Raw genomic sequence first — 129,267 nt, forward strand, 5'->3', positions numbered from 1 at the left:
GACTGCTTGGGACCGTTGTTCTGGTACTGAGTGAGCCAAAAATAATAATGATTTTCTTCGGGACCCAGTGGTCTTAGAGTTACCTCTATGCTAGAAGTCTTTGTTCGATTGAGACAATTGAGCAGTCACTGTTTGTCACGTTCACTTAATTAAGTTGGCATACTCGTCATATTCGCCAGAGCCAGAGCCATTCTGGTGTTGATTCTGATGTTGACTATTTGTGTTGCTGGAAGCGAGTGCATCTGCTGTAAGTGCAGCGATGGTGGCTGATGGTGACGATGATGGTTCAACAAGAGATGGTTCTCTTAAATCTTCTAAGCCAGACGTTGTGGTTGGAAATTGGATGATTTTGCTTCTGGAAGTTTGGTGGAGCCATATTTTGGAGGAATAGTGAGGACCACTACCGGATAGGGGAAAATTCATGTGGATGGACACATATTCAACGGTGGAGGAATTTTAATCGGCATCGGTAGCCGTTGTTTGTCTCAGCTCCGATTGCTTGATGGAAGTTGGGCTTGTCCTAAATTTCGATGATATTACATTACTTTTGAAGGTTCTCTTGCTGAATAGGAGGACTTGGCGTCAGCATCTGGATTGCTACAACTCGGCTTGTTGTTATGGTTTGTGTCCACTGAGCATATCCGCATCTGAAAATGTGAAATAATAGAAGATTCGTAAATGTTTATTTTGTAAGTTTCACCTTCCACCTACCTGGTTCTCCTGGTCGAAACACATTTGAAAACATGTGGTGACGATCTTCATGAAATGCATGCCGACACAGACTGACAGTTTGACACATGCAGTTCAAACAATTTTATCAGTTTGATTTAAATGGAGTGCTGCATTTATTTAAAACATTTTTATGAATTGAATCAAACATAAATATCGTATTAAAAAATAACAAAATGTTTTGTTAATTTACGCCTGAGTGTTTATTCTGCGTGTAACACATACAAAATTTAATTTTTACAAACCCCCATCCCTTTGTAGCAAACCGTAATGATCATCAGATCCACGCGTAACGTCAAAAGGATACTATTGACGGAATTCATTTGCCATAAAATTTGTCTGCAGAGAAGCAAGCAGCTTATTTAATTTTCAGATCTGTATGGCGAGATCAGTGCCAGTGAAAACGCAAAATTGATGAATTCCATGAAATTTCACCTTAATCCAAAGGATGCTAAGATGAAAGAGTCGGTAGAAAAAAACTTTCTATTGTACTGTCGTCTTTCACGATTCTTTTCATCCAATGAATACTCCCCGTATGCACGGTGTTTTTGTGGTTATGCTGCCCCCTTTGGAAGAGTTCACGCTTAGCGCTTCACCAAAAATTAGTGATGTATCAGATTTTAATTCCTCGATTAACAATTTACCGATTAGATTTTGCTTTCATTTTTCACCAGGAATGAAAGTCTATGGGTTCGAAAAAAATATCGTTGTGCTCAGAAAGTGAAGCTCTTTCATATGATATTTTTTTTCCCAAATTAAAGAACCCAATTGAGCAACTTTTCAGCATTTTACGAGCGCTGATGGCCGCCACAATCTGGCTGAGTTTATGGTAGGGAACATTCAATTTGATGTTTGGGTTGTGTCATTTAACCTGTAAACGATCAAATTTAAGCATTTACAGGTCAAACATCAAAAGCCAAACTTCAAATCATTTGTTCCCTACCAGAAACTCAACCATATTGTTTTTTATTTTCTCTTTATTTAGGAGATTTTCAGCCGCAGGCTGGTTCATCTCCAGGAGCCCTTGAAGGGGGCTTCCCTAATTACATAGTTGAGAGTTTGGAGAACCCAGAAGGGGGATGAGCGCTCGAAAACGCTGGATTAAAAAAAAAAAACGTGTTATTAACGTTCAACATCTTTCATAATTTCGTTACATGTTTCATTTTCGGTTTTCACAAAGTGTACCCTCATAATATGACGAAGTCCACAAAAGTGTTGATCAGATGCTTAAACTTTGCGTTAAACAGTATTTTTAGCCTCGTTTTGAATCGATCAACTTGTGTTATTTATATGAACTTATATATTTAAATAAATATTTTATTCAAATTTGATCAAAGTTACGCGTTACAATATCCCTTATGACCCCCGCCCCTTAAATTTTACGATACAATTTGTAACACAAATTGAGTTAGTCCCCCTCCCGCGTTACGTTGTATTTTAATGGGTCCATTTCTGAGTTCTGAGTGCAATTTATGTGAGTACCAGCGAACAAACTATGTTTTCAACATCTAGCTTTCCTCCTTTGGTCGGGTATCGCCATCAACACACTCATCTCACTCTTCTTCGCGTTGACCGTTCGTTGACAGAACAGTGACAAAAAAAGCTTATCATCACTTCAATCGAACGAAAATAAAAACAAAACGACATAACAGTCGCATTCATCTCTCATCGCAAACAGTCAGAGATAGTAAAGCAGAAAGCAAATTTTCTCTCTATATATTTACTTAGTGCCAGTGCAATGAACAAAGATGACTAATCTTTCGGTAGTAGCTTTCGTGACATTTCTGGTCGCCTCCGGTTCCGGTGGTGGATGGCAACTAGCACAGGCGAACGAATGTCGTCGACTGGATCCGTGCCGTTGCGAGTATGAGGATGGCAAAGGAATCGATCTCAATCAGGTAGTCGCAAAGGGAGAACTGCACATGGAAACGATGGATCCAAAGACGCAGGACAAGTACTTTTTTCAACCGTGTCAGGACATAAAGTATCTACCTCAACCGAACACGGACACAGATTGCAGCTCTGGGGATGGCTATGCGGTAAGAAGCAGTCGATTTCTTATCTCTAGCTCTACTGACTAATAAAATGGAATGCGATTAATTCTAGCTTTGTCGGTTCAATAATGCGACTCAAACATATCAAAAGTTGGGGACAATAAGGGATAGTAATTTCCGATCGGATGACAATGGGCAGCAGTTTCTTGTGTTCCAGTTGAAATCGGTGTAAGTACGCGTTTTGCTTTGGGAGAATAATTAAAACACTTCTCATTTTATCTCTTCCAGTGTGACATCCTTTCAGCTTCTTTGCTTGAAGCACGATAAATCTTACATCTATGTCAATCAGGATCAGACCTCAGTGGAATCTGGGAATGATACCGTAAGTATAGTTTGGAAAATTGTAGGGAAACTCCTAGGTTCTGATTTTTCGGATGTTTTACAGAAACTGGTCCTCTTCTCTCCATTCGCTTGTCCGATAACGATTGAAGAGATTAGCAAACCCAGCACAGGAGGTGTACTACTCATCCTGTTCCTGATCGGTACCTTTACGTACTTCGCGATCGGTTCGATAGTTCGCTTCATGTATCTCGGTGCTCGAGGAATCGAAGTAATACCGAATCTGGACTTCTGGAAGGATCTTCCGGGGCTTGTTAGGGTAGGTTTCAATGTGCAAATAGTACACCACTTCTTAATTAATACTTTTCTTCGTAGGATGGAATCCGATTCTTGCAGAACGGTTGCCGTGTCGAACGCCGGGAACCGGATCCCGATTCATACGATGCCATCTAGATCAAACATCATCAAATCAAAGTCACATTTCTTCTATATGTGAGCTGAACCGCTTAAAGATCAAAGTCAGTAGGTTTAGGATGCAACAACAATAAAGTAAAAATAAACACACATATTTACATGGCCAGTGGACGACCCGTTTTTGGATGTTTTTCAACGATAAAGCGAATCTCAACAGCGCTTGGATATTGGTATGCGTTTGCGACGGAGCCAAAAATTTATTTACTGTAGATATTTCAACGGATTTCATCATTTGTGTGTCGTAATTAAGAATGTGCTTGGAATGTAACTCAATTGACTGGTAAAAAAATGATTATAAAATGTGTTCTGTTGGAAGCACAAATATGAATCGCAAGATAAATGTTGCTGATATTTCGCTGATCGGTTGATACTATAATCTTTTGACTTCTCCATCCGAAATATTCAACATTTGAATTTGAAGTTCATGTGAATTTCACATAGCTTTCCTGTGATCACATAACTGCAAATCCCACCACAAATCACATGAAAATTACGAGGCTGATGATATTTAAATGAAAAATCATATAAAATTCATGTGATTGTATAAATGATATGTGAAATTCAGATGAATTTAATTAATCTTGACAATGGATGAAAATCATATGCGTTTCCAATGGAAGCTACATGATAACTATTTTCGGTGTATATATGGCTTCCCAACGAAAGCTAAGAAGAAGAGGAGACAATAGAGAGCTGCACCGTCGGTTTAACCTCACATTTGTTGACATCTGGCAGTGGTTTCCTTACATGGACTTAGAAAAAATTTAAAAAAATTATTAAATGTTTCTTTTATAGATTTTTTGGAGTGGAATATTTTTCAAAGGAACATAGTCGGATATCATATGTTTTAGTTTTTTATATTTAAAACCTAAAATCCACTTGAATCAATGACGTTTATATAAGGTCTGGGCCCAAGACGGTTTTATGACAGGTGGGCAGGAACTCACGGTCTCCCAGTGTTGGTGAGTTCTTTGCCGTTAATGTTCAATGAGCTGGATTACCGAGGTGAAGCAATCACTCACACAACCACTGTACGGTACAGGCAAGTACACGCAAGTAGTGACGTCACTACTTGCGTTTACGTTGATTTTTTGGTTTACTAATACAACCCTATTTCACGATCTGCGCCACCTCTCTCTGTACCTCATTGGTTAATGTTCACTATTTTGCTATACAGAAATTCAAAACAAAAATTTTTATCTGCGGATTTGAACAGTTTTTGACCTGTTTCATACTACCGGAAGGTGTATGCTGCTCACAAATGCCGTACCAAACTGATTTCCTACTCAGTTAATCAATCTTTGATGTGAAATTCGCTAATAAACACGAGGCGCATTTCTTATAGCAAACATGCCATAACAAAATGGGCATGGTTCATTTAAGTAAACAAACTAACACTTCTTCCGACTGTGGCACCTATGTATTAGTCGTCTCGGGCGCCGACTGGGAGTGCAAATCAAGAGCAAATTTTCATTATGTCGTAAGTAACATCCGCACCAATCCGAGAAAAATAAAGTTTTGTTTTGATGACCGAAAAGTTATTCCTATTTTCAAGTAAACACATATAATCTCATAGTGATAGCAATGTTTAACATACTTAGCAGGGTTTTAATCATACAAATGCAAATCGCTAGCTTTCATGCTAAAAAATACTGGTTTTTGAGTCAAAAGTTATTATACGTCGTTTGGTGGCCCCTATTGTTACTTAAGTCTAAGTGTATTTACCAGGATATTCGGGAGAATTATCAATTACGTCTCCTTACGTGCAGCCCATTCATCATTTTAGGACCACCGAAATCATCTTAGCAACAAACAGATCGATTTATTCACTTTAATAATGAGAAAGCGAATCGACGAACGTACACTTTTCACGGGTTTCTCAGCGCTGTTACTTAAGTCAAACGGCATCTCCATAGAAATTGGGTGACTTAAGTAACATCGAAAACTATTTTGATCGGAAGGTGATTACGTCAAAAAGCAATTTGACTGGTAAATAATTTTAAAAATGGGATTTGATCCTATATTCGGACAGTATATAGTGTAATAGCAGGAGAATCGATTGACACTGATAGCTCGACTTTGTTTACCTTTGTTACATTCGACGTAATGAAAATTTGCTCTTGAAATGTTTAGTGGTGTTTGTATTTTATTGCAATGTTTATCTTTTTACACGAAACAGCTGTTGGCAGTGACGTATTTCTATCTGTTTTCAGTATGTTGGCAGTGACGTATTTCTATCTGTTCGCAGATGTTCAGCAATGTTTACAACATTTTTGCTTCTAACACTAACAAGCTGCCTGTTGGCCCAGACCATAAATGTCATTGCTATAGGGGGACTTTTATGAACCAATTTTCTGTAAAACGCGAACCAACGCCTGATTGGTTTGGCGAACGTAGAAACGCGAGAATTTTTACAACAGGGAATATATTTTCTTGTATTTTGACAGTCGAATGCGTCACGCAATAGAAATATTTACCTTATTTGACAAAACCCAGGTAATCATGAGGTTTGATTATTGAAAATAATTTGAATGAAGAAAAGAGACCTACCATAGAGGTAACTCTAAGACCACTGGGTCCCGAAGAAAATCATTATTATTTTTGGCTCACTCAGTACCAGAACAACGGTCCCAAGCAGTCCCAAGCTATTTCACTCACCCCTGCATGTTCTGCATGAATCCACACACCCCTGATGTTATCTGTCAAACTTTCATAGCGAATCAAAACAAACATAGTGCAGTAATAGAATTTCAACTAGAATAGGGTACGTTAATCGTTTGCTTGGGACCAATAGGCTACTAAAGTGGTGAGCCAATTTAAAATCGTTAGTTTCGTATTGATTGTTGGACCTACTGCTGTCATGATTAGGGCCCATGCATTAATTATGTCACGCTAAATCGAGCAAAAAATTACCCCCTCCCCCTATCGTGACGTTCACCCACCCCCTCCTTCCCCTTTGAGCGTGACATAATATATGCATCAACCCTTACCTGAGATTTGTCAAATAATGTAAATATTTACACAAGAGAAAGAAGACAATACGGGGGCGAAAACGAACCACTTTTTGTCAAACGCGAACCAGTTTTTGATTGGCCGATTTGAAGTGCGTAAGGTAGGGGCTGTTCATTAACTACGTCGACAGTTTTTTTTTGATTCTTGACTCCCCACAAAGAACAAATTCGTTAAGTTAAGATAACAATCCTAATATGTAGTTACTTTCACATGGAAAAATATTGTTGTTTGAAAGAAACCTATAGTTATTCCAACATTAATTTGACCGTCAACTCAATCATATCTACCTAATAGATTCAACTGTTCATCTTATACTCAATTCAACTATAACTTTGATCAATTATAACAACCGTCAAATGTAATTTATTTATATAATTTGGTTTCAATTGATCATAATCATAAATCCACATACTATTAACTTGTGATGCGTGGAGTAGGCGATAAGATAGCTGTCTCTCACGCAGATAAACACGGTTCAAATCAAAGCTGAATGTTCTTGTTCACTTTTTTATGATTTTGCAGTTGTCTTTTTGAGATCGATAAAGAAGCAAAACAAACATCCTTCATATGTCGATAATGAAGAGCAGTTCGTTTAATAAACATTGTAAAATGTTGCTTTCCTAACAATAGTTTTTCTTGAATCAACTAAAGCATAGTTGTATTTCGAAGTTTGACGTTTGTTCATCTACTGAAAAATATAGTTGAGCCAACCGAGGAGCCAACCATGGACTATAGTTGTTGCCCTCTATGTATAGTCAAATCAACTATAGTTTCGGGTTATCTCTAATAGTACGTTCAGACTACAGAGTTATAACATGTTACAGCGCAATCTTGATGGTGGTTTCTGTGTTGCAGTTATTTGACAACCGTCATAACATGTTATAACCATAGAGGTAACTCTAAGACCACTGGGTCCCGAAGAAAATCATTATTATTTTTGGCTCACTCAGTACCAGAACAACGGTCCCAAGCAGTCCCAAGCTATTTCACTCACCCCTGCATGTTCTGCATGAATCCACACACCCCTGATGTTATCTGTCAAACTTTCATAGCGAATCAAAACAAACATAGTGTAGTAATAGAATTTCAACTATAATAGGGTACGTTAATCGTTTGCTTGGGACCAATAGGCTACTAAAGTGGTGAGCCAATTTAAAATCGTTAGTTTCGTATTGATTGTTGTTATAACTCTCCAGTCTGGACAGCGTTGAAAACAATTGAACAATATAGTTATTTTGAACGGAAAAATATTTGTGTCTGCTATAATTTGTTCTCCGTGCCCCTGCGTAGACAATTGTCCACGTGGATAGTTAACACCCCCCCCCCCCCCATAAACTGTCTTCATCGTTTATGAACAGCCCCATAGAGATAGATATACACGGTTAGAAAAATTGACTCAAAATTAAGTTATTTTCACTCATCTCGGCACTATAGTGCAGGTACCCAAAAGTAGGTAAAGCGGGTTAAAGTAGTTTTCATTTACTTGTGTGCAGTTCGTTTGGAATTTTCCACTGGCTTTTTAACCAAAAGTAAGTTAGTTGTATCCAACAGCAGGTAAATATGATTAAACACAACGTTGGGTTCCCACACTTTACTACCCCTGTTGGGTGGTTTTGCTCCTCCGTTTTTGACAACATTAGAAGGAGAAAAGGAGACAACCTAGTCAAAAGTAGGTAAAAGTGAACTTTCCGTTGGGTACCGTGTAGATAGAGATTAAAGAGTAAAGGCCGGCGCACAATATATACGTTTTCAGGTTTTTTTGACAGTTAAGCCATGCATTATCTGTTAAAAAACCCGAAAACGTATCTATTGTGCGCCGGCCTTAAGAAGCCAGTTGTCTCCTTTTTCTCTTAGTCCATAATGAACTAGTTTTTGCACGGTCGTTTCCGCGAGAGAACACGCCACAGACAAAAAAAAGCCATGTTGCCTTCTCTTCCTCTTAGAAGGAAAGGAGATGTGAATGGCTATATATAAAGGCAATTTTCGTCACACGCACGGCGAATGAGAACGACCTAAATTTGAGTTTAGCTCACTCGTGTGCGCCAGCCACATGTAAATAAATAAACGTCAAAATATTGTTCGCGTCTTTTTACTGAAAAGTATCCTAAACACATCAACCGGCGAATTTCGGATTAATTACGTGGTTCCTGTACTGAAACCAGATGCACCGAATTAGGAAGGAATTAGGAAGTGTTGGGCCAGCATTCCTCATATAATACAAAATACCAAGCGCTGTATGCTTTCTATTTCCTGGGATTGTCCAAAGTACAATGTGCGAGGATTTACGGAAAGCATCATAGCACTATCAGCAGCTGGATCCAGCGATACCAGGAGGACGGGATTATGACTCGCAAGGACCGGAAGAGAGTTTTTCTTCAGTTTAGTGTCGAGAAACGGCGTTGGATTATCAATTTGTTCAAGTCAAACCCGACAATGTTTTTAGACGAAGCAAAATCCGAGTTTGAACGCACTTTCCAATGTTCGATCAGCATTGCTTCTGTTTCGAGAATCCTCCACGCCGAAGGATATATATACTTGGAAGGTACTTGAACGAAAGGCCATTCAGGTGCGGGAGGACCAAATTTGATATTTCGTTAATTATATTGCATCGATTAATTGGGAGCTACATAACCTGTGTTTTCTTGACGCTGGATAACAGAGGAATGTTTCGGAACAGAAGCTATTTAATAGCGAATTCGTTTATTATTCAGTTCCAACCTGGATCGGGTATCAAGATTGGGTCTGCTTGTTTTCTGACAAACGTCAGTTTGCTCGTTTGTTTTTAAAACCTAGCTCAGGTTGAGGTTCTCACTGACAAAAAGTTCGGTTTCGCACTGGGTTGGAACTGGTGTTAACCCCGATAATAAACGAATTCGCTATAAGTTTTCTGGGACAATCTGGAATTCTTAACACATATATGACAGACAGAACATTCACGAGGTTAACATTCTTCCAGTGCTGTCGCAGTTTTGCTAACAGTGGCGCTGTTAACCGATACCCAGGATTTCACTTGGTTTGGATTCTAGATGCTTCTATAGCTTCATGGGACTACCTGGCATTAAACCACGTAAAACCTATAAAAATATTCAAAATAATTGAAACACGTCATACCCTTTATTGTTTATAATCACAATAATTATCATATAACCGAGCTTCAAGGCATAAAGTTGTCCTTGCGAAAGAACGCTTTTGGAACTAGATCCAGTTCACTGCTGGTCGGTCCGCGACAGATGCTGCTCATCGCACAGGTCTTTTCCCTTTTTAGAGTTCTTCGCTAGTCTTAAACCTCGCCTGAAACGGAACACATTTTCAAAATACGTGTCTTAATTTTCATCATGATTGCACATTCTAATAGCGAATTTGTTTATTATCGGGGTTGGAACCAGTTCCAACCCAGTGCGAAACCGAACCAACCTGAGGTAGGTTTTAAAAACAAACGATCAAACTGACGTTTGTCAGAAAACAAGCAGACCCAATCTTGATACCCGATCCAGGTTGGAACTGAATAATAAACAAATTCGCTATAATTCTAACAACCGGTTCCAAATTCCTATAACGAATTTTTTTGAAATGGTTTCGGTGAGTATTGTCTCGAATAAAACAGACAATACTCGCTTCGCGAATGATCGCAACACTCACTTATAAAAAAAATATCAGACACGTTGGGTCTTCACTTCGTCAGGGATGTGTTGACGTTGATTGAAAGCATATTTTTACCCATTCTTTTTTGCAGAAGACATTTTATCAAATGGGGAAAAAGTACCCGTTTTTTGAAAATACCCATTTTTTGACAGATTTGAATAACTTCACAAAATGAGTACAAGATACTCATTTAATGGGTACTTCCGAGTTAGCGTGTAATCGCTTTATTCATAGTCTGGCGGATAGAATTTCGATCTATCAAAAAGCGGAGCCAATTCAATATATTTTAGACCAACAATTGAAAAGGTACTGTCAACTTTTATAAACAAAACGTTGATTATTCTTTCCTCGCCAATCGAACGCAAATTACTAGCATCATCAGATAGGGGAAACTTTCACCAACCCAAAGATGGTGTTAGTTTGCGTAGGCGAGCCTTGAGTCACGAGAAAAGTGTTTCCGAAGTTTTGTTCGCAATAGCTGATGTGCTATTTTCTGTTGTTGGTCGTGATTTGCTCGATTGGTTCCGCTATTTGACAGCTCAATTGGTTCCCGAGATTCTATCCGCCAGACTATGAATATAGCGACTATACAACCCACCAGAAAGGAATTTCGGAGATCAACCCACCAAATGTAAACGTAAACCCCAACTTACATCTCAAATAGTTTTTAATGCATTGTATTTTTGGTCTATATGTACAATTACAATCAACGCTCTGGTTTGGCTTTGTTTTCATTTTCTTTGTTTTGTGACTAGAAATGTTACTTTTTGCATCGTAATATAGTTCAACTTATAACTCTCACCCCGATCGGCTCCACATCCTGTTACTTTTTTTTTGTTTTAGGTGAAATGTTTGTATTATGCCTCACCAAGGTGTGTGTTTCAAATTAAAAATTTAGCTACGTTTATCCTCAAATTTACCATCATATTTCTCTGCCACCTTACTCGTTTGCTGCGCTGCATACTGCAATCAGCATATTCTTTGCATTAGTTATTTTCCGTATCTTACACAACTAGCATTAGTTATATTAACTTATTTTCAGCTCCGACTAAGCGGATAGTTTTGCAGCTTTTCTGCCTTTTCCCAATAATTAGTTTCATATGCACTCATTATAACGCCTATCAATGTACGGTAGCTTAAATATTTGATTTCTTGCCATTATTGGGTTGTTTCTGCTAGTAGACTGCTACTGCGGAAAACATGTCAATCATGTTCTTCTTCTTTTTTTCCCGGGTCGTAGTCCTATATGTACAAATCTTTTTTTTTTTTAGTTTTGGGAATTCACTAAAGTTACTACTGATTATTTTTCGCGGCTGACAGCGAGGGGGTATTTAAATTTTCATTAGCGTCAACATTGTCCGGTTGAATAAATTAGCGCTGTTAATATTTAATCGAACTATTAAAAAAGGGTATAAAAGTTCGGATGTTTAATTTATTCGCACTGTTATGCGATTTTTTGTATTTTTTTATTTTGAATGAATGGAAAATGGGTTCGGAAACTCAAAAAAACAAAAAAAAAAAGGTGACCGAAGCATACACACAACGAACGGCGGCGGGGTTATGGCACGGCGTCACACCGATTAACAGCAAGTAAACGTTTCCGCGAAAGATCGCATCCGAAGCGAATAAATATAACGTTTTTAGTGCGCTCTGCCGAATCGATTCAATTAAACATTCGCGACTGAGTAGGCTAATGAAATTTTAACGATTTATTGTATTGCAGGCAGAGAACTGCGGCTGCAGCTGCTGATGAGTGTGTGCGTGCGTGCATTTGTATGTGTTTGCTGTTCAGAGGGCGGCTTGCATTCAAAATGGCGTTTCATTTGACTCGAATGGGTGTCTATCCCGCGCATACTTTGATCGAAGACGAGGATTTTCATGTTTTGTATGTTTTCAATTATTTACTTCCTAGGTGACTAGATTTCATTCATTTCTTTTACTAAATCGGTAAACTACTGCGAACAACTTTCTTTTCTGCCTGTCTCGTGGGTGGACGTCGGCGGTGTTCAACAGTTTACGGGAAAGGTTAAGCTTGATCCTACATTAATTATGTTTGGTATTGCAGCATCGGTGCTGACAGGTTTGGGTGGTGCGAGCTGTTCATTCGGAGCGCGGATAAACTCTTGTTGTACCACTCGTCTTCGGCGGACATTCCTGGAAGAAAAAGATGGAAATTTTGCGTTAGTGATTAACGTTTAGTTTTTTTTATATGGACGGCGTCCATGGACAGTTTCCTGGTACCTAATCTTTAATAAAACAAACCTATTCTTCTCCTGATCGTATGTTTAATTGATTTATTGCTCAGGTGGAGGGGAGCCACTGCATGTTGAAATAATGCAAAAAAAGTATTATCAAAATCGCCAAATTTGCTGAGATAAACCATCAAAAAGAGAAACTGTCATCTCAACCCGGGCACGCAACAACACGGAATCGTGCCGTCAATTTATTATACATTACCGCCTTGCGGAAATGACAAATTTTCTCCAAGACGTGCTCCGTAGATTTTGCCCCGTATACTCCCGTAATATTCCCCGTCGCAATATTTGTCCCGCTATGGCATCGGCAAAACGCATGCCCCATCTTGGCTGTTTCCCTACTCCTCCTATTTGCAATAAGGACTCGATGCAAGAAGACACTTCAGCAGTCAACAACAACAACAACAGCAACAACGGGTCCCATCTTGAGTGGCGTCGTCGTCGTCGTCGTCGTAGTGGCCGTCGGTTGGGAGTCTTGCATCGCAGCGACGGTAAATGGGGGGAAGCAGTCAGACACCATGTCTTGGCAATATCTTCGGGTGCAAATATCGAATTTCCTTCGGTTATACATTTATTTATTTACGCTCTTGGCTCAAGTGGTACGCGCCATGAGAGACAACCTAAACCTGGGGGGAGGATGATGGGCAGGTGTTTATCCCGTTTTTGCACCTGACTTGCGCCGGAATTCAGGTCGTCAGCAATCTCAACTGAAGGAAACACGAACGGAAGCAAACAAATCGACGAGCATCCAGCGGCAGATGCATGCAGTTTTTCGTACTTTTATCCCAGCAAAAAAAAAAAGAAGGATGCGCCACCTACAACTGCACTGCCAGTAGAAAGTTGAGGAGGAAGTTTTCTTATTGCCACTTCATTTTTAGGGCAAAACTACTACCGGGAAGACTTCCGCTGGAAGACGTTCGTTGTTTGGCAAAGTTGTTCCTAATTGAATTAATTGTTTCATGATGGAGGTCGGAGATAGTTTCCATGCCCCTGGAAGGATGCAATTGCAGGTTGAGCATCGTCACCATCCACAGAGTGGACTACTTTGATGGAGACGCGTGGTTTATGTTTACTTATGGAATGAAACAACAACAACGTACCCATCGAATCCTGACGGACGCCTACTGAGCTCATGTTGGAACTGTGCGTCATCGAGAATGGCTGCGTCATTCCGGGATACGACGAGGCACCCATCTGGAAGAGATCCTGTGGATGAAAGGTTTGAAGCAAAAAAAAAAAAGTAAATCATGTGAGTGGTGATTGAAGCATCGATTAGTGTCGAAATTAAAGTCATCAACCGTCAAATGAACTGCGGTGTCGATGATGACGATGTTGTGGGAAGTGTCAGTCGTTGTTGCGAAATCGGAGCGGGAGCAGAATGGGAGACCATAAACTGATTCTCACCTGCGGATATCGATTGATTGAGTTTGGATGGGGATACGGTTGATAACCTCGGGACACGCTGTAGCCTTGTATGTTTCGCATCATGCCATTGCACGACGGTATCACCGAGGGGGCGAGCGCTTTCTGTAATTGCTTTTCTTGCTTGCGATATTTGGCCCGGCGGTTCTGAAACCAGACCTGTGAAATAGAATATAGATCGAGACTGTGGTGAGAAAGCGAGATGGATGGAAGAGTGGTGAAGAGAAAAAATAACAAATTAACCGTGAAATTACTTTCTATGGCGGTTTGATGGGATATTTTTAAAGTCGTCCTTTGGTCATTGTGCTGCGCTGTGCTGTGGGCACTTTTAGTCTAGGTTTAAATTTTCGATGAAAATGTCTACAAATCTTTGAAATTCGTGATTTTTTTTATAGGCTTACGATGAATTATTACACTGCAAAACAAATTTCTCTTACATCCAATGGAAGGTTGGATGTATTACATCCTCTGTACATGTTTCATACAACAAATGTATTGCATTTGTGGGGTGGGGAAACAAACTTTGTTCGAAAAATAAGCTAGCATAAAAATTACAAAATTATTTTAAAATCCTTCCGGCAAGCTCATTACAGAATCTGTTCATGTCGCGAAACATTGCCAATTCTGCATACTTTTCATGTAAATCTGTAAATCAAGCTTCTGATTTTGAACCAGCACACGACTGCAAGCATCTTTAAAAAAGAAATCTAATGTAACCAAGCTTGGTATTCCCATTCAGTTAGATTTCATTAGAATTCTTCTCAAAGTAAGCGTTGCCATGGTGGTATTTTGAATAGACTCAGATAGATTTTGACTACTAGATTACGATGACAGTCGTTGATAGTATCGTGAATTTTTCTCACAAATCCTAGTTAAATATTTGGTTGTACCTAATGCCAAATTAATGTTAACCGTTTTAAATAGTTGTCAAAGGATTTCCGATCGGTTTGAATGTAAACAAAATGTGATTTCAAACATAGCACTCCGTCCTGCCGTGCAACTGGACCAGCCAATCTCACGCATACCAAGTTAATTGAAGTCCTAGTTGACACACAAATATGTAAATGCGACAGAAGTACCGTTTGTTAGTGGGTAGAGTGGAAGAAAGGGACAATCGTAGTTGCGCTAATGTTGCTGTCCCGTTCATCCGATGAGGGGTGATTTTCCGGGCTGCTTTGCGTGTTCGTGTTCGTTGTGTACTTTTATGCTTGTTTATGTTGAAGGGAACGTGTTCATGTTGCTTTCTTGTGTCCTGATGAAATATTGTTTCGCAGAATATCGCTTGTAGAGTCTACATTCATGCACTGAGTTTAGTATTGTATAAAGTTATCAATCTCACCCCGCAATCATTTTTTGCAATCAATAGCATGGAACTGAAGATTCTCGATGCATAAAATAGATCGATAATCGATTTTAGTTTCAGCTACATGAACATTACAAAATAGATTAGTGTTGTATTATTTTTTTATATATATCATAAGAAAATGAATTGTGCGTTGATTCTCCGTTCAGTTTTGGCGAATATTGAATATCGCTAGAATTCGTCGTTTTAAAGACTAGCCTCTTTCTGCCTACCTTATCACGCCTTTTTGAGGAAAATTTCTATTTTCCTATTTTCAGTTAAAATTTACCAAACGAAGTCAATAACAACGCGTTATATGAATGTTGACTCCCATTAATCTCAAAAACAACAAAAGCGCTCCGACCGAATCAATTTGTTATCTTCAGCCGATATGCCGAAGTGAATTAAATGGCGTTACAATGCGTTAGGTTGAATTTAGAATCCTCAGGCCGAGTTTACGATCATGAAACAGTGTTAGATTTTCAACAATATCTCAACAATTTGTTACCCTTCCTCAAATCTTACGGTACGCATGGAAATGTAAATAAATTTTGAAACTAATGTTCTGCCCGACAACAACTCAGCAGCACGAGACTCCTTGAACTGTGTCTCAGAGTCGGCGCACTACTGGGCAAACTGGAGGGGCTACGCGGATGAAAAGGCACTCAAGCTTTCAATTAAACTGAAACACAACGCGGATCAATTTAAACACTGTATTTCTCCAATTACCGATAGTGTGGATTGTGTGGTGTTGTGTTCGATTTTATTGGCACATACCCTTGATGACGATGGCGACTACGACGACTGCAGACCAGCGAGCGCTCGCTGTGGTTCCAGAGAGATCCTTAAAGGCCGATCTTGTCGGCAAGATGGCGGTATCACCGCTCGGTGAAATTGCGGTACAATTCCGACAATGGCGGACGAAGCGAGGCTGACCGAACGTCGGCAGTAGTGCGATGGCGGGTTGGTTTTACCGGGCTGGTATAGCGGTTTGTGGAGATGGTTCCGATGCACAGGCGCTTCCTTCTGACGAAGCCGGTTGACGACGGCAAGGCCGCCCTCTGTCGAACTGGGAAGGGAAATTCTCCTTGAAGTTTAGGGCCTTCAGCCCGAGAACGATGTCCTTTACGGTTAGGTCAAGGTAACTAAATGTCACCTAGACCGTAGCGTGCAATGGCGGTCTTTGACTCGCCAACCAGAAAACCATTTGATTGGTTGAAAAAAAAAGGTCCTAGCGAGGAGGTAACATCCATTAGTGCCTTGGACCAATTTAGAGGATGACTTCGACTTTACCTGAATCAGCTGAATTGGTGATTTCCACTTCACCTTGATTCACTACTCGCACTGTATTCTGTTAAAATGTATTCCACAGACACTTCTGGTACACGCTCGCCTGAGATAAAGTGAACGATGGCCGTTCTCTAAGCATCGCAGAACCCTTCAGCTCATCACCCGTGACTCCGTGTCACCATTTTGCCGCGGCCATGCGTGCCTTATTCAGCAGTCGGCCGTTAAGCATGGCCGTATCGTCTGCCCAGTGGGTTTCACCGCAAGTATTACACAAGTTTTTTTGAATGCTCGATCACATGGTGCATATTTAAAATATTGTATTGAACCTTTGTAACAGAACGGTTACAATTTAAAAGTCATCTGCAGTGAAAACATTTCATTATCTGAAATAAAATCCGATCTAAGGCCTATGATCCTCTGGAATTTATTCAAAGTACCAGATAATGTTGATTATCATAAGAATTACATGTTTGAATACATTATATTTATTTATTTATTTATTTATTGCACACCGTCTTCGACTACGTCGTACAGACTGATTACTTAAACCTAAAACTTGTTTAATCTAAACCTCTTATTCTATTACTAAACACATTTGGACATGGTAAAATTAAACTCACTTCAAACATCATTAAAGAAACGCAAAAATTAAAACAGATATTGAATCCAAAGTTAGCTCTGTGGAATGGAATTGCCAGTAATGGGGAGTTACGAAATCTACGAGGAGGAATGTTCCATGGAATCCGTTCCAGGAGTTCGGGACAGTCCACATTGCCGGTGATTAGGTCGAAGATGAACAGTCGTTGCAATTTTATACGCCTTGCTGAGAGAGATTCTAAATCAATCAGCATGCATCGGTCTGGATAACTGGGAAGAATGACTAGATCATTCCATGGGAGCTGACCTCATGAAATTATTCTGAATCCGTTCAATCGTAAGAATATGCGTAGTGTAAAATGGAGACCACACTGGGGAAGCATATTCTAAGATACTACGAACCAGCGAGCAGAATAGTGTCTTGAGGCAATAAACGTCGGTGAAACCAGAAGCATGACGACGAATGAAACCCAGCACAGTGACAGTTACGATGCTTATGTGTTCGCAAAACGTTAACCTGGAATCGATCGTAACGCATAGATCGCAGATTGAGTTTACACGTTCTAGTGTAACCAGTTGGTTACAATCCGTGGATTTTCGTTTGTATGAGTTGTTGTTGTTTGGAAAATTCACGTATTTTAATTTAAAAGACAGAAGGCAACACATAGCAGCAAGAGGGTTAGTACCGCTGCAAAAACACTCGAAAGATACTAAAGGGAGGACAATTAAGCTAAAAATGGAGAATGATCGGCAAAAGGCATGCGAGTGGCCATGTTGTAAAAGAAAAAACCTTCTAATTGGCAGAAGTAATCAGGCGTCCGTGTAGACCGGTATCGTGAAGTGTAGTGCATATACAATAACTCCCCCCCCCCCCCCTTGTGGGGGTTTGGGCTGGAAAGCCTATCTCCGTTCAGGTAATTGAATTTTATTATCCTGACGGAAATTTCCCTGACTGAATTTGATAATTCTCAGGACCTCTTGTGCTTTTGTACAAAATGTACACCTCGTACCGTAAGCAAAACGGTTTTACACGGCTCGGCTCGGAAGTCAAGATGGCTTCCGAGCCTAATAGTAAATGATCCTCGATCGTCCGTCAGGGACGATTCCCTCAGGCCGGTGGCCTTAATTGCCAAGGAGGGTCCCGTCTCGGCTCGACCAAGGTGGCCATGCCACGGTCAGCCGATTTTGTCAACGACGGAAGACGCCTGCCAGCCAAACGAGCCAGCAACGCCTGCTGAGCCGTATGTGGCTGATGAACGCCACCAGATCCGCCATTCTCCCAAAGCGGCAACTACACTGTCTGCAGCCCGCGCCGCAAGTTTCCGGCCACACGGTAGTGCAGGAGCAGCCGTGTGGGCCAACGCCAGCGTCGCGACGCCGAAGGAGAATCTGCTGCAACAGTGAGTACCGTACCGTTAACTCTCGCATACACGCCACATTCATGGGAAAACCCACACCCACACGCCACAGAAAAGGGCAAATAAATATGTTAGAAAATGTGAAGATTCCTGTGTTTCATACTTTGTCCGCGTAGCCCCTCCGAATACCCAGTAACATGCCGGCCCTGCGACTTAGTTCAGGGGTCTCATGCTACTGAGCTAGTTACCCGGGAGTGTCTGGTTATGCCATAGTCACACTAGGAAGGAATCCGGTCCCATGCAGTATGGATGAAGAGTAACGCTATTGCTGCTGGTGAAGGATATCACAAAAGCATTTTTTGCTGTTGACTCGCATGCCGTTGTCACCGCATCAGACTCTTCTTGTACTGCAACAAAGTCAGCAGGAGTAACAATTACACGAAACAATTTTAGGTCATCAGCATAAGACAGTTTGGACGATGAGAGCAGCTCACACAAGTCATTCACATAGATGATAGAAATAAGAGAACCGAGAACACTGCCTTGTGGTACACCAGATGGAGTGGCGAAGGTGCTGGAGCGTACGGAATTTACCACCACGAAAGCATTGCGGTCAGACAGATACGAGTTGAGCCATTCCGTGATCCAGGTGGGGAATCCTGTATCGAAAGCTTTCGCAAAATCGACGTAAACCGAATCCACTTGCTGTTTTGATGCTATATCACGTGATATCGCTGACACGTAACACATTATACCCCGTTCACATTACAGCGTATATCACGTGATATACGCTGTCTTGCAATGAGCACTCATACATCCAGTTTTCACTGGAAATTCTATGTATGAGTGCTCATTGCAAGACAGTCTATATTACGTGATATAGGCTGTAATGTGAACGGGGTATTAGGTTTGATGTCGTTGAGCGGTGATTCATAAAACCGTGCTGGCTGTTGCTGATGATCGGGGCAGCAACTCTGCACAGAGCAGTGTGGATCAGTTTCTGCAACATCTTACTGAGAGTGGAAAGTATGGATATACCACGATAATTGGTGACACATTTTTTATTTCCAGACTTGTGGATCGGTACTATGGATGCCGTTTTCCATGCATTTGAGAACGTTCTGGCTGGGAGCGATCGGTTGAAAAGTTGCGATGGGCGACGCAAGCGTAGCGGCACAGTTTCTCAACAACACAGGAGGCAGGCTGTCCGTTCCGGGTCCTTTAGTTGAATCGAGATTTTCGAGGGCTTTCTGGACATCGTCTGGAGAAAAGTGGATTCATTGTAGATTTATGTTATCAGACGGAATCTGCTCAAAGCCTGCTTGACGTTGAACGGGTGATGCTGTACTAAATACGCTTTCAAAGAAATCAGCAAAGAGATTAGCTGTTTCCAAGCATGAGCGAGTTGGGCTACCAAATGGTGAGTGACAATCTGGAAGGAGCGATATACCTAGCTCCGGTCCTCACAAGTTCCTACCTCACACCTCCACGAGTCATATGATCACAAAAGACTGTCAGCTGAAACATGGACACAGCTGGTTGGCGTAGCCTGGGCAATGTTGTCAATCCGACAATAGCAGAGTGAGGAGGTGCGACGCGAACACTAGCGCGGTAACCATAGCACGGTGATAGAGGAAATGCTTCGCCAACCCGAGCGTCTGTTCACCATGGAGGTGCGGCTCAAACAGTGTCTGACTGGCATCCAGTGGCTGAATAAGAAATGCTCTTCCCCGGAAGCTACACGGCGGATAGGAGACCTTAGGCCAACCACCTACTGTCTCTGAAACCTTTACAATTGTTACAGAAACCAACAGAGAAAGACATCGAACTGATATAACGGCAACGACTTTTAGCGCAAAACAACGGACACGAATTGGATCATGGAATGTATTGACGTTAACCCAGCAGGGTAAACTGGCACAACTCGCCAACGAGGCGCGACGCATGAAGCTAGAAATCCTGGGACTGAGTGAAGTTCGTTGGCCAAACTTTGGAGAACACAAACTGCCGTCGGGACAGGTACTACTATACTCTGGTATTCGAGGTGAAAACGCTCCCCGCCATCGTGGAGTTGGTCTTCTACTTAGCGTCCAGGCAAGTGCTGCGCTCATCAAGTGGGAGCCTGTTAATGAGAGGATAATCGTTGCCAGATTTAGGACACGGGTTCGTAACCAATGTTGTGCGCCAACCGATGCTGCCGAGCTACAGGACAAGGAGAATTTTTACAGTCAACTGAATGCCGTCGTGGATAAGGTTCCAAAGGGTGACATCAAGATCTACACTGGCGACTTCAATGCGAAGATCGGCTCCGACAACACGGACTATGAGCGCATTATGGGACGCCATGGTCTCGGCGAAATAAGCGAGAACGGTGAGCTGTTTGCAGCATTTTGTGGCAATAACGACATAGTGATCGGGGGCTCGCTCTTCCCCCATCGGCCAGTGCACCAGTGAAGGACACGACTGGACAATTGCTTACCGACCCCACTGACCAGCTGAAACGCTGGTTTGAGCACTTCGAACAACTTCTTCAAGTTTCGACGGCCAACCAGCCATCAACATCTCGGCATGATCCACCTAGGGTGCGGCGCATCACTCGCGTCAATTCCGAGGCCCCATCACTGCAGGCGATTGAAGCAGCTATCCGAAGCATGAAATCCAACAAGGCTCCAGGGGTCGATCGCATATCAGCAGAGATGCTCAAAGCTGACCCCATGCTATCCGCACAAATGTTGCATCAACTATTCTGTAATATCTGGGACACCGCGACTTTTCCGGCCGATTGGATGCAGGGCATCTTAGTGAAGGTCCCAAAGAAGGGGGATCTGACTGTGTGCGACAATTGGCGAGGCATAATGTTACTGTGTATTGTTCTCAAAGATCTGTGCAAAGTTATCCTGAATCGGATACAGGAGAAGATCGACGCGACTCTCCGACGGCAGCAGGCAGGATTCCGTGCCGTGATCTTGTGTGGACCATATTGTCACGCTCCGCATCATCCTGGAGCAGGTCAATGAATTCCAAGAGTCCCTTTATTTGGTATTCATTGACTACGAAAAAGCTTTCGACCGTCTCAATCACGAGAATCTGTGGGGCGCCCTGAGACGCAAGGGAGTCCCGGATAAAATCGTCAACCTCATCGAAGCGCAGTATGAGGCTTTCACGTGCAGAGTTCTGCATAACGGAGCCTTGTCCGACCCTATCCGGGTAGTCGCTGGTGTGAGACAAGGATGTATACTATCACCGCTACTGTTTCTCATCGTAATCGACGAGATCATGGTAGGTGCAATTGACCGTGTACCGAACCGTGGGCTGCTTTGGCAGCCTATCACCATGGAGCATCTCAACGACTTCGATTTGGCTGATGATGTTGCTCTACTAGCACAACGGCGCTCTGATATGCAGAGTAAGCTCAATGACCTAGCCGAACGCTCCTCTGCGGCGGGTCTCACCATCAACGTCAACAAGACCAAATCGTTGGATATCAACACGGGCAACCCTTCCAACTTTACGGTAGCGGGGCAAGCAGTGGAGAAGGTCGAAAGTTTCCAATATCTTGGCAGCCAAATAGCGTCGGACGGCGGGACCAAGAGCGACATAGGTGCACGAATCAAGAAGGCTAGGGCTGCCTTTGCGAGTTTACGAAACGTATGGAGATCCAACCAGATAAGTCAACGCACCAAAATCCGAATTTTCAACTCGAACTTGAAATCTGTGTTGTTATACGCCAGCGAGACGTGGTGTGTATCAGCGGAGAACACTCAAAAGCTGCAGGTCTTCATCAACCGATGCCTGCGGTATATAATTCGTGCCTGGTGGCCTCACAACTGGATCTCGAATGCCGAGCTCCATCGTCGATGTCATCAGAAGCCGATAGCAACAGAAATTCGAGAGCGAAAGTGGAGGTGGGTCGGCCAAACTCTTCGACGGGGCGGAAACGAAATCTGCAAGCAAGCGTTGGATTGGAATCCAGCAGGACATCGCAGCAGAGGCAGACCCAGGGGCTCATGGCGGCGGAGCCTCAATAAGGAAATTAAGCAAGTCGATAGAAATCTGACCTGGGCCCAGGTCAAGGCAAAAGCGAGCAGCCGCCCAGGATGGAAGTCTTTCACGTTGGCCCTTTGCACCGCTGGTGGTGCACAGGACCCTTAAGTAAGTAAGTAAAAGCATGAGCGAGAAGTGGTTTCTTCGAAGTTGACCGATCCAGGGATGCCGTAGTCAGCTTTGCGTTTCTTAATGAAATCCCAAAAGTGCGAAGGATTTTCCTTGACGGTTGTCTGTATCCTATTCAAGCTCAACGAGTCTAGCTTTATCGGACTCATTTTTCGTTTGGAAAAACCTGTTGCGCAGCTTACGAAGCTTGTTACGAAGCGTACGTAACTCTGCAGTGCACCACGGTTTGTTGAAAGCAGAAATCGGTGTTTGTCTCTTTCGAGGTACATGATGATTTATAACTTCAGAGAGAGATTCGTAGAAAGCTGATAACATCTGGTCTAATTGATTGATTTATCTTTATTAGGTCAACATCTGGTCTACTGAAGCATAACTTCATAATTGTTCCCACTCAATATTCATAAAAATAGAATTCAACAAGTCAAAGTCGCATGCCAAATAGTCAAATTTGAAACATTTGTCCTGATCGTCAAGTACGGATGGTACAACACTCTCGTCAAGTAGTAATATGATTGGTGTGTGATGATTATCAACAGTTAACAGCGGTGCAGGTGCGGCAATCAGGTCAACATACTCCGGGAGATTGGTGAACGCCAGGTCAAGGAGCCTTTCGTTCGTGATAAAAATGTTATTAATCTGCCTCAAGCTATTGGAAAACAAAGCTTCTGTAAAGTTTCTTTCAGTATCAGTCAAGGCGTTTGAAGGAATAAAGCCATTAATGTCCTCGTCAAGATGCCATCGCAGATTAGGAAGATTAAAATCACCGATCGATAGGATTATGTCAGACACCGAGAAACGATCTGCCACTTGTTGAACGGCCCTTGCATGAGCAATATATAGCTCGGCACTCGAGTTAGGTGGAAGATAGATAGCCACTACATAAAGCGAATGAGATTGCGATTTTTTCCACCGCCCCGCAAATGAGGACTAGTTAACTTATTGCGATCACAGCGGAAGAAAACGTAATCCGATGAAATTTCACTGCTGTCAATGTCAGCACGGAGCCATTTTTCCGTAAAGACAAGTACTTCATAGTCACAGCTGGACAAAAGCAGACGGAGCTGAGCAATTTTGACATTCTGATAATACACAGAAAACATGCGACAGTTTGCTGCGGAGGGCGCAACGGGACTCGGCGGCATGCTTGAAGAGATGATGTCAGGTGTAGCAGTTACTGTGAGAGATGATTCAGCAGCTTCGATAGCGCCAATATCCGAGTGAAACCCGTTTGAAGTGTGGAGACTAGAGGCGATGGGCATTACTGGAGGAGAAGTATTGCCTGCGATGACGGTTTGGAAGACTCCTTCTCCATTCTCATACACAGGTCCGGGATGGCTGCTGAGCGCTGACGGGAGGGACTCGACTATGCTGAGAGGATTAGGGGCTTCCATGGAGCTAACAGGAGTGCATCTCGGTGCCGGAACAATTGCTGAAATAGCGAATTGGAAGACCCCTGCACCAGACCCAAACACAGGACCGGGACGGCTGCTGAACGCTGGCAGGAGAGGCACGACTGTGATGGGGGGGATCAGAGGCTTCCGAAGTTCTCAAGCTTGTGCGTCTCGGGATGAAGCTGATCAATTTGCAGAAGTGATCGAAGGGGTATCTGTTGTTACATTCAAAGTGTTTTATGTTACTTCATACGTGAAGTTAGCGATATTCAGAGTTGGTTGGAAATGCTAACATGAAGCTTTAGTGTGATAATTTATTAGCTAGAGAATGATCTTTTAGAAGAGAGTAGGTGGATAGTTCCGTTTTCCGTTAGAGTACGGCAGTATGAAAATTGAATAGAAGTTGAAAATGAGCGAAGGGCCATTAATGCAACAATTTTTAAAGTTAGACGCACGTACTCTAACGGAACTATCCACCTACTCTCTTCTAAAAGATCATTCTCTAGCTAATAAATTATCACACTAAAGCTTCATGTTAGCATTTCCAACCAACTATATCTGTTGTTGGTTTCCGGTTCTGATATCACAGGTAGGAGGACCCCGTCTCCACTTTTGACCTGGGGGCCGGGCTGAGGGCAACCTGGGGGACTAATACGGTGGGAGCTAACGGCAAGCTCGACTGAGTCTGAAGGATAATTTGCTTCCAAATGTTCCAGTTGAAGCGTACCGATGTTTGATTCGGAATCGAGAAACTCGTTTTCGGTAGTTTTTGAGCGGAAATGTAGTATCCTAGAAGCCAAATAACGATCAACAAACGAAATGCTGTTACAAGCGAGATACTTGCCTGTGAGAGGATTTTGGAAGATCCCGACACCTTCCTCGACCACAGGTCCAGAACGACTGTGGAGGCAAGAACTAACAGCAAGCACGACTGGGTCGGGAGGACTAGGGGCTTCCATGATGCTACAGGCAGTGCGTTCTGGGTTGACTTCGGCGAAATAGTATATATATAAAGTAAATAAGTTGATCTGATGAGTTGATAAAACCATACAAAGTTAGGAAAAGTATTGACACAATGCGAGTCGAGCAACTTTGAGTGGATGGATTTTTAAAGAATAATAAGTTTATAACTAATTTACGATTTACAAGCAGCACTCCGATAAAGTGCAGCGTTCAATCTTTGGACGCTTCAAGCAGTCATATGCACCAATGGTGAAGGCTGCATCAGTTGTCCAAGATGAAAATCAATTTTCGATTTTGTCAGCTGAAGAATCGGACTCTGACTCATCCGATGAGGGTTACTCTACGGTGGTACACGCACCTTCAAAAACGAACGGATCCTCAAAACGAAAATGCTCCTCCCCGCCGTACGAAAACTGTCACTCCCAGAGGATTGCAAAATTCCCAGGGTAATGGGGATGAAAAAAATAAATCGAAGGCTCCTACTGCTCCACTCCCTGGAACTTCTCAAAAGAAATCCGAGTCCGAACAAGGTTTGCTAGCTTTTTCGGACATTGTGGAATTCATATTAAATATTTTCAACATACAAGAGTCTCTTAGAAGTTTAGTTTCCGCCTTGCTTCCAACATTAGAATCATATCTTAAGCAATTGACTGTTTCATGGCCTCCTTGCATCAATCATATCTTTCGATGGATAATTCGTCGAACGAGGTTCAATACCGTATGCGTGATAATGTTTGCACCATTGAGCATTGTCAAAATTTAAATTTTTTTTTTAAAATTTCGTTTTCATGTTTTTTTTTATTATTCAAAGGGGGGATGTTTATCAGAGTCTTAAACTATGTTAATAATCGATCGAGTTTCTACTTGCTGCAATTATGGACTCCACACGCTTCCGGAATGAACGGCAGGTTCTAATAATGTAGTCTGGATCCATTTCTCTCCAGGTACGGGTCAATGTTTGTCTGAGGCTTGCTGTACTCGGATGGCGTTTAGAACAGGCCTTGGCCTTCATGACGTGCCATATTGAGTAATCCAGCGGATTAAGATCGGGGCTGGATGGCGGCCACATATCCTTCGCCCAGAACGGAAGATGTTCCTGCAACCACTTCTGAGTACGGTTCGAGGTGTGGCACGGAGCCCCATCTTGTTGAAATACAACATTTAGCTTCGGACCGTACTGTTCTTTGATCCACGCAAGAACATACTTACTTAAAATCCCGATGTAGACCTCCGTGTTGACCTTGTCGCCTTCTGGAATGAACACCGGGTCCATTTTTTTGCCATCGGAAGCCACTAATCCAAACACCATAACGCTAGCAGGACGCTTGGTCAGATACACGTTCTTGTGCTCGTCGGCCACGTCTTTTACGGGAAGAGAACTAATATACCGGTCGGTTCTGGAATTTGATACGGGATCGACGGTAAACATGCTCTCGTCGGTGAACAGGATTACCGGATTTTTTCGCTTAAGGAAGTTCAAGATTTTCTTGCATCGTTCGACTCGTAGCTCCCGGATGCGGTGGGTAATCATGCGAGTTTTTTTTCCGTTCCCTCGACTTCGCTCCGCAATCTTCCTTTACGATCTTCCGTGCCGTAAAGTCACGTGTTCCTTTGCCATTTTCCTTATTGAACGCACTGGATTCACTCGAATCTTCCTTTTGACAGCAGCGATAACCCTCGGAACCCGAGCTGACCTCGGAAGACCTGTGGCCACCTTCGCGGATAGTTGTCCTTTCTTTTCTCGTTCTAAAACCCTTTTGACGGTCCACCGGAACACTGCCCACGGCAATTGAAATGTCTTTTTGTGACATTTGCGCGTTGGACAAATCACAAATACCCTGCCACTTCGTCATGGTGCAACTTTCAGCCTACTACGGTATGAGCTATAGGTTACGTGCCTGCAAAGAAAACCAAGGCATTGTATGCACAGGTGAAACGGGAACCTTATTTGTACGATGGTGCAAACATTATCACGCATACGGTATATGATCACTGTGCTACAGTGGAACTACCGTAGTCTAGTGCCTAAACTAGACTCGTTCGAATTTTTACTTCACAATTCTGTTTGTGATATATTTGCTCTCTTTGAAACATGGCTTTCTTCCGATAAAGAACTCAACTTCCACGATTTTAACATTATACGCCTGGATAGAGACGATTCTTATGGAGGAGTACTTTTAAGGATCAAAAAGTGCTACCCTTTCTACAAAATTTCCCTTCCTGCTCTATCAGGCGTGGAAATCGTCGCTTGCCAAATAATTGGAAGAACAAAAATCTTTGCATACCTTCAGTATATGTTCCACCAAGAACCTCTGTTAGCCGTAGTCAACTTTGGAATCTAGTTTCAATTCTTCCATACCCAGTATTAATTCTGGGTGATATGAACTCCCATGGTACTGGGTGGGGCGATCTATACGATGACAATAGAGTGGCCATTTTTTACGATTTATATGACGATTTCAACGTGTCTATTTTGAACAGTGGTGAAGTGACACGTATAGCTTAACCTCCGGCTCGAGAAAGCCGACTCGACCTATGTTTGTGTTTAAGATCACTATCATTGGATTGTCTCTGGAAGGATATCAATGATCCCGATGGTAGCGATCATTTGCCAATCAACATTTCAATTAAGTGTGGCCTTCAATCTGCAGAACCATCTCGAGTTCCATTTGATCTTACAAGGAACATCGACTTACAGAAATATACAACGGCGGTGACAATTGGTGTCGAATCAATGGATACGCTTCCACCATTGGAAGAATATCGATACCTCGCCGATTTGATATACAAAAGCTCACTGGAAGCACAAAAAAGAAAAGTTTCAAGTGCACCCTTCAAATTATACTTATGTAGAAAAATCTGATGCTTTCGAAACTTTTCGAAGACACAAAACCACATCCTTTGAGGAATATTCAAAGCTTGAGACAAAGCTGAAACAATTAGTCAAAGCAAAACAACGCGGTTATTGGCGCAATTTCGTCGAGGGACTCTCACGAGAAACCCCAATGAACACCTTGTGGAGGGTGGCTCACAACATACGTAACCGCTCATCTTCTAATGAGAGTGAAGAATACTCCAACTAAAAAGGTCTGTCCGGACTCAGTTCCAGCACAACATATTTTGCGAGAAACGTCTCCAAACGGCGGCTCTCTGGATAGACCATTCACAACGCTGGAATTCTCTAAGGCTCTTCTTTCATCGAACAGCTTCTCACCGGGAAGCGATATGACTAAATTCAATCTTCTGAAAAATCTCCCAGATATCACTAAAAGACGCTTGCTAGACTTATTCAATTCCTTACTAGAAAACAACATTGTACCGCCCGAATGGAGACAGGTCAAAGTAATAGCCATTCGAAAACCTGGCAAACCAGCGTCTGACCATAACTCATACCGTCCGATTGCTATGCTTTCGTGCATTAGGAAATTGTTGGAGAAAATGATCCTTCGAAGACTGGATCAGTCGATCAGTCGAAGCAAATTATTTGCTATCAAATACACAGTTTGGGTTCCGCAAGAGCAAATGAACAAACGATTGTCTAGCGCTGCTTTCCACAGATATTCAACTGGCCTTTGCGCACAAGCAGCAATTGGCTTCAGTATTTTTGGACATTAAGGGGGCTTTTGATTCAGTTTCCATTGAACTTCTGTCAGACAATCTGCACAGATGTGGGCTTTCTGGAATTTCAAATAATTTCTTCTACAATTTGTTGTCAGAAAAGCAAATGAACTTGTACCTTAAGTACCTTGGACAACTGACAACTTCCAGAATTTTTTACATGGGCCTGCCCCAAGGCTCATGTCTCAGCCCGCTTCTTTATAACTTTTATGTCAAAGATATCGACAACTGTTTGGCCGCACAATGCACGCTTAGACAACTTGCAGATGACGGTTTGGTTTCCGTAAGAGGTCCACATGCCGTGGACTTGCAAGGATCATTGCAAAGTTCCTTAGATAACTCGTCTTCTTGGGTTAGGAATCTAGGGATCGAATTCTCACCGCAGAAAACTGAACTGGTAGTGTTTACTCGAAAGCGGTACCCAGCCCAAATGCAGCTTAATCTTTTGGGCAAAAGTAGTACCTTGGGGTCTGGTATTACGTATTTGAAGCAAAAATGTCAACAGAGGATCAATTTTCTCCGTTCAATTTGCGGCACATGGTGGGGTGCTCATCCGGGAGACCTCATAACGCTTCATAAAACAACAATTCCCTCTGTTCTAGAGTACGACTCTTTCTGCTTTCTCTCGACAAGTCACCTAATAAAATTGGAACGAATTCAATATCGTTGTCTGTGTATTGCTCTCGGCTGTATGCACTCGACGCATAACATGAGTCTCGAAGTTCTGGCAGGAGTAACACCCCTCCAGAACCGTTTCTGGGAGCTCTCTCTCTCATAATTGCAAATTTTGAAGAAATTCTTGGGCAGAACACACAATCTCGATTTATGAGAATCTACCTTCACTACATATCTTCGGATATGTGTCTTCCTTGGTATACTCCAGACCATGCTCACTTCACCATTAGCAGTTCCTCAATTGAATATGATCTGGGATTCCAGATCAACTTCGAACTATTATTATCCCACGTATTATTACTGAAAACACGTCAACTGCATGAAAAGATATTTTACAGAAGGGTCACGTCTCAATGTATCCACTGGCTTCGGTGTCTTCAATGAATACTCAACCGCCTTTCGGAAACTTCAGGAACGTTGTTCTGTTTATGTTGCAGAGCTGGCAGCAATCAACTTCGCATTGGGGATGATTTCCAACATGCCCGCAGACCATTACTTCATATTCTCGGATAGTGTCAGTTCGATTGAGGCTATTCGGTCGATGAAACAAGGTAGGCACTCATCTTATTTCCTTTCAAAGGTAAGGGAGCAGATGAGTGTGCTGGTCGAAAGATCATATATGATTACCTTTGTATGGGTCCCTTCACATTGCTCAATTCCAGGCAATGAGAAGGCAAACTCTCTCGCAAAGGAAGGCGAATTTTATGACAGGCAAATTTCACACGATGAATTTTACCATTTAGTGCGTCAGAGTACCCTTTCGAGTTGGCAAACCATTTGGGACACTGGAAATCTGGAACGGTGGTTACATTCAATTATTACTAAAGTTTCTTCGAGAGCGTGGTTTAAAGGCTTGGGCTTAAGTCATGACTTCATTCGCGTGATAAGTAGACTTATGTCCAACCACTACTCGCTAGATGCGCATCTCAATAGAATATACCTCGTAATCAGCAACATCTGTCAGTGTGGAAACGGTTACGATGACATCCATCACGCAGTTTGACAATGTACTGATAATGACGCCGCCATAGAGCGACTTTTGAATACTCTCGAGGCCCAAGGAAGACAACCCTATATCCCTATTAGAGACGTGTTGGGTACCCGCGATCTCTACTATATGCAGTCGATTTATGTGTTTCTGCAAATGTCTAGTATAAGAATTTAATTCGTTTGTCGTTTGTATCTCTTTATTAGTTTTTGTTTGTCTTGTCCCCCGTCTCGATGAGTCGCATCGTCGCCCATTGGTCACCATAGAACGTTGCCCTCTGACGATAATAGGTTAAGATATTGCCGAAGCCGACTTTTCCCCTATATGCCATTTGACCTTAGATCAAAATTGAGTTTTTCAAAGGGCATCGCGGTGCACGAGGAAGGCAAAAAATCAAGGATGCTTCCATGCCAATATTTAAGCCTAATCCACCGCACAAGATTTGATGACTTTATATCTTGCTAAATCTTACTAATCACGACTAAACCGAGCTTCATCGGGTATCAAACTATAAAATTGATCAAATCAGGTAATCTGATTGAATTTTTATGCACATCACAAATTGACGAAAACGCATACAAATTCGTCCTTCGTCCTACCAAGCAAGCTGGGGCCGAATTTTCCGGCAACGCGTGTCCTGATTCTGGCAATCGGAAAACACTCGCCTACTAAGAGCGCACCCCTTCGATGGCGAGGAACAGACACGCGTGCAAAATCAAGGCCTGCTGCTATAGCAGTGTTCTTTGTATGATGATGGCTATGTTATCAGCTCGCAGTATGCCATCCTGGCAAAGGTACCCTACAGGCATGGCCAAGGGAAAGTTGCCTTTGAAATATTAATATTCATTCATAATGCATAAAGAGATATTGATTTTTATGAGCTGCCAATGGATTGTTCCGTAGCGGCAGGCAGCGCCCGGCTTGTGTGCTATTGCTGATGCTGAACGGACGACCAACGACGAAGGAAGAATGATGATCAGTATTCGCCATCAGTCCTGGCCTGGCACCTACCAGCAGACACAAGAGAAGTGAAGTCTCGCACTCTTCTCCAGGCTCATATCCTACACAGATGATGTGCACGGCGACTCCTGTTCGATATGAAAATAGATTTGTTATTATATTTCCAATGGCGTGTGTGTGATAAAGGATTATGATTTAGTTTTTAGAGCGAGCTTCTTGCTTTTGCGAATTGGTGCTAGGTAGTTGAACGAAACACACGCAGCGCTTCATGTATAACCAGTAGGTGTAGTGAGCTGGGCGAGCAAATTCAATGGCCGCTTGGAGTTGAGCCATTTCGTGACATGTTTTCGAAAGTATGCACGGGTTGATGCGTCGTTCTCCAAGCTGAGCAGGAGCAGAATAGTTATCTGTCTTTCAAACACATATATTTGTATAACAATTGATAGGCGACGTACGGCTATGTGAGTGGGTGGAAATGTGCTCAGCTTTTCGGCAGAAAATTTACCGGCCCGAGAGGTATATGAACATATATGAACACTAATCAAGGCTCGCATTGAACCGAAGAGTAGCTCTATAGGGTGGGTTTTTGTTGTTTTAAACAACTGTTATTCGATTGCTGGGAGCCGGCCGATAATAGGACAATTGAGTAAGGTGGCACAGCTCTTCGAATTTGGCCAAAACGCTTTTGAAATGGTTATTATATTTGGGATTCTGCGGCAGCTTTGATCGCAGTCGATTTCGGAAGATTCTGTTTCCATCCGGATAGTTTCCAGGAGAAACGTGCATGATTAATTGGAGCTTCGAAATTGTGCATCATTGTCGAGATGGTAGGAGCAATGATGTTGTAGATAGGACACCGACTGGGATGATTTTGGTAATAGACTCGATTATTGCACTGATATGCAGAACGATGAGAGGACAATTCCAGTACAACAGGGAAGTTCTGAAGCCAGTAAGCACATCATTTGGTTCATAGTACGTGATTTAGTTCTTTCGTGATCGAAAATATGCGGCTCCATCTGAATTTTCCTCCAGAAGGTGCCGCATAATTAATCATCACTCATAGATATTCTGAGGGAAATTGATGAAAAACCAGATTTAGTCACAAATTAAGGCCATACTCCATGAACCGGACGACAACATTCTATCGAGTTGCTTACGGAAAATGTCCATTTTAAAACAGCTCTTTCTGACAAATGAGCACATTGAGATGAAGTCATCTTGAGCACCCAAGTAGCAATTGGGGTTTTATGAGGGTTCTGCAGACTATGATTTGGACTTCTAGCATGCTTTAAAACCGTGATAAAACTTGCAATGTTACTTGGGCAGGCACCACACGAGCAAAACATTATCAATACTCAAAAGTATGACCGATAGTATTGATGGTATAAGAGTTATTACAAAAAATATTCATGAAAATATTACCGAAGAATAAAATAAAAGTTTAATTTTGATCTTTCCCTCAAATTTCAATTACTGCTTGACTACAGCAGCAGCTGGGTGCCTGCTTCACGTCAAATTTTGTTAGGATGGGTGTTATTTTATTCTTGGCCATCGCCATCGGCTAGTTTGCCTTGGCGACAAGATTTTAATATTTTGGAGTATCAACGGATTTGCGATGATGAGAGAGATCATTCCTTTTTTATTTATTTATACAGTAACTCCTCCCTATCGTTAGGATGTCAATTCAGCTTTTTGTGTACCAAACCGACCGCGGCCGGCGCTGGTATTGCCTAGTTAGAGATCACCAGTTTTTACACATTGAGGATGATTGCTATTCCCAAGCATCGTCTATTGGTTCTCTGTGTAAGTACAGCTGATCTGGCAATAACAGAGTAGCAACCGTGGGCGGTCAATCATGCTCGTGCTCTAGAATATGGGAAAATCCAATATGTTTGTACTTGAAATTCATACTCTAGAAAATACTGAAGTTACCGAGAAACCTTTTGCATTGATGTTGTCCCTAAAAAAAATTGGCTTTAGAATGTTGAGACTCTGGAACTTAAACAAATATTGTGAAACTTTGAAATATATGAAAGAAACCGTAGGCAGAAAAAACAAATCAAACTAAAGATTAAAATAAGAAGAAACTTAAAAATCATAGACCATGAAATTTGAGTGATTTTGTGAAATCAGATTTAATGATCTTGGGTTAAAAAAAATCTTAGACAAATTTACGAAAACAATTGTCAAGATTTTGTGATTTCGGTAATTTTGACAGACTGAGCAAAATTTCCTAAAAATCTAAGAAAAGATTTATACATTTTTGAAGATTTTAACTAAAACATAAATACACTTTAGGATTTTTGCACAAACTTCCAAAAGAGCAGTGAAATCCAGTAATTTTTACAATAATTTTTACAATTCAATGGCTTAGAAAATATTTTTTTTTTATTTTAAGGCTTTAAACATTTGATCTTCTATTGGTGGTAATTTCGATTCCACTTTATCATACGAAGAAGTTTAATAGTACCACTGCGAATAACCTTTAGAAGTTTTTGGAGTCTGTCTCTTGATATTGTTTTCCTCGGAACATAAATCCAATGCGACCAGTTATTTGATTTATTGTGGTATAACTCGTGTCCTTAGTTTAGTGCATGTCGTATTATGAGCAATGAGGAAGTATTCGGTTTTGATGCAGTTGTCATTCCTGCCTTTATCGCAAGGATCCGACTCTAATTGTAAGGTCCCGTTCTTTATACCCTTCGGAGTGTTGGAACACCTTTCAAAGGCGCGCCCCTTTGTCAGTCAAAATTGGATTCCTTAGCAACAAAATTAAGTAATGACACCGATAATGACCATAGATCAGAACCCTAGTATCAACCACTTCAAACTAGAGAACAGCTAATAAAATATTAGGATTCACTTAGATGACAAATAACTACCTAACTATTTTTTTCGTTGTTTCAAGATCATCCTCGATGGACAAAGCCGAGTCTTGTTACTATCAACAAGGCATACAAAGTAAAAAGGACTAAGATATGTTCCTTTGATTACAAAACAATCCTGTACCCCTAGTTTGAAGTAGTTCGGACTAGGCTTCGGTGGTAGATCTTAATGCCAGTAACGCACCACGATTAGGTAATCTACCAGGCGTTACTGGGCAATGCTGATATTCTATTGATTCTATACATATATGTCACTCTTGAAATTATTTTTAAAATATCCCTTTTATTCTACGCAGTATTCTCTAGGAATGTTCACAACAGTTTTATGTAATTGCTTATCAGAAATCCTTAAAAAAAATTCTGTTATATTAAATTTTCCATGAAAAACCCCATTTTAAACTATCCTTCGAATTCTGTTCCCGTAGTATTCTTCTCGAAATTCTTTGGACTAATGGGATTTTCTTAGATTTTTTTCCTTTATTGCGATTGCATATAACAACCGGATTATTGTGAGATGCTTATGGTAGTGGAATTATTTGAGTAATTGTGTGTTTATTCTTACTTATTAAAGGATATTTTTTGTCTTTAAAAGAGAGATTTTTAGCCATTGGCTAGTTCATCGCTATAAAATATGGGGCCCAGAGGGGGTTCTGCCTGCAAATTTTGTTACGGAGTTGGCTTACAATTCACATATACTCAAATAGAAGCCATTAAAAAAGATTCCAGTAAAAGACTAACATACAGGTAACGAAAAAAAAAAACAATCTATACCAGATCAAAGTTATGTAGGGTTCTGAAAGAGATCGGAGATCCACCGTAAGAGGGGTAATCCCCCGTCCAGCAGAGATGTCCCGTTAGCCAAAATAAAGTTAAAAAAAAACCTAAATGTTGTTGTATAGCCTAGCGTCCTTGAGGATATAAATAACTGTCGCTAAAGTGGAAGGTTCGTAGTCCAGTATGTCCCTAATGCTGTTGGGAAGTGCGTACTGCTCCCGTAGATGTTGGTATTGGCATAGGATGTGTTCCACCGATGCAGTGGTTCCGCAAACGTAGCACATTATGTTGAACTGCGTCCCACCAAAACTATGTGAGATCCTTGTATGGCCTGTCCTAAGACGAGAAACCACCTTCTGGTCCCGTAGTTTCTAAATATCCGTCCACTTGCTCGTCGTTCCTTTGATTCTTCGGATGAAGAGGGATTAAGATTGGTACCGCTCTGCTTCCCAGGCTTCCCGTATTTTGCTGACTATCCATCGCTTTATGTACTGTAGTGGCACTTCGCCGGTGTAATGGGGGCCAGCTGGTCCAGGCCCTGCCAGACTGTCGGCTGCACTATTTCCTGGGATACCGCAGTGCCCAGGGATCCAAGTGAGCACCGTGTTTGGGGGTGTGGCCTCCACGATACTCTGTTTCCAGGGGTGAGTCGGGGTCTCAGATGTAAGGGCTTGTATCACGCTGTACGAATCGGAGAGCACCAGTATGGGCCGGTCCGAGGGTGTTGTAACGGCAACAAATGGACCTTGGCCACTGGAGGAGCTCCGAATCGGCAGTCATACGGTGGAGTCTGTTCCCCTAATCGAGGAGAACGATCCTGTCATTTCCGGAGGTCATTGCGGTAGCGGCTTTCGTTGCAATTGCTGCGGTTATACGATGGCGGAAAGGCAGAATACTCGTTTCGATGCATGCGGCATCGGTGAACGTTGACGGAAGAAGACCGGAGACAATCTGAACGTAGGTGTTGAAAGTTGGTGCTAGTATCTGCATGAGCTTTTCGGTGGCGATGTGCGTCATCTCGAGACTGTACATCTCGAGACGGCACTTGCAACCCGGAAACGAGTGTCGCGATTGTTAGACCGTGGGGCGGGAGATGGTGCGGATTAAGTTGATCCTCCTGCGGTAGTTGTTCTTGATCGCCTTAAAGTGCTGTTCGAAGTTGAGGGACCGGTCAACAAGTACCCCCAGAATACGAACCGTCTTCTTCAGTGGTATGGGCTGGATTTGAACTTTGATATGTGGCCCGCTGACGCCGGGATTAACACATGGCACCTGACACTTTTGGTGGCCGAAAGCTGGAAACCTACCGCGGAGACTGCTGCCTGGGCCTTGATCCTGTTACGTGCTGCTGTTGGGCCGGTAGTTACGTACATCGTCAGTATACACAGTCCTCCGAAAACTCCGTTCATGGCCACAAGGAAGAGGATAACGGCGATAACTGAACCTTGTGGGACGCCCGTCTCTTCTCTGAAAAGCTGGTACCTCGTGTTGCCAACTGCGACTCTGAAAGAACGATCGCTCAGGAAATTTTTAATGAAGTGGACCATGGGTCCCCAGTTGACAAGCTGCTCTAAGACGAGGGGCGGTTCCCCTCTCTTTTGAAGGCCTTCGATATATCCAGTGAGACGATCTCGGTGTGGAGACCGCTATCGTTGGCAGTCTTGAGGACCTTCCCTAATGTTGCGAAATAAGTTGAAGTTCCGTACCCTTGACGGAAGGCGTGCTGTCGATGGTCTAGCAGGTTTTCGGCTTCAAGGAAATGCTTTAGCCTCCTGTTGACCATTCGCTCCAGGACATTGGCCATACAGCATGTCAAGGCTATTGGCCGGAACTTGCTAACTTCACGGGTTGTTTCATTGGCTTTTGGGATGGGAATGACTAAGCTCTCCTTCCATGACGCTGGATATGAGTTGGGGAACCAGAGCTTGTTGAAAAACTCCAGCATCCGTAGCTTTCCTGGCGTTGGTAACCTTTTGAGTAGAGGGTACCCGATTTCGTCGGGACCCGCCGACTTTCCGTTGCTGCAGCGAAGGGCATGCTGAAATTCTCGCCAGGAGAATGCCTGGTTGATGTCCGAGTTCCCAGCGTCAGAAGAAACAGTGAAACTTGCGATGGATAACGTCGAAGGCTTAGCTTTCCGCTTGAATTCGTCTTCGTACTTCTCGATGGCTGCGAGATCGGCAAAGTACGAGCCGAGTTCGTCCGCTACAATTGCAGGGTCAGAAACCGCTTCACCGTTAATCTGTACGTGGAGCGGTGTCATACGCCGTTTCCCACTGAGGGCGTTGACTTGCCTTCATAAGTCGACCGAAGACTGTGACGAATTCATTCCTTCCAGAAAGTCCATCCAGCTGGTTCGTTTGGCAACACGGTCAGTTCCGGTGTGGGAATGGCGTCCGCACCAACATGGCCCCAACTACCAGAAATTAAAGGATAAAGACTTAAGAAGGGAAGTTGAGAATTGTGTTGAGCATTGCAAAAAATGATTTCTCGTCAGAATTATGTAGAGGTTATCGTTAGACTCACATGTATTTCTCGTGAAGTTTTTTCAGAACTGTCTGGAAATTCTGATTATTCACACTCTCTGAGTATTATTCATCGAGTTTTTTTTCAAGCAAAGCCCAAAATCCATCAAATAGATCTTAAGTTCATCGCTTCGAACAAAATAATTACGTTTTGATTTTTCTAAAACTATCGAAAAAAGGTATAAAAAATCCAAAAAAATATTTTTTTTTTCTAATTTTTCAAAGAAAATTTACGTGCAATAACATTTTTTTATAAGTCATTATGGCATAAAGTTGGACTCAAAAAACCACAAAACATCGACTTTTCGGTTTTTCTGAGAGTCCAATTTTTTTTCATGATGAGATAGAAAAAATATTTTTAAATGTAATTTTTGACAAAAATCAAAGAAAGAAACTGATTTTCTTGGATTTTTGATAATTTTTCCCAATATTTTTAGAAAAATAAAAACGTACAGAAAATATTTTTTTATTTTCGGCTGGTAAACTTTCCCTTAAGGCAACTGTTGTAAAACGATCTACACTGATTGACGGCCTTAAACCCATTTTTAAATATTGCTGTTTGTAGAGACTAACATTTTCTCACACCGAAATCTTCAAAATATTCCAATAAATCTCTTTTGTGTCAAATTAAAACAAGAAAAACAATTTCTTAATTCAATCTCTCACTCTTTATAACTCGGTCTAATGACCCATTCAACCCAATAGCGTTCGGTCTAGTGACCACATAAATATTCCATGACTCAGTTACTTTTGTACGTTCTTGGGCTTTGTAAAAATAAAAGGTCTCGAGCTTGGACAAATTCATTTTTGAACGAGCCATTTAGTTGAATCATAGTTTACAGTGCCCCCACAATTATGGAACACCTAAAAACAATCATGGAACACTTCCATTTGATTAACTGTAAATGGAAGTGTTTCATAATTTATTGTTGTGTTCCAAAATTCTAGGTTCCATAATTTTGTGGAGACCGTAGAGCTTTATAAAACATTTCCTGTAGTTTTGCTAGTAAAGATATTTTCCCCACAAATCAGTGGCGTTTCCTTACCCTCAATCTACCTGTGCACCAACGTTCAAAACATAAACAATTATCAAAATATTGCTTGCAATGGATAGATATCGAGTAAACTAGAAGATTAAGTGTATTTTTCAGGTGATTCGAGTATGAATATGGCATTAAATCTGATTTTGAAAGTTGGGGAGTGCGCAGTAGGCCTGCCCGAGAACTGTTTGTTTTAAATTCACTGTCACAAATTTTGTGTTTTCGGCGTGCTTTATGGCTGGTACCAATGCAAAAAGAAATTCATTTTCATTAATATGAATAAATGAAGATTCTGAACATTATTGTGAAAACTCCCGAACAAGAAATTGGTACAAATAGAATTGAATTGTTGCTGTAGAGTCGCGCTAGCTGGTTTGTGCTTCGGTCGGTTTTTCTTTTCGCGTGTTCGGTGCTACGCCTCCGCTTCCGGAAGAAAAGTTTACGTTTTTGGTGTTGGCGTTCTGCCCCCCCCGATCAATAACAGGGAAAGATAATTTTGCAAGTTAAACTAGGATACTTCCGAGCCGAAAAGAGATACGAAAAACATCGAAAAGTGATAGAGAAAGAGAAAGAAGAGTATTCCACTACAGATGCCGATTATTGAGCAGGACTCAACGAGAATCGAGATGACAAAGATTCAGCAGCAAGGACACAATACATAAGCGGTGAGAACTAACTGATTACAACTAGATATAAAAATATGAAATGCATCCTACTAAATACGTGCCATCTACAAAGCAGGAATTGCTTTGATGATGGAAGTGTACACGCAGTACCAATTTACATTTTATATCGGCACTACGTGTATGCGGGGCTTTTTGTAAGTGAAAGTAACCGGAATGGACGTGAGTGACCAGGCATTCTGAAATGGGTTACTGAATCTCAACAGAGCTATCACCAGCGTTGCCAGGTCATTTTCAGAAAAAACTGGAACAGGTAAAATATGAAATCTGGAAAAATCTGGAATGCTCAAAAAAATCCTCTTTTTAACATAATGCCATTGAAATCAAGGCGATGTGCCAATCTCCCGTAAAAATAGATCAGTATGATCATCTGGAATTTATTTAAAGTACTAGAATGGTGATAAATTACATGTTTAAATAAATTATATAAAGCAAATAGCTTGTAAGCATTGCTAAAATCATCCAAAAGTTGAAAAGTATTGACACGGTGTGCCCAAAAAGTTCAAATATCCATTACGCAGCATTTCAAAAATTGAGTTAAATGTGGGTAAAAAACAGCAGAAAATATGGTTAGAATTGTTTTTTAAACTGTAACTTTTTTTTAAAAGAATGAGAAGCAAAGAGTCAAGGAAATTTTATGGGTTGGATTTTTTGGACTTATAGTGGATGTAGTCCTTACTAGTTTATGCAGTACCAGAATTTTAAGATGCTATTAGTTCTAAATAATTCTAATATTACTCTGAGGTTGATCAGATTAACAGTTTAATTCTTGACATCATACAACACACAACACCCAGCAGACCAGTAGGCAATTTTATTTTGAAGCAAAATTCACCGGGCTGAAGTGGGAATCAAAGCCTAACATCGTGGAACTCACACACAGTTTACCTAAACTACGAGTAGCTCCACTATTCGCATGACCATTACGAATAATTTTATGCCAAAGATTAATTTTATTATATTACTAAAATGAAAGTCTGATAGCTTAATATTTAAAGTATCAGGATCTTGCAATGATTCTAAATTCCATAATTCATATTTTTTCTGCGTCCCAGATCAAGGTTTTTTTTTATGTTAGTCTGAATTTACTTGGAACTCTTCACATGATATTTTCGCCTTTTTTTAGTTCAATTTGAATCATCCTAGAATTCCATCATATTTCTTTTCTTTATTCCCCTAAAATGATCTTGAAAATATCTAAACTTTTCCAGTAACATTCTAAGAGTTCTTAGCATTACCCATTGTAATCTCTTATAAATCACTCTCCAATTCCACAACTCCCTCAAGCTGGCAAGAATTGGCTCAATTTTGTGTCCATTTTTCTCTATGAAATCGTTAAAATATTCTTAACAATTTCCTTGGTACACTCTTCAGAATGACCGACACACTTTTCTCAGACTTCGATTCCCTTTGAACTGCTTTGTAGGTAAGATCAGAATTGTTTTGAAATCCTTTTCAGTATTACCTAACTACTCAAGTACTTTGCCAAAATGGTTTTGAAAGTCTCCCAGAAATTGCGCTTAAAATTTTATTAAAATTAATCTCCATAGATACATTGGACAGAATTCCTTTGATATTATTCTCACGATTCGTATCAGCATACTCCTTAAGTTTCATCATAAGAATTTTCTATGATTTCTCTACAAGATTGTATTTTCTTTATTGACAAAATCTCCATGCAATTGTCATCAGAGTTGACAAGACAATTGACACCGTCTTCAACCAGAGGTTGCACAGACTGATTATTTAACACTAGACAACGAACAACACACCACACCCATTAGACCAGTAGGTAAATTTTCAGGTTGCCAAAATTTGCACCGGCTGGAGCGGGAATCGAACCCTCACTTCGTTGCACTCACAATACACCTAAATGATGGGTGACGCCGCACGACCCCGAAGCCCACAAATGGATGTTAAGCTACTCAGAAGTAGCTTGAAATTCTCCTTTGATTTCACGAAGAATTCGCCTCGCACTAATTAAATAAAATGTGAACTATTTTCAAAATTACCATAAAATTCCAATAATGTCCAACGTTGAACTTTTGACTTTTTATTTTTTATTAGAGTTTAAATCTGGGAAAATCTGGAACATATTTAAATAATCTGGAAAAATACGTGGTCTGTCTGTGTATCTGGCAAGACGACTAAAAATCTGGAAAATCCAGATAAATCTGGAATACTGGCAACGCTGGCTATCACCTTTCAACTTCCAGGCTAAAATTGTTTGCAATGGGATCAGTATAATAGATAATATTGCAAACATTTATTTTCCAAAAAAACACGGCCGGACAGTGGAAGTTGGATACATACATACAAATCTGGTTTTGAAAGTTGATGCACCGGTAAAAAGTGAGTTTACATGACGCCACTGCCACAAATATCCTCGAAGATTTGCTTAAAACTTGCGCACATTAAAAAAAATATATCAATGAATATTTTCGTGTTTTGCTGAATATTTGAATCTTTACATTCTGATTGTGTGTTTTAGTCATTGCTATCGAAGTTTTCTGTTTTTTAAATCTACTCAGCAAAAAAAAAAATATCACATCAAGGTGGATGCACTTCAATCGTGCCAAAAATATGGTGTAATATTACTTGCCAAAAAGTACAAAACCCTGACTGACATTACGCTGCTTTTACTGCATTTGTTTATTTTTGTGACCTTCATAATTAAATGAGATTTTCGACATGATTGAAGTGCATTCTCTTGGATGTAATATTAAATAATATATTGATGTGTAGGATCTGGAATATTTTTAAAAGTCACAAATCTAGACCAACCTGCGAAAAGCCCAATGAGCCAATTATGTAAACAGTTACTTTAAATGTCGATTTCTCGCAGATGAATTTTCACCCAGGCAAACCAACAGTAGCATCTGGAAGAGGAATTGTGAATTTAGATTACGTGGATTGTTTACATAATTGGCACATTGACCCTTTTCACATGTTCGTCTAGTTTTAGTTAAGTTCAGACTCTAAAACAAATGTTCTGAAGCTTGTAAATTTTCTTAAAAGTTTGAAGATTTCTGATGCAAGATTTCACAATGCATAAAAAAAATCTTGCTATGAGATCTTGAACAATTTTCTCTAGATCTCATTTGCTTCAAGTACAAAATATCTTTAAAAAAAAATCCTTATTCAATCTCTTACTATTACATTTCGGTCTCGGTATCTTAAAGAATAATGTTTTGTTTTTGAATAAATCAAGCGAACCATGTCAGGTTCTAAAAAGCTTCCTGTAATTTTATTTTACCGAATATAATTTTCCCACAAAAAAACGTCTTAAATTAAGAAACGAACCAGCTAAGGGCTGAAATATAGAGATATATAGAAAAATAAGAAGAAGAACTTCTTAAATCTAGAAATTTATCAGATTTATACCGGGAAAACCGGGTATTTATAAATGAAAATTCAATGGCCACCCTGTTTACATGGCATATTTGTTGTAATGATTTTTCAGTTCTCAACCCTTAAAATTCAGTTTACATGATCAGCTTTTATGGGTAGAAATGCACATTTAATTCTGGTATATGCCAAGATGTTTGACTGGATATTGTGGAAGATTTGTTTTCATTCCTTCATGACTGAACTCGATACTTTTTTCAAAAGACAAGGCCAACATTATCAAACACAACATTCTAAATAGCAGTTTTCAACTAGTTATCAGACTACTACATGAAAACATTAAATAATGTGTGAAGTCGCAGAGCTAGCTTGCCAAAATAAACTGGACAATTAAAAAAAAACAACACACAGAAAAGTAGAAAACTAGTCCAAAAACAAGGCAACAGCAGATATTATCTCGAAACGAAACCGAAAGTATTTGACCCTATCTACTAATCGACTGGGGAATAAGCAAACGAACGGAACACCGGATCCTCTCATTTTTCACCAAAGCGCCATCATCATTATCTATCATTCCACTCGCACACATTTCAATCATCCCATATTCGAACAGTTTTTTTTTTGTATTTCTTAAAGGGATCCCTTCAAGTCATTTCGGATCTACGATGAAGAAAAAATGGAAAAGCACCATCTTGATGGAAGGGAAAAATGTTTAAGGAACAAACTTCCCGTCCCTCCAGCCTGCTCTACCGCGTGTACGTACACGGACATACACTTATCCTCGGAAACCCACACACGTCCGTCAGCAGCTCTCGAACCCATCTCACGACTGACTCGGGACCAATAGACTACACGGCGCAGCATCACGAACTTGCCTGTGCTGCCATCGCTCATCGCCGCTGTTGATGCTGCTGCTGCTGCTGTTGTTGTTGTTCGTGCTGCTGCTGATGCTTCTGCCGTTAGTGTGTAATCTACAACATCAAATGGATCCGTAATTCGATTACTCCGCCTTCTTGAAAATTCCTCCAATCTCCCACCACTCTCAGAGCCAGTGCACAGCCCGCTGCCTATCAGGGATCTCCGAAGGAAAGGTCGCTCGTTCGTTCGTTCGCTCGCTCGCCCGTTTGCTCGAAATGTCTCACAGCCACCCTCGATTTTCTTCTTGCTTCTTTCGACAAAGTTCAATTTCGGATCCCGCGTGTGCAAACCAACCGACCGACCGACCGACCGACGACACGGGAAAGCTGAAGAAATTGCTCTTGGCTTGGCTTGGCTGGCGAATATCAGCCGAGCATTAGAACAAATAAGGGGGAAATGGTACAGAAGGGGAGGGGTCGAGAGACTTTTCTTCTGGGGAGGGCGAAAGCGAAAGGGAAATTAGGACGAACCTGATGTCTTGGGAGAAAACAACGAGGGTCCGGGTTGGTAGAAGTCGATGGAGTCGAATAGCGGTATACACATTTAATTTAAATATACAGCTGGAGAAGGTTGCGGAAGAGGAGGAGGTGGAGAAGATGGATGAGTAGGGGGAAGTGGGAAAAGAAAATTATTCTTCGGCAAAGTTTACCCTGGCTGCTTATCATTGAGCATAAAATGAAATGCGGATAACGCTCGGGACTGGAATGATCCTTGCTCCTCAACGGCAACGTCAACAAAAGTAAGGACGAAACATCGTCAGTATCTTCGTCGTCATAATGTACCTGATCGGCGTTTTCAATTCCGTTTTCATTTGCTGAAATCGAAATTTTAATCTACTAAGCCCCAAAACATTCAACGACAGCGTCAGCTTAAAACAATATTTTTAGGATGGTACAAATTTAATGTTTCTCTCATGTCCGAGTCTGTTATTGTTATTGTTTTCCGTCTTAGCGGTATTTACTATTTTGATTAATTATATATATTTGCCGTTTTTAATGGTGAAAATTGTAACGGCCTATCCAGGAAAGCCGGAAGAAGTTTTCGGGGAATGTTTGAATTAGCTTCTGAAGGAAACCAAAACAAAATTCCAGAGAGAGAAGAAAGAAGCTCTTCTGGAGGAAGTTTGAAGACAGCTCTATGAAAAACCGGAAAACATCCGACGAACTTCCAAGACAAATATTGAGAATTTTCTGGAGAAGAGGAATTTAGCTGCAGGAGTAGCATGGGAAGCTAGAAGAAGCTCAGAAAAAGCTACCAGTAGAATAAAAAAAAAAAAAAAACGTCCGCAAATAGCTGATTTTTTTTTTATATCTTTATTAAGGAGACTTTCAGCCGTTGGCTGGTTCGTCCTACCCAAATAGCTGATGAAAAAAGTTCCAGAAGAAGACGAATGAAACTTCTGGGAGAATTCGAAGGATACTGCCCACAGAAGTTTAAAGGAACTTCCTGGAGAAGACGGTAGAAATTTCCTGGAGATGTTGGATGAAAATTTCTGAGGTAATTTCGAAGATACTTCAGCAGAAAGTCGGAAACTTCTTCCGGCGGAAGCCAGAGAGTTTTCGGGACAGTCGAAAGAAATTTTTAGGAGAAGTTGAGAGTAAAATTCCGGAAGAAAGTGATTACTGGGGGAGTAAATTTCTGATCGAAGTCGGTAAAAGCCAAAAAATATCAGTTACAACAAACCGTCGCGAAGGAAACATCTCCTCAGTAATTTCGTCCCGGAATAAGTGTATGTTAGTGTTCGCGTAATAAAAGATGTTTTGTTTGTAAACCGCGAATTTTTCATGTGTGTCCGAAAGATTTCCCGTGACGGGTGCGAACAGTATGACGACGAGCGGTATGAAAACAGGGTGGCCAGTGAATTTTCATTTTGAAATTCCCGGTTTTTTCCCGCTTTTCCGGGTTCAAATCTTGAAAATTTCCGGGTTGATAATATTCTACAAAAAACGAAATTGAACGCATTTTTAAAAACGTGCTTAAAGGAATTTACTGAAAGGATAAAAAAATGTGATTTAAGAAGATTCCCAAGATTCTGGGGCTTTGAAATTTGTGTAGAGTCTGAAACTAGAACTTTTTTTTTTCAAAATTTGTGATTAATAACAATCTTTGTGATTTGGAGAAAAAATAATTAAAATGTGAGATTTTGAAAAAATGTCAAGATCACAGATTTGAAAAAAATCATACTTATGAGTCGTGGAGTCAAATTGTCGCGCTCTGAGACTTGGAAGCATTTTAAGGGTTACAAAAAAATTACAGAATAATCTATAGCATCTAGCGGATAAACCCTGGAATTTTCAAAAAATTTAAAAGAATTCAATGTGTTGATTTCAAACAAATATTTAGAAGGATTCCCTCACAGTTTTCGAAGGAGAAGTTCTGAGCAGAATTCCAGAATTATTCTGACATGAAGTCCTTAGAAATTGTTAGATGAAATTTGGAGGGATTTCTGTGGAGAAGAATGCAAGTTCTAGATACAATTCTTAGGTAATTTTAGAAGATTTCAAAAGAATTTGTGAAAAACAAAACTTTAAGAAAAAATTCCTACGTGATTCTGAGGAGATTTGTATGGGGATCATAAGGAAAATGAATTTTAAGAAGAATTCCAAGAGAATTATTATCAGAATTCAACAAGAAACAGAGTTCTACACAAATTATTACCAGAACACTCTTACACACTTAGTTTTTTCTACCGAGCTCGGCTGTGCAAATCTCGGCGTAAATAAGTTTCAATGAGATCTCAGCAAAAGTGACATTTACTGAGTCTCGGATAATGCTTAGATGAATCTCAGCAAACAAATGAAATGTTTGCTGAGATCGCAGTAAAACTTTTTTTGCCGAGATTTTCACAGCCGAGCTCGGTAGCAAAAACTAAGTGTGTAAGAGTGTTCTGGCAATAATTGCAACCCTAGTGCGAAAGATTCATCACAGAATTCCAACAAAATTTTGATTGCAAAAAAATTGCTGATAATTAGAACGATTTCTGCTGTTTTGAATAGAGTTAAAGAAATTTTTGAAAAGATTTTCCAAGGAATCAAAGTCTCCGAATAGGTTCAAGGAAATTGGATTAGGATTCCAATTAAATTCTTAGAAGGGGTTGCAAGGAAATTCCAAAAAGAACTCAACGGTAATTATTACGCGGAGTGTTTTCTGGTTTTTTTTTCAGAAGAATTCCATGATAATTCAGAGCAGAATTCCAAGTTTATTCTGGAAATCATATTATGAGAATATTGAACAACGAAAAATTAAAACCCCGCAAAAGAATGATTCAGTTTCAGTTTTTAAAAATTGTTTTCAAAGTCCAGCATTTTCAATATTTTATTTTAACCGGAGATTAACCAGCGTCTGACTAAAAATCTCCTTAATAAAGACAACCAACCATCCAATCAATATTTTATTTTAAGGACTATGCACTTTACATCTGAAATTGAAACGACAAAAATCAATTTGCAATATTACTGAGTGATTAAATTCTAAAAACAATAAGACGGCAAACTGAAGAAAATTATGCACCAAATAGAGCAAGACATTCATTTGGTAAAGGATCACTCTGTTTTAATGGTTTATTCTGAAATTCTGGTGTAAACATTTGTTCCTATGGTATGATTAATTTATTTTTCCCGGTTCTCTTGCCAAATTCCCGGATTTTTCCCGGTTTTCCCGGTAACTTTTCAAATTCCCGGATATTTCCCGGTATTACCGGTTTTCCCGGTTTGTTGGCCACCCTGTGAAAAGATAGATCGGACTAGACAGAAGGATAAACAGGGGTGCTCAGTATATTTTGTAAAAAACTTTGATAGGGATGCATAGGAATAGAAAACGAATTAATGGGATAACTATAAGATTTTCTGGATTTTTTCATAGATGGGAATATGTACGCAAAATCCGTGGATAATGGGGATGAGGATGTGTTGTATTTCAAGATTTCCGGATATTCTCTGGAAGAGCCATCAACTGTTTCCCGATACCCAGGTAGCGGAAAATGTTAACACTACTTGGAATTTATCTCTGAATTCCCTCAGATTTATTTTCTCCAGAATATCCTATTAAAATTCCCACGAAATTATTATTGAAAGACCTTTAAATTCTTTTTTTTTCCTTGATTTTTTCCGTCGATATTGTTTTCCGTACTGCGGTCAGGGAGGCAGCTCCCACACTCGGACGTACTTATCGACCCATCAACTCATGAACCGGGACCAATGGCTTTACTTCCTTTCCGAAGGAAGGCGTGATCAGACATTTTATGCCTCAGAACATCCCGGCGACGCCGACTGGTATAGAACCCTATCACTACACATCCGGCGCCGCTTCCTTTCAATTCTCCTGTTTAAAATTATCATCAAAATTCTCTTGAAAATAATTTAAATAACCAGAATCCTTCAAAATTCCTACAAGCCCAGAGCCTTTAAAGTTTTCCAGTAAACATTTATTTTTATTTTGACTTAGGATTTTTATTTTGAGTGATTTCTATATGGGGGTACACTTTGGGAAAACTGAAAATGGACAATGTAACAAAATTATGAAAGATTTCGAACGTAATAACTCAGCTGCCCCTGACCAATTTCAATAATTTTTTCCCAATCGATCAAATATATTTCTACGCATCTGTTAAATTTAAGACTTTGTCATTTTTCAATATTTTACTATTGAAAATTGCACGAATGTGCAACTTTTGCTATGAAAAATAAAATTATCACCGATTGTCTGTGAAAAGCGATTTCCCTAACACAGATTTCAAAGTTGAATTCCATCCGGTCTCACCAAATGGTGTTTATTCAATCACCGCATGGTGAGTGGTGGTGTTCTCCAGTACACAATGAAAGGCTGCCTGCAAGCAGCGAGCTGCAGCCCACATGAGCATCCATAGAAAGAGGAAGAAGCTGCACCGCTATTGATCGGAATCAGTAGCTTTTCGAGAGTTGATGTGGGCCTATGTCAAGTGTATCATACTAAAGAGTATAAACAGAGAGAACCCCGCTCAAATTCCTATTCCTACACAAAACACAAGCTCCTGCTGCAGTTAACAAATAAGATTTATTATATAAGACCACGTAGTCCTAAGTCACCATTGCGTACAACCCCATAAGACTGTCCCTTGTAGTTTTTAAGTTACAGGATGATTCAGAATAACTGTCACCGATTTCACAAATATGCAATTCTCAATGGGTAAAACGGGTGTATATTCAAGTATTTTTGTTTTAAAGGGTGTACAAATATCAGCTTGCATTGATAGTAGGATGTGAAATTTCATTCGTTTTCGATTTCAAGCAGCCATGGACGTAAAAATTGAGCATGTTATAAATCTGAATAAATTCGTGTGTTATCTTTCAGAAACTTTATTTTTCGCATCATTATAGATGTAAAAAGGAACCATGCGTGTTCAATACCAAAGCTTAGACACATCGCCAGGATTCCAAAAGTGCTGGAACTAAAACGTGCGTGTAAGCTGTGGTTCATTTTCGTGACAAATGTGGCTGGTAGATGGAGTTAAAGGGCGATAGATTTGAATTAAAGTATGCTAAGTTGAAAGTTATATAAGGAAAATAGCTCTAATGTTTGCCTCTGGATCTATGATTGGGTTAATCGCTAAAAATCTACTATTTATCAATTTTATATAGATGAACGCGTCATTGAGACGGTACTAATGGATATTTTTGGTCGCTATTGAAAATTTAGTCCATTGCTAAATTTATGTATGGGCCCAAATCAGGGGCATTTAGGCCGACATTACATCCATTACATATCTGGAATATACTGATATAAAAAAAATCATGCAAGCGATCAATCGTTATGACAATTTTTAAAAGTAACAGTTATTCCAAATCACCCTGTATATGATCTAAGCTATTTTTAAAACCTGGCATCTGAAGTCAGCTGAATTCAGAACAGTATCTTTGCCCTTAAAACTATGGTTGCAATTAAAATCTTTAACATTGGAAATGGGACATCCCATGCTTGGGAATTAGGTTCTACTTGGAAAATCAAATCCAATCAACGTCACCCACCTAGTGCACACCCAGCCTGATGCAAAATTTGAAATTTTTGCTCCGCGGTTCTCAATCTGTTCCTGATTAGCCTCCCAAAATTTGGACTCGTTTGGTGAGAAACTGACTGTGAACCAGTTATGTGAAAATAAAACGGTGTGGCGCCAATTTTGGACATTATTAAAGTGTTGGACACTTTTGGAACGAATCATTGACTTCAATTGAAGCAACTGCAAACAAAACACAGAATTCCTGCATATTGACACGTGTCACAAGGCTGCTTGGATTGGTACGCGGAGAGCGTGACGAGAACGAGACGACCAATCGACCCTAATTCTATTAGCTCGAGATCAAAGTCAACTGCGTCCTGTGGCGGGCATACAATTCCAATGAACTATTGATTGCATTGTTCACACCTGATGCACTAAATGTTACCACCGTTGAAAAGAGACCCTTGAGGATTATCCAATTGAGTGCGCACCGCCACGTGGAAAGTAATAGGGCGCAGAGGGGTTGCACGAAAACCGTCTCCTGTGTGGCGTGGAAAACTGCGGAAAGATACCGCTGTGCAATGGTCAATCCCCGAGTTTTGTTGCGTTCCTAACAGACTTGGATTAGCATCATTTGATCGTATCAAACGGATCATGATGGGTGGTTCTGTTCCATTCGTTTTGGACAGATCCCATTGCCCGAAACGATGACGTGTGGTGTGTAATTTTATCGCGAATAGGATATCTTTGGTGGTGAAATAAAAATCCTACATCCAGGAAGGGTGCCACAAGAAAGCAAACTGACAACTGTCAACATTTTCGCTCCGTGCTGATTTCATCCTTTCGCCACGCCATACCTACTACACAGCCAGGGGGAGCTAATTGGTATTCGAGAGTGAAGAACGGCTCTCAACTCCGTGCGCCTGCTAGCTAATTGAGACCTGAAAAGTGCCGAAGGACATGTTCTTCCCATTAAAGAGGATGATGTTTTTTAAAGAAGCTCCCAAGTTGAAATTGAGTGATTTATCCGACACTGACGGATCGAACGAACAACGACCAAGAGGATGGCTTAAGCGTTGTTTAACAAAATTCTAGAACGTCATGAATATCAATCGTGAATATTAATCAGGTGAGATGAAGAAAATTAGCATAATAGATGTCGCGCTGTTTCCGTTTTGTGTCGGGCTTTTTTGTTGTTGTGCGAGTACACGACGACACGAGGAGGCACCGTTCTTTCGATGGAAATTTCAATTGTCGCGCTGTGTCAATTAGCATACCAAATTAAGCTCAGCCAACCGCACATGATTCGCAGGATGATGGTATTTTTTCCCATCTCACTCGCCATATTTCGCTGCTGCTCCTGTCGCCGTATAGTAGGCGCTTCACCAGCTTTATATGTAGCTGCTACTGTGTTGACAGAAACGTGCACCGAAGTGACGTACGTGTGTATGAATACGCAGCAGGCGGGCGTGGATATGTGTACTAACCTGTATCCTTGCTTCGTTTAGTTTGGTAGTTCGTGCTAATTCCTCTCTACAGTAGATATCGGGGTAGTGGGATTTTGCAAAGGCCGCTTCTAGTTCTGCTAACTGTTCCTGTAATCAGATATGGACGACGCAATGTAGAAAGAAACGTTTTACTCATAACATAGTTTGAGTAACTTGGCATTTCAGTTGCACAGTAGGCTTAAATGTAGGATAAATCGAAGCCTACTGTGCTGCAATGATGATGTCGACCTTACCTGAGTGAATGTGGTCCGATGCCGCCTTCGTGCCGGTGTCGGACAGGATGCCGTGGTAGGCGTGTGGCCGGCATGCTGAGGCAGGGACGAGATACCACTTCCGGGTGACGAGATGCTACCGGACACCGACGAAAGTCCACTGTTTGGTTCGGGTTTTAGTTTTTTAAAAGCACCTTCCGCTAAAGAATGAGTGAGTGGCATTTTTTTTGGGTAGGGAGAAACGAAAAGCAAAGAACGCTTAGCATTAGTATCTGTGATGATGATGATGATGATGACGGTGAAAAAAGTTGGGACAGGAAATTTTAAACCCAAATGTAAAAGTTGAAGTAATGACGAGGGAAGGATATCTTTCATCGGAAATAGCATAGAACCGGTACGAGTCAAGTGCATTTTCAATTTGTTCTCCCAGCGGGTCGCCGTCATGTCGTCTAGGGGATGAATGACACACATTAAATAGGCTGAATGAAATTTGATGACCTACGGGATGAGGGTTGTGAAACTGTAGCAGATCCTCTAATAACGGGTACACCATATGGACTAGGACTATAAATATGAAATGAAATGCGTGGTGGAGTTTTTGGTTGATTTATCTACTTTTAATGATGATATGATTTGGCGATTGCTTTGAAGTGGGTTTGTTAAAAGTTTGTATTCCATTCAGATTTTCGTGGACCTTGGAGCTACGCCACGAATAAAAGTAACCTTAATGGCATTATATTTGTTCGGGTCATAATCGCTACGTTTAATGTACGTATCGTTTGCTCAGTGCATGTCGTTGTACATCATTATTTTGGAATTGTATCCGTTTTTCTCATATGAAGCCTCACTTAATTGTGATGATTTAAACTGTCCATTTAAGTTAAGTACTTGGGAGTCCTCCTAGACTCCAAGCTTTCCTGGACAGCGAACATTGAGTTCAGAGTAAAACGACACGCATGACCTTTGATTAGTGCTGAAGAACCGTTGGGAAAACCTGGGACTAAAAACTAAGTACATAAACTCGATTAACACAACTGTTGTACGACCAACGGATGCGGCCTACGGATGTCTTACGTGGTGACAGAAAGGAGAGATAAGAACGGTTCAGACGGAATTGAGCCATCTTCAACGGACTTTGTCTGGAGCGTTCTCTACAACTCCTACTGCCTTGTACATACCGATTATGGGTACTTGGCTTATAGGATGCAAATCATTCTTCTTCTTCTTCTTCTTATTTTCTTCGCATTTCAAGCTTATTGCGTGTAGATATAAGTGATCTATTAATTAAGATTTATGGAGAGCTTTCGATGCCTGTACCATTTTAGCATTCGTATAATTGTGTGGCAAGTACAATCTTACTCTATGCCCAAGGAAGTCGAGAAATTTTCCAATCCAAACATTTTCTAGACCGAACCGGGAATCGAATCCAGTCACCTCCAGCATGGTCTTGCTTTGTAGCTGCGCCTTTTTCTACTGACTTAAGGGATGCAAATCATGTGAATCACAATTTATAGAACTTTTCTTTCACGATTCCCCTCTCGGGATGAGTTAACCTCTGGTTATCTGGAAAGAAGTATATCTGATAGCATTTTATGTTATACTGATGGCTCCCTACATAAAAATAGATCAGGACAGGTGCTGGTGTTTAGTCTCGTGAGTTGAGACTGCAGCATCCTTACTCACTTGCTAGATATTACACTGTTTTTCAGGGAGAAATATTTTCAATTTTGTGTGGAGTGCAATCTGCGTTTCGCCAAAATATAATGGGTTTAGATATTATATAACCGATGTTGAAGGAGAATTTTATCTACATTTTGGTCCTTCGAGCCGGATGACGGCCCTTATGCGCACTCTGGAATAATCCTTCCACACTGGGTTGACGCTGGTTTCGACCATGGATTTGGAACACCATCGCTATCAACACTCCCTGAGCAGGAGAAAATAACTTATTATTACTAAATTCATGTATGAAAATAGCATAACTGGTAACCTCAATATGGAATTGACGAGCCTGACATACGCAGAAAAAATTCTGAATTTTAAGTATCGCGTAAAATCTCCCTTCGTTTAATTGATACCCAAATATCAATTTTTGTTATTTACAAAGAATTGTGCATGCAATTTTTTGGTACTATTCTTTGGTATTTTACCTCTTATGACATGCTGATCAACACCAAATTTTGGTATCAGATCAGAATTAGGCAATCATTAGTTATTTTCTACTGCTCGGGTAGAGACCACCATCGCACTTTGGAACAATTGCATTGGAAGCCATTGCACTTCTTGTTCTTACAAAGCCTAAACGCTTGGGATCTAGCATCGTATGGATTGGAGTGCCATAGCGATTTACTAGGCTGGGTTTAGCTTAGAACAGCCATGTGGCTTTGAATTACTAGATGGAATTTTGCGTGCAACGAAATTGAAGGATATCGCATGATAGCCATTGCATCGACGGATTGGCGCTAAAGAAAATCTGTAATTGGAATTCACTGGCGCAACGCTTTCTTACTCAGTTAAATTAAGTTAGTTTAGTATAGGGTAGGGGACTATTTCGGCATAAGCGCCTATTTTCGTCATATCGAGCATAAACATCAAATATATCAATGAATTCGATGTGAACCATCGAATCATACGTTTTTTCATTAGTTTAGTTCAAAAACAACAAAACAAAGTGTACACACTAAGATTATCTGACCGAAATCTGTGAAATTTCACCGAAATCTCAACAGCTGAACGTTCGGTAAACAGTTCGGTGATTTTTCACAGTTTTCCTGTAATTTGTCAACGAATATCTGTGAAAAATCACTGAAAATCTGTGAAAAATCACCGAACTGTTTACCGAACGTTCAGCTGTTGAGATTTCGGTAAAATTTCACAGATTTCGGTAAAATAATCTTAGTGTGTATAAGAACGCATAATATAATTATTTTCATCTATTATTCTCAAAAATAAATGAAGTGCCCCTAGCGATTCCACTTGTTCAGCCTTCCCATTAGGCATTAATAATAAACTGTATATAAACCTTATTCAGTATTCATTATATCCGGAAACCGCAAATCAGCATTATTGATTTAAAACCCATAACAACAACATAACCCGGAGCAATTAATTTTCCAATATGATTATGGAAAGCCAGTCAAGGTACGCATCAGCGTTGCCAGATATACCGCTTTATCGGTATTTATACCGATTTCCGAACTAGATGCCGATATACAGATAAGGTTCCTCAGAATACCGATTTTTGAGATTTTATACCAATTTATACCGATTTAAAAAAAAAAAAAATGGAATCTTTTGAGGAATTCACATTTCTTGAGCCTTCAAAATTCTAAACAATCATCTCAAAAGATGCCTTATGCTTCGACTAATGTTTGCATTTCCTCACCGTTTTTGGCTACCCATCAATCGAGAAATAGTCGATGGCTCTTTCCAGTAATTCCTGGGGAATCGAGAAATATTGTTCAAACATTATTTAACTTCCGGAACTTTTTATTCATTTTTAAACTTCCTGAAATTTAATCCAACTTTTCCTGGAATTTTCTTCCAGCTTACCGTGGAAGCATGCTTGGCATACACAGTTTTGCTCACGAATTGCTCATTTGCTAATATCTTTGCACAGAGTTGACGAAACATAGTTCTGTTTGAAGCAGTCGATAGAATAGAGTTTAAGCTTTTTATAGGTATGTACAAAAAATGAGATTTTAATTATAGTAATAAACTGTATTTGATTTTGCGTTGCAAAAATGAAGTGAGAAATGCTCGCTGCACATCTCGGGCTTTAAGTGTAAAAATTCATTGGTGTTGATTCAAATGATAATATTACCTACTCTTTGCATGTCTATAGTAAACTATCATCCTAATCTATCAATTACTTGAAAGAAAACTAAATTTCAACAACTGAGTGAAAAGTTATTAACAAATAAGCAGTTGGTGTGTACAACTGTGCATGCCAAGCATGCTTGGAAGCTTCTTCAGCCTTCGCTCGAATGATTCTTTCATCTTCTCCCGCCAGTTTTTTCAATTTTTCCCGGAACTTCAAGGATGCTGTCAGATTTTTACTGTGGATTCACACTAGCTGCAGGAACATTAAAGAAGTTCTGAAACTTCAGAAAAGTCCAGGCTTTTGTGTAAGTTTCGATAAATTAAAGACAGTTTTATTAACTTCTGTTAAAATTCCAAAACCCGGAGATTTCAGAAAAGTCCAGCGAGCTCTAGTGAATTTAAGGAAACATCATACATATTTTGGATACTTCACAAGTCCAAAGAACTTCAGGGAAATTAAATGGTCTTCAGGAACTTAAGTGAAGCTCAGAGAACATCAGGACAGATCAAAAAATTTCAATGAAATTGCTGAAATTATAAAGGAGTTCCGAGAAACTCAGGAAATTTCCGAAAACTTCAGCAATGTCCTGAGGGGATCATGCAAATTTCGGAAACGTAACGAAAGTTACATGAACATTAGAACATTGTGAGAACATTTTGAGAAGTTCTATACTAATGCCAGAGTCGATAACTTTAAAAAATTAAAAAATCGGGAAGATCAGAGAACTTCAATGCTGATGTTACAATAAATTAAAGAAAATTGTGAGAGTACTTAAGAGATTTCGCAAGCTTCAAGATAGTCCAGAGACCTTCAAAGGTGATTAGAGATATTGCGGTAGTCTCATTATAATCAGAAAAATTCCGAGCGCTTCGAGGATGACCAGAGAACTCCAAAACAACCCCTAATTTTAAGAAAATTACAAGAACTTTTAAGGAATTTCTAGGAATTATGCAATATTCCTAAGTGCATTTCAGAAATGTTCCGAAAACTTCAGCGAAATTGCGGAGTCTTCAGGGATGTTTTATGAATTATGTCATTGCTTCTTTCAACTTTTCCGTAAGCGCTCTGGCTTCCAACTTTCATCAGATGTTTCTTCCAATCTAACTTAGGATGTTTCTGCCAGCGTCTCCACGAAGTTTCTTTCGTATTCTCCAGGAAGTTCAATTAATTCTCCCAGAAATTTCTTTCGTCTTCTTCTGGAAGTTTGACCATAAGCCAAAGGTTTGTTTTGTTTTTCCTGGCTTTCCCTGGAAATGGCTAGTTCTGGAAATTTACTACCGATTTCCGAAATTTTCTGACTTCCTTTCGATGTGACATCCAATTTTTTCCGATAGTGTATTTAAATTTTCGCCACAAGTTTCTCAATTTGTGTCTTGCAAGTTTCCCGGATGTTTTTCCAACTTTTCTTAGAACTTTCCTCGAACTTCATCCAGGAGAGCTTTTTTCGTCTTTCCTGGAATTTTTTTTCAGCTTCGTTCAGAAGCTAATTCAAACATTCCTCGGAGTTTTCTTCCGGAATTTTCCGATCATAGTTTAAAAGCTAAAATTTTGCTTTGACTAACGGCATTCACAGTCTTACACACTTAAAAATTTTCGCCGAGATTCCAACAGCCGAGTAGTTCTGCAATTTATTTTGCTAAGATTCAGTAAAACATTTGCCTAGACTCAGCTAACAAATATCATCATGCTGAGATATCAGCTAACAAACAGATGTTTTGCAGATATATCAGCAAAAGTGTAAGTGCCGCGGTAATCGGCTATTGGAGATTTTACCGAGCTAGATTAAGTGTGTAAAACACTGCAGCGACTGCGATGTAATCTGCCCGACATTTTGGCCATGGGTTGTGGCCTTTTTCAAGGGAAAATATTGTTTGTCGTTATTGGCCATAGTTTAGTCGTTGTTGTGGCTGATTTTCCAAATTTTTGTTCATTTAATGATATTAAATTGAAAAACTACTTCACCACAATTTTTATCACCACAGGAGGACATCGATAATTAAAAAAAAAAATAGATAATAAAGAGTGTTTAAAGTGTTAAAGTAATTCCCCTCACCATCGTTAAAAATTTCGCTTTAAAAAACGGCAAAAATATAAAATTAATTAAAAAGTAAATACCGATAAATACCAATTTTTAAATACCTTCGATACCGATAAGCTTTAAAACAATCTGGCAACGCTGGTACGCATGTCGAATGCGAGGGAATATATCCAATGAGTATGTGCGAGTGTATGATTTGCCACCTGAAGTTCCTGAAAAAGAGCTGGCCTAGGGAAATACGGTAAAGTAAAGCGCGTCGTCCATGAACAATTTCCAGCCGAGCTGGGTTTCGATATTTACACTGGAGTACGTGATATATATATATGAATGTGAAAAAAGAAATTCCTACATCGCTGCATTTCCTCAATCGGGAGGGAATGCATTGTGTCAACGGAACAAGAACGTGTGTTTTGTTTGCAAGATAGAAGGGCACTGGATGAATTCTTGTCCCAAGCGAAAGACTCGGAAGCAGCCAGAGAAGGAAAAACTGGACGAAGGAAAGAATCAGGATGAAAAAAGCGCGATCAGGATGAAGATCGAAGCGATAGTATGAGCATGAGCATGAGCATGATTGACCGCCCACGGTTGCTACTCTGTTATTGCCAGATCAGCTGTAATTACACAGAGAACCAATAGACGATGCTTGGGACTAGCAATCATCCTCAATGTGTAAAAACTGGTGATCTCAAATTAGGCAATACCAGCGCCAGCCGCGCCTGAACGCAGGTCAAGAAAGGAATGGGTAGGAATGTGTTGACGTGACACTCGCTTTGATGGAAGCCGAGAAATCCTCTGCACTTCCACGAGGAGTCACTGGGATGTTGGGTAAGAGGGTAGGGTTTGCAGCAAGGTTCGTTTTGGTAAACGATAAGCTGAATTGATGTTTAAAAGATAGGGAGGGGTTACTGTATAAATAAATAAAAAGGAATGATCTCAGCCAAATAACCAAGTGGAGCTGCACCAAAAGCAACCGGCCAAATTCATATTATATTATAATAAAATAAAAAGTAAATAACAATGATAAGCTATTTGATACACCTTCTGGTCCTTCAGGATCTACAGGACAACTATTTTCTAGAAATGAAAATTATAGTTATATAATGATAGTTATATAGTGATATAATGAGATTTTAAATATGTGAAATAAAACTTATTTACTAGCCATGCAATATATAAAATAATGTTAAATAAACAAGTACTACAACATACAAATAAATGAAGATCGAAGCGATAGCAGTTTAGAAACTAGTTCGTATACAGGTGTGGTGGCCAGGGGCACATCTGATGATTGTTATGAAAAAATGCACTGGTCCCAGAATAATTATTCTCTAATTCTATTTGTAATTCACATGAACTTTCCTTAGAATTCACGTGCAATCCTTCTCAGAAAATATTGAAATTCTGCCAAAAATTGCTCTTTGCAAAAAAATTATCGGAACTATACTTGGAATTCCCATGAGACTTTTCTCTGAAATCTTTCGCAGTCATACCCACAAAATTCGATTTATTGCCATTAATTTCGGAATTACCGTGGAACTTACCCTTAAGAAATCACTAAGAATTGTCCTCAAAATTTCTTTGGAATTGACTCAGAATTATTATAAAACTATAATGTGAATTCAATACCCTTAGAGTTCTTCTCATAATTTACATTGAATACCACATCAGAATCCTCTTGAAATTCTCCATAGAACTTTTTTGGAATACTCATGCAAATCATCTTCTTCAAAAAATCTTCCTCACAGTCATCATGGAATTCTCCTCAGAACTACCGAAAATTATACTCAAAACACTCCTAGAAATTCATCTGGAGTTGGTTGTTCCTTAAAATTCTTACTATAATTGCCTTGAAGTTCTTGCCAAGACTCTCTTAGAGTTCTTCCTAGACACACAACTAACCTAGAATTGATCTCTGAAATTCATTGGTATCATCTCATTAATTTCCTTTTAATTACTATAACACTTTCATAAAATTATCTTAAATGTACCTAATTCAAAGTGACTGTATTTTTGAACTCCAATGCAGATAAGATCCTTGGATATTTCCAAGCCCATAATTATATCTCCATTAGGCTTTTTATGTAATATACATTTTCTTAGAGTTCAATGATTTTTTATTTATCAGGATCATCTAAAATATGGGATATCTTGAGTACTTAGCACAGAAGCAATAATTTTAAGTTTAACACATTTTTTTTAATTTTTTTTTAGAATCTCTGAAAAAAGTCGAAAGATTAAAGGTTGACATAACAGAAGGTAAAAAAACGAAAGGACAAAAGGGACTGGAAAGTCGAATGGACAAAACGTCGAAATTCAAATCCAATCCAAATATAAAATTAACGTATTACAATAAAGTACATCTGAAAACCAAATGTTAAAGAATGAATTGATTTCAAAGGACTGAAAGCAGTATAGAATCAAATTTCACTTTTGAAACTTATATTGATAGCATGAGCATGAGCATGATTGACCGCCCACGGTTGCTACTCTGTTATTGCCAGATCAGCTGTAATTACGCAAAGAACCAATAGACGATGCTTGGGACAAGCAATCATCCTCAATGTGTAAAAACTAAAAAATTGGTCTTTGGATAAATTGTAGCTGATAAAATTTCATATAAAGAATAGAAAGCTTACCCGTGAATCATTATGACGAACCCCGATGATTAACTTCAAAGGGCCAGTGCAGTATCAGTTCGCATAACAGTAAGTTCCATTTTTGAGAGAATAATCAGGACCTGATTTAGAATCGATTTAGCTAGGTGCTTACCCTAGCTAAGCGATATTTTGAATCACCCTACTACTCATAAAGCGGAATTGGCCGATTTTATGTGTCAAACATAAATTTTACAACTGTCACGTTATAACAACACCGACAAACCGACATGAAACTTAAACTTAACTCTTGATCGAGAATCCATAACGGCGGATTCAAATGTGCAGCGATCCCATCTGTCAAAACCATAGAAATTTGTTATCTAGATAAAAATAATTTGCCCGGAATAGATTAGACACGAACCAGTTTGTATGCGTGTTCGTGGCTAGGATACACAATTTTCGCGAACACGGCGGCAGATGTCAGTTTTGTGCTTTGATCATACATTTGATGATACTTTGTATGATCATTCATGTCGGTTTGTCGGTGATAACAATACCCCCTGGAATTAGTTCTGATGGCTGTTCCCGGGATTTCCCGGGAATCGGGAAATATTTGTGTTTAAAGTCCAGTTTTTTTTTTAAATGATTCATTAGCAGGATTAAAACACCGACAAACCGACATGACACTTGATTCTGACTGATGCCCGAAAATCGTAAATGGCCGATTTAAATGTGCAGTGATCCGAACTGTCAAAACCATAGGATTTATTTTATCTAGATAAAAATAATATGTCCAGAATAGATCAGACACGAAGCAATTCATGACTTTTGCATGCGGGTTCATGGCTTAGCTGAATATTTCCCGAGAATACGGAGCCAAATGTCAGTAGTGTGCTTTGGTCAGAAATTCTGTTGTTTCTGCCATGGTCATTCATGTCGGTTTGTCGGTGATTAAAAGTCCAGAAAGGTATTCTGGATAACGATTTATAATGTAGAAAATAGTTTAACCACTTAATTTTAAAATAAAATATGGCCTCTGGAATAAATTATGCGACATCTGAAGTTTTCTGGACCATTAAGAATTTTCTATCCAGTATGTTGCACCCTGGTTGTTCCCTTTCTGTGCCTAGTGGTTCCCTAATTGGCCCTATCTTAAATTTAAATTTTATGTATTCTTCACCAAATTTAATTCAATGCAAGGCTAGAACATAGATTTTGCCATATATCTAGGCAAATAAAACCGCAAAATTTTATTTCAAATTTGAGCTGGTCACTGGAGTACTAGTAACTGGCACACTTACCCTAATCAAGGAGAAAATAGTTTTAAAAAATGTATCGAAGCTAGCCATGACAATTTTCTTCTAACTTTTATTTTTTATGAAATTTGAATAGAACATTGGAGTATTGCCAATTCAGATAAAAATTAGCATTTAGCATTAGCATATTAGCTTTAATGACATACTGCGGTTGTCAGTTGCGTTGTATTTTTTCCTTGTAATTGCAGTAATGAAATGAACAATTTCTGGGACCTGTAATTCTAAACCAGGAAGATCGCCTACGCTCGCCAGGAAGAAGAGTATCTTTGTTCGAGACAATAAACTGAGAACCTCTACGAGTATCGTACAACCTGCCAAGAAAAGAAATGGTTCAAAGACGTTCAAGAAGTAGTCGAAACTGGAACGGAGTCAGAAACAGGCCGCATCCGTCAAACCGAGGGCTCGGAAGTTACATAGCCTGCTATGTGGATAATCGGTGTTTGTTATCATGGACGATAATACATACGTAAAATTTGACAGCAAAAGACACTTCCGGAAGTGCCTGTCTACACTGTCTTACCAGCCATGATGTTGAAGTCACGGTTTGACGAGCGATATGTTAGAATTTTGTTACGGATGAACATTGGTACCGCCGTGTGACAACAATACACACCCCAATTTAATAAAAAAAAAAATGAAACTACAAAACACCATTACACCATTGATCATATAGCAGTGACATCAAACATAAAAGCGACCTCCATTAATCATCATAACCATCAGAACCCACGAGAAAATAAAAACACATAATCAAACAACAAAAGCATCAACCTCAGCCAAATGGAAAAAATGCGATGGTGGCTCATGGCATGTAGTTATGTGATGTACTTTATCTCCTAACACTCAATTTGTTGCCTACAAAACAACATGCTCCATTAAAGAGTGATGGAGAGAAAAACAAAGGCAGGCTTTTATCCCGAAAATGACACCACCCAATCCACTCAAACATCGGCAGTAGCAACAACGCTTGCTGGATGGTGATCCTTGACGTGTACGGGTTCTGAGTGCTCTCTCCCACGCCACCCGCGCAGAGTCTTAACGGAGAAAACAGTAATAAAGAGCTAAAAAGCTTTTGATAACAACTTTATGAATTGACAAACAAACTTTATATGCAGCTTTTATCTCTATTTTTTTTCTATGCTGTAGCCGACTCGTTCCGTTGTCATCATCCGTCTCCATTGGAAAATTGGAATGGAGAAAAAAAAAAGAGTAATGGCGAACTTCAATTACTCGTTCCCTTGTCCGCGGCTCGAAGTAGGCGATGAGCGAGTGAACGATTGAACCTTATACTGTGATGGTTGCGATCATGGCCATCTGATTTTCACCGAAATCCACATTTTCCCGTTCACGCATAATCACGTCCAATCCATTCATGAGCATCCTAATAACACGATAAACACCGACCGCCACCATTATTTGCTGGGCATCGAGCAGCACACCGAATTTAGGTTTAGCCTATTACTATGTAATTACCGACGCTGATAATCGTCAATTTAATTACAATTAATTTATTAATTAGTATTATTTAAATGGATACCACCAATTGATTGCTCGATTATGACCCGGATCAAAACGCGACTAATATGCCATTCATTCGCCTGGCCATGGCGGCTGACGCTGGGCAGGGTTGGTGTGGTTTTCTATGCTCTATATTTATGTGCACGTTTTGTGTGTATGTGTGTTTGCTTGTGGGAGTGAATGAGCTTTTGATGAGGATAGCATTCGTGGGAAATTGTTTAGGATAAAGAAAAATGAATTCTAATTACCATGAGCTAATCCCATACGCGACATCAATACTGTATTATGTTTAAGTATGGTATGGATTTGACGTGGGGAGAGACGAAATTTGTTCGTTTTAAAATTAAAATGTGGTTGTGCAAAGGTAAGTTTTGAAAATTAAAAGTCTTCCTTTTTGGAATTTATTTCTTGTAAAATTGATTACCACCCATCTTTGAACCATTTTGGGTTAATATTTAAAATTTGAGCAGCCTATTAAACTTCTAACAGGAAGTGTTTGGTACTGTAGGTCTACGCTTTCTTCCCTTCCATCGATTTCATGGACTAGACTGGTCTTAGATATTTACTATTTGATCACTCTCGATTCCTTGAAATCTTCTCTGCGGCACATGATGGAGAGAAATGATGGACTCACGAAGTCATCATTTTCCAAGATGCTCTCAAGAAATGGCTGCGAGATTGGATTATATAAAGTAATCTTTCAAGGAAAATAAATCTCCAGGTATGAGTGACCTAGAACATTCCTAGACTGGAATTGTAAATCTCTCTATATTTGTGAAGTAACCGCTTTCTTTCCAACTTATTCGACATTGTAGCAATGCTGCATTTATTGTGATGGGCGTAATTCAAAAACGCGTAATTGAGTGGTGACCAATCGCCAACAGAATGTGCAAGTTGAGGATCAAAGGTATTAATAATGGAATTACAAGGAAATACATAACTCAACCCTCTTCATAAGGGATTCCGTGAAGATGTTAGACAAAATTAAAAGATAAATGATAAGAGGAGAACCAGCCAGTGGCTGAAAGCCCCTGTAATAGAAATAAATAAAATATATAGGAGATTATGTTGTCCTATGTCAAGAGACTATTTCGGCTCAAGATAAATTTTTAAAATGTCTTCTTTAAAAAATCATAGCTCGAAAACCGTCGATTGTAACGAAATTGTGTCTGAGAAAAATATTAAGATAATATTTTTTTCTAAACTTTATTTCTGAGATTTTTAGCCGTATATTTATTTCACTCAACTTCAATACCATAACCGTACGCTCTCACCTTACACTCAACTCTACTCATTAGGTTCTGTACAACATCCGGCTGCAGCTTCTTCTGCACCGAAACCCACTGGGGATTCATGTCCTTGGGTACGAAAGTGACCCCGTTGGCTTCGTACCACTCCAGGACAACATTTGAATAGTGGCACGAAGCTGGATCCGACCAGAAGCTCGTAGGGCCCTCGTGTTGCTTCAACAGAGGAAGCAGACGGTGGATCTCCCCGTATACAGTCCCGGTAGTCACGAACGCACTCCGTTTGCCACATGAGCAGATCGCTTGCCAAATCATTTATTTCTTGGCAAACTTTGAAAATTTCTGCTTCCTTACTTCCTTCGGAACATCAAACTTGCGCTGGACGGTGAAGAACAGTAGCCCCGGAAGCTGCCGGAAGTCTACCTTGACGTAAGTCTCATCATCCATGATGAGACAATGAGACTTCGTCAGCATCTGGGTTTACAGTTTCCGGGCCCGTAACTTTCCCCACCGTATTTTGCCGTTCGTCACGATTTGGCGTTTTCTACACTTTGTACGTATGCAGTCCCTCTCGGTCCTTGGCTCTCTGAACGAAAGACTTGGACAGATTCAACTTTTTGGTCACAGCCCTGACCGAAGCATTGGGATTCCGCTTAAACGCTTTCCCGACACGCTTGTGATCCTGATCACTAATAGTACATCCATTCTGACCGCATTTCTCCTTCCGTTCGATGCTCAGAGTTTCGTAGTAACGTTTAATCGCACGACTCACCGTTGACTGCACCATTCCAAGTTGTTTTCTGGTGTCCCGATGAGAGAGTTGAGGATTTTCCAGGTGCTTGCGCAAAATCAATTCGCGACGTTGCTTTTCGGGTGACGCCATTTTTTCCAATGAACTCTAAACTACTTCTACCCAAATTTTCAAGAGAAAATACCCAAGGGGTAATTTTCTGCAGCGTGCTTTTCCGTGATGCAATTCGAAGTGGAACACCCTTTAGCACATTATAATAATACAATATGATGTTTAAAGTAATTTGGCAAGAAGTTTTGAGCATATTTCCAAAGACACTATAAGACTATAAGTAGGGAATATTAAGAAGAATTCTGAGGTGCAAGCCAAGGACATTTTTTGAGACTTCATATCCCAAGCGATATTGAAAATTATGGAGAGAAATTAACAGTCGTAATAGCAAAACTGCAAAATGTCTGCTGATGCTGTGTACAAGCTCGCTTCTTGACAACGGGACAGGCGTGCTGTGTCACAACATCGACACGGTAATATACGGGAAAACAAATTCTCGTGAGAATTATTAAGAATGGAAAGATACATTAAGAGCGAATTTCTAGAGTTTTCTGGAAGGAATTCCTAATGTGTCTAGTAAACACTGGATAGATGACTACTTTTCTCGTGGTTCTATTCTAGAACTGAACTTCTAGAAGAAAAAAATCTTAAAATATGCGGGGGTGACCCCGGCGTAGTGGTTAGCATCCATACTTCTCACGCGAAAGTCACGAGTTCAAATCTCACCCCTGGACAAGTCACGAATGACCCAAGAGCGTTAAAGTGACTAGAATAATAATCTTAAAATAATGTTTTATTTTAAAGTTCGAGTGGTAGTAAACGTCATTTTAACTGCTCGAATGAAGTGGTTAATTGGTGCGATGCGTGAGCAGATACGTCATCTCCGACGTTTATCCGTCCGTTGCGACGAAGAAAACGATATGGCAAGCGTTTTTATTATCGCTTCCGTTCTCCTCCCTTCCTTTCATTGGTGAAGAGATGAGCGGTCAACCGAGTATTGAGCTCACTCATATGAGCATGCGAAATGTGTCGTGTGTTCGATTTGCGCTCTATCGTTGCGTCCGTGTTTGGGAACGAAAAATCGTTACATGTATGAATTTTGATTTTTTAATGTGACCCCCAGTATAGAAATTAAAGACGTAGTCCTACGTCAAAAGAGTAAACCTTAAAATACAATGCAGCATTCTTTAAAAAGCGCATATCTACTGCCAGTGTGGAGGGATCATCGCCCAGCATGTATGCTATTTGGTAGCCCGTGGAGTTCCCGCAGGTTCTGAGACTGAGGGCATACGCATAGAATGTGATCGATTGAGGCTGGGGTTCTACAACCGACGCAAGTCATGTGGAACGCCGTTCCACCGAAATTGTGCAAGATCGTGCTAAGACCGGTCCTCCGCTATCTTCTAATCCCACTGGTTCAACGGTTCTGTCCACTTCCACGTCGTCCCTTTGATCCGTCTGATGAAGAGAGAGCGGTTTTGGGCCCACTCCACGTCCCAAGCTTCCCATACCTCACGATCCAGCGCTTGACATCGTTTAACGGTACTTCGTTGGTATGGCGAGGTATGGTCCTGCATCAGCCAGAGAGTCAGCTTTAGAGTTGGATGGTATTCTGCAGTGACCCGGAACCCAGCAGAATACCGTGTTTGGTGGTGCGGACTTCATCGTCGCCTGAACCCAGGAATGAATCGGGGCCTCGGATGTCAGGGCTTGTTTGACGCTGTGCGAATCCGTGAGGACCAGGATCGGTCGGTCCGAGGGCATTGTAGCAGCGATAAAGATGGCAGCAGCTTCAGCAGAGAAGACAAAACATTGGTTGGTGTGTAGTTTCCGGCTAGACCGATACCGACCCCGGCCCGTTGCAAATGAAGCTTAAAGGAGATATTAATATCATTTACTATAATAATTATAATCTTCAGGTCGATAAAAATCTTGTCCACTCACATCTGTTCTGCTACTACACCCTGAAGACAAAAACCCTAGAGGCATCATGATTTTTCGTACTTTAACACCATTGCTTCAACTGGAGAACTAACCTTATCGAATGATATTCATCGACAAGCAAACATTTGTGCTTACATTTAACTTATAGAGTCGCCGAAAAAAGATTTATTTTTGTCAAGCAACGCCCTAGTCTATTTGCAAATATTATTTATAGAAGATAAATCTTAAACACAGCTTCTAATGTAATTGTTTCTTGTTCAGAATTATATTTCAATAGCAACAACACCATCATCATCAGTATTATCAACATGATTGATAATAGCATAACCATCTTTTGAAATTAGGGAGCAAATTTGGGAAAAAATAAAATTCGTTTCCGTTTTTCAATGAACCATCCATGAGAGCTTGAAGTTGTAAACAAACAATCTCAAAAGTCATAACTGCAGGGTTGCCAAGCTCATGGGGTACTGAGATCGACAGCTTGATTGCCACAATGCGGCACGTTCGGTGCAACGCTGGGCACAGGTAAAGTACAAGGCACAGATTGAGATGTGCAGAGTTGAGTTCCCCTTGCAAATCACAGAATTTTCATACAGCATTGTAAAGTTTGACATGTTTTAACTTTGTTCTCTTTTGATCAATTGACCAAATACAGTCAATTCTCCATAGCTCGATGGTTACTAGCTCGATAACGAGAACCATAGTTTATCTTTATCTTTATTATGGCGAGATTTTTAGCCACGGGCTAGTTCATCTCCGAATATAGAGTCATAGTAAAAATAAATATCATGGCCACTGTGATGCTGATTTTCTTTTTCTCGATGGTTCCTTCGATGCCGAGTAATAGAGAGTTCAATGTACCAAATATTTTACAGCCGAAAAGTGAAACCTTCCATCTAATATTTAAAACTTCTGAATCTTGAAAATTTTAATGTAATTCTATAGTGTTGGTGTTCTAGTGGATTTCTACAGCTACGGTATATGACATTTGCTCGAATTAAGGATTTTCATATGTATTCAATTAAAGGTTTGAATATCATCGGAAATAAATTTTGATATCCATAATTGTGATAGTGTTATTAAAATAGAAGAATCCATAGGGAACAATAGTTTACTCTACTATAGAAATCAAAATTAGGAACATCCACAACTCTTCAAAAACGGTGCTTCTTAATAGATGACTAGCTTAATAATTTACTTTGTGAATTAACAATATATTTAGTAACAATTTTCCAGTAATGTATAGTATCAAAACTGTAGATTCACATATTAAACTTCAATCAGTAAGCTTAATTAATTTTTTGATTTCCTTTAAGTCTATCTCTTCAACTATGTCTGGAATTTTCCGAAAAAGTGGCTGGAAGATCAGGGAATTTATTTTTCATCATTAAATTGGCACCCTGATAAAGCAAGACCATGCTGGAAGCAGCTCCTGAGTAGGAACCAATGACTGACCGATATCATATCAATATCTTAATGTGGTAGGGGATATAGATGTAATGTCGGCCTAAATGCCCCTAATTTGGGCCCGTACATAAATTCAGCAATCGACTAAATTTTCAATAGCGACCAAAAATATCCATTAGCACCATCCCATTGACGCATTCATCTAGATAAAATTGATAAATAGCAGATTTTTAGCTATGGGCCCAATCTTAGATCCATAGGCCAACATTAGAGCCATTTCCCCTATTATACCTTATTTTGGTATGCTTGTGGTATAAAACCATTGAGGTAACTCTACGACTAGAAGGTCCCGAAATAACGTGCTCAACTTTTTGGCTCAGCTCTGGTACTCTCTTCGGTCCCAAGCTTGTCGAATCACCCCTCGAAACATAGGAAAATTCAATAACCCCTCATTTTATCTGTCAAACTTTCATGGCGAATCAAAACAAACATTGCGTACTGCTAGCATTTTGACTAGAATGGGGTACGTTAATCGATTTGCTTGGGACCAATAGGCTAGTCAAATAGTGAGCCAATTTAAAATCGTTAGTTTCGTATTGATTGTTGATAAAACCATGTTTTGATAACATTCAGTTATCGAAATTTTTTCTAAATTATCAAACAAATACCAAAATAACAAGATGTGTTCCATCAGTTTTTAGAGATTAACACATAAAGGAATTATTATATTGGTATTAGAAGACATTTTAAATAATAAATTATGGTATTCTGGCATGAAAAAAGTGTCTGTTATCTGTCAGTTATTAAAATTACTAAATTATTTATTAATTAGGCATTCGTTGAACATTTTGATGTATTATTTTTAGTATTTTTTACCCCTTATGTATTGCTCATCAATAACATATTTAGGTTGTCAGTCTGCTATTTCCATATCTGAATTTGATATTAATATGTTATTTTCTCGTGCTCGGGCTGGGTTCGATTCCCGGTCCAGTCTAGAAAGTTTTCGGTTTGAAAAATTTCACGACTTCCCTCTGCATGGAGTATGATTGTACTTGCCACTCAATTATACTAATGCCAAAATGGTCCTGGCTTAGAAAGCTCTACTAAATAACAACTGTCAAAGTGCTCTGTATTGTTTTTATTACAACGATTTTCGCTGTGTTTAACGCTAAACCATAGAACAATAGTTATCCTTCCTTTAATTTAATTTAAGTTTTATTCTATATAAATGCATCTAACATAAAATATAACAAAATTTGATGCTTAATATTCCAATTTACTAGATACCGATGCTTGATTTTACAATAAAGAACTGTTCATAAACTACGTTTACAGTTTTTGAGTGATTTTAGACCTTCTCTCTTCCTGCTCCTGCATAGACATTCGGTCATACCAATTTTTAGAAATTGGTATGGCCCGTGGACAACGGCCAGAAAAAAAAAATCAAAACACCTTCCTACTTTACCCATTGACTGCCGAACAGCCGTGTCCGCTTACAATAATTCCACACCGACCATATGGCCACGGCAAATTGTACCGCAGAGAGCAACACCAGCAGGAAGACGACCCCTACCGGGCTCATTATTGTCAAGAGGGAAATAATAGACAAAGTGCTGTACCCATTCATTTGCGCAGGCATTCATTCATTGTCTGATTGATGCACCCACCAGCAAGTATGTTAGGCACATAAATGTCAACACCTTTCGATTGCTCTATAATCTCATCCCTATTAGTTGGTTTAAGCACGGCGCTGTATGGTAGCTGGACCCGAGTCAGAGTGCCAACCAACCACCCCTCTTTTAAACGAAGTAGGTCGTTGCAGACAGGCCTACTTCGATGGTGTAGGGTGTGCTTGTTCGAGCGACCGACAGCCACAGACACAGGAGGCGACGCAGGCCTGTGAGCAGGAGGTGTCTGATTGAGAGCTTTATTGATATTTTTGTAACAAAGTGCGGTTCAATTGCATTGTATTCAGGGATGCTGTATGAAGACAAGACAATCGACGATGATGATGAAGACGGACAGTTCTGTCGGAGGTAACAGATTTCAACTTTATGGGTTTCAATAAAACGCGTCTGCTTCGCATTGAGCTAGGGAACTGATTTGTTTGATAAACTGTGACTTAATGCAGTATTTAAATGTACACAGTTTTGTAAAAATAAAGCACAAATATCGCGTTTGAAAGCTTTGAAAAGGGCCTATCAAATTTTGTAAACAAGGCCCCTTTTGCACGAAATGAAGTACACTCAAGCAAACCAAAAACACCATCGGATAGGGAAAAAATTGTTGGTTTTTGTTTCAAAAGTATATAGGCCCTTTTCAAATGTTTCATGAGAAATACTTGACTGCGAATAGTAGCAGATTATGCGAGGCGCATCCTACAGTCATAGCACAGTATGGTGTGATGCTATGCAGTAGTTTTATTTTCCAAACGTCAATGCAGCTCCCTGAATACAAATCGCGGGTAACCGCATTACAAAACTGTTCCGCCTTCCGTTCGCTCTCCGCACAATGTTAATTCGAACTATTAATTATGTAAATAGGATAATTAAAGATAAACGTGGGCGTCATTAACCTAATTAATTACTTCTTCGTCCTTGCGCGTCGCTGTTTTTGGTCCATCGTCCCCGGTGAGTCGATTCTGGATCCCGGATGGACCAAAACCAAACAGCGCTTATTAATAAATTATATATTTTTCTTAATTATGTTAATCATCTGGCTGGCTGGATGGGTGCCGACACTTCCAGTCGGGATTCCAGGCTTAATCCCGATCACGAAGGCGGAAAAGAGTGAAAGTCGTCCACAATCCCCACCGTCTGCCTCGTACATAGTGCGGTCACTGGAAAGGTGAAAAACAGTCCGAAATCGTCCACCCATTTTATCGGAGCATCTCCTGCAAGCACTTTCTCCGCCACTTTTGCATATAATTATCCATCGGTCGAACATTATGAAAAGGAACTCCCCACCTGTTCTGAGGTGGATCAGTGAGATGACGATTTAAAGTGTGACATTTGAGCTAATTTAAATAGGTGAGGCTACTAAATTATTCATGCGCAGAGCATAAAATTACTGAACTGCTTTACATAAATAATACACAGACGAGAGTACTTTTCGTCGCACTAACTGACTCATAGCAATGACGCACAATTATGTGCATATCTATCATCATTATGTGCTTCGTTTTGTGACTGACGGGCCATCACCTGAATCCCAACCCGAAAGCGGATGTGGACGTGTGGCGGAAGTCCTTTCCCAAGCGCCATTACGGATCCGGACATCATCAACGGCCGTAGCAGAGCAGAGAGTAAACTAGACGCCACCGGGCATCACAGTGTGCCGCATGATTATCCCGAACCCATCCGTCATCATCGGTCTATGTGACTCAGGAGGCCATGACGAGCTTGTTATTTAGTGCAAAGCAGAGGAGGCGGTGGTAAATATGAGTCAAAAGCATTTCCCACTCCCACCAGTAGTAGGCCAAACCAAGCGCAGCACAGTGTCGAAGCACAAAGTTCGCAATCGTCGTGATGTACACGTAACAGACATTGCAATATAATTTATTCATTTCCATCATGAAATTATACCATTTGCATGCAGAAAAGGCACCTGGGCCTGGTTTTAGGCAACCTCATTAGGATGCTGGCCAACCAACAGTCAGTGGCTTCAGAGAAGTGCTTACAAAATAACAAAAATTTCGACACGGCTTGAAACGTTCGACAGCATTAAATCGATTCTTTCAACAGCAACAACGGCACTTGTTTCCGGCACCACTCGGAATGTGTCGTCCCCTCTTGATCCTAGGTCTGTGGACAGGAAACTAGATCACACCGGGGACAAAAGCGAAAAAATCGGAACGAAGGGTGCGTGTTGAACATTCGCAGCATAAAGCAAACAGATGGTAGATTTGTCGCATCTGATGGTAATACTACACTTTAAAAACAATTACACTGTAATCAACATGAGAGGCGTGTATTTTTTTTTTCTTTTGCTGTCCCCTATCCGTATCTGGTATTTGCGATGTTAATCAGATTGTCAGATGAGTGGTTTAGTTGTTCATTAGCAAACAATGCAACATGAACAGGTTCAAGGGTGTCGATCGGAGAGAAAATGTATCGTTCAATTGCTGGCATGTTCTGGTTCAAGTCAAGAGGCTCTAGCTTGATGATCGAAAGTATGATGGGTGTGTGATATGTGAAAGAACTAACGATTATCATCGAAAAATACTCGAATTTAAAGGCGTTTTACATACGGACGTTTCGCATTGTAGATGCTTCGCATAATTTCTCTTTACCATTTAGATATTTGGTATAAGGGGTGTTCCGCAGAATGGACGTTTTACATAACTGTTTGTAATTTTGATAAGAAATATAATAAGGGTTAAAACGTTATAAAACGTTTATCAAAAATTGTCTGTAACTTTTTAACTTTCCATTGTATCCATATTGTTTATTCAGGATATGTATAGACTATTAGGCTGGCACTTCGCGTATCTGCAGGTATAAAATAGACCCCAAAACCTCTGCGGTCGTGGTCACTTAGCCTCTTGTCCAGTTAATCCTATCCCTACCTCCCCGCGGTGCCGGATGGGATACGAGTAACCATAGAGAAGATCGGGTAACCAACCCCGGTGGGACCTTGGTCGTATGCTGACAAGGAAGGAGGGACTCCTCCCTTCCGGAGAGTGAAGTGTTCGAGCGTCTGTTCACCATGGTGGTGCCGCTCAAAACGGCGTCTGTTCTCCATGTTAGGAGCGGCTGATCAACGTCCTGGTGCCAGCGTGGGACTCTAAACAGTGCTGTGCACGATGATCCTCCGGCGAGACAATAGGGGTTGGTGCAGGCCCTATAAGCAAGCCGTAAAAAAACTAAATTACAGGAAGCAAGCGGGATCCATCGTCTTTTTGGACCTACGTGAAGAAACTTAGGCGGAATGGCGGTATACCACTCGATGTGTCCTATAAAGAAGCTCGTGCTGACTCCACGGAAGAAGCTTCTGATCTCTTCGCAAAATTCTTCAAGGATGTTTTTTCGACTACCCCTCCCGCTTATTCTCCGGATGATCGTCGTGACTGGATGAGCAGCATTGCTCATTAGAACTTGCATTTGCCGCAGTTGGATGTATCTGTTGAAGAGGTGATGAAAGTTCTTTCATTTGTAGATCCTTCTAAGGGCCCTGGTCCAGACTGTTTGTCGCCATCGTTCATTAAGAAATTTTCTGCATCTCTCGCTTCACCTGTGTCGATTATCTTCAATCGTTCGCTAGTTAGTGGTGTTTTCCCCACAATGTGGAAGGTTGCGTCCATCACACCTATTCACAAAGCTGGAAACATCCACAACGTTGAAAATTATCGCGGAGTTTCGATTCTAAACTGCCTTCCAAAAGCTCTGGAGAAGATCGTATATGAGGTCGTATATCAAGCGGTTAGGCCAATAATTACCGAACATCAGCACGGCTTCGTGAGGAAACGCTCTATAACAACCAACTTAATGATGTTTGTCAACTCGCTGATCAACTCCATTGAAAAACGACGACAAGTTGATGCGATCTACGTGGACTTCAGTAAGGCGTTCGATAGGGTTACACATGTGCTTGCAGTGGACAAAATGAGGTGTATGGGATTACCTAATTGGGCCACGAAGTGGCTACAGTCTTACTTAACAGACCGCTCAGCCTATGTGAGTATTAACGGTGTTAATTCGCCTAGTTTCGAGATACTCTCTGGTGTTCCCCAAGGTAGCCATTTGAGACCTTTAATGTTCATCCTGTTCGTGAACGATCTGTGTAGTCGACTGTGTTCTTCGAAACTTATGTTCGCCGATAACTTAAAGATCTTTCGTACAATTAAGTCAAGACTTGACTGTTGCGCACTCCAGAATGATATTGATTCCCTTTTGCGCTGGTGCGCTGGTGTACATTGAACGGTATGCAGGTTAATGTCACAAAATGCTGCGCAATCTCTTTTAGCCGTTCACGCGAGCCCTTACGACATGACTATAGGATAGGGCTCAGTATTTTGCTCTTCGTTTCTTCAGTTAAGGATTTGGGTGTTATCATCGACTCTAAAGTCAGATTCAATGAGCACATCTCCATGATAACTGCTAAAGCATTCGCCACCTTAGGTTTCTTGAAACGAAACACAAACGCATTCCAGGACTTCTACGCGCTGAAATCACTTCACTATACTGTGCTCTCGTCCGCAGTCTTCTAGAGTATGCTGTTGTTGTGTGGGCCTTTCACGCTATTCAAGCTAAAAGAATCGAAGCCATTCAGCGAAACTTCGTAAGATACGCTTTACGTGTTCTGCCCTGGAACGATTCGGTAAATTTGCCGCCTTACGAAGAACGGTGCAGGCTGATTGACCTGGACACGTTGGCAGCAAGGAGGAAACTACTTCAGCGACTCTTCGTATTTGGATTGCTTAACGGTGACGTGGATTGCAACTCTCTTGTGAGCCAAATCTACATCTATGCTCCTCAAAGAGTTCTACGTAGTTACACGCTTCTGTGGCAACCTACTCATCAGACCAACTATGGATTCAACGAACCGTGGACTCTGTGCTGTCGTGTGTTTAATGAAACGTTTGATGTATATGATTTTAACATTAGTAAGTCTACTTACAGACATAGAATTCGACACCTAGCCTAGAAAATATCTGTACAACATTATGTTGAAGATTTAATTATATAAATAAATAAATACGGATCGGAACAATCGGCATAGACCCAAGCAACGGAAACGGACTAACGATTGAAAACTCGGAACATGGAACTGCAAGTCTCTCAATTTCTTGGGAAGTACCCGCATTCTTTCCGATTTATTGAGGTCAGCAAGATCGACATTGTAGCGCTGCAGGAGGTTTTCTGGAAGGGATTGTCGGTACATACGTATAGGGACCATCTACCAGAGCTGCGGCAATACACATGAGCTGGGTACAGCTTTCATCGTGATGGGCGAAATGCAGAAGTGCGTGATTGGGTGGTTGCCAATCGATAGCAGAATGTGCAAGTTGAGGATCAAAGGCCGTTTCTTCAATGTCAGCATAATCAACGTGTACAGCCCTCACTGACGATGACGATAAAGACGCTTTTTACGCGCAGTTGGAACGGGAATACAACAGCTGCCCAAGCTATGACGTCAAAATCGTTATCGGAGATCTTAACGCTCAGGTCGGCCAGGAGGAGGAATTCAGACCGGTTATAGGAAAGTTCAGCGCTCACCAGCTAACGAACGCCAACGGCCTCAGACTCATCGATTTCGCCGCCTCTAAGAACATGGCCATGAGTAGAACCTACTTCCAGTATAGCCTCCCATATCGGTACACATGGAGATCACCGCAGCAGACAGAATCGCAAATCGACCACATTTTGATCAACGGAAGGCACTTCTCGGACATTATCGACGTCCGGTAAAGGTGCGCCAAAAACTTTCCGTTGCCAACAACATTCGGTACCGACGGCCGTCACGGTACAATCTGGAGCGACTGAAGCTGCCCGAAGTCGCAACTGATTACGCGCGATGCTTCGACGCAGCGTTGAAGGTGCCCTTGGGTTTATGGAGCGGAATCAACGGGACGATTGGTTCGACGACGAGTGTCAGACGGTTTTGGACGAGAACAACGCAGCGCTGCACCAAGGAACAAACAGAAGCGAAGACAGCAAAACCATCTTTTCCGGGATAAGAAGAGCCGCCTGAAAGAGCTGGAGTGTGAAGAAATGCAGCAGCTGTATCGTTCTCACGTAACGCGCAAGTTGTACTAGAAACTCAACGCATCCCGCAAAGGCTTTGTGCCCCGACCCGAAATGTGTCGGGATAAGGAAGGGGGTATCTTGACGGAAGAACATTAGAATGGCGCAGAGGCAGAGGACCAATTCAGCAGGAGGAATGGCTTCGTCGGTACAGCGGATGAGGGGGGGCATGCCAGCTCCCACGATACATGAAGTTAAGTATGCTATTCGACAGCTTAAGAACAACAAAGCAGCTGGTAAAGATGGTATCGGAGCGGAACTTATTAAAATGAGCCCGGATAAGTTGGCCACTTGTCTGCTTCTGACTGATAGTCAGAAGCTGGGATACAGAACAGCTACCGGAGGAGTGTAAGGAGGGAGTAATATGCCCAATATATAAAAAAGCCGACAAGCTAGAATGTGAGAACTATCGAGCGATCACTATTCTCAACGTGGCATACAAAGTGCTTTCCCAGATAATCTTTCGCCGTCTAACAAGCCGGTTTTGTGGACGGGCGATCGACAACGGACCAAATATTTACGTTGCGACAGATCCTCCAAAAGTGTTGTGAATATCAAGTCCCTACGCTCCGCCTATTCATCGATTTCAAGGCCGCTTATGATACTATTGACCGTGAAGAGCCATGGAAGATTATGGACGAGAACGGTTTTCACGGGAAGCTGACTAAACTGATCAGGGCTACGATGGATGTTGTACCGTGCTGCGTGAAGATATCGGGTGCGTTATCGGACTCGTTTGAAACTCACAAAGGACTTCGACAAGGCGCCTCCTGTCTCCTGTTCAACATTGCGCTAGAAGGTGTTATGAAAGGTGCAAGCTTTAACATGCGGGGCACGATCTTCAATAAGTCCAGCCAATTCATCTGCTTCGCTGACGACGTGGACATTGTCGGAAGAACGTTTCGGGCCGTGGCGAAGCATAACACCAGGCTGAAACGTGAAGCAGAGAAGGTTGGATTAAAGGTGAATACGTTGAAGACAATGTATCTGTTAGGCAATTTATGAAGTTTTGACATACAATTCAACAGTTTCGACTCATTTCCCATACAAATTATAAAGCTCTCCCCTAAATCCAGGTGGTAATCAAATTCTTCCAAATTTGGCACCGTTTTTGGGGACCTCAATACGACTCGAAAGAGCTGTAGGGAGTACCGTGCAGCGAACATTTCAAATTTTGCATCAGCCTAGTGGACACACTTGCAGGCGATCAATTTTGGATATATCCCAGCGGAATAATCAATACGTGATGCGGTTTTCACACATGATGAAATGGAAATATTTTATGTAACTTTATGAATGCTTTAAAGCCTTCAAAGTGATACATACACTCGTGTTCATAAAGGGCGAACACGAAATTATTGCGACACATTCAACAGGGCATAACTTTTTTACCAATGGGTAAAAATCAACCAAATTTTGTACACTTTCTCATTGATGTGTATTGTGTACATGCTGTCAAACTCGAAGTCGTGTTTTTCGATTCAACGAAAATGGAGGTGAACCAACGCGAGTTGAGAGAACAAATTCTTTCCAAACACCTGGAATTTCCTGACTTGTCGCACCGGCAGTTGGGAAAAATGTTGAACATTCACCATTCAACCGTCTCCAGAGTGTTGAAGCGGTTGACGTTGGACCACGGCAAAGGAGCTGGAAGAAAACCGGGACTGGAGAACAAAAAGACGGAGGGAAAGGTGAAGCGGATGATTAAAGCAAATCCCAACGTCTAAAGCCGTGATTTGGCTAAAAAGATCGGCATGTCGCAGAGCTACGTCCAGAATGCAAAGAAGAGAGCTGGACTACATACATACAAGGTACAGAACTTCCCAAACCGCGATGAGCGGCAACAATCGACGGCTAAAACTCGGGCACGGAAGCTCTACGAGAAGATGCTGACAAAATATGGCTGCTGTGTGATGGACGACGAAACGTATATAAAAGCCGATTTTAAGCAAATTCCGGGGTTGGAGTTTTTCACCGGCAAGAGCAAGTTCGATGTGCACGACAAATTTAAGAAGAAGAAAATGTCGAAGTTCGCCTCCAAATATCTCATATGGCAGGCCATCTGCTCTTGCGGACTGAGGAGTGAGCCTTTCGTGACGAGATCTACAAATCTGAGTGCCTCGAGAAGCGCCTTTTGCCGTTCTTGCAGCAGCACGACGAAGCTCCGCTATTTTGGCCAGATTTGGAATCATGTCACTATTCTAAAAGTGTCCTGGAGTGGTATGAGGCCAATTCTGTCCATTTTGTTCCAAAGGACATGAATCCGCCAAACTGTCCGAATCTGCGTCCGGTGGAGCAGTACTGGGCAATAATGAAGCGGGAACTTCGGAAGAGCAAGAAGACAGTCAAAGACGAGAAGGACATGTTAAGAAAATGGGAAAAAAAAACTGAGAAACTGGTACCGGATGACACTGTAAAGACTTTGATGGAGGGCATCAAGCGAAAATGCGTTCAATTTTACACTCAAGGCTCCATCGATTAACTTTTCTTTTGATTTTTGAAGTAAATATATGTATAAAACTACCCTAAAATTTTGGTTTGATTCTAAACATTTTAAGAAAATTGGCATGACATTTTCGGTGTCGCAATATATTACCTTGCGTAACACAGCAAAAAAATATTATGATGATGATGATGATGGTCCCACCTCTTACCCCTACAAAGGTTTGAGCTGGACGATTTATCTTTAAGATAATTGAATATGACATTTTAACCAGGTTGGCAAACAAATCGAACTGGTTTCAGTTACAGATATAGATTCCCTCTAAAGTTTACAGTTGCTTCACAGCGATATAAATGTGGAAAAGCTCAGGCGTCCACCTCTTAGTTCGCCTTTTTGTCCACCTAAAATATTCATAAGTATTACAAGCAATCAAGAGTTAATGAACAATCAACAAAGCATCCTATTACACTAGTAACCCCGCAATCTGATGCTATCATAATTTTCAGCAATGTCAGGAATGCTCACGAACCCCTAACATTTGCCAGAAAACTTACTACTAACTCAAGGTATCTTTCAAATAAGCTTCAAAATTGCATTTTTGTTTTATCAAATGTTAAATTCAGTCCTCTATATCCGTAATACGCGCGCGAGGCTCAAACCTTTGTAGGCTACTTTTTTTTTTTAATTAATCTACTATAAAATCAAATATTAAAAATCCATCATCACCCTCGTGGCGAACAGAAATAGTTTTTGCAGTGCTACAATAATTATTAAAAAGTCGTTATGACAGCTATCCATATAAAATAATCCGTTAGAGATAACTTCGTCAAGATACATAATTTGTCAATTCATAAAAAAAATCACTGGATAACTGTTCAAAAGACAGTTTTAACGTGTGAAATGCAGTGTCTTTTAAATTCTGTAAGTGTTGCTAAACGTTTGATATGTCTAGGCATCGAATTGAAAACATTTATTCCTTTATAATATAATGAATTTTGTGAAGCACAAGTCAAGAAATGTGGTGTTCTTATTTCAACCGCGTTTCTAGTATTATATCTATGAAAGTCACTTCCTCTTTCAATTCGATCACACAAATATCGAGGCAGCAAACCGTTAACTACTTTAAAAATGAACACCATAGTCAAATATACAATTCTTTGCTTCACCGACAACCATTGTAAGGCGTCTAACATCAAAGTTGAGGAAGTGAATCTATTACATCTCAAAATCAAACGCATTATTTTATTCTGCAAGCGCTGTAATCTCGATATTTGTGTTGCATTGGCCAGAAATAAAATGGAAGGGCAAAAGTCAAGATGAGGAGAGATGATTGATTTGTATAGCTGTATTTTACTGGCAATAGTTAAATCGTTTTTCAGTCGACATAGAATTCCATACTTCTTGGCAATTTTCTTGATGACATTGTCAATGTGAGAGTTGAACTTAAGTGTGTCATCAATAATCACGCCAAGATATTTAATCTCCCGAACGCGATCAATAGTCTCATCATCAATTACAACAGAGACGTTCTCATTTACTCGATTTCGCGAAATTACCATAAATTTAGTTTTACTTGTATTCAATTTTAACTGCTTATACTTCAACCATCTACTTAGAGAACGCAAATCTTCATTCAAGTGTAAAACGGCATCATCTAAATCCTTAGCTGCAATGAATAACACAGTATCATCTGCAAAAAGATTAATGTCGCAAAATCGTAAAACACGTCGCAAGTCATTAATATACATAATAAATAACAGGGGCCCTAATACACTTCCCTGGGGCACTCCAAGGTTATTCCCCACGGGACTGGAAACAGAATCATTAAAAACAGTCCGTTGAGTTCTGTCAGACAAATAGCTTTCAAACCATTTATATGCAGTACTCGTAATTCCAAAGCGCTTGATTGATCTTAACAATAAGGGCCTAGAAATTGTTTCAAAAGCGCGTTTAAGATCCAAAAAAACAGCAACAATCGTATCTTTACACTCCAAGTTATTTTTCCACTTCGCTAATACCAAATTCAACGCGGTTTCACAAGAATGACCTTCCCGATATCCCGATTGTTCTGGTATCAACAAACTATTACTATTTAAATACTCCAACAGCTGGCCTTTAACAACAAGTTCTAAAATTTTCTCTAATGTGTGCAACATGTTGATGGGACGAAACTCTTCGGCTTTAATCGTTCCAGCAACTTTTTGAATAGGGACCACTAAGGATTCCTTCCAAATTTGTGGCACATGTCCAGTTTGTAATGATTCATTAATAAGGTCCAGCAAGATGTGGCCAATGACATGAAAGCAATCTTGAATAACTCTAGCATTAACATTATCTACTCCAGCCGATTTTCCTAATGAAAAACAAATAACTCTAAGTTCATCTAATGTGATTGGGTGAAAAACTTCAAATCTACAACTACTATTAACTGGCTGTTTTATTTCGTCAGGTTCATCGACCAATTCAATAGATTGATTAATCAATGAAACGCTATCTACGAAATAATCATTAAACTTAGCTGCAATTACTTGTTCTGACTGTTCTAATGTGCCATTAAAAGTTATGGACCGCGGTTTGCAATTACTAGGTTTTAATAAAGATTTCAAAATTTTCCATAACTCTTTGCTGTTGTTTTGATGCTGATCAATCTTCCTTTGAACATATTCACAACGAGTTTTCTTTATCGATTGTGAATACTTATTACGCGCGATTGTGTACCTAGTCCAATGATTGTCATTATTAGATCTACAAAACTTTTTGTACAATTTGTCCCTTTTCCGTTTAAGACGCAAAAGATCCAAATTGTACCAGCTGTTCGAGTTTTTCAAAGAAACAAACTTTTGCTCAACTAGTTGATTGGTACACGTTTTCAAAGCGTTATTAAGAACAGCTGTAGATTCATCTAAGTTACCGGCCGCGAATGGAAAATCCAGGCTTCTCTCAACAAGATTCGAAACAGCTTGCTTCGAATATTTCCTCCAGCACTTCAATTTTACAAAATTATCGTTATCGTTAACATGGTCTAAGACATTAATCACTAAAGTCTCATGATCGGTTATTTTCAAATCAGTATCCGTAACTGAACAAATGGAATCAAAATTGGAATAAACGTGGTCAATTAAAGTTCTACTGTGCCTGGAAATACGCGTATACTCATTTACCGTTTGCTTTAAATTAAAAAACTCAGCTAAACGCTTCAAATGATTCGAATTATGGTTATCACGCCAATTAATATTAAAATCACCAGCCAATATATTTAATTTACTAGAATCAAGGAATGTCTCAAACCAGTTCTCTAAAACTTCAACAAAACGCTGGTCACTAGAACTGGGAGAATGATACAAAACACCATAATTACCCATCTTCATGCCACGTACAACTGTAATGCCCAAGAACCAGTTGCCATCAATAACTTCGTTGGTACGAAGGTTGAATTGAACCGATTCTTTGACATAAATAGCAACACCGCCAGTGTGTCTAGAATGTGATAAACAAGCAGCAACAATATATCCCGGAATACTATACTGATCAAAAGCTTCAGTTTCTACAATATGAGTTTCAGATAAGAAAACTAAAAGAGGACGTTTTTCCTCAACAATCTGACGTAATGCTACGTAGTTTGTTGACAACCCCGCAATATTCAAGTATAAAAAATCGAATTGATTCACATTCCTGGAACTTGGCTGCTATTTATTGAAACGCAAGCTGCTTTTCTTCTGATCAAAAAGTCTTTTATAAAGCAAACATTCCGAGCTAAATGCGGCATGGTTGACGTCCAAGTTCATTTTTCGTTCTTTATTCGTTTTCAAACAATTAATACATTTCAATACAGTTGACGTACACTCCGACGTTTTGTGTTGTTGGCTGCACCTAGAGCATCTATCACAATTTTTGCAATCCATGCTCTTGTGCCCAAATTCTCCACATTTGAAGCATCTCAACACATTAATCGCGGGAACTATCGAGCACCGATCAAACCCTACATTTACTTTTTTCGCACATAACAAACATTTATAAGTATCGACATCGACTTCAATTACAACACTAAACTTGTTATAAGTGAAGCGTGGATTTTCAAACATGTTCACTACTTTAACATCATTTATAGCGATGTCTTCATTTTGACTTTTTAAGTAGTCAATGAAGACATCGGAGGAAAACTGATCGCTCATGCCCACTATTTTCAATCTTGGCACCGAAGTGGGAACAACAGCACTATATTGTTCACCCAGATTGCTTTCAATACCAGATTTTACATCATTAAGATTAGCTCCTGTTGCACACTCAACAATAATAGAGCCATCTTTACCATTCCTAAAATTACTGATTTTGTGTGTTTTTGGATCCAACTGAGTTTTCAAAAACTTACGAGTATCTTCGCAAGCTTGTTTGGACTCTTTTGGTTTGATCACAATGACCGGACGAGTCTTACGATTACTCTGTTTGTTACTGTTACTGTTAATGTTACTGTTACTGTTAATGTTACTATTACTGTTACTAATATTTTTACTTTTACTTGCATGACTAGATCTTTTTACAACATCCGCAAAACTCGCATTTTCTTGAAAAACATCATCAGTCGAATCGTTGTCACTATTTTGAAATTTACGTTTTTTGCGTCTGGGATTTCGGTCCGATTCAGAATGAACCGTCCTAGATGCACCATTCGTTGCAGCTAAATTTTTTTCCGTACTAATTTCAAAACATGAACTAGTCATCGTATTCCATTTCTCACTAATTAATTTTTCAAAGCAACTTAAAGAATCGTTCATATTTTGTTGCATTTTTTCCATGCCAATTCTCAACGCGTTGTCTATCTGAGCAGCAACGTTGTTTCGTATACCAGTGATAGAGTCAGCAACAGAAGACAATTGCTTCATTGCTTCCCCCAGCATTTTGGTATCCGAAACCGATACATTCTGCTCGTCACAATTCTGATCTGACAGACAATTACTACACTTGAATAGAACATTTGCATTATCTGTGATAAGTTTAGCCTGAGTCCGCGTGAGTGTAGTGCACTTGCAATGAAATACACGAGCACACTTACCCACACAGATAACCGGCAAATCACTTACCAAAATCCCCAAATTACATATTGCACACTCAGCCATATATATCACCTATACACATAAACTTTACATGCAACACTACAGAGACACAAGTAAAAACGAACGAAAGCAAAAATTTACAATGCCGTAGCTTACTAAAAGGGTACCAAATAGCTTGCCGGGCGAAGGGAAAACACAAAAATTGAACGAGAACCAGCGGCAACAGTAACCGTTCTCCTACTTATCCAATAAATTATCACTACGGGGCACGCGTAGGATCAATTCTACCGCGGCACAAGCACAATTTCACACTTAATTAATTGAATATTTATCACAGCACTGCGAAATAAACTATAACGTTCGCCATTACCAATACCAATATACCAATATACCAATATATTAACGTTTACAATCAAAAAAGTATAAATTTTTCGCCGATTTTTTATGCAATGACCTCACCCAACAATTAATCCTGGAGTGTCATTGAAAACCATACGTATTGTTTTTCTGTAGTTATGGCATAAAAGTGGGGGAAATCCACGCCAATACATGTTTAATTCTTATAACCTTAAATCTTTTTGTATATTAGAAGAAAAATTTATGTTCCATTTTTTTTCGTTAAACTTGTTCTAAATGTTTGTAACCAATTTCACCAACCTTTGATTTCATTTTGGATTCGTAGGAGAAAAAATACCACCGCACAAATTAGGAGTAACTGCATACATTTTGAAGTCCACAGAGAAGCAGCATCATTTTGCAACAAGTGTCCCGGTTTATGCGGAAATCATGCAGTGTTTTGAGCTGACCATCGTTCCATTCGCAAGTATTTCACAAGCAGGATACATCAAATACATACATCAAATCGAGTGCTTATCGATACCTGCAATACCCAAGGATTCAATCCTCCATATGCTTCTCAGCTGCGACCAATTGAAAATGTTTTGAGCAAACACAACACAAAGATCTACTACAATTACATTGCAATAAAAACGTGGAAATATTGATCGAAAAGGCAAAGGAAGGGCGTTCCTAGCAAACTTTTTTCGATCACTATGGCTAAGGTCCCAGCCTGGGTCTCGCAGCTAGCTGTCTCGAAATTACCAGTAACGGCTATTTTTTCTAGCAACGTGGAAACTAACGATTTTAAAATGACTCACTGCTTGACTTGCTTTTTGGTCCCAAGCAAATAGATTAACGTATCCCATTCTAGTCGAAATTCTAGTACTACACTACGTTTATTTTGATTCGCTATGAAAGTTTGACAGATAAAATGAGGGGCTCGTGGATTTTTCTATGTTTCGAGGGGTGCATCGATTAGCTTGGGACCGAAGATAGTACCAGAGCTGAGTCAAAAAGTTGAGCACGTTTTTTCGAGACCTTCTGGTGGTTCTCAGTGGTTATACCACTGAGGCAACATACACTTTTAGAGAATTATTTTGCATGCAGTTCAACATAGGGTAAATGTTGGCTTCGGCACCCATTGACTGTTTTCGGCAACCTAAATTTAAACGTTAATTTCACTATGTTTTCCCATCAACGCACTTCCCTGAATGTGTCCAAACGATTGTTTAGCCTTTCAGCTTCAATCTGATTATATTTGAACGATCGAGCAATCCAGTAATGCTACATTTTTCTTCAAATAAAGCATACGCACTACAAAATGGGGTTGATTTCGAGTTGCCGATAATAGAACAGCTGGTTAACACGTAGTTCTAATGGGAAGGTTGCCGAAGAAAAAGAGGCTGCCGACAATAGTCACACTCACCTGAGAAGTTTGGAGCGTTGTAAAAACGCTTTCAAAACGTTTTGAAAAATTCTGTCGATTGGAATGGATAGAGAAGCAAGCAGCAGATGAATGTAAACAAACAGACACATCATATATGTGCGTGACGCTGAGAAAATGCTAGTAGAAGTGCAGACGCTGCTTAGATTGACGAGAATACGTAAATTCCCCTATGTTATGTTTTTTCTCCTTGATTTGTTTTCCGTGCTGAGCACCAATGCTACCGACACCAGGGCGCACCAGCTGGACCCTACCTATCGACCCATCAACTCATGAACCGTGGACCAACGGCTTTACTTCACTGCCTCATTCTGCCACATTCTGCCTCAGAATATCCCGGGTGCGCCGACTGGTCCTCCTGGAGTGAGAGGTAATCACGCTTACCACTACACCACCGGCGCCGTTGCATATGTTATGTGCCATAGGTATATAGGTGTATGGCTCAACATATTTTTTATAGGGTAACTGATGATGCTTGAACCTATTTAGACCGGTTTCACACGACGTCAAAATTCATGTCTTATTTTTTATGATTTCAACTTATTATTATGAAAAATGCGTGCTTAGGGGAGAAATCTACCTTTCTTGTTTTTAATAATAACATAAAAAGTTAAATATTATGAACAAATGATTTTATAGAGCTTAGCTTAGACTGACTGCACGTATCAATGGTTGCTACTTTGTGATTGATCAGAATGAAATTGTACAATGAATCAACTGAATAGGGCTGGGAGTGACCTTCCATTCTCATTGTACAAGCTTCAGTGACTTCATATTTTGTAGATTAATAACGGCGCCGGCCACGTCCTTGCAATCAGGTGGGAGTAGGGAAGGAATATTATAGTGACCTTTGTTGTTTGTGGGCCGTGTTTACCTCTGCACCCCAACAAAAGACACAGGAAAGGAGATTTTGTTAGTAAGTTGGGGTCGTTGGATCAGGATTCACCTTGATAAGCGATGCGACCATGGTTTTAAATGAATCAGTGTTATCATGCATTATACTTGGATTTGCCTGAAGCCTAAACAAAATTGTGGATCATTATAATATAAATCTGAAGACGTTCCATCATCGAAAAGCTGAAAATAAACTTTGAGCATGAGCATTAGCAAAATTGACCGCCCGCAACTGCCAACACCAAAGAGCTGAAAACCAATTCAAACAAATCAAATCAACAGTCAAAACCAGGGTGAAGCTGTTAAAGTGAATCATTACAGTATAAAACTAATGATGTTCTGTTATCGAAGGGCTGGAAGAAAACTTAAATAATTTAAATCAATAGTCTGAATGAAGGCTGAAAAAAGAGAATAATTATACAGCAATGACCCCATTTTGTCAGCTAGCAAAGTATGTGTATCTTAAACATCCATCTTGAAGGAGGAAGATATGAAATTACAATTATGTGGAGTTATTGAAAAATAACAGTCTGATGCGCAGAGAGGCTGACAGGATCGGGTCATAACTGTAATGTGAATATTAGGAAGATTTATCATCATCAAACTATTCTTGAATTAACCTGGTACAATGCTTGTGAATAATTGTTATACAGATAAATTAAATTGATAGACTAAATGGTTCAAACAACAACTCAAGCCTGTAGAAAAGCTGAAAATAGGGAATCTTTACAATGTGGATCTTACGCTACTCCATTATCGATGGGCTGAAAGTATTCAGTCTAGATCAATAGATTTAGCTATTTGAACCAAAGCCGGAAAAGAAAGAAAACAAAAAAATCACGAATCACTTCCATCCTAGAGAAAATCAAATGATGTTACGTTGCTTCTTCCAGTTGTGTTTTGATCCTGTTTTAAATACCGTATGCGTGATAATGTTCGCACCATCGTACAAATAAGGTTCCCGTTTCACCTGTGCATACAATGCCTTGGTTTTCTTTGCATGCACGTAACCTATAGCTCATACCGTAGTAGGCTATGTATAAAAGAAAAAGATTTACTTATTTTGACAGTTGCACCATGAAGAAGTGGCAGCGTATTCGTGATTTGTCCCACGCGCAAATGTCGCAAAAAGACATTTCAATCACCGTGGGAGTGTCCCGGTGGACCTTCAAAAGGGTTTTAGACCGAGAAAAGAAAGGACAACTATCCGCGAAGGTGGCCACTAGGTCAGCTCGGGTTCCGAGGGTTATCGCTGCTATCAAAAGGAAGATTCGGGTGAATCCAGTGCGTTCAATAAGGAAAATGGCAAAAGAACACGGGAACCGTGACTTTACGACACGGAAGATCGTAAAGGAAGATTGCGGGGCGAAGTCGAGGGCACGGAAAAAAACTCACATGATTACCATCCGCTCCGGGCGCTACGAGTCGAACGATGCAAGAAAATCTTGAACTTCCTTAAGCGAAAAAATCCGGTAATCCTGTTCACCGATGAGAGCATGTTTACTGTCGATTCCGTATCAAATTCCAGAACCGACCGGTATATTAGTTCTCTTCCTGTAAAAGACGTGGCCGACGAGCACAAGAACGTGTATCTGACCAAGCATCCTGCTAGCGTTATGGTGTTTGGATTGGTGGCTGCCGATGGCAAAAAAATGGACCCGGTGTTCATTCCACAAGGTCTAAATCGGGATTTTAAGTAAGTATGTTCTTCCGTGGAACAGTACGGTCCGAAGCCAAATGTTGTATTTCAACAAGATGGGGCTCCGTGCCACACCTCGAACCGCACTCAGAAGTGGTTGCAGGAACATCTTCCGTTCTGGGCGAAGGATATATGGCCGCCATCCAGCCCCGATCTTAATCCGCTGGATTACTCAATATGGCGCGTCATGAAGGCCAAGGCCTGTTCTAAACGCCACCCGAGCACAGCAAGCCTCAGACAAACATTGACCCGTACCTGGAGAGAAATAGATCCAGACTACAGAATTAGAACCAGCCGTGCATTCAAGAAGCGTGTGAAGGCCGTAATTGAAGTAAGTGGAAACTCGATCGATGATTAACATAGTTTAAGACTCTGTGAAACATCCCCTCTTTGAATAAATAAAAAAAACTCGAAAACGAAATTTTTGAGCTTTTTTTAAATTTTGACATTGCTCAATGGTGCAAACATTATCACGCATACGGTATTTATCATTGAATATATAATAATAATGTAACAGGACCTGTGATTTATTCTAACTAAAACTCCACGGTGGTGACCTTTACACAAGGATAAGCCTACCGATGATCTTTTAAACCTAGAGACAAAAAAGCTACGAAAAAGCGCTTATGCTTTCATTAAATTCTACTTTTACGCGACGTTCGTTGTTTCGATTTGGTCTTTACGTAAGACGGGCACAGAATCCATAAAACTTTCACATTTTTGGGCTACCGTGCCCCTTTCTTCACGCTTGCCGATTTATCAGATAGGAGAAATTTTCCCCTACCTAATAGCGGCGCAGCACGCGCGGGCGAGCCAGCCACACAAACCGATCATCAAACGCACCGTCCACAAAAGCAGACACGTCCCTTTGAAAATGCAATCGAGAAATTTATAAGAACAACTAGCTGAGTGTGCCCGATCTTGCTCGCGATTCAATATTAGCTTGAGTTTATGCACCGATTAAAAAAAGCATACTATATTGTACGTAGCACCCCCTATCTAAGGGGCTACCCCCTATTACCATCTCCTTATACCTCCACATGCCAAAGTTGGTTCCATTTGCTTGATTAGTTCTCGAGTTATGCAGAAATTTCTGTTTCATTTGTATGGGAGTCCTCCCTTACATAAAGGGGAGGGGTTTCAAACCATCATAAGAACCTTTCCTGGCCCCAAAAAACCCTGCATACAAATTTTCACGCCGATCGGTTCAGTAGATTCCGAGTCTATAAGGGTCAGACAGACAGACAGAAATTAATTTTTATATAAATAGATCTTCAGTGGACCCTACACGATAGCTTTTATTGACAATTATCGTATTGTCAATACATTCTATATGGACATCAATACATCGGTATTGACAATATTTCAGTATTAACATCATCAATATTATTTTTAATAATTCCCCTTCGCGTCAATATATTGGTACGTGTGGGGTTCGCTTTCAACTGGAACGTACTCACCAAATCAATATATCCGGGAGCGCATTCCCGATACTTATTTTTCTCTAGTCATTTTTAAACAATTCCTCCTCCAGCGATTCCAACCGCACAATAACCAAATACCTATAACTTTTCTTTTTCATGTCATTCTGTGCACAAAAGCAATGCACATCTCAAAAACCTAATAATAGATCAGCGCGGTCGAGTCACACCGGCAACAAAGCGTGAGCACACCAGACACCTAAGCAACAGGGGGGAAAACATCAGCACAAACCATTCTAAATAAAATTATCGCGCCCGGGACACAAAAACTGTAAAAAGGTAAATGAATCATTAAACAATGACGATGTTCCTTAATAAGTAAAAAAAAATCTCATTAATATAGATCGGGTTGCTCCTTAAATGATTGATCAAAATACGTTAAAAATCTTAAAATGCTCAGTAAATATTTAAAGTACGCTCCCTAAAATAGATAAATCATTGTGTGCATTTGTGCATTTTTACTGAACATTTCAGATGATTTCATGGTACTTATTAGCCTTTCTACAGCAGCTTTTCCGATGATATATGGTACAATTACACTTCAAAATGGTGCAAAGGGTGCATACTAAGGAGCATTTTCAAATGCTTAATGTACAGTTTTCTCTATTTTAGGGAGCGTTCTTTAAATATTTACTGAGCATTATTTTGATCAATCATTTAAGGAGCAACCCGATCTATTATAAGGAGATTTTTTTTACTTATTAAGGATAATTTCATTTGTTTTATTAAGCAAAAGTAGGGCTGCCTACAAAAACTATTCAAATGCGAGCACCGAAAAACTACACGCCAGCACAAAGATAGCCAGAGCTCTAAAAAAAAATAACAGCACGCAGCGGAGCAAAAACACACAACCGTTCTCCAACGCTTCTCAAAGTAGCTATTATGAACAAATGATTTTATAAAACGTTTTTATTCAGCAAAGAATTATGATGTTGGTTGGACTTATGCCGATCTTGGTTGGACCTAAAAAAATGATGATGGTTGGACCTATTTATGCAAATGCTAGTTTAGAGCTTATTGGTATCATGAAAAAAGCACTTTTTATAGAGTTTTTATGAATTTGTTTAAAAAAATTCAATAAATTTGAGTCACTGAGTTTTAAACAAATATCGATTATTTTTTGAATCGTTCAACTGGTTCCGGAGATATGTCCGGAACAAGCTTCATATACCCGGACGTTAAATTACACAGCGAAAAATATCTTATGTGCAATTACTACTGAAGTAGCTTGTTTGGCTGGTGTTAGGTATTTTAGATATAAATGTATCGTTTTTTAACAGAAAAGACTACAAGTGTACGCAAAAAATTTCTTGTAAAAGTATTTAATTCCTTGTCTCTCTTTATTAGTTTTTTGTTTGTCTTATCCCCAGTCTCGATTAGTCTCAGTCGAACTCCAGACGAATCTAAAACCGCACTACCGTTCATACTACGGACAACGCTCTGATGAGACAATGAAACCCCACCTCCAAGATCCTCCCTTGGTCCTATCCTTCGACAATGTACCCCTCTAATCTTAGGTAAGTCGCGAGTATTCGGCTCAACTCCTACTAGATTGATTGGTTACAAACAATGATCAATGAATTATCGACTCCGTAAAGCAAACACGATTGATCCTTTCAAATAAACGAACTACATAAAAAAATGAACACCAAATTCTCGGAAAGAAACATTAACATTGGATTCAAACACATTGTTTTGATAGGTCTCACTTGCCCTGGGCCATGCAATATACCGTGCCTTCTGGAATTAATGTACTATTGATGCAAGCTATCTAAAACTTTAAACTGCTCCATAAAGAGTGCGTGTAACTTTATTCGCTAGTTCAAAGTGACAGGTTAGTAAAAAGTGTTTTCTAGAGACGAAGATGAAAACAATAATCTTTTTATTGTGTGCACTGTAAGCGGTAGCACTGTATCTTTCATCTTATATAAACATTAGGGCGCTGTACTTTGTTCAATATAATTATACTTTAAAATACTTTTTTTTTTCAAAAATGAAGCAACCTATGTCCATCATTGATCTTATTATTGAACTCTTATGTTATTTGATGGGTTTTGGATCCAGACTAATTCTGTCCTTTTTCTCCGGGGGTTGCAAATGGAAGTCAGGAGGTTGGGCTACAATATTGACTTTTTAGTGGAGAAATCGTGTAATTTAATCGAAATATATTCGATAGCGTTCTATCCCAAGTAACAAATCCAGAGCTACTTGGATTTATTTGAATTTTGTAAAGGTTTTATTGCAGCAACAACAATTTCCAATAGTTTTATGACGGTCATACACATTTTCATTAAAAGAAAGTCTTATAAAATACTATAAGCTATCTAAAAAGCACTAATAAATCCGAATATAAAACCAACTGATGCTAATACTATTTAGATTTATGAAAGGTTTTATGATTGCTTTATAGTGTATGATAAGCCAATTTGAATTGCTCTCAGTAAACCCGCCAACCTATCCCAATGTTGATTTAAGGCCCAAGCGCAATGACAGCGGAAGCGGAAATTCTCGATCTGAGTAAGCCTACTTGTCGGATTGAAAACTAGTTTGAACCAAATCGACTCCTGCAAGGCATCTTGATGCCATTTGTGACAACTGTCAAACTTTCCGTTTCCGTTCCGCTTCTGCCCACATTTATGTTCGTGGACATGGATTAACTACACTTGGCTTTGAAGGGAAATTATGGGAAATACTCGAGGAAATACTAACGTACCGTATATGATAACAGACGACTTATCTGCTTTAAGCTTCCGAGTCAACTGACTCTTCCGTATATTCTATGTATTCTTTTATGCTGCCAGCAGTGCTGCCAGTTAGGCGTAAACAAAACATCGCACGGTCACTTGACAGATTGATGCTGTGTTAAATGCGCCGGTATGCCACAATAAAACTAGTTGGCTATGAAACATCCATTTTAAAACAGTGATAAGTACTCAAAAAACTTGTCAAAATTGTAAGCGCCACTAAAAACGTTTTCCATCATGGATAAAAGAAAACGATTAAAGTCTACCACCTCATCGTTTTGAATCATATTCACTTCTTATGCAGGAGCTGGAGCTGCCTTCCTGGCCGAATAAGCATTGAAAATTATCTTATTCCCCTTTTTTGGTGCGAGTCGATTGACAACTCAGTTGAAAGCTAGTCTGTCTAACTCCGAGAACATTATTGTCAAATATTAGTTTTATAGTGGATATGAAACGGTAATGTCTCGACCAAGTAGATTCATTGCTGGCATGATGAAGAGAAATTAGATTTACTATCGAAAACATTCTTGCTTCCCATAATTACTGCCAACAACTTAATCGCCTTATTGATGTTGGTAATTTATAGCCTTGAAAAAAAAAATCCAATGATTTTCGGTAAATTATTAGATACATTGAAGTTCTGAAATTAATTTCTGTGGGCTTCCATATTATTGAATGTGGTAAGATTGATTTTCTCGAAAACTAAAATAAACCAATCTAATTCAATTTTATTTCAATTCGCTTTTTTATGTTCATCTGCACTATTTTGATGGTGCATTGATTTTAGACTCCTATCATCCCAATATGCACGATAAAATTTTATGCTTTTAGAACTAAAAAAACTGCTATATGTAACTCTTCATTTAAGATCTTTTGTAATGCTGCCATCAAACAAAATCAAATGCATAACGATCTTGACACCAAGACAAAATCTTTTTGTCATGGCAATAGATTTCTAAATACAGTGCCTTCCCGTTTTTGGCAACATATAATTTTGGTATTCTTCACTTTCTAGAAAATCCATCCAACATTTAATTCCATTTCTGATATCACTAGACCCCTCTTTAAGTATCCTATTCACTAGGAATTTCCTTCTTTTTTCCTTTATTTAACGTCGGTCTCTGTTCCGCAATCTAGTGCCAATCACCAACGGACATCGTCACATGGGCCGGGACCAACGGCTTTACTTCCCTTCCGAAGAAAGACGTGACCAGAGATTTTTATGCCTCAGAAAAATCCCACCTACCTCGGCTGGGATTGAACCCAGACCCATCGGGGTGTTAGAAAGCAGTCACGCTTACCTCTACACCACCGGCGCCGGCTCACTAGGAATTTCCAATGTCACAAAAAATCACCAATTTTAAGAAAGAATTAGTTGATGAAGTCGTGTTGCCAAAAACGGGAAGGCACTGTACAACAATAGTCTGACTCACTGCTGTTATAGTTTCTTTTAGAACAGAACATCAACAAGCTTATTTATACCCGATGCTCTTAAGCAATACCAAATCAAATTGGATTTATAGCGTAATAAAACTGCATGAATTGAATATTACTCTTAAAGAGGTTTCGGGATCCTCTTGTAGAGAGTATGGAGATTGTTTCCGCAGTGTTTTATAACAGCTTTATTGATATTTTCAAGCATGCTTTAAAAACCTTACCAACAGTGGTCCACTTGGCAGGAAGATAGCCTTACAGCGATTATCATGAGGTTGTGGTGGAGCTCTTAGTTTTATTAACAGAGTTGTAAAGCTGATCTTAAAATCCGCTAAAAGTCTATAATAAAACATAAAATTTTAATTGGGATGGGACCATGGTACCTTTTATTTTACACCTGGTTTATACTAGTTGTTTTAATTCGTTAGCCTTGATGGCTAATATTATAATTCAAAATCAACAATTGAAAAGGTTTCATCAGCTTATGTAAACAAAACTTATTGCGGTCTTTTCTCGTGAATCGGAGCTCACTTATGCAAACCCAATATACCATCAGATAGAGGAAAGCTTCCCTTATCCAATAGTGTTGTTGATATGTGTAGGCGAACTCCGAAAAGCTGATGAGGCCTTTTAAAGTTGATCATCTTGAATTGTTCCAATTCTTATGTAAGAAAAGTTTAAACAAGACGGACTCAGTGGATCTGACGTAATTCTAAGAGTGACGTGGTCACCATAGTATTGTGCATTAAAAAAAAAAAAATATCTATACGTCACTGATTAATTGACTTCCGACGCGACCACAGCAATGCAAAAGGACTGTCATTAAGTGACAACAACAAAAAAACCACAAAAAATACGAAGGTCGTGGTGTCCGGAAAGGTCGAATGTAAGGTCGGAAGTAGGTTTGGAAGTCGGAAGCCAGACTTCCGAACTTTAACATGGTGCTGATGGGGTGAAATACCGCATTGTTGATGTGACCGCATAAACATGAATGATTTAAAAGGGAATATGATTACGCAGTCTCAAATTTATAATTTATGTGCACGTTCACGTTTAGCATTTTATTAAAAACAACTAACTCCTTTTTATTGCTATTTGATTCACTTGTGTCATGTATTTAGGCCAGAATTGAAAACAACAAATTGTACCTGTTTTTCCTACTCTAGAGATTCCATTGGAGAACAATTGAAAAACTCCAATAAATAAAACCGAGATCCAAGTGTGCAAACTTTCCAATCGCTCTTTTTAAATTTCTAGTGTTAAAGAGTTTCCACTGTTTCTCAAAATAATAAACAAGACACTTCCAGTCAACCGTCACCCGCACACCGCACTGTTTGTCACATATCCCACTAAATGACCATCACCGGTTTGCACATTGACATAATCCCATTTCATGAGACGAAGATTATCCGGCATCCCAAAGGATTAAAAGAGCACAGCGAAAACGTATTTGCCATCCTTTCTCCCACCAAATTCAATGAACATTGCCTCGAAGTTAATCCCGGACGCGTGCGCCCACTTATCGAGCCCGACGGGAGGCGTCAAAACAATTGGGTTTATGATTCTTTTTTTTTCCGTCGGGGTTGATTCCTATACCATCGACTCACCTGTCACAGATGCGTTGTCACTCAACCGGTTCGGGGGCGTATGGGCAGGCGTATGATGGTGGTGATGATCACTAATGGAAGCTCCCGTTAATCCACCGTACAGGGCACTGAAATCTTCCGGCGTACTGCTGCACTTCCGTTGGAGGGTTTTGTCTGCGGCGGTTATTTGACCACCGCCGGGTGTTCGGTTATCCTGCGATAATCCCAGTAGGCGGTTTTCATGCGATCCTATTCCCATGAGTCTGTTGTCCTGCAGTGACATAAACTTCGAATCCTGGGCATTATGCTGTAGGTTTCCGTGTGACAGATTGTGATCATCCAGTAGGCCTTGCTGCAGGCCTAGTAGGCCACCGACGAGATTCGGTCGGAGGTCGTCCATCAGTTTATTTGCTGCTTGAGCACTGGTAGCGCAAGTTCCTGTTCCGGTAAAGTTCAGTTGACGGCTGAAAATCGCTGGAAAGATGTTAAACTGTTGCGAATCGGGACTGGCCGGGCTTAATCCAGACGAGGGTGCACTACTACCGCCGCCACCAATACCAGCAGGGCCGGAATCGGCACACCCGTTTTTGAAATCCAACTTGGAGCCGAGGGAATTGTAGTGCCCGGCTGTCGATGAATACTCCCTATTCAGCACCGGTGAGCAACAATCCGACGGTAGATACAGTTTGAATCCGGTTAACACTCGTGCTGGGAAAGGTAAGTCGTATTCCTATAGCTGGAACTTTGTTCACTCGATTTAATACACCGCCGTTAATCCATATTGTTTTGCACAAATGACAACTAAACTGATTTGGTTCACTGTACACAATACAATTTCTTCCGCCAAGCCACGGCCAGCTTTGATCCGCACAGATCAACTAAACACCAAAATCCGATTACCGCAATTTATCTTCACCTCTTGAGTCACGTTCCATCAAACGCTTGAAAATTTTCCCTTTCAACGTCAAGGTTATCGGGGTTCGCCACTGGTACCCGGACTGATCGTAATCATCTGAGACATATCGAATTAATTTATGGAAATCTCAAGTAGATAATAGTATCACTTCAATTTAGTTACGTATATTTTTATCAGGACCTCCGTTTTGCGGCACCTCGCCACAGTCTGTTTCTCTCTGAGACTGTGTATGTGTAACGTTTCAAGTGGAGAAGAGCAACTATACCGAGGGGGGCCACTACTTGAAAATCCTGGAGGATACGAATCGAGAGTCTAAAGTTGGACAATTTTCTCGAGATGGAATTCCGCGACCGGTCGTCGTCGTCGTCGTCGTAGCACGATGCAAGAGTCGATCGGACTGAAAATGAAATGCTGGAAAGTAACAAAATTAATATCATCTGATGTCGCTGACATGTCGTGGGTAGGACTCGCAGAGGGATGCTGTGGCCTAAAGGAGCGAGTGAACGGGGCAGGTTGGAAGGATATGTTTATCCTGCGCTTTCCGAACCCGATGGCCGATTAGAGAGCATACTTGCGGGAGTGAGTTTGTTGGGATAAGAGCGAAAGAGAGCACAGTAGGCTGGCGTATTTCACGTGGTTGCTATGGTGTGTGTGCAAGCGTACGGAAGGACACTGCTGTTATCCTCGTTGCACAAGTCGGAATGGGCGAGATGGGCTGATGGAGGGTTGATCAGAGCATGCGCTGCATTGGGTTTGATTGTGTGTGAAAGCGAAAGAGAAGGACGAATTCTCTTGAGGAGAAATGTCCTGGCGTAAAAAATTGACCAATCATTTCAAGCTAATGTATGAACTGGGTTGCCAGGGTAACACGTGAGTTTCAAGGGTGATGCGATGCCATACGAATGATGGTGTTGGTTTGGAGCTGCGTTAGTGGGCATAAGGACTATCATATCGTTGTGGGGGAAACAATAAAACGATGAGCAGAACTAACCGTAACAAAATGGTGGTTTATTCTTGCCTGTGGCGCTCTAGGCTATATTGCTGTAGTCCAATTTGGAAAATAATATATTTGTTTTGTTATCCCGATATTGCTCGCTGTCTACGCGTGGCCCGGCTCGTCTCTGGAGATGAGAGAAGATGAAAATATAGATTGGAAAACGAATGAACGAATTGTCTTGTGATGAGGGAGGAGGGTTGTGTTGTTGAATGGACTCAGACAGGTCCCAATATGCTTCGGACTAGCGAGTGGATGTTTCGGGTGGCAGACGGCTCGAGCGGGCCCATTTTCCTATTTTTTGCATAAAATTTCAAATGTTTTGGTCTCTGTCAAATCATTAGACATAATTAAAGGCTTCTTCCTGGAAACTTTAAGTGTAGGCTTTTTGTCGAAAACATCCGTAGAAGTGATCGACGGATCATTGTTTTCAACTTCGCAGCAAAATAGGCTATGAATTCTAAATGACTGTTGCAAATGCCTACTGTTCGGATGAAACTCGTTCATATGTATCTTGAAGCCCCGAAGGTAATACAATACATATTCAACGACTGTCGCACTCTGATGCCGCTGGTGTTGTGTCCTGTTTTTCCGAGTATCGAGCGCGCTCCGTATTTTCTCCTCATTTATGTTTTGCCATCGCCAGCTCGCTTCTCGGCCGGCGGCACTGGCAGCATAACTGCGAGATAGGAATGATAATTGATTTAAAGGCTTTATCCTTCACCGCCGCCGTCGTCACGGTGTTGTGTGCTCCGTTCGTCCGCTGGTTCGTTGTGACTGTCTCTCGATGCGGTCGTTTCTATTACAGTCTGGCGGTCACCCTACGCTACCAAACACCCACCCACCCACAGTGTATATTTACAGGAATTCCCCGAATAGCGCGGTGGGTGGTGCTGTACACCCACCACTATTTCTCTGTTGTCCTCCAACATAGACTAGTGACCTACAAAAAATCAGCTCAGAAATAGCAGTGGGTGGACTGCACCACCCACCGTGCTATTCGCAGAATTCCTGTGTGTCCTATCCGAAGGAGTCCCGGCGGCAGTGTCGCGTGATGAATCTTGATGATGACGTTTCTAATGATCCGTGGAGAACGTCCCAGTTGTGAATCGAGAAGAGTTTTCTGTTTTCTCTTTTTGACTGGCCACAGACAGCATTGATCAGGATAATAACAACAACGACAACAACGGAACACCATAAGCCAGCAGAAGAGTAACGAAATTTGAACAATTTAATATTTGGACGGATTGATCGTACTCTGTCTCTGGGCAAACGGAAATCCTCTTCGATGATGTGATAAATTTAATGGGACCGGTTGTTCGAATTCTTGCATAGAGTTTCCGTTTGCAAGTTGAAAATCACTTTACTGTTCGGAGTTACTTAGTAGTTGACTTTCAAAGCTTGATTTAGCACAGGTTGCTTTCGTTTGTTTATTTGAATTATCACGATGTCACAAATATTCTAGTCAGTGGTTTGGATTATAGTGAATAGATAAATTTAAAAGAATTTTCGAAGTTCTATAAATCATGTCTACAATCATTGATAGTCGAATAACAGCTTGTTCAAGCATAGAAGCTTATTCGGAGTTTTATTTCCTTGATTTGTTTTCCGTGCTACCGTTTACCAATGCTACCGACGCCAAGGTGGAGCTCCCACTATTGGACTACCTATCGATCCATCAACTCATGGACCGGGGACCAACGGCTTTACTTATCTTCCCTCCCCGTGATCAGAGATTTTATGCCTCAGAAAATCCCGGCGGCGCCGACTGTGAATGAAACCAGACCCTTTAGAGTGAGAGGCAATCACGCTTATCACTACACCACTGCCGCTTAGCTTATTCAGAGTTAACATAGCTTACTCAAGATTTCAGACAGTCTAGTCAATAAAGGCACGGTATTGCCAAGTCGGAAGCGGTGGCGCCATTTTTTTTCTTAAGGTGCAACTGTACTTCATCTTGACTAGAAGGTTCCTATCTTCAGCAATGTTCTGATGGATTAGACCTATTCTATGGTAAACAGATTAGTTCATAAATTTCCATTCGATCGGTGCTAGTGTGTCATTCATTTATAATTTGCTTACATCTGACTAGAGAGAAGATTCCTCCTTTTGGCTAGTGGTTCAGATGAACAAGACCTAATCTAGAGTAAACAGTTCAGTTCAGAATTCATTCACCAGGCGACGCTAGCTTACCATTAAATGTTCAATTGTTTACTTCTATTTTGCATTTTAACTACACACTTAGAAAAAATCATGTAAATTTAGGTGCTCTGAGAGTGACATATACGAGCGTCAATTTTGACATAAATTTGCGTCATAACAGACGTGAAATATAGCTTAATCGAACGTACTTTTCGTCGAGCAACGATTTTTTCAGTGTCGGAACACTTAATATTACATGACATGTTTGTTTACGTCTCATATTTTATGTCATAGACGGATTCCGTCACGTGTAAAATTAGTTATTTCGAAGTGTGTAGATAGATATTTTGTCACAAATACTTTATCCGCAACAAAATGCATTTTTGATCTATCCTTCCATACTAAGCGACATATTCAAAACTACATCATTACCATACCCCATATAAAGAGTGAATTCTGATCCCATAGAAAAAAAATTCTAGTTCATGTGAATAACTTTACTGAAGATGGGAAACTTCTACCTAATCAAGATGTTAAGTAGAAGCGAAGAATTGTAAATTTTATGGCAAACTAAATGGTAAGATAATTCTGAACTGAACTGTTTACCATATAAAAGGTCTATGAATAATCTAATCTAATCTATTCTAACACCAACACAGCCAGTTCTTGAAAGCATCCTGGAAAATGATGGATATACCTCCATCATTTTTCTTGTCTATTTGATATATGTTTCACATCGAAGATGCAAGATGCGTCACACATATCAAAACGACCAGGCCTACTGTGCAGCATTTAAGGGGAAAGATGATTCAGAAAACATCGAAGATTTAAACACGATGCTTCAGAATCCAATAAATGGATGAAACGTGGACATCTCGTACCGTACGTTCCGATTTTGGTAATTATAAGATTGGTTGGTTGTTGGAAGCATCAAAGCTAGAAAGGTTAAGTGATGCTCCATTTTCTTCTGACGGTTGGGACATGAGCACTAACGCTTGTCCTAGCATTTTATGGCTTACGGCTATAGCGCCATTACTCGCTTTCTGAAAAGAGAAGAGGGAAAGGAAAAGGAGAAGGACAAAGGGAAAAGGATTATGTAAACTCTATGAACATAAACAATATTTTTGATTTGAAATATTCAATATAGAAATGCATAACGGCGGTGGTCACTACCCGAGTCTTGTCACTATTTTCATAAAAAGTAACAAGCACTAAAATGTGATATTTTGATTACTGGAAAATCCTGATTCCCTAGTTTGAAGTTGTCACGACTAGGGTTCGGTGGTAGATCTTATACCAGTAACGCACCATAAAAAGGTGATCTACCAACGTTACTGGTTTGAAAAGATAAAAATTTACAAAATGGAACGAACTCACCAAGTTCAGCCAATTGAACCTGAAGGCTGTCTGACATGTGTTGATGTAGAAGTCCAAATTGTAGACGAAGCTTGACAAAAATCAACATGAACTAGTCCGACTTATGGTAGTTGCGTGGAATGTCTTCCGTCGATTTGAGATAAACAAATGTTCGGATGTATGTAGTCGATTTTTGATGTGAATTGGCAAGCCTTTTCGTGGCCAATAGTCAGGTTCAACGCTGCGACTCAACGAATGATGGAACTAATGATCTATTCAATATGTTAAGTAAAATAGAATTAAAAAATAATTGCACACTAGCGCTGCCTGGTGAGTGAATCCTGTACTGATGTGTTTATCATAGAATAGGTTCAGTATATCTGAACTACTTTGCCTAAGACCTGTACCAAGATGTTAAGTTAAAGAAGATTAAAAATGACTGGCACGCTAGCACTACCTCGTGAGTGGATTCTAAACCAAACTGTTTACCTTAGAATAAGTCTAGTCCATCTTAACATCTTTGCCGAAGATAGGAAGTTTCTATCTTGTCAAGATGTTATATTTTTAAAAGAAAATTTTAAATATATGGCACATTAGCGCCACCTGGTGAGTGAATTATTAGCTGAACTGTTTACTTTAAAATAGATTATATCCATCTGAAAAGCTTTACCAAAGACAAGAAGCTTCCTTATCAGCAGGATATGTAAATATAAGAAAGCAACATTCTACTTAGTTAGGACCCCTCGTGACATAAACGTCTCTTGCATCGAAATATCCCATTTCATGGGTACGGTTTTACAATGACGCATCCCCAAGAAAGTTCCGCCTAAAAAAAAATGTTTAATAATTTTAACTTAAAGTCCACTAATTGTATAAACAATTGTGTAAAACCTCTAAAAAACTGTCAACATATTCCTTAAAGAATAAACTGCCACAGTGCAATTCAGGAATGCAATTATGCGGGTCAAAATTAATAACTCCGAAACTAAGCATTTTCATGACTTGGTGTCTTGAGCAAAGCTGCTTATTATAATAAGGACCATCTTTTGACAAAAACAGACAGTTCAAAACTCATCTAATAGATTAATTGAAAATTGAGCTTTTTACTCTGATATTTTAGAGACTTGACGTCTTGAATAAATCATTTTATCCTTAAAAAATAAACAACTCTTCTGAAGGTGTCAAAATTCCACACTTTTGTTATATGATAAAATAATTTTGACCACTTATTTTGAAGAAAATGTTGAACATTTACTCAAACAATCACAGACAAAAAAGTTCCAAAAGATACAAATTTTTTCCTTTTTTTAAATTACAAAATGTTTTATGTTTTCATACATAAATGTTAAAAAATATACCGTGAAGAAAAAAATTAAAAAATAAATTTTAAAACAGGATTTTTTGCTGTTGTTTTACAAAATCAATTAAAAATCAAGTGCGTAGTGGTTAACATCCATACTTCTCACGTCAAAGTCACGAACTCTAATCTCATCACCGGACCAGTCACGAATGGCCCAAGAGCGTTAACGTCACTATGATAATATTTAAAAAAAACTTAAATTCTTCCTTAAATTACTTTGACGGTTTCAACGACTTCAGCAATTTTATTCAACTCAACTCAACAACTCAAAGCAATATCAAGGTCAACTTTGTCCAAGGAACCAAGTCTCTAAAAATGCTTCCTTCAAAATACAGAACTGTTTAAACATGAATCCACTGAACTGAAATTTTTCATTCACAACTAGGCCTGAACATTTGCCCAAAACATCACCCAGAATAGTTATTAATTTTGTCCAACTAGATTGCATCTCGGGCCCACTGTGAATAGCCATTACATTTCAAGAACAACATGTGAAAAGGGCGTACAAGCTTTTTTGTAAACAAACCTTTGTAGGCTCTTTTCTCACCCACGTAAACCAACAACATCGTAGGGGAAAGTGAGCTGTTGTTAGAAAAATATTCTGAGGGTGTTTACATTTGAAGTTCACGCTATTGGTTCATCAATTTCAAAATAAAGCACTATTTCAATAAGAGAATCAGCGTTTTTTCATTGCTTTTGTATTGCTTAAGGTTATCTCAAGCAATACAAAAGCAATGAAAAAACGCTGATTCTCTTATTTATTTTTTAAAATAATTACTTTATTTGTACAGGCTCAATTAAAAAAACTTTACAGACCCGAGTTATCATTTTCGTTATACATTATTGCTGTCTTATACTTAAAGTTAAAGGAACTGGACCGAGTACTCACGGTTGTCTCGAGGTTAGTGGAGATTTACATTTTTTGGATGGGAAAAGGGAGGAGGTATGAAATGTGGTCTACGATACAAATATTTAATTAATCCTAAAACATGAAATTATTTCTATTCATCTTGAAAACAAACAATGAAAAAAACCCACACGTACAAAATACAACCTAAACAGAAGACTAATCAAACTTACAATCTAAGGTCCAGATCGCATATAATTATCTTATTATTTGAAATTGACTTACTCCTTAGTCAGCTGTCCACTTACTTTGTTTCGATTTAGTCGAGCATAAATTTAAATAAGTGAACCTAATATTAGTTAAGAATTATTGCAATAATCTCTAGAATCTCAGCATGCCTGCAACTACAATTGATTGTTCATAGGTTGAAGTTTATATTTGTTAAACAGAATTTAAATTATCCAAATTTTGTCATTCAAAATTTTCCCTGCAATTCTGCTATTTTCTTCGCATTGTTTTGAAACCAATTCGATATTGAATTTAATCATCATCAATGCAAAACAAGTGCAGCCATTTCCGTAGGAGAGCGCAAAACATCAAAGCTCATTCCATTCTACCAAGCCATTCGAGCATAATTACCGTTTGTTGTTTTGAATTGTTATTAATTTTAATAGGATACATCGTAGATATATCAGCACAGTTCCTCCGCAAGCCGGACGCAAATGCAGCAAGAGCCAAGCACAGCTGCACTGGCAGGATTTAGACTCGAAACGACCCGCACAATGGAAATAGAAATTGAATCTCATTTCGAATCGACATATGCGTACCCCGAGGGCACTCATCAGGGGGCGGAGTTACTCCACTTTCGCTCTCTCGCCCTATTGTTATAGCGAGAACCCGGCTTTGCTTGCCTTGTCGTCGTAGGATCGTAGGATGAACGATTGTTGCTCTGATAGATGACCACACCACGGCCTACTAGTAAGTAAAGGGGGTGCACTTGTTCGTCCCGAGAGTACTGCTAGCTGTCTTCTGAATCCGGATGGCCAGGACCAAAGCAGGCCTAGGCCACGACGAACAATACTTTGTTATTCCGTGTGCGGTTCTTTTAAATATGAATGCAACCAAAAGACTCCCTGCGAACACGTTCGCATGTCGACAGGCGATAATTATAGGGTTTGAATGGCACATCACCCCCTCGCGCAGGAGCCGTAGGAGAGCATTTGGCACAGATATTAGAAGGAAAAATCATCCTCGCATCAGCTCCGATCTGTTGATGCTCGAGCAAAGCCAAGTGTAACATGTCGTTCATAATATAAATTAGACTTTTTTCAATAGCAATTACTGCACTCTCTTAACGTCTCTCAGCATGTTTCGTATTTCAGCGTTCATTAATGGTGACGTTGAAGGTGACGGGAGCTGGAACGCAGGGGTGTGTGTTTGCTACGCTGTGAGCATTTTGCCTTCCCTGCCTCCTCTCATGTTAAGTGAAGAGAGCATAAGTGCTTTTAAATGTAAATTGTTCGGAAATCCAAAGTGGATTTAAACAGTTGTTTGCTTGGGTGCGTCTTTTCTCGGATGCTTAGGTCGTATTTACCGTCCGGATAAGGGGCTTTTTCTAGGATGTGGTGGGTTGCATCATTAGTGAATAGAGTAGATATTTCGGCAGGTGAACAGGTCCTGTTGGTTCTCGAGCTTGGATCAGTGCAACAATAGAAAATTACCACATTGATTTGGATCTACAATTCACCCATTGTAGCATGTTAGGCTTCTTGCAGTATATATAGAGAAATACTAATAAGTCGAGTATTAGTACAAGACACTGAAGAAGCCTGCACATTGTATATGAAATACGCGTATCTGTCAAGGATAAGCAATTAAGGTAGTGGAATTAAATGGAAATTACTAATCGTTCTCACTTTCTTTATACTGGTATTCCACTAAGACGCCCACATTCATCAGGAGTAGCATCTTATTGAACGCCACATTCGACATCTTATAGGTATACTAAAAATGCATGTACCAGTTCCATGATCTAATTAGAAAAGCTCGAGGTAACGTTTACAGGTGTTCCTACAGTTTCTATAACTTCATTGGAGTCCAAATGATTCTGAAAGGCTAAGAATATACATTATTTCGCCACAAAAATTTCTATGAGATTTACAACCTCCGACACAGTCTCCTGTTCCCAATTGCTCTTTCAAGTTGTATTGAGGTCCCCAACGACTGTGTCACTGTGACTGTGTTTGAACGAAATTGGATACGATCTGGATTTGCGGAAAAACTTTAAAGTTTTCTTCTAATCTAATCTATAGTCACAGCTAGTTTTTGAAAGCATCCTGGAAAATAATTGATATAGCTCCATCATTTTTCAAATAGACATGATATATGTTTCACATTGAAGATGCTTTACACATACCAAAACGACCAGGCCTACTGTGCAGAATTTAAGGGACAAGATGATTCACACATTCAAAGCTCTTCGCAAAAATCATTCCAAAAACGTTCAATTGATCAATGATCGTCATAATCTCATCTGGATAATTATTCAAGACTACCAGTTTATCAGGTATTATTTTGTTGATCTCGAACTATTCTGTGTTTCAAATAATGTTTCTATGACATTTCTTTCAGATAACAGGTTGATCTGGAACTATTCCTTAAACCTTCAATTCATCAAAGAATTGCATAAAGTCTTCTGAATATTTTATTAAGCCATCAAGTTGATCAGGAATTATGTCTAAGAATTGATCTCCAAAAAGTTCTTTGGATATTTTGTCAAGACTTTTCGTTGATCTGGTATTATTCTGGAGATCTAAAATTGTTCAATAAATTAATTATTATTTCTTAGACATTCTCTCAAGATAGAAGGATGAATTGGAAATATTCCAAAATCTTCAGTGGATCAAAGTTCTCTATTTTATTTTCTGGATCATTTCTTAAGACTTATTATTCTGAACATCTCCAATTGTTCAATAGATCAAATTTAATTTTTTGCAAAATAGCAGGATTGTCAGAAATTATTCCAAAAACCTTCAATTTTTCAAAGACCAGCGTAAAGCATTTTGGATATTTTGTCAGGACAATGACCAGGCATTATTAACGGGCAATAATTCGAACCATGTTTATCAGACAATTTCTCAGGATTGCAGGTTCATCAGCAATCTTTTTGCAGACTTTTAGTTGATCTAAGACTTGCATAAATTCCTTTGGATATTTTTTGTCATGTCATGTCATGTCATGTCAATCATGTCTCTTAGTTAGTATCGCAAGAAACCAGGTTAATCAGGAATTATTTCTTAAACCTTAAATTGATCCAAGACCTACGAAAAATTCTTTGGATATTTTGTCACGACATCAGGTTGATCAGGAACAGTTTTTCAAATCATGTTCCTAAGATATTTCTTTTAGTGGTCGGGATTTTTTTTTTCGCAGGCCAGAGACGAAAAAAACAAAAAAAAAATTGCGCGGACCTACTTTTGATAAAAAAGAACTTTATAAAGTCCTCTAGATATTATGGCAGGCAAGATTTCATGTGGATCAGAAAATATTCTGAAGATCTCTGTAGTACATAGAGTTAGTGTGAAATAAAAAAAGTAGAGTAAACAGAATCTGATTGGTTCGGGAATTTTGATATAGCTAGAGGTATAAATATGAGGTACCTAAGCTCGTTGACGGCCTAAGGTTCCGACAGACAGACAGTGCTCCAAACGCGAGGACTTCAAACGCATCCGAAAGCAGGCGTCAAGCAACAATCAACCAGGACGCAAGAAGGACAAAACCCCATCATTCAGGACGGAGGATTTTCCGCCTCTTCGTGCTCCCCAGCAAAGGCAAGCGAATTCGCGGGTGCAACCCGCCCCCCCTCAAGAAGCTTCCGGTGATTTTGCTGGCCAAAGCTCTCCATCCCCCCCTGGATTCTGGAGACAACCAACAGCGCAAAACTACAACCCCGATCTGTTCTCAGCGGATGAACTGATGGAAATTTTCGTCAACATGTCCGGTGCTCTTCGTAAGTGCCGCAATAAGCCCGAACAGATCCAGGTGCTCGGTAAGTTCATCATCCAGTATGGCGTCTAAACCGCTAACTATCGTCACCTGGAATGCTTGCTCTGTAAGAGCAAAAGAGATTGAGCTTGCTGACTTCCTCCGCAAGCACAGCATCGACGTGGGCCTTCTAACCGAGACCCATCTAAAGTCCGGCGACAGCTTCTGGTTGCCTGACCACAACATTATCCGGCTTGATCGCACCAGCTCCAGGGGGGGTGGTGTTGCGGTCGTCGTCAAGAAAGGAATAAAATACCACACTCTGTCCCATATTCGCACCTCTATCATCGAGGCCCTTGGTGTGGAGGTGGAGTCGTCGACTGGATACGTCCAGTTCATCGCCGTCTACTGCCCTCGACAGTGTGCCGCCAGCAGTGGACTAGCGGCTAAATTTAAGAAGGACCTGTCCACCATCACCCGTACCGGTTCCCGCTTCGTTGTTGGAGGAGATCTGAATGCTCGTCATGAGGCATGGCGGAACTACCAGCAGAACCAGAACGGTCGTCTGCTGTTCGACCATTCGCAGCATGGGCTGTACTCCGTTTGGTTCTCGGACGAGCCAACATTCATCTCACCGGCAGGCAACCCATCGACGCTAGACCTGTTTCTTTCAAATACCGGCTTGTCCAAGCCGGTAGCCTTAAACGAACTCAGCTCCGACCATCAACCGGTGGTGGCTGAACTGGGATACAACGTAGCTGCTGCTCCAAGCCTGCGCAAGGACTACCATCGCGTAAACTGGGCCCAGTTTGGACGCGTGGTAGACAGGCACATCATCGACAACCCGCCGCTTGACTCCGTGGAGGACATCGACCGAGCGTTGGAAGTACTCCACCAAGCCATAACCGTGGCTGACGAGGCGTGCGTCCGACGAGTTCCTGTGAGGGGTAAGTTTATTGCTATTGATTCCCACACCCAACTCTTAATTCGCCTGAGAAATGTTCGTAGACGCCAGTTTCAGAGGACTGGAGATCTAGCGAGGAAACGTGAAATGGCCAATCTGAACAAGGAGATTGCTTCCAGAATGGTCTCACTCCGGAACGAAAGTTTCGGGCGGCTTGTCCAGAATCTGGACGACCGCTCCAGACCATTCTGGAAAGTTGCCAAGGTCTTAAAGACGCACCCTAAACCCATTCCGCCACTAAAAGATGAAAATGATGACGATCGGCTCATAATCACCCCTCAGGAGAAAGCAAATGCGATTGGTGAGCATATTGCCAAATCGCACTTGCTTGGCTCCAACATCCAAAGTCCGCTCGAAGTTCAGGTTGAGCAATGCGTACTCAACCTTGATTCCTCCCCTTGTGCCATCCCTCCGGAGGATAGAATCACAGTGGAACAGATTTGCTCAGCGCTGAAATGCACCAAAAACATGAAGGCCCCCGGGTTTGATGGAATATTCAACCTAGTGTTGAAAAATCTCAGCATGAAGGTTCACTCTCTGCTGGCTGCTGTCTTCAACAGATGCTTGGAACTGCACTACTTTCCAAGTATCTGGAAGACAGCGAAAATCATACCTATCCGCAAACCCGGGAAGGACCCAACGCTAGCTTCAAGCTACAGACCAATCAGCCTCCTTTCAGCGCTGAGCAAATTGTTCGAGAAACTCATTCTCAATTGTTTGCTCAAGTTTGTCGAGGAAAATAACATTCTCCTTCCGGAACAGTTTGGGTTCAGAAAGGGGCACTCCACCAATCACCAGCTAGTGCGGGTGATGAATAACATCCGAAGTAACAAAGCTGTATCCAAGTCCACAGCCATGGCATTGTTAGACGTTGAGAAAGCGTTTGATAATGTCTGGCGCAATGGGCTTGTATACAAGCTTTGTAACTTCAACTTTCCATTACATCTGGTTAAAATCACCCGTAGCTACCTCCAGCAAAGGTCGTTTAAGGTATCGTTGAATGGTTGTCTTTCCGACACGTTTTCCATCCCAGCAGGAGTTCCGCAAGGCAGTCTGCTGGGACCCTTGCTTTACAGCATTTACACTTCCGACATTCCTCCCCTTGGAGACGGTTGCGTGTTTTTCCTGTTCGCAGATGATACCGCAATAGCCGTCAAAGGAAGGATGCCTCGCGAAATAACGAACAAACTTCAACGATGCCTTAACGCCTTTGCTGATTATGCCACCACGTGGAAAATCAAAATCAATGCTTCCAAAACACAAACAATCATGTTCCTCCATCGGCAATCACCCAAACTAAAACCGACTCCCTCTTGTACTGTAATCATGGATGGCACAAGGGTTGAGTGGTCCGCCGAAGTAACCTATCTCGGGATGTTGTTTGACGAAAAGCTCCTATTCCGCTCGCATGTGGAGAAAACCGTAGTCAAGTGTTCCGCTTTGGTTAGGAGTCTGTATCCGCTGATTTGCCGCAGATCCCGCCTCTCAAAGGTGAACAAACTGGCCGTCTACAAACAAATCATAGCACCTGCGATCCTCTACGCAGCTCCGGTGTGGGAATCATGTGCACAGACTCACAGGAACAAAATTCAGGTAGCTCAGAATAGAGTGCTGAGGATGGTTCTTGATCGTCCTTTCGACACTAGAATAACAAATTTACATGAAGAGGCAGGCATTGCCAAAATAGATTCCAAAATTAACGAAATTAAGACTAAATTTATACAAAAATGTAATTTATCAGAACATGCTTTGATAAGCAATTTGTATATAGTAGGTTAGGTGTATATAGTAGTTGTAGGTTAGTTGTAGTTGTAAATAGTAGTTATAAGTAGTCTCCTTTTTCCAATTCAAATCAAACCAATCCCACCAAGGTGGTCATACTTTAAAATAGGCCTGATAGGACTAGGAACTGTAAATAATAATTAAAATCTCAAATGTACCAAAGTTGAAAAGACGCATCTGTGTCACTTAACAAATTCATACATGTAAACCACACAATCACAAGAAATAAAGATCATTTAAATGGCAAAAAATGGCTCGTTGACGGCCATTCCCTGCTTGATCGTCAATGAGTCCAGTCCGGTTTCGTCCGCTCTCTCTCTTTCTGTAGAGTATTCGTTTTCGTGTTCACGTCTCTCTTTCGCGGTGTTAACAATGAAGCCACATTTTTCGATTTTCAATCTGTATTTTCATCGCAAAAAATCTTTTTAATCTGTATCTGACTGACAAAAATCTGTATACAAATCTGTAAAATTTCTTTATTATGATGCTTTACGTAAATCTCCATTGAGTTAATTCATAGGACTTTGTTCAAAGTTTAGAATCTTTAGAATTGTTGCTTTCTAAAGAATTTGTCTATTTGAAAAATCCTTAAATCCTACAAAAATTTTTTAAATGATGTATCTTTTCTATATATTGAAAATATAAAACATTAAGTTCCAGTTGTGAGAGGCAAATCTGTTTCCGGCTGAAGATTTTCTTAATGAAGTAACTATCACAATCTCTAGAATTTTATTTTTTGTATGTCTGCAATTATGACAACCTGGACATTTGTTTTTTTTTCAACTCCATAATTTTTCAATAAGTTTTAACACAAAACTTTTAATGAAAATTTAGTCGAATTGGATGCAATATTCCAAGGGGTGTTCAACTCTGCACACCTTAATTCGTGCCGAGTTATTAGTTTTATCAAAAGCTGTGCCAAGCACTCTGCCGAACGTACCTATCAAGTACAATTAAAGTATGCTTATTAAGGTGTTTGGCAACCCTGAAAGTTATGACTTTTGTAATTTTGTTTACATTCTTAATTTCTCTGATGCATCATGGTAGACATTCACCTCCATTCTCATTAGATCGTTAGCGAGTCGGGAGGTGGAAGAGGAACTGCAAACCATCAAACCAAGCATAGTTCAATCCCACGCTTGGAGCAACATCGTCGAACCAGTTTTAAATCATCTGATCGACTCAGTGTCCTCAAAGATATAACCCAAGTCTATCGTATCGCTGATTATGATGCCTTCCCCTGAATAACTGTCATACGTTGAAAATAGGATTGTCAGCCACCGCAGACTTCAGCGGAAGTGCTTTATCAGGCGCCTTAGATCTGTATAGCACTCGAGAATATATGACAAACGTGGGCGATTCGTAGCATATAGCATTACAGATGCACCTTTCAATATTCTATGGACACCGCTGTAAAGTCTTGTGGTTGTCCTATCAAAGACCACACCAATTAAGACTAATGACTGACAAGAATATCCGAGGAAAAACGCAGGAGAAAATGTGAAAATTTCCGGCCCGAAGATACTCGGCAAGACCGGGAGCCAAATCTGGCCGCCCCTAAGATAAGCTTGTTTTCTTCTTTATTGTTCATTATGCATAACAACATTGTTGATGTACCACAACTCTCGCAGAAGATATTGCTCTGATCCTTCGTTGTACGCTTCGAGATTGGATACACACGACAGTATCAAATGTTATGTTCAAAAATAAGAAATGTGTTCTGGAATAAAGCCTCCAGTGGGACAGCATGTGTTCTAGAATGTGAGCAGCATTGGAAAAATTTTCACGATATTTCACTAAGTTCATCATGGAAAAAGTTCATGAGTCCTTGTGCGTTTTGGTGAACTTTTCCAATTGTGAATATGAAGATTCATCAAACTATAGATGCCCGATGCTCATCGTTCCACAATTAAATCCGATCTTCACAGGATGCATAATACTCTCATTTTCATACGAATAACAGCATAGTGTAGGTGTTCTGCCATCCCTGTTGTATAGTTGGGATCCATTTGCTTGATATTGATAAAGTTTTTTTTTTTTTTTTTTTTTTTCCTTTATTTACAAGGCTTTCAGCCATTGGCTGGTTCGCCTTGGGAACTCCAGAAGGGAGTTCCAAAAGGTTTGTAAGAGCTGCTACAGTGTTTGTATAACCATTAACACCATTAACATAAAACACAAATCAGTAATAACATAAAGGACATATTAAAATAAGAACTGGCGTGGTACATCTGCGTTAATTCAGTTGGACTTCCAATTGGATTGCGGTAAGTTGTCATCAGGGTTCAGGGTTGAAACGTATCGTGTATGCCGGTAGTTGGAGCTAGTCATTGAGGGTTGCGTGGGTCGAGTAGTTTAGATCATATTGAAGAGTCCGGTTTCCTTCAGGAAGATAAACAGCGTAGCAGTCCGAACGGGATCATCGGAGAGGACATCCCGGATGCTTTTCTTCGAAGCGCTTTGACAGTCTCCTTAATTGCCATAAGGACGATGTCGTCTGCATACACGAAAATGAATATTCCGACCGGCAACCTCGTGAATACCCCATTCATCCTAACGAGAAAGAGGGTGACCGCTATCACCGACCCTTGCGGTACGCCAGTCTCCTCGTCGAAAATCTTGGATCGGCAGTTCCCCAGGACAACCTGGAAGGTCCGGTGCGAGAGGAAGTTCTGGATGAACTTCAACACGTGTCCTTTTAGACCCCAGGCTATCAACTGGTCCAAAACACCTGGCATCCATGCCCGGTTGTAGGCCTTCGATAGGTCAAGCGCAACCAATTCAGCGTGATGGTTATTTGCGGACATTGACGATAAAGCTTCGCTGAGGGAGCCGAGGTATGTGCTGGTTCCGTGACCTGGTCTAAAAGCATGCTGTCGGTGGTCCAGGTGTTTCCCTTCCTCCAGGTACAGGATCAATCTCCTGTTTAACATTCTTTCAACCAGCTTAGACGCACAGCAGGTCAACGAAATGGGTCTAAATTTGTCCACCTCGTGCCCTGTGGAGTTCGGTTTGGGGATTGGGACGATCAAGCTGTGTTTCCACTGGTCGGGGAAAGTGTCACCCATCCATTCCTGGTTCACCAACTCTAGCATCCTAGCCTGCTCCCCGATAGGGAGGTATCGAAAGAGAGGATATCCCACTTCATCAGGTCCAGCAGATGCGCCTCTAGCTTTAGATAAAGCAAGGGCGAGTTCATCCATGCGGAAGGGTCGATTGATGTCCAGGTTGTCGCTGTCATTCGGGATCGGGATGTTTCCTATGGAGTGGATAGTCGGGCAATTCTTCTGGCGGAATGCTGGGTCGTACCTGTCGATCGATGACAGTGACGCGAAGTAGCTGCCGAGAATGTCGACGATTTCAGCTGGATTTCGTGTGGTCGTTCCGTCGTGCTCGATGGCGATACCACGGGCTCTCCTTTTACCGCTTATCGCATTGACTTTGCTCCAAAGGTCAGCTGTTGTTTGGCTGGGGTTAACCTCGTCTAGGAAGGACTCCCAGCTCCCCTTTTTAGCTTCACGGATGATATCCCTGCAGTCATTCCTCTTCGTTCGGTAGTGTTGTAGTGCTGTTTCCTTGTCCGGATGGTTGGCAGGAAGTTTCTTGGCTGCCCGAAGGGCCTTTCTCCTGGCTTTAATGGCCGCTTTGACACTTGGGGACCACCAATGAAGGGCCTTTTTCCCCGGAGTCGCGCTTGTTCTTGGGATGGTTTTCGAAGCGGTATCGAACATCATCTTAGTGAAGTCGCTTATGGTGTGGTGGTAATTGAGCCGACAGTTTTCCTCAATAGCGATCTGGTAGGCCTCCCAGTCGGCCTGCTTATAGATCCAGCGGGGTCTTCGCGATATTTCGGGTGGGCATTCATCAAGCTGTATACTAATCGGGTAGTGGTCGCTGCCCCTCGGGTCATCGTTCACCATCCACAGTAATCGGTGTATGATACTGGCACTAGCGAACGTGACGTCAACCGTTGACATTCGGCCACGGGCGAACGTGTTGGACCCGTCGTTTAGCAGGATGAGATTCCTGGATTCGGCGATATCCATGATGATGCTTCCTCTTTTATTCGTTGGGTGTCGTCCCCATGCTTGATGGTGAGCATTGACGTCTCCCATCAGAATGAGAGGGCCTTCCAGGGTGTCAAGGAATTTTGCCAGGCGGTTTCGAAGGTCTGAAATCTTCTGGCAGGGCAGATAGATCGAGATGGCCGTGGCAACGATCGGACAGCGTATTTTTGCAGCTACTATTGGCAAGTCAGCTGGTGTGGTGATCCTGACAAATGGAAGAGATGATCTAATCCCGATGGCGACGGAGTGGTAGATGTTGATTCCTTTCTTGAGGATCCATCGGTATTGCCCAGACAGTGACCGATTCATCCTGATGACGCTGGATTTGTGTACCTCCTGGATAGCCAGAATGGCTGGGGAATGATCCCTAACCAAAATCTCCAGATCGCTGATGTTGTTTTGGAACCCATTAATATTCCACTGGATAGCCAGGAAAGCATTTTCCGTTGCACGTCTGCTTGGTCCATTGGACGTAATGTTCCGGTTTCGGTGTTGATGATTGCCGACGAGTGTGGTGTTGGCTCTTACTGAGGGTGCCAACCCAGGTGTAATTCCCACAAAGGTCGCAGTCGTTGGTGCCGTTGCAGCGAGCGAGGGTATTAGTACAACGGTAGTGTCAGGCAGATCGAACGACGCGCTGGGTACGTTCATGGGACTGGTGACGTCGATTTCATCGGCCGTGGGATCCGTGTCAGTCAGGGCTTCATCAAGATTGAATAGATGTGTTCCATTCAACCAAGACGGAGATGGCACAGGGGAGATAACCATCGGTGGGCTCGAGTAGCAGACCGAATGGAACATTGCCCCACCCAGGACAGGCGGAAGTATTCCACCCATCAAAGGCAGGGGTGATCCAACGGGAGGACGTACGTTTTGGCTGGGTATTGGTGCTGCATTAATGTCGGGCAGGTCGAATGACGAGCAGGCAGTAGGTGCCCAGTGTGGGAGAAGGCTGGCCTTCCATTGGTCATATTTCTTCGCATTGGACCGTGCATCTAGGGGAATGTTGATGCTATCGTGATGTATGCCGCTGGATACGTTCATGCGACTGGTGACGTCGATTTCATCGGCCGTGGGATCCACGTCAGTCAGAGGTCCATCTGGATTGAATAGAGGCGTTCCATCCAACCAAGACGGAGATGGCACAGCGGAAATAACCGCCAGTGGGCTCGAGCAGCAGACCGAATGAAACATTGCCCCACCCAGGACAGGCGGAAGTATTCCACCCATCAAAGGCAGGGGTGATCCAACGGGAGGACGTACATTTAGGCAAGTTTGCGGATGATTGATCCCGTCAGCGAAGTCATTAGCTGGTTGTGAGCGGGTAACCCTGCTTGGCTCCGGTTCAGTGGTTGAAAACCGTGTCGATTGGGATCGAATTCCACCAAGGGGAGGTGAGGGCTTTTCGTCGGTCGTGAAAACTACATTGAACGGTTTGTTGGGTCCAGAATGAAACAGATCCCCACCAGGGGCAGGCGGAGGCATTCCGCCAACCCAGGGCAGGGATGTCCCAACGGTGTTGGGATCGATGATTGCATTTGGCGTACAGGTGGTGTTGATGCTGATGAGCTCCGATACGGTCATTTTCAATGTTGCATGAGACAGAGCCCCACCAGGAACAGATGGAGGTATTCCACCCAACCAAGGCAGGGATGTCCCAGCAACGGAAGAAGAGATGTCAAACGACGTGTTCAGTGGCTTGCGTCCCTCGGAGTCCTTCGGGGAATGGGCGTAGCATCCCTTGTCCGTCCCGATATCTTGATGATGCTTCGTTTCTTCTTGATCCTTAGGGGAATAGGTGTTTCCACCCTTGTCCGTCCCTCTTCCAGTTTCCATCCGGTACCGGGGGGTTACCGTTAGTTCCGGTGTGGGAAAGGCTTCCGCACCAACGGGGCCCCGACTGCCGGGGGCTATCACTGGGTTCTTCTTTGGGTTCTTCGTCCACGAGCCACAGGGGTGGTCCAGCAGTACCGGTGTGGGAATGACGTCCGCACTGCAGGTGCCCCGTGTACTTGAGGCACTATGGTTTTCATTCGATCTGTTCGGGTGCGGAGGGGTGTCCGAAGATTCCGGTGGAGTTTTGGCTTCCGGTTCAACGGTGCCTCGGTTGCCCGGGACAGAAGTCGAACTAGTTTCGTGGTGGTTCGTAGCTTGCGGTGATTTAGGTGTTCGAATGGCCATTAGAGATATCCAGTGTCAGGCGGTGGTCGGTGGCCGTTGAACGGAAGCAGCAACTTCCGTTCAAACGGTATCAGGTGGTTCCGGAGATAACCGAAGAGACTTCGGTATCATGGGAGGCTGGGTTATGTGGAGTGGCCGTATCGGAGGGCTGAGAACGTTACTCGGTCGTTTGGAGGATTTTGGCGTGTTGGTAATTGGTAGCGGCGTATCGACTCTGGCATTTGGGTTCGGACTGAAGTCAGGGGTGATCGTCCTGTCACTGGTGTTCCCCGGTGATGTGGATCTATCCAGTGAATTTCTGGGTGTGACTGGCGAGGACACTGTAACAGGAGTCTTAGCCGTAGGTGTGCCCGGTTCGGCGGTTTTGGTTTCCGAGGTGGGCACATATGCGGTGGTTACAATTTTCTTTCCTACGCTTGATTTGGTGCTGGGTTTTTCGGTAAACGTATTTATAATCTTTTTACTGCCCGTTGCTACTTGCAACGGAGCGGATGTGGCCTTCGGCCTTTGCGATAGCGGTCTCTGGGGAGCCGGTACCGGAGGGGACCGACCGGACGTTTTCATGGCTGCCTCAATCTGTTGTAGTTTTGTTTGAGTGGTAATCTGGGTAGCCACGAGGGCCTTGATGGACTGCTGAAAGTTATCGTTCATCTGCAGCATCTGTTGCTGCATCATTGCGAAAAAATTCTCTAGTGGCGGGTTAGCAGGTGGGGTGTCAATCGTGTTATTGGAGTTGTCAGAATTCCTTATAGCAAGCGCAGCCTTGAGCTGGGCGATCTCCGTGTCCCTGTCACGAACCGCATTGGCAAGGTCTTCGATTTTCCTGCTCATTTCTGCTAGAGTTCCCTCCAGGCTGGCCGAGGCGACACCCGAAAAGGAGGTAGCCCCATGGCTTTGGTCATATAACCTTCTCGCCTCAGGATATGACAGATCTCTGTCCACCTTGAGCTTCTGTATATCGTTTTCCCTGCAATAACTCGGGCATGCTCGGTCGGATATTGAGTGCTCATCAGTTTTGCAACGGGGACAGAACTTTGGGTTGTTGCACGATCTGTCCTCAGCGATCGGATGATCGCCGGAACACTTCCCACAGATCGGCTTGGCTGACCTACAGCGCATTCGTGTATGTCCGAAGGCCCAGCAGTTGAAACATTGCATGGGCGACGGATAATATGGCCGGGTACGACAACGGAGGAAACCAAAATCGATGTATTCGGGGAAGCACGTGCCCTCACATGTGAGTATGAGGGTTGGTGTGTTCACCCTACCGCCGTTAGCCCTGCGCGTGATTCGTCGGACGTCTTTGACACCTTGTTCGCTTAGGTCCTGGAGCAGAACATTTTCGGTATCATCGACCACATCACGGCAGCTTACTACGCATCTCGTAGAGTTGAGCGAGGGATGGGGTATCACCTCAACTTTCATACCGCATTTAAGTTGCTTCATCTGCAGCAGCCTTTCGTATTGGTGAGCACTCCTAACCTTCAGTGCGTAGGTGGCTCCTTGCGCCTCTTTGAAAGCACCTTCTATTTGTCCTCCTGCAATACGCTGTACATCCCTGCGAATGTCAAAAGGTCGATTCGGCAATTTTTGACGTGGATCTCCTAGCCCTTGCAGACGTAGGATTTGCACCGTACCGTAATTCCCCTGCGGGTCCATAAAGGGTGGTAACCTTGCTCCATTACGTCCTCCTACGCCGTGTCGATAGCCGCCACCCGGATCCGGTTGGTCCCCCCATGATGGAGGGCCCCCCATAGAAGTCGCCATTAGGGCGACCCCAACCCAGCCTCCCAAATAAAAATCTCTAGCAGCTCACCTGGCTTCTGATGACGTTTCGGTGAAAAGCGCTGCAGCGATGAATTGACAGCGATATATATCGCGGTCAGACGACAAAAATCACTTCACTGGTCCCAGAGGAAAGTTTTTCGAATTAAATCGCCCACTAGGGCCACCGCAATCAAAGCACCGATACTAATAGCCCGTGTGGTGAGGGGAGAGAGGCTCAACTCTTAAAATACCACAGCACTGTACACACACGAACGGGATGCTGTTTAATTCGCGTAAAAAAACACCTTTTTGATTAACGCTAATTACAGCGATTAATAACTACAAGTTAAAAAAAACACTACGGTTCACTGGTTAAAATCAAAACAACAGTAAAATTGGACGATTAAAACGGAGTGAAAATAAACTTAGCTTGTCTGTATGAGAGCCAGCTCATTGAATGATTGATAAAGTTGTTGGTGTGGCCGTTCGAATTTATCATCAAAGGCAACCATCGGGCATTTTTCACAATGATTTCATCCTCAATCGAAAACGAATCGTCTCTAGAGGAAACCCGTGTCAACCGTCTCAACTGCCGTATCGAAAAGACGTTCTGGACCGGCCATGGTATACATAGATGAACTCGACTGAAGTGAGGCCCCGATAGAAGCTGTTCTAGATGAAAACACGATCCGCTGTGATTTTTGCGGTGATTTGGAAGAGACTGACTTAGTTTTGCTAGGTTTGAAGAGATTCACGATTCAAACAATTCGCACAGATTTTTTCTAATAATCCCCAACACCAGTGGGTATCCGTTTGTCGTTTACAACTTCTTGATTGAATCCTTGTATCACCAGTTTTATGTATGACATTCTCTCACTATTTTCGTTTGTGAGTAAACTAAGTATTGACCCGAGTAGTAAATCTTAGAAACGATTGGCGAAATGTCAACTCTCAACAGTGGTGCCGTTCTATATTATATTGTTTGTGTCTTCCTTGTCAAAGTTTGCCTTAATGTGCCGAACAATGGATCATGCTGTGTTTCGGCACAGTGTGCAGATTAGATTGCCCCTTGCAACATTCTTTATTTCTGAAATTTTGTTAATCATATATCAATATACCCAGTTGACTCTTCGACAAATAGAAAGGAAAACTACTATTTCTTCCAACGAGAAATCAAAGCATCTGAACATCAGAAGTCCATTCAAAAGATTCCAAGTCCATTCGAAGCTTAAATAATGATAATTTATTTAGTGAAAAAGACGATTTGTTTTTGATGCTCAGATTGAATTCATGCTGTTCAAATGAAAGAAGAGATTATTATTCGGATATAAAAAATATAAAAAATAGTATAACATATTTTCCCCTTACTTGAAAAATCTGTAAATTTTTGAAAAATCTGTAATCTGTATATACAGATATCTGTACCAAAATATTGACAAAAATCTGTTTCATTACAGATAAATCTGTATATGTGGTATCACTGGGTGTTAAGCGAAACATCGATTGATCCCAGCATGGGAAAACCTCCGCGTGGTCATGCGTTTTCAAGCTCGTCCAGGAAGCGTCCCCGACAGGAAACCGCCAACGCTCAGTCGGCATCGAAAAAGTTGCTGTCAAACAACCGGTACGCCATTCTCGAAAATGGTGATGAACCAGAAATAAAGAAAAAGGAGAAACTACCACCCTTTTTCGTCAAGGGATTCCCGCCCGGGCTTCAGGAGAACATCAAATTCTACATCAAGCACTGAAGGCATGATGCTGATGGTACCAGCAAGGAAGTACTACTACCAACACTACTACGCCATCGAAGAGCTGCTGAAGCGGGAAAAATGGGAATATTTCTCTCACGATGTCGAGGAAGACACGCCGTTCAAGGTGGTCCTGAGTGGTCTACCCGACATGGAAATCGCCGCACTGTCGGATGAGCTGAAGAAGAACGGCCTAAAGCCATTGCAAGTCTTCAAGATGAATTGGCACGACGTCTCCCGTAAGAATCGTGACCAGTTGTATTTGGTCCACCTCGAGCGAAACACAACCTGCAGTGTATTCGGGCGCTTTTAAACATCGTGGTTAAGTGGGAACGCTACCAACCTCGCCCCCGCAACGTCACCCAATGCTCAAACTGCCTCATGTTTGGGCACGGAACCAAAAATTGCCACATGGCTCATCGCTGCAACGCATGTGGCAAACAGCACGCACCTGAAGCATGCGACAGGATGGAGAACGCCGATCCACAATGCGCCAACTGTGGTGCAGCACATCGAGCTACTAGCAAGTTTGTCCGAAGCGTACGGAATTCATGGAAATCCGCAAAGGGTCTCCACGCAGAACCAGCCGGGTCGGAAAAAGGTCCGGCACGCAATGAGCAGAATTTTCCCACCATTAGCCAACGGCGTCCGATTCCGGCTCTTCCGCTCAACATCCGTTTGGCTGCTGCTGCTGCATCGGTCCCGCCATCTGCTGAGGTGCCAAACCATCCGGCTAATCCGAGCTGTCAGTCCTATGCGGCAACGGTTTCGTCCCCTCCTCCGTTACTATCGTGGCGTCGAGATGATGCCCCACCATCGCATGAAAACGAAGAGCTACTCACAACAGAGGAACTCATTACCATCATGGCAGAAGCAATCATCATCAAGCGCTCCTGAAGAACCAGAACCGAGCAGATTCTTGCTGCATCACGTTTCATCGACAATTATGGAACGTGAAAACATCAAGATCGCCAACTGGAACGCTTGCTCGCTCAAGAGCAAGATCATCGAGTTTGTTGACTTCTTCAACAAACAAAACATCGACATTGCCGTTATCACCGAAACCCACCTGAAACCGGAGGTAAACGTCTACCTTCCTGACTTCCGGATTCTAAGACTTGATCGAACCAGCTCCGGGGGAGGAGGAGTGGCCATTGCTGTAAGGAGAAACAGTCACCATAAGGGACGGGTCGGCAGCAGACCTGCGGAGGGACATCATCAAACTAACTCGACGGCGCGAAAAGTACATCATCACTGGCGACCTGAACGCTAAACATCAGGCTTGGGGCAACAGTCGACGCAACCAAAACGGCACCATCCTGAACGACGACCTGCAAGAGGCTCGCTACACCATATTAGCGCCGGACTGTCCCAACCGGTTGAGCCGGTCTGGCGTTCACTCCACGATAGACATCTTCATCAGCAACATGGGAGCCAACATCTCGCTACCTGTGACCCATCACGAGCAGATTTCGGACCACTATCCGGTGGTGGTCGAAGTAGGCTCATCCGTCAACCGAATCCAAGCTTCCCGACGCAACTACCATCGTGTCAGCTGGGAGCAGTTCCAACACTGTGTCGACTCCACTGTCGACTACGGTGTCCTTCCGGAGACGCCCGAAGACGTGGACCGGTGTCTGCATTCCATCGAGGAGGTGATATCCCGGGCCAGGGGAAAACACGTGCCAGTATCCAGACAGGTGAGCAATACTCTGAACCTTGATCGAATTACCAAAGATCTCATCAGACTTCGTAACTCCATCCGAAGGTAATACCAGAGTTCTGGTTTACGTGTCTTGAAGACCCATTGCAATCGTCTTAAAAAAAACCATCCAAGCCAGGATGGTGGACCTCAGAAATCAAGATTTTGCTATCAAGATCCGCTCTCTCCCAGATTGTGCAAAGCCCTTCTGGAAAATAACGAAAATCCTTAAAAATAAGCCAAGATCCATTCCACCACTGACCCCACTGGATCGTCCCGGCGATCCAGTGCTTCATCTGATTAGTCCTGAAGAGAAGGCTGCCGCGATAGGTCAACATTTCGTCAGCTCCCATAATCTCGGACAAATCATCGTCAGCCCTCATGAATCTGAGGTTGCTGAAAATGCAACCAATCTTCATGAGATTCCTAACATTTTTCCAGAGGAATCCGAGTTTACGACTGACGAACTGTTGGTCTTTATCAAATCATCTAAAAAAACATGAAGGACCCAGGTTTCGACAACATCCTGCATCTGGAACTCAAACACTTGAGTTCCAGATTCTACAACCATCTGGCACTGATTTTTAATCAGTGCCTCAGACTTGGCTACTTCCCCTCGTGTTGGAAGTCAGCTAAAGTCATACCCCTCCGGAAACCTGGGAAGGATCCGTCCTCTCCTTCAAGTTATCGACCAATCAGCTTTCTCTCAGGGCTCAAAACTGTTCGAAAGAGCAGTCTACCACCGGCTCCTAACATCTCCCGAACAAAACAACATCTTACTCGAGGAACAGTTTGATTTTCGGAAAGGTCGTTCGACCGTCCACCAGCTGACTCTAGTGACAAACATTCTCAGACGAAACAAGTCTGTTTCGAAAACATCTGCCCTGGCATTGTTGGACGTTGAAAAAGCGTTCCACAGTGTCTGGAATGATGGCCTGGTGTTCCAATCTTCCTAGTGAAGATAATAAATAACTATCTATCGGACAGGACGTTCCGAGTCTCTCTTAATGGCATCATATCGGATGCTTTCAACATCGGTGCCGGGGTTCCACAAGCATCCTTGGTCTCATTTTATTCAACCTGTTCACCTCCGATATGCCGGCTGTCCCTGATGGTGGATCGTTGTCTCTGTACGCAGATGACACATCCATCGTCTACAAGGGTAGGGCCATCGGAGCTCTGACTGCCAAACTGCAGAGAGGCCTGGACGTAATGTCTGAATATTGCAACAGCTGGAAGATCCGTATCAACGCGGCAAAGACCCAGGTCATCATCTTCCACACTCAAAACCTCCCAGACTTGTTCCGTCTGAGAATAATAAGCTTCTTTTTAGGGAGCACGTTGACAAAACCAAAACCAAGTGCAACATCTTGATGAGATCGTTGTATCCACTCATCAACAGGAGGTCTACCCTGTCCCTGAAAAATAAGCTTGCTGTCTACAAACAAATCATCCTTCCCGTAATAGAATACGGGATGCCAATCTGGGAGAGTTGCGCCAAATGCCATTACCCCAAACTCCAAAGGATCCAAAACAAGATCCTTAGGATGATCCTTAACAGTCCTCCGCAGACTAGAAATTCTGAGGTCCACCGCCTGGCTGGAATTCAGACACTGGAGTTAGGGAGAGCTGACTCCATCGCAAGGTTCAGAGATTGTTATAGGCGATCCGATCAACAGAACAACGCTCTGCCCGAAGCCTGCCTCAATATCCTGTAAACGCTACAGCTGCTAGCGCGTCAATGAACAACACCACCATAACAACTGCCAGTACAACCTTTGCTACTACTCCCTTTATTCAACGCCCAGTGCCAACGACATCTCGAATCATCGTTCCATCTGTACCATTCACATCGTTCCATCTGTACCATTCACATCAGCCAACCGATCCAGTATGCAGTTGATCGACCTGTAGTTAACAATCCGACGTCAGGTGAGAACACTAAGGGTTCTTCACAAGTTAGTAGCATTAACACTCGATTTAGTTTGGCAGTCGCAGCGACACCACTGTCAGCAATGACGCTTATTAATAGTGGTAGGAATTGGTATTACCTTACAAAGCTTCAACCTCACGAAACAGAAGCAAACATAATCAATTATATTGCTCACTATACCCATTGTGAACCTACTCTAATACCTTGCCATCGACTTATCCGCAGTGGTGAAGATAGACCATTGTCATTCTTGTCGTTCAAACTCAATGTTCCTTCTAATATTGAGCAAACTTTGCTTTCGGATGGCTTTTGGCCAAATAGAGTATCCATAACTCCTTTTTTAGACCGGAAATCCAACAGCCACAAACCGGTTGGCACTCGAAAAGAGGCTCGTTCGAACCGCCCTATGCCTATCGGGTACAATCAATCAACTCCTTCATTCCGACTACACGATGCTCCACGTTTTCAACCCCCAAGGCCTACCACAACAGCAACTCCACGACAAGAGTTTCAACGTCTTCAACCCCCAAAACCCACCACAGCTCCGCAGCAAACTCTACCACATCCTCCAAAGCCTCTGCTTCCCAATATCAGAGCCACTCTGGTATAAATGGATTACTATGTTACTATCAAAATCTTGGTGGCATGAACACTACTCTTGCTGACTATTCGCTTGCGTGCTCGGATGAGGCATACGACATATATGCTTTTACGGAAACCTGGCTCAACTGCAACACACTTTCCACTCATATTTTTGGACGTGTATATACTGTTTTCCGTTCTGACCGCACAAACCTGAGAAGTACTAAAAAATCTGGTGGAGGTGGAGGTGCTAGAGATGAACTAGCCTAAGGCTAAAAATCTCTTTAATAAAGCTTAAAAAAAATGGTGGAGGTGTGCTTTTGGCTGTTCGTTCCAACTACAAATGTCGGCTATTGCAACCACCCAACTGCACTTCTGTCGAACAGGTATGGGTGGAACTTTTCGTCCCTGGCTTCACATTATTCATCTGTGTCATTTACGTACCTCCTGACCGTGTCACCGATGCAACTTTGATGTCTAAACATTGTGAATCATTGGCTTGGATTACCTCACGCATGTCTTTGGCAGACAAGATCCTCATCCTGGGTGATTTTAACATGCGTTCTGTGAACTGGATTCAAAGTTCATCGTATTACCTGCATCCCGACCTTGCGCACTCATCGATGAACCTAGTTCAAAATCAATTGATGATTATAGTACAGCGGGACTCATCCAGCTCAACTCTGTCTGTAACTCCAACCCTTGCTTGATCTCTGTTTCTGAAGCTCTAAACCCTCTTGTTAAGGAATGCCGCCATCATCCGCCTCTTCAATTGTTCATAAAGGAATGTGTTCCTTATGAATTCATCCCTGTCACCGAAGTCACTCGTCATACATTCAGAAAAACTGACTTCTCGAAAATGTATCTATTTTTATCCTCTATCGGTTGAGAGAACACGTTGCATGATTTGAGCGTCGAAACAACAGTTGAAGTCTTCACTTTCGTCGTAGCTTACGCCATAGATCAGTTTACCCCTAAAATAGTGTGTAAAAATCCTGTGTACCCACCCTGGTCCAACAACCTTCTTAAGCCCTGAAGTCGGTTAAAAGATCGGCTCTTAAAAAACTGTCCAAGAATCGTAACTCCTACATATGGTCGTATTACCTCGCCTGCAACAGTAGATTCAAAATATTCTTCAAAGATCGTCCTTTGGATAGTTACAGAATTCATATTGATAACATATTATTCTGAAGATCTAAATCTATCCAGCTATTCAAATCATGTATCTCAGATATTATGTCAAGATAGTGGGTTGATCAGGAGTTATTGAGTTATTCCAAAGGCTATCAGTTGATCAAAGTTCTCTATAATGTAGCAAGGTCTAGAAATGTCACGTTTTATTGTGCAGATCTGCAAGTATTCAAAATTTCAAATGTCGTCTCTCTATGCTTTAAATATGACAGGCTGATTAGGAAGTAATGTAAAAAAAAAAATATCTGGTCGAAGATTTCATAAAGTCCATAGGGAAAATATTCAATTCTTTATGTTGAACTAGTAGTTTTTCTGAAGATCTGAAGATTAGAACTTATTCGAAGGTTTTCCAGCTTATCGATGATTTCAGAAAAGACTATTGGATATGTTTTCAATATTTCGTAGAATTTTTTGAAGTTCGTAGAACTTGTTCGATTATCTTCCCTGAAGTAGGCAGAGGTTTTCTTCTTCCAATTATAATCTTATAAATCACTGATCGGCACTCAGAGAACAGATACCACGCTGTTTCGTACTTCTTCAGCGGCAAAAACGCTGCAGACAGCGAATCGAAACGAACGAAGCGAATCGAAACGAAAAACGTCGTTTCGTCACGTTGGTTTGAGCACTCTCATAAGCCGCCATGCAACTAAAACGCGACGAATTTTCTGCGGCGAATAAATTGCGCTAGTGTGTGGGAGCCGTAATACCATAGAGGTAACTCTAAGACTAGAAAGTCCCGAAGAAACGAGCTCTACTTTTTGGCTCAGCTCTGGTACTATCTTCGGTTCCAAGCTAATCGATTCACCCCTCGAAACATAGGAAATTCCACTAAACCCTCATTTTATCTGTCAAAATTTCATAGCGAATCAAAACAAACGTAGTGTAGTACTAGAATTTTGACTGGAATGGGGTACGCTTATCGATTTGCTGGGGACCAATGCCGATGCCGCAAAGCAGACGAGTCCATCACCTAAGACTTCACAAACAACGAAGCAAACCGCATCCACTGCGAACCCAACGAACACAATATTAAACTTCGTCACTCCTGGTGCCAACCAAACCAACACAAACTTGGCAAGTATGCAGCCGCCGAAACAAATTCCCCAACGAAAACAACAGAGGTTGTTACCACCACCGGTCGTCACTGATGAAAATTTTCCTACGTTAGCCTCTACCTCGGCTTCGCTTCACCCATCGGATAGCGGGCCGTTGATCCCCTCTACAGGTCAACAGCCCCCTGCTAGTGGCGGAGTGGATCGCAAAACTGCTAGTGGTAAGTCCGATGGAAACGAGACAGATTCATCTGTCGGCTCATCCAGCTCCAAAAGGCATCTCCGCACTCGTCCACCAGGCAAGAAGCCTCGAGTGGAGAACGACGACGATACGCGAGATGGGAGTAACCGACCGTCCTAATGGCTGAGTTCTCCAGTTATAACCTCGCAACTATCAACATCAACAACATCACGAACACAACGAAGATCGACGCACTTCGGTCTTTCGTACGAACGCTGCAACTGGACATCGTTTTCCTTCAGGAGGTGGAGAATGAGCAGCTCTCTCTCCCTGGTTTCAACGTCGTCTGTAATGTGGATCACGCGAGACGGGGAACGGCAATCGCGCTAAAAGACCACATACAATTCTCGCATGTCGAGAAAAGCCTGGATGGCCGCCTCATTGCTTTGAGGGTGCAAAATACGACTCTCTGCAACGTCTACGCACCATCGGGGACAGCTTTTCGTGCGGAAAGAGAGAGGTTTTTCAACGGCACGACCGCTTACTACCTTCGCTTCAACACGCAACACGTCATCCTTGCCGGTGATTTCAACTGCGTGCTACGTCCGATTGACTCTACGAGTGCCAACTCAAGTCCAGCTCTCCACGCGACCGTACGGCAGCTGCAGTTACACGACATATGGTTTAAACTGTACCCCACATCCCCCGCACCCACGTACGTCACTCACAATGCGGCATCCAGGCTCGACCGTATGTATGTCAGCGCTGGGCTATGCGAGCATCTGCGAAGCGCTGCCACGCACGTACACACTTAATCTAGCTCGGTAAAATCTCCAACAGCCGATTACCTCGGCATTTACTTTTGCTGATATCTCTGCAAAATATCTGTTTGTTAGCTGATATCTCAGCAAAATGTTATTTGTTAGCTGAGTCTCGGCAATTGTGTTACTGAATCTGAGCAAAATAAATTGCAGAACTGCTCGGCTGTTGGAATCTCGGCGAAAAAATTTAAGTGTGTATGTTCATTTTCAGACCACAAGGCTCTTACAACACGAATTTGCCTTCCCGACCTCGGCCGCGAACAAGGAAGTGGTTTTTGGTCCCTCCGCCCTCACCTTTTGACTGCCGCAAACATTGACGATTTTCAAGTCCGGTGGCAGTTTTGGACCCGCCAACGGAGGAATTTCCCCAGCTGGATGGCATGGTGGCTTTCATACGCGAAGCCAAAAATCAAGTCATTTTTTCGCTGGAAGTCGAGCGAAGCATTCAGCATCTATAACGCTGAACACCAACGTCTGTACACGCAGCTACGACTCGCATATGATGCGTATTATCAGAATCCCACCATGCTGGTGACTATAAACCGCGTCAAAGCGCAAATGCTGATGTTGCAGCGACGTTTTGCATAAAATTTTATCCGCGTCAACGAGACGTTCGTTGCGGGCGAGAGCTTATCCACCTTCCAGCTGGGCGACAGACGAAGGAAAAAAACAACTATAACAGAACTGCAGAACGAGCGAGGAGAACAAATACAAGGCTCCCTGGAGATCGAACAACACATGTTCCGATACTTCAGGGACCTGTATGCGGCTGGAGAGGCGAGGCAGGTTGGGGAAGAAACGTTTATAAACGAGAGAGTCGTACCCGAGAACGACGAAACCAACGATGCTCTAATGGCAGAGATCACTATTGACGATTTGAAAAATGCCATCCGAACATCGCAGAAACGAAAATCGCCTGGTCGGTAGAGTTCTACCTACGAACATTCGACGTCATCTATCGGGAGCTGTACTTCGTAATAAATGAGGCTATGACGAATGAGCTCCCCTCGGAATTCACCGCTGGCACAATCGTGCTGGTCAAAAAGAGAGGTGGCGATGGGACAGCGAGAGCATACCGTCCGATTAGCCTGCTCAACGTCGATTATAAAATTCTTAGCCGTGTAATGAAGGCCCGTTTGGAACGCGTGCTGCAGATACATCGAGTTCTAAGTGACGCTCAAAAATGCGCCAACACCGACCGCTCTATTTTTCAAGCTACACTCTCGCTCAAGGATCGTGTGGCCCAGCTTATCGCAAGAAAACAGAAAGGGAAGCTGATCTCGTTCGACCTAGATCACGCGTTTGATCGGGTCTCTCATGAGTTTCTACATCGAACCCTTCTCTCTCTGGGAATCAATCATGATTTCGTCGGCTGGCTCTCTCGAGTGGCCGATACCTCTTCATCACGACTGTTAGTGAATGGGCACCTTTCACAGTCGTTCCGCATAGAACGATCCGTACGTCAGGGAGATCCGATGTCGATGCTGCTCTTTGTGCTCTACCTCCATCCCCTCCTCACACGGGTGGAGCGTGTGTGTGGCGGTGATCTTTGCGTTGCGTACGCTGACGATATCACGGTGATAGCAACATCAACGCAAACAATTGAACGGATCTTTCAGCTGTTCGACTGCTTTGAAGTCGTTGCCGGGGCAAAACTAAATCGCCATAAAACAGTGGCAATCGATGTTGGATTCATCAATGGGGATCCACTGTTGATTACCAGGACTACAGAATACAGAGAAGGTGAAGGTTCTGGGTGTTATTTTTGCAAACTCAGTGCGGCTGATGGTGAAGCTAAACTGGGATACGCTAATCAACAAAATTCGGCAGCTTATATGGATGCATAACATGCGCTCCCTTACCCTGCAGCAAAAGGTAATATTACTTAATACCTTCATCACAGCGAAGGTGTGGTACCTCTCTTCCATATTACCACCGCAATGTATCCACACGGCAAAGCTGACAGCGACAATGGGGACTTTCCTGTTTCGAGGATTGGCAGCACGTGTCCCAATGCAGCAGCTGGCGCGCAGTAAAGAGCATGGAGGACTAAAACTGCAATTGCCAGCGATCAAGTGCAAAGCGCTTCTCGTCAATCGCCATCTTCAAGAGATCGATTCCCTTCCCCACTATCAGTCCCTTCTCGCCCAAAATATTCCCTGCCTAAAACTCCTCTCTCAGCAATTTTCCTTGTATCCCCACCACATCCAACAAAACCCCACCAGTGATCAAATTCACCGCTTCTATCTGGAGCAAACCGAGATACCAAAAGTGGAACGGAACCAGCCAGGCCCGAACTGGAAGAAGATATGGGCAAACATTTCATCAAGAAGACTGTCATCGAGCCAGCGCAGCGATCTCTACTTGTTAGTGAACGAAAAAACGGAGCACCGCAGACTGATGAACATCATCGGCCGTGCAAACGACCCACATTGTCAGCACTGCATGGTGGTCACCGAATCTTTGCAACACAAGTTCAGTGAGTGCCCCCGAGTAACCGCGGCATGAGCGTACGTGCAACGAAGGATGACGGTGACTCTCGGTGGGTGGCAAAGGCCTACGTTCGAAGACCTTCTACGCCCGATCCTGGGTACAATTGCAACAGAGACAAGAATCAATTTACTTAAAATTTTCATAAAATACATCAACTTTATTAATGCCAATATTAATAGTAGAATCGATGTAGGTGAGCTAGAGTTTGTTCTAAATCTAGAAGAATAATTAAATTTTTTATCTGTTTGAATATGTTATTTATTACTAAAAACTAAATAAACAATATTTTTACAAAAAAAAAAAACAAAAAAAAAACAAATTGGAATTTTTAGCGTTTTGCTAGTCCGCATTTTTATGCAATTTCTACACATAAAACAATATTTGAGACAAATTTAAGTCGTTTTCTGTGCAAATATTATAAAAAAAAATTTGCTAACAATATGTTTAAAAATTTGGCCAAAAGTTGATGTTCTACGATTTTTGTCAATTTTCATGGTTTTGAATATGCCAAAAGTGTACCGTGTATATTTATCGTAGAAAAACTTTACTTTTCTCAACAACTT

The 129,267-nt window shown here is 41.2% G+C and overlaps 2 protein-coding genes across 2 annotated transcripts; one reads left to right on the forward strand and one right to left on the reverse strand.

Annotated features, from left to right (window-relative positions):
* The first annotated feature begins 2,399 nt into the window (after positions 1-2,399).
* On the forward strand, positions 2,400-3,545 carry LOC135717421 (uncharacterized). The gene is made up of 5 exons (XM_065239504.1): positions 2,400-2,768; positions 2,836-2,951; positions 3,012-3,105; positions 3,169-3,381; positions 3,438-3,545. Exons 1-5 carry the CDS (start codon positions 2,478-2,480, stop codon positions 3,513-3,515), a joined length of 792 nt encoding a protein of 263 aa, XP_065095576.1. The 5' UTR covers positions 2,400-2,477; the 3' UTR covers positions 3,516-3,545.
* An 8,190-nt stretch (positions 3,546-11,735) lies between these two features.
* On the reverse strand, positions 11,736-95,362 carry LOC135717423 (homeobox protein unc-42). The gene is made up of 6 exons (XM_065239506.1): positions 94,666-95,362; positions 51,111-51,289; positions 50,857-50,964; positions 13,850-14,026; positions 13,546-13,651; positions 11,736-12,344 (listed from the first exon to the last, which is right to left on the reverse strand). Exons 1-6 carry the CDS (start codon positions 95,042-95,044, stop codon positions 12,238-12,240), a joined length of 1,056 nt encoding a protein of 351 aa, XP_065095578.1. The 5' UTR covers positions 95,045-95,362; the 3' UTR covers positions 11,736-12,237.
* Positions 95,363-129,267: the final 33,905 nt, after the last annotated feature.

Source organism: Ochlerotatus camptorhynchus, unplaced genomic scaffold, assembly GCF_037179485.1.
Source record: "Ochlerotatus camptorhynchus isolate MF236.1 unplaced genomic scaffold, CSIRO-AGI_Acam_v1.1 ptg000055l, whole genome shotgun sequence".
Classification (NCBI taxonomy): Eukaryota; Metazoa; Arthropoda; class Insecta; order Diptera; family Culicidae; genus Ochlerotatus; species Ochlerotatus camptorhynchus.

What these genes read in the sequence shown, in the direction of transcription:
- LOC135717423 (XM_065239506.1), bottom strand. Translation starts at nt 95,044, where the DNA reads ATGGACGACCTCCGACCGAATCTCGTCGGTGGCCTACTAGGCCTGCAG. An exon ending in CAATCAATCGATATCCGCAG is followed by an intron (nt 13,652 to 13,849) that starts GTGAGAATCAGT and finishes TTTCATCCACAG; the next exon opens with GATCTCTTCCAGATGGGTGC. An exon ending in CGTCCGTCAGGATTCGATGG is followed by an intron (nt 12,345 to 13,545) that starts GTACGTTGTTGT and finishes TTTTTCTTCCAG; the next exon opens with GAATGTCCGCCGAAGACGAG.
- LOC135717421 (XM_065239504.1), top strand. Translation starts at nt 2,478, where the DNA reads ATGACTAATCTTTCGGTAGTAGCTTTCGTGACATTTCTGGTCGCCTCC. An exon ending in GTGTTCCAGTTGAAATCGGT is followed by an intron (nt 2,952 to 3,011) that starts GTAAGTACGCGT and finishes TATCTCTTCCAG; the next exon opens with TGTGACATCCTTTCAGCTTC. An exon ending in ATCTTCCGGGGCTTGTTAGG is followed by an intron (nt 3,382 to 3,437) that starts GTAGGTTTCAAT and finishes TTTTCTTCGTAG; the next exon opens with GATGGAATCCGATTCTTGCA.